Genomic DNA, 144,179 nt, shown 5'->3' with positions numbered 1-144,179 from the left:
AACGGGATGACTCCATTGCAAGCCTTTTCTGGTAAGAAACCTTCAGCTGCACATTTTAGAGTTTTTAGATGTGACTGTTTTGTGCATGTCCTTGATGCTACCAAGACCAAATGGGAACCGAAGAGCCGGAAGTGTATTTTCTTGGGCTATAGTGAAGAGGCGAAGGGTTGCCGTCTCTATAACCCTGTTACCAAGAAGGTAATTCTAAGTCGTGATGTGGTCTTCTCCGAACAGCCGCACCAATTGGAGGAGGATGCTTCCTTCCTAGACAACCAAGACCAGGATATGCATCCAGTACCGCCACCAACAGCAGACCGAACTCCCCCAACAGTGCTTGGGAGGATTCAAGACAAAGAAGATGAAGAAGAGCCTGTAGAACCACAACGGCAACAGCCATTCCCGAAGTGGGTAAAGCAGCTTTTGGACGGCAGAGAACCTCCAGCCATTGAGGAGGAACCATCCGAACACCGCCGGTCCAAGAGATTAGAGGAGCAAAGAAGGGCGCAGGAACACTTGGTCAACTATGCTTTGATGACAGAAGTGATCCGTGCTGATGAACCCAAGTGTCTTGAAGAGGCACAGGGCGATGATAGGTGGATGGAGGCTATGCAGTCGGAGTATGGCTCCATAATGAAGAACAACACTTGGGACCTTGTGGATCAACCACCAAAATGCAAGGTCATCGGAACCAAGTGGGTGTACAAGACCAAGTACAAGTCCGACGGCACATTGGATAAGTACAAGGCTCGGCTCGTGGCAAAAGGATTTGCACAGGTAATGGTTTTGATTATCAAGATACTTTTGCTCCCACAGCTCGACTAACCACAATTCGCAGTGTTTTGGCTTTAGCTACCCAAGGAAGTTGGCCCGTGTTTCAGATGGATGTGAAATCCGCCTTTCTGAATGGAGATGTCAAGGAGGAGGTATACGTGGAACAACCACCAAGTTTTGAGACCCCCGCTTCAAAAGGTAAAGTCTGTAAACTAAAGAAGGCACTTTACAGGATGAAACAGGCCCCACGAGCGTGGTACCAACGAATTGATGCCTAATTTCTGCAAAACGGGTTCAAGAGGAGCCCATCTGATGCAAATTTGTATATCTTCAAAGAAGGAGGCAGGTGTATGATCGTGGTCCTTTATGTGGACGACCTTGTCATACTAGGGAACCATGAAGAAAAGATCTCGCAGACGAAGCATTTGCTAGGAAGAGAGTTTGAAATGACAGACCTCGGACTGATGCATTTCTGTTTGGGGATTGAAGTTTGGCAGGAGCAGAAACATATCTTTATTTCACAGTTGAAGTATGCTGGTGGAGAGATACTAAAGGCATTTGGCATGGCTGAGTGCAAGACAGTTGGTACCCCTATGGAGGTTGACGCGAAGCTCTCAAACAAGGATTCATCACCACTGGTGGACGAAGCGAAGTACAGAAGGCTTGTGGGCAGCTTGATCTACTTGTGCAACACACAGCCGGACATCAGCTTTGCGGCTGGTGTACTTAGCAGGTTTTCCAATAAGCCCCGGGAGAGGGAGAACCATTGGAGGGCAGGGATGCGGATCTTGAAATACATCAAAGTCACACTTGATTATGGCATCACCTATACCAAGGGCAACATCTTGACCGGATTCTGTGACTCGGATTGGGCAGGAGACGTGGACAGCAGGAGATCAGTGACAGGGTACTGTTTCTCACTTGGATCTGGAGTTATGTCATGGGTCAGCAAGAAGCAACCCACAGTTGCTCTTTCTTCTACCGAGGCCGAGTACAAATCTGCATGCTTTGCTTCTTGCGAGGCAGTGTGGTTGAGGAGGATTTTGGGGGACATGGGTGCAGTGCAGAACAAGCCTATGCAGTTATCATGTGATAATCAGAGTTGCATGGCGATTGCAAAGAACCCAGTGTTCCACGCTCGCACAAAACACATTGAGATCCAATATCACTTTGTACGTGAGCTGATCATGGATGGAGAGGTCTACTTGGTGTACTGTCTGACTACAGAGAATGCTGCGGACATCTTCACGAAGGCTCTTGGAAGAGACTTGCTGGAGAGGCATCTTCATCGACTTGGCATTGGGCCGAAAAAGTAAGTTCACTTGCAGGTGGACATTGAGGGGGGTGTTAGATATCAATGCTCCACTCTCATGTAACTACGCGGGAACCAGCTAACTCTACTTATAAGCCCCCCCATATGAGGAGAAGGTATTTGAGTAGCTCGATTATCCGGTAGGTCCTGGTTTGGACACCAGATGGGGGCCATGTGTGGCCTGATGGCTGGACGACTTCAGATAGAGTTGGCACACCGCCAACTAGGCTACATGCAAGTGTGGGAAGGCATCCTTTGACTGACCGCACTGAGGGTAGATGGAGCATTTCTCGAGGCAGCCCACTCTCGGGTTGCAGGGCCCGTTTGGAGCCTCAGATGATCCCAGATGGCTGTGGGCCGAACGGAGACCGCAGGTTAGTTGTTCTATTTTGCGCACCGGTTCTATCGTATGGTCGGTGGCCTATTTTGGGACCGACCCCCAGTCGACCGTTTTGGGCGGACTAGGTCAGCCACCCAATTGAGCCTAACCGCCGATACGACTGGTGGCTATATAAGAGCAAGCCCGTGAAGCCCATTTCATCACTAGCTACAGCAACCTTGATTCCTTAGCATTCAGCCTCCGTCTTCTACTATTTCTAGCATGCCATCGAAGCTTCTTTCACAGGAGCGCATAGCTGGGAGCAGCGCCATCTATTGTATCAATTCTACAGTAATCAAATTTTTTGATTCTCCATACTATCTTGTTTTCTCTCTTGCGTACGAGATCCTGTTATTTGTTGAGCACAGACGTTGTATTATTTTCTTACAGTAACATGGAAAACCAACTTAATAGCCATACATTGAAATTAAGTTATTTTTGGCATGGCTCAATTTCTTTCAAAAAATCCTTTTATATGCATGGCATGATTGTTAATGTCACATTGAAATCCTTTAATGCACTACATGAATGACCTACATTATCTCTACTTGACATGGGGCATGCAGCTATAGAGAAAAAGGCTTTGGAGAAAGTTTGTACAAGTGCTCAAACAGTGACACAATGGAGATGCTACCTCTCTAGAACAACCCAACCAAAGTTTGAAATTCATGTCCAAGCCAAAGAATGTAAAGCAAATTCAATACATCAATTCCAAAAAACAAGCTGCACACCAATGCAACAAGGATGGGGGGAGGAGCACCAATAGGCAAGAATATCCAAATGGTTACTTATGGAAGGGCAAGAATATCCAAATGCATGTGTAGATTGTTGTTAACTAGGCTTGCAGGAGAGGTGATGTCTAGTATGTAGACATGCTTGCACTAGGTGAGTCCATGAAATCGCTCTTTCTTTCTCATTGTCTATGATTGTGTTTGTTTTGCTATTTTGATGCTATATTTTTATTTTGTGAGGGGTTCTGTAGTATGACACTTGATATTTGCTTTGTTAGAGGGTTGTGCACAGTTAATCAGGGCTATGTGTTCTACAATGAAAGCATGCATCAATAGTGGAAAGGATGAATATTGAATGCTTTGTGCTCTGCATCAAGGGGTTGGTACTGCAATTGGTGAAATATATGCAACAATTTAAAAATTCATAAGTTTCATTTTATTGCTTACAAAACGTTATGTTGGGGTCTATGGAGTCTCAAAATAAAGATGAGATGCATTTGAAAAGGGAGTCATGTTGATGACTATGGATGCTTGGTCTAGGTGGCTAGGAGAAATGGGTGTCTACTTAGCCTACTTTGGCCTTTGCCTCATGACCCTAGGAGCTTGTGCCTAGTTCTAATCTAGGAAGGAAACATGCAAGGTACAGGGGTTCCTAATCTTTCTTCCCATATGGTGGATTCTCTTACTCATCTTTTGCTTCTTTATTTTCTTGTCCTTGTCTATTTAGCTCATAATTCTTCTTTGGTGCCTCTAGATCTATGCTTGTCTCTAGTGTTTCTTGCTTCAGACTATTGGGATTTTGGAATGACTATATTGATCACTTGGACCATGTCCAAATAATTGGGCATGATGGTCTCTACCTAGCCACCATTGCCAAATTGTGAACCCACAATCACATCACTTGCATTGATTTTTGTATCCACATTCTTCACTATTAGAATAGGAGGCTTGAATGTAAATTTAAGTCCATTATGATCTAGACCCATATACATGTCACTCTAAAACAAAACTTGATGTTCTCTTGTATTAAAGACTTTTGCAAAGTTCTTAAGGAAACCTTTATAATGTTTGTTGCATCCATACAGATGTCCCTATAGGTAGGTAGCTTCTAGATCCCATTGGCATAGTATCTCTTATAGATATTTCAAATATATGGGGGAATGAGAGGTCGTAGGGCAAGCCTTTCATGTGGATTTATAATAGGAGATCTTCACAAAATGTTGGCACCTAAAAGGGGGTGGGTTGTTAGATTAACATGGTGTGCTCTTTAATGCATGAAAAGATGGATAGGGATTGGTGGTTCAATGGAATCATGTACCAAATCTTATGTAATTACATTGATTGGGTATAAGAAATAATCTAGGTTGTGGGTATTTCAGTTGCATGCACTAGGCAAGGGACACTGATGCCAATAGTTTGGGTACGTGTAGCCGAGAGTAGCCAAGTAGGCAACCGGTGGTAGCACAGAGGCAATGGGAGTGGCAAGGAGGCAACGCAAGGGATGGACACTAGAGGAATAGGAGAGGCAGAGACAGAGCTGCAGAGAAGTACCAGCGTGAGGAAGGTGAGTGAGCATGTAGGTCTCTTAATAGATAGGAGAGTCGATTAGGGAGGCGAGGGGGTTTAGTTCGGGGAGACCAGTCAGAGAGAAGTTAAAAGGCCACAGAAAGGACATTTGATGTAGTAAGGTGAACTAGAGAGATAGGGGTTGGTTAGAGTGTGAAGAGGGTAGGGAGGGGTTACAGGAAAAATTAGAAATTATGCTAAAAAGAAAAATTGGGGGAAGATAATTAAGTAATAAATTAGAAAAAAAATAATAAAATGGGGAAGATAATTATGAATAAATTAGGAAAGGGAAAAATGGGAAAAAACAAAATAGGAAAAATGAGGATGCTAATCGAGGGATAAAATATCTAAAAATTAAGGATAAAAAGGAAGTAGTAAGGAAAAAATAAAGAGAATAAGAGAACGTAAGAAAAAATAGAAAATAAGGAAATATTAAGAAAAATAGGGAAATTTTCAAGGAAATTAAGAAAAAATTAAGGAAATTTAGGCCCACTGCTGGTTTCCTTTATAAATAGGGATTCACTGACTTGTACAAACTTTTTCGTTAATGCATTTAGTCCTATTCCATTGTCTAGCTTTGCTCTTTTGTCTTTTCACTATGCAAAGGGGTGTTGTCAAGTCTTCCACAGACAAGTCATTTTCCCTGCAACGCTGGACGGTTGCACATAGTACACTCTAGTCTCATTAAGGCCTTTTTGGCTTCTTGAATCCCTTCTCAAACTTGTTCTTTATTTGTTTTAATAAACATCTTTCTACTCCTTCTCTTGTCCTTGTAGAATTATTCATTGGATGGCATACTCCACTCTCAACAGCTCACCCCTAATTACGCTCCCACCTCCCAAACAAGACATTTAAGTCATCATGGCTTTTTGACCTTTTGACTCCTTTCATTTCTCTTTTGAGCATTACTGTTTTATTACACTTACGTTGTTAGTTTTCCCCTTTTTATATAAAACTCTTCTAAACTAGATTACTATCATACTTGTCCACTTCCTTTACTTGCTTAATATTACTATAACCACAACTTACCCGTATATCTACTAACTGATTTGCTTCCATACTGTTTACCTACCTCACTTAAGTACTTCTCTTGAATTCCTTCTCAATACTTCTTATTCTTTTCGGGTAGACAATAGGTCATCACACTAGGTGATGACAAATTGTCTCACCTAGTGTGTTGTATCCTACTAGGGCAAAGGTGGGTACACACACACACACACACTTACTATTCCCTTTTTCTCTTGCATCCACTTAATTTCTTAAAATTTTCATTTTTTCCTTAGATTTCTTATTTCTCTTCTTAACTTCCCTTGATCTCTTCCTCTTTTACTGTATTTTATCTTAACTTCCCCAAATTTTCATCTTATTTTATCTTCCCTTAAATTTTCTCTAATCTTTTTCTATATTTTCCTTTAATTTTCCTAACTTTCCCCTCTCAAAATTTCCTTATTTCCCCCTTAATTTGTCCCAAAGTTTTCCATATTTTCTCTCAATTTTCCCTTTCTCTCTTCTCCCCTCCCTAATTCCTCCTATTTTTTCTAAAATTTTCATGTATTTTTTCTATGTTCTCAAATTCATCTTACGTTAATTGACTCTTTTATCTAACCCTAACTACTCCCTAATTTTTTTGGGGTTTTTTTCTCTCCTCACTTTAATTTTTAAATTCCTTTTTCTCAAATTCCTTTATTACATTTTCTTTTCTTGTTTATTACCTATAATTTTCCCCTTTAATTTTTATACTAAACCCCTACCCTCCCCGCCTTAAATTTTTCCTAACCTTTTTCCATATTTTTCCTTAATCTTTGGTTAATTTTTTCTTTTACTTAAATTATTCATGATTAAACTAAACCCAAACTCCCCCTACCACATGTTAAACTTCCTTGACCTCTAGCTCTTGTTGCCCCGCATGTTGCGTGCTGAATGATGCTTTGGCTCCCCTGACCCTCGATTTTTGCAACCCTTTAATCACCATCGACCTGACTTCTACCTCCCCTTGACTTGCAAACATCTCGGTCCTTGAACTCCACTCCCACCCCTTGAACTTCCCGAGACTGCTCTCTCCCCTACCTATTTAAACCCCTCTACTAAGCGTACCCCCTGACACACTTTGCAATCCTTGACTACTCAGTGCCTACTCTCTCGCCCTCTATAGTCTAACCTTGTGCTCCGTGTGTATACTACAATTGCAAACCACCTCCTTTTAGCTGTGCCATCTCCATCTTCTGCGTGTTGTCCCAACTTGCAAAGCTTCTCCACTACTCGGGTGTAGCTCCTAACGTATGCCATGGCCCGAACACTTAGCCTCTCACCCTCTGGACCATGCAATCTACCTTGATATCCCATGCGCTACTCCAAACCTTGACCGCCAATGTCTGTACTATGCTACTGCCTACTATTTGCATAAGGACTGCTCGCACGTCCGCAGCATTCAAAGCCCTCCGCCATGTCCCACAATTCATTCACCGCTCTCGGCGATCGCACAGTTGCCATGGACTCATAAGTTTGAGTCCACTGCTTACCTTTACTTCTTTGCCCCTCTTCTCTAATTATTTAAGTTAAACCCCCCCAACCCCCCCTCCCTCTTCCAGTTATATATAATTTCCCCCCTTCCCCCCTTGGGCCCCCTCTCTAAGACTCTAAGTTTATATACATACTGTTTATTAATTCTCCCCCTCCAAAGAGTAATCTGCCCCCCCCTTCTCTCTCCTAATCTCTCCCTCCTCTGTATTCATACATTCTCTCCCCTCACACCCCCCCCTCCTATCCCTTCCTAATTTTTGTTGTTCCCTTTCTCCCCTTCCTTTTTTCCTCCCCCTTCTCTACCTATATCTATATCATTTACCCTTTATAGTCCCTTTACCTTTTCCCATGTAAATTCCCCTTATAATTTCCCCTTATACCCCCCTTTTTTCCTCTTATATTTTCCCTTCCCCCTTTCCTTTATTACCCTTCTGTCTCTTTCTTATCTATAGATTTTCACCTTTCTTAAAACCTTTGCACTATCTCATTCCCTCCTATGGTCTTTTATGATCTTAAAACTATGTTCTCTTAATCATTCCACCAACTTAACACCCCCCCCCCCTTCTTTAGTTACACAACTGCACCCTCTAATCACAAAACTCATTCATAATTACTTCAATTTACTTAATTTTCCTAAATATTAATAACTCACTTAATAGGTTTGTGGTTATGAGTTAATTTTATTGTGACCCCGATAACAAGGGAGGGGTGTTTATGACACCTATCTTCCCAACTAAGGTTTATTAAGCGGGTCCTCATCACGTTTTTCTTGTTGGATGGTGGCAGGTAGGCAGACTCCCCTCTTCAATAAAAGTGATGCTTGCCACGACTTATCCAAGCTTAAATTCTATACACTTTCCACAAAGTCATTTCTATAAAATGGCCCACTGTTGGTTTCCTTTATAAACAAGGATTCACCCACTTGTACAAACTTTTTTGTTAATGCAATTAGTCCTATTCCGTTGTCTAGCTTCACTCTTTTGTCTTTTCATTATGCAAAGGGGTGTTGTCAAGTCTTCCACACACACACACACACACACTCGTGCTCCAAAGGGGCTTATACCATTGGAAGGATATGGACCCACCTTTATCAATGAGGGGGTTCACTACAAGAGGAAAGTACACACCTTTCAAGACTAAATGACACTTGCGACCCCGAAAGAGATGGAGAACACCCAGGTCTTATTGCCCATCTCCCGCTGAGGTCTTCACTCCACTACTCACAGTTGGCACTACACTTTTCTAATCTTTCTCCCAAGGAGTTTTTCTGAGTGCTCGTGAGAGCGCAAGGAAGGCAAAATAGAGTTGGGAAGCTAACGGGTCTCACACCTTACATCTCTTGCAATCACAGCCCCACAATAGTGGTATGATAAGAATGAATGGAAACTCCATCGCTAGGGTGTCAAGGCACAATATGGAATGTCCCTTACATGGAGAGCACTCAGTTGCTCTGCCCTGATGCTGGACCAAAATCGAACTGACGATTGAGCTCATGCACTTGTTTTTCCCTTGCATACTCTCATCGATTTTGAATTTATGTAGTAGATCCTATGGTGTAGCTGGTCCATCAACCGGTTTGCTCCATGCCTTAGTTGCTGCCCGATATAGACCCTTATGTCTCGCTACCCCTCCACGCCTACTTAATCTGGTTGTTATCCCCTCCTCCTCCTCATGGAACACTTTCTTACTATGTGAGCGCACATGAGATTTCTAAGCACCTTTCCTTATGCCTAGAGAGGATAGAATAGTCGCATAAATGCTGAAAGAGTCATGATCAAAAAAGCTAGGAAGGCTTGACACTTCAGCTATTTCCTAATGCCCAATGTTTTACTTCTATGAAGATGAATTTCACGTCCTACTCTGGAGTCCACAATTCCAGCTTAGCATTCTATTAACCTAAAAATTGTTCTCCATTCATGATTTTCCCTTACTACAACTAGTTGAATTTTGATACTCCTATGAGCATGCATCGCTCCACTCTCATCTGCTAAACCAAATGTGATGCATTGCTTTCAGCTCTCAAACATTACCAATTGTCTAATCTCTTCATCCCAAAGTTTATGACTAGGTAGATGCCCCAGTTGGGATATGTTATTGTCTACTTCAGCTTGAGCACACTCTTTTTTGAGGTGGCTAGAATGCCCAGCTTTTTAACTAAAGTGGATACGCTTGCGTTTATGGCTTGACGATAGGGATTGGCCATGTTCATTGACCTACATAATGGGATGATGATGTTCAAAAGCTGTAGCACCTCTATGACCCGTTCATGTGGTAGAGGATGACCTAGCTATGGACTTCACTCTGCCCCATGCTTAATTGCCTTGGCATACGAGTATATTGTGCTACCTTACCCTTCACGATACTAGTGTTGAAGACTTGGACAGGGTCGGTATTGGCCGACTATAAGAAATTTATACAAATCCAAGCATGCTTGCTCTCGTAAACATAGAGGTTTAGTTGGATCTGCTCATGTATAAGCAGTATGCTCAATTTTACACTCATTTTAAATACTACACATTATGGCACGTGTCCGCCTTGGTTTTTAATTTGTGCTACTTGAGCATTGTATATAGGAGATGGGGTAGCTTTGGACCCTTTTGAGCTATCTAGACAAATATTAATGAAGTAGGACTTCTAATCAAGATTGAAGTAGTTGTATCCGGCATATGTTTCGCTCTTGAGCTATCTGGGAAGAGTACTGATGAGCTGGGACTATTGATCATAAAAGGATGCTAGGATATTATGAGCAACTGATCGACTCTAGGACATTTTTGTGGTTTTTAGAGCTATTAAGGATTATTACTGAAGTTTCCTGCAACTCTTGAGACAGATTTATTTTATGGTAGTACTATATTTTTTTTTTTGCTGTAGTTATAAGGACTAACATTGCTATGAGCTTATGGCAATGTTTTTGGTTAGGAATCATTTAATGAAAGAATGAAGAAGTGGTGACAATAAATAGTCACATACCTTATGACCTTTAAGGCCTCTGAACGAGAAAAGGATATTAATGCCCCTTACAAACGCTAAGATCTCAAAAGAAAGATCCTTAGTGCTCTTTAAAAATCATCACCATCAGCGTCTCCTCCTTGATCAAAAAATTGTTGGGGTTGACAAGGATAACAATTGTGGCTGGGCCGTGAAGCCTGCAGTCCCACATTGTATTGTGTTCATGTTTTGACATGCTGTGCTTGTGGATGTATGTAGGTGAGTCCAACTACTTATCTCAGCTTTTTTATTAAAAAGGACGAGGACAATGATACTCCTACTGTCAACTTTGATCACTATGCGGTGCCCCTTAGTTCGAGCATGTTTATTAATACAAAGCCTTTTACCCCCAAGGGGATTTGGACACCTTTTGACATCTTTTGAACAACTCCATATGAGCAATGACTGATAAGACAACATACTATTTACTATGATGTGGATGTTTTAAAAGCGGGACTTAAGTATTAGATGCTCCTTATTGTACCTTATTTTGGAAGATTGGAAATTATGGTTAGAAAAAATAGATAAATAGTTTTTGAATCTTGCATTATATAAATAATATACAGCTTGATTGTGACACTCTTAATCTAATATGGTATGTCCATGGAAATATGGTTGAGTATCAACCTTAGATGGAGGATGCAACACTCTCAAAGTATACTGCACCATAGGATACACTAATGACATGGGAATGAGGATGCATTGGATGTTAAGGGCAATTTGATACATGAGAGCCAAGAGAATGTAATAAGGGAGAAATAGATTTTACTCTCTTAGTAGGTAACACACACACACACACACACACAGAGTCCACATCTTATTTTGATGAGTCTCTTGAGACACATTGAATTCCACCTTCCGAGCAAGCAATGTAGGAATGCGTCATGATCCTTGTGGCATGGTGAGATTGTCCTTAGCTTCCTGTTTTATTGAAGTAGTTAGTAAGTTGGAGAAAGTATCCAACTTCTCTTACTCCGATGAAGAAAGAGCAATGTCTTTGAACCAAGGAAGTTCAGTAGTGACCTAAGGTATACTGGTAGAAGATAGAGCCTTTTCAATTCTAGGCAGCATTTCTTCATGATGACGCACATTGACATCATCATTGGAAATGATTTCATCGATCATAGTTTCCATTTTAGAAAGTAATGCATGGGCTTTTGTTGTACTCTTTCGGCTTGTGTCAAGGACCAACAACCATCTTCAATGCCAAGGGTATGTAACAATGTGTTATTACCTACTTCCTTGGCCACCATGTCATGCTCAATGATCCACTAGACTAGGAATCGGAAGATTTTCAGAATATCCTGTGTCCACCGGATCAGAAGAATAACCATAAGATGTAGTGTTAGTGATATATTTAAGGAATCAGGGTAACCAATCCCGAGGCAGTATTTGTGTGTGTGTTTAAGATTTAGATTAGAACCCCTCAAGATCCAAGAATATATGAACAACATTTTTATATCAAATGATATATGAGAGAAGGTATTACTAGAGACAAAAATATGGTTGAATCCTAAAAAGAGAATATTTCTAGGATTATAAAAAAATTTCCATGATAGAATCTTTGTACTACACTTCAACCAGCAACGCTAATATCTGCCACCATCCAACACACTTAAGTTAGGATAGCTTAAACCATAAGGGAAGACAAGTGTCATAGCATTATTGTACTTGTTATCGATGTCCAAAATATAGAGTAAAAGATTAGACCATGAAAAATAAAAGGTTTAGGAAATTTCCTTAATCCTCACACACATAAAATATCCCCACATAAGCATAAAATTAATTATCCCATTATAAAGATATAGCCATATAAAAAAGCTAATGCTATTAGAAAAATATAGGCATATACTTTGTTATACTAAAAAACTTTTTCTTCAAACTTGGTAATGCCTTTTCTTTTTGAAATTCTGATTTTCTATAAGATCTCATGTTTTGCCTACAACACAATGAAAAACACCTTTTAATAAGGAAAAACAACCAAAAGACCATAAGGTACTTAAGGTATAAAGAGATCAAAAAAGGCCTAAATGGACAACTGTATGGTCCGGTTTAAAAAGTATCAAGGACCCAAGGTACAAGTAAAAGGTCCTAAGGTCACATTAAAGGGCCTAGACAATTTAGATGAATGGCCTTTAACATATGTAAGGCATAAGGCCTTTAACAATTTATAAAAATCCATCCCATGGCTCGAGGCAACAGGACCCAAGGGATCAAGGGATCCAGACTCCCTCTCTATATGTCTTGGACTGTGTAGTCTAATTCAGAGTAAATGAAGAGCTTCACCGCACTGCCCATCGCACAATCCATTAATGGCTCTCTAGGATACCCGCTCGGCTAGTTTAATGTATCCAAGGGCTCATGGAGTCGGGACTCCCGCACTGCACATGTTGTACTGTGTACAATGTATATCATTGTAAATGACACTGTGTTGCCCTGTGCAAGTGCTATTAATGGCATGCCTATGTGCATTGTGTATTGCACTCAGCATATTATGTGTGTGCGGTCAGTGATGGTCCCCCATGTGGCTTAGAAACCTGTGACTCAGCATTGTGCATGGAAGGTTAGTACATGCCTAAAGATTTGGATACAAACACCCATGTATTTCGGCCGTCGGAGGATTTAAAGTGCCAAACTTCGACTTGTGACTATGTAGGCCTGCAGGGTTTAATACATAAGCATTTCCCTATGCATCATTTTTCAAGATGAAACGAAGGTGGGAGGTAGCATCCACTTACCTTATGAAACCGTTCACACAGCCAATCATAAAATCCAATGCACACTTTTCAATGCTCCCCTCTTGAAGTAGAGGTGGCATTTATAGCAGTGCCTCTTCCATAAATGAAGGGTTCTCTTGGGAGATGAAGGGTCCTTTAGAACGATTCATTTTCCCTTATGTACACGAATCATCTTAGTCTTGGGATCTCCAAAGAATCCCACAAAGACTAAGTAGTCTATAATTAGTTGTCCAATAAATATTGGCCTTCGAGTCTTTAATATCATGACTATTCATGCATATCAAGCGACCCATTCTTTACCCAACACCCCTATAATCACAGTACACACATTTTTTTCCTTAAAAGCCTTTTCTTTATGATTTCCCCTTTATAACAAAGCAAGAATTGTGCCTAATTCCACATTTCTCTTATGATAAATTTATAAAAAAACATAGTAAAAAATAGAAAAACATAGAAAAAATAGAAAAAATTAAGAAGGAATATTTAGGGTATATAGGTCTTTTTTGAAGGAATAAAAAATAGGGGGAGCGAAGGAAAAATAGGGGAAATAGAAAGATAGGGGAAATAAGGGAAAGTAAGGTAAAGTAAGGGGTATTTTGGAGAATTTAAATTAGGAAGAGAAGAAAAAAAGAAAAATTAATAGGAAGATAGGGAAAAATTAATAGGGGTTTAGGAAATTAGGGGAAATTAAGGAGAAAAGGGGTTTGGGGAGTGTAAATGAGAGAGAAGGACAAAGAGTGTAAGCATAAGGGGGGAAAGGAATGTTGAGAGATATGGTGCCATGAGCACATAGATTAAAGGCTAAGGTATGGTATAGGAAAGAATTAAAGTAGCCACCCTAGGATGTGGACTACAAGATGTGGAGATGTGGATTGAGGATATCCACAAGGAGAGATGTGGATGAGAGGATCCCACATGGTTTGACTATTCTAAAGGCTCTCTCTATATAAGAAGCCTATCATGTATTGTTGAGTATAAGGAGAAATGCACATTCACTCAAGATTCTGTTTATGAGTCCAAGTTAATCTATCTTGGAACCTAATTGACTTGAGGTACATGTCATGAGCACTCTCTTCATCATGTTTACACACAGGTTCCATCCACCTTAGAGCGCTCCATAAATCGTGAGGCACGCATGTTTTCTCATGGTATCAGAGCTTAGGTCTAGTCTTCTAGATTAGTTGTAGGCATGACTTAGGAGATCACGTTTTCTCCAAGATTAGTTTTAGCTTTATATTGAGAGGTCTCTTCTACTTGGAGAAATTTTTCATTAGAGATTTTAAGTTAGTCTCATTTCCATCTACTCTTCTTTATTTCGTGTGAGAGAGAGAGAATTGAGTTGCGAAAGAGTAGTGCTTCTCTAAGCTAGGAGAGAGGAAGAACATTGTGAATAGCTCACAATTGATGTAGAAGATAGCTAAAGTAGCTGCGCAAATAGTAGGAGGACTCATTGAAAGTTGGAGTGGCTGACCACTTGTGAAAAAAAAAAAACCGAACTAAGGCTGCAGTAGAAGCCTCCAAGAAGCAGAAGCTTGAAGAGAAGATCATAAGAGGGAGCCGCCAGAAGTCAAGAAAGCTTCGACGCTCTTCAATATAGCTAATACCAGTGACTACCAAGCAGCAACATACATAATAGTAACGAGCTCCTCGACGAGCGGCTCAGTGGCCTCTACAACACAAGTGACACAAAGGCTCCAACAGCGCTAGACCAGAGTCACCCGGGTGAGATGCTACAACGACCTCATGCTCGCATCGCCTTAGCCATCGACAACTCTAACAAGTTCTACTCAGACTCGGCCGGAGCAAAGCATACGAGACAATCATCAGCCGTCCACGAGTAGCGCATCCTCGACCTTCCAGCAACGCTCGACCCTATGTCCTTCAACAACCTCAAAGCAGTCTCCCGCATCAATCAACTCCATGCCTTCCACAAGCGACTGAGCACCGGCTCCGCTCTTGCAACACCATCGACTCTGGTAGCAGAAACAAATTCTCTGCACATCTTCATCAGCAGACAGCCTCACACCCTCTCCAAAGGCCTTGACAAACCCAGCCGCTGCCTGCGACTCCTTGCAAAAGCACCGCCTCCTCCATGAGCTAACAGCCCATGACAGAGCAAAGCTCCCAGACTAAAAATCGATCCCTGTGTGTCTCCAGTCTCCAGCGGGATGACTCCAAACAACCACAACCGTCTCGACCGACCAGCTCTGTCGCATCCTCATCGTCGCCACGCTCGATGACCTCACAGGCTTCAAGGATCTCTACCAAAAAGACACGTGGCAGATAATAACTAACCAGGGTTAGTTAGAAGCACCCTTGGTTAAATGTGGAGTCATCAGGGTTAGTTCAACCTTGGTCAAGTAACTGTGGTAAAGATGAACCATGGTTAGGTTTAGGATAAGGATTGGTTAATATGCCACATCATCTACAGTGCCACCTAAGCACAGTTTGTAAGCAGCATGTGAATCCCTATGCCATATCATCAAGGCCTCCTCCTCTTCACAAAACCTTCAACAAGGCGTAACTTGCAATCAAGGAGGAATTTGGACACGCTCCAAAAAGGAAAAGTGATCATCTTTTCGAGCTCTACGCGCCTATCATGTCAGAATCATTGTATGCAATTAGACACTACCAATATTGAAAGAAATCAATTGGTAAGACCTTTGCAACAATTGGAAAAGCAAAGCATGAATGCAAACATCGATGTAAAAAGCAAGCCAAAAGCACAAGTGCATGAGATGACCATAGCATGAAGCATGGCATCCACACATAAAGCATCAAGGCACATGGAAGAACAAAGCATCATGCATGAAGCTACACCAAGCAAAGAAGCAAATGCCATCGTCATCAAGCCATGAGCCAAAAGGTGACATCAATGGAATGTATTGAGAAACAAAAAACCTTGCCAACCTTGCCTATATTTTGTAATCAAACCTGACCACCTGAGAGTAGCTATGAAAGCACCCAGGGGAGGTATTGACATGTAAAAACCACACTTTACCACCTTAAGTAGCAATGCATGCACTAAGGGGAGGTGATGGAATGTAACTCACATCTGACCACCTTGCAGTAGCCAAAGGATCATGGCACCAAGGGGAGGTGTTGAGAGATATGGTGCCATGAGCACATAGATTAAAGGCTAAGGTATGGTATAGGAAAGAATTAAAGTAGCCACCCTAGGATGTGGACTACAAGATGTGGAGATGTGGATTGAGGATATCCACAAGGAGAGATGTGGATGAGAGGATCCCACATGGTTTGACTATTCTAAAGGCTCTCTCTATATAAGAAGCCTATCATGTATTGTTGAGTATAAGGAGAAATGCACATTCACTCAAGATTCTGTTTATGAGTCCAAGTTAATCTATCTTGGAACCTAATTGACTTGAGGTACATGTCATGAGCACTCTCTTCATCATGTTTACACACAGGTTCCATCCACCTTAGAGCGCTCCATAAATCATGAGGCACGCATGTTTTCTCAAGGAATTCAAAGAGAGAAGAGAGGGGGGGTGGAAGGGAAAAAAGTAAAGTACCTGTAAGGTAAAAGTGAATAGGAAGTGTGTGTGTGTGTGTGTGTGTAAGACTCGACAAAACCTTGTTTCACATGTAGTGAAAACAATTTTGGTAATAGAAACAAACAACAAAACTAAGTATTTAATGAAAAAATTTTGACATATAGGTGAGACACTACTAAAAAATTAACAAGAGGTGGGCAATTTGCAAAACGTTTGTAGAATGCATAACTGTACAAAAAGTTTAGATTTGGTACATGGTAGCAAGCATCATTTTTTATTGAAGAGGGTAGTCTGCATACCTGCCACCATCCAACAAGAAAAATGTGCTAAGAATCAACTTAACCTTTATTGGGAAGACAAGTGTCATAAACATCCCTCCCTTTTTATCATGGCCACAATAAAAAATGAACACTTAACTACAAACTTATAAAGCTGCAATGTAAATTTATGTTGTGAAGGTGGCTAGAGTGTAAATTTGTGAAGATGACTGGAGTGATTTTTAAGGAAGGGGTGTTGTAAAAGGCAATAAAAATTTGGGGGAAATAGAGGGAAATTAATAAATTAACAATATTTAAAACAAAGGGAGGGAAGAGAGGGAAAGTTGATAGAAAATTATGATGAGAAGTTTAACTAAATTGTTGTAACAAAGAAGGCCTTAACAAGAGAAATTCTAATGAAGAGTTTAATAATTAGTTTATTATTAGTACTAATTAAAGTTTTAGAAAATTAAATGTTTAATGCTTAGAAGTGTTAGACAAGTCTTATGACCATGAAAATAAAGTTTACAATTAAACAATCCTTACGAACATGGAAGGTGGGGAGGTGGAGAGTATTAAATTAAGCATTAGAAGCTTTAGAATAATTAGAGTGATAGGTAGTAGAGGCAAATAGTAGTGGTAGGGGTAAATAGAACAAGGGAAGCAAGATAGAGTAATAGGTGTGAGACAAGAAGGAAATAGATGATAGGAAGGGGAGAGGTTGATAGTTGGAAGAAATAAAAACAAAGGGGAAAGGAAATTAGGAGAGGATAGAAGAATAGTAAGGGGTTATTTTAGAGAAAGGGAACGTTAGTTTAAAGGGATCAGTTAATAATAAGAAGAGCTTGTAAAGAAGATGTTGAAAGGTTCAGGGAGATAAGCTAGGAAAGTTAAAGCAAATGTAATATAAAGAGCATGGTAGTTAAGGAAATGTACAAGATGGAAAGAGAGGGTGGAAAACCCCATATGGAAGCCTATAGGATAGTGGTTGGTTGACGACGGCAAAACACATATGTCCCAGTACGAGGGCGGTGGGTTGTAACGAGGGGGATGGTCGAGAGAACCCTGTTTGATAAAAGAGAATGTGCAGAGAGCATCGACTTGAAATGATGAGCATGGACAGTGAGGTGGAATCCTTAACAAGATGGTAGGTGTTAGAGGTGGGATGCACAGAGCAGGGATAAAGGCAAGATGCACAGCAAAAGTATTAGATGCGAGATGTGCAAGGCAGGGATGGCGGGCTAATAAAAACGAGGCAGGGAGGATTTTATAGGCAGATAGGATAGTCAAGTGGGCACGAAAGGGAGAGGGATGGTAGTTGGGGGAGAGGGAGAGCTGGAAGGGATAGGGATGGTCGAGGGCAACAACTAGTCAGAGGTCAGGGGAGAGGGATAGTCGGGGAGGGTAGGACATGAAGTTAATGCTGTTAGGGTAGGGCATGTAGCTAGAGTAAGGGGTTAGTTAGGAGGTATAGGTAAGTAAAGAGATAACTTGGAGTAGTTAGGAAGGAGTGAGGTTTAGGGAGGGAGTTGCGAGTAAAGTGGAAGTTAGGAACTAGTTAGGAGTAAGGTAGTTTAGTTAGTTAGGAGTTAGTGAAGTTTAGAGAAGTTTAGAAGTGTAATGTAGTTTAGAGAGTGAGGGGGGAGAGAGAGAGAGAGAGAGAGAGAGAGAGAGAGAGGGGGGGGGGGGATTAAGAGAGTAAAAGAAGAATACAGAGAGGGGGGGGGATTGAAAAACTAGAGAGAGGGGTTAGATAGAGAAAGAGGGGGGAAATGCAGAAAGATAGAGAGAGAAATGTCACACTTAGGTGTGAAGGGAAAGGGGTTAAGGATAGAATGTGTGTGTGTGTGTGTGTGTGTGTGTGTGTGTGGAAGACAAGACAAAACCCCTTTGCACAATGAAATGATAAAAGAGCAAGGACAATGGAAAAGAGTGAGACAAGAAGGAAATAGATAATAGGAACGGGAGAGGTTGATAGTTGGAAGAAATAAAAACAAAGGGGAAAGGAAATTATGAGCAGATAGAAGAATAGTAAGGGGTTATTTTAGAGAAAGGGAACATTAGTTTAAAGGGGTCAGTTAATAAGAAGAAGAGTTTGTAAAGAAGCGGTTGAAAGGTTTAGGGAGATATGCTAGGAGAGTAAAAGCAAATGTAATATAAAGAGCGCAGTAGTTAAGGAAATAAACTAGAAGGAAAGAGAGGGTGGAAAAACCCATATGGAAGCATGTAGGATAGTGATTGGTCGATGGCAGCAAAACGCATATGCGCAAGTATGAGGGAAGTGGGTTGTAAACGAGGGGGATGACCGAGAGAACCCTATTTGATAAAAGAGAATGTGCAGAGAGCATCGACTTGAAATGATGAGCATGGATAGTGAGATGGAATCCCTAACGAGATGGTAGGTGTTAGAGGTGGGATGCACAAAGCAGGGATAAAGGCAAGATGCATAGCAAAAGTATTAGAGGTGAGATGTGTAAGGCAGGGATGGCGGGCTGATAAAGACGAGGCAGGGAGGATTTTATAGGCAGATAGGATAGTCAAGTGGGCACGAAAGGGAGAGGGAGAGTTGGAAGGGATAGGGATGGTTGAGGGCAACAACTAGTTAGAGGTCAGGGGAGAGGGATAGTCGGGGAGGGTATGACATGAAGTTAGTGCAGTTATGGTAGGGCATGTAGTTAGAGTAAGGGGTTAGTTAGGAGGTATAGGTAAGTAAAGAGATAACTTGGAGTAGTTAGGAAGGAGTGAGGTTTAGGGAGGGAGTTGCAAGTAAAGTGGAAGTTAGGAACTAGTTAGGAGGAGTAAGCTAGTTTAGTTAGTTAAGAGTTAGTGAAGTTTAGAAGTGCAATGTAGTTTAGAGAGAGAGAGAGAGAGAGAGGGAGGGGGGGGGATAAGAGAGCGAAAGAAGAATACAGAGAGAGAGGGGTCAGATAGAGAAAGAGGGGGAAAATGGAGAAAGATGGAGAGAGAAAGGTTACACTTAGGTGTGAAGGGAAAGGGGTTAAGGATAGAATGTGTGTGTGTGTGAGACTTGACATGACCCCTTTTCATAGTGAAATGACAACAATGTAGCTCAGAAGAGACAGCAATTGTCACTAATGAAAAAAATTGAACGCTAATGTTTTGTCAAAAGGTTAAAAAATTGTAGAATGCACAATTGTTCAACAAGTTGCACTTTGATAAGTTGTGGCAAGCATCACTTTTATTGAAGAGGGGAGTTTGCATACCTGCCACCATCCAACAAGGAAAACAGTAAGAACTAGCTTTGACTTTAGTTGGGAAGACAGGTGTCATAAACACCCCTCCCTTGTTATTGGGTTCACAATAAGACTTAACACTTTACCACAAACTAATCGAGCTTAGTGAGAGCAAATGACTGTAAAGCTATTTAAAGTAACTATTAGGAGAATAATGGGAGATAAAAAAGGAAACATATGTGAGCACTTAAATGCACCAAGATTAATAGGAGAGATAATAAGCATATAGGTGTAAAAAAAGGGTTATGAAGAGAAAAATATAAAATGGGGGAGTTTTAGAGGAAGGGGGTTAAATAGACAATAGAGCCTACAGTAGTAAGAAAGGAAGTAAGTGATTGTGAGAAGAAATAGGGACAATTAGGAGCAAAAAAGAAAGGATTGCATAAAGAGGAGAGTAAGTATATGTAAAGAGAGCAAAGAAGGTCGAATTAAAAATTAAAGAAGAAAGAGATTCAATGAAAAGAAGAGAGGAATGGGAATTTTCAAGAATAAAATTAAATTTTTTTAAAAAATTAAGAGAATAAAAAAGGGGAAGGGGGGAAGGGGGGGAGGAAGAAAGGGAGAGATGTGAGAGGTCTAAAGAGGCATTGAGATAAAATTAAAAAGGAGGGGCAAATAAGGGTCTAACGAAAAGAGAGGTGGGGAGGTTTGTAAAACTAGTTTTGAAAATACACATTTAGGAAAGAGAAAAAAGAGAGGGGGGGGGGGATAGTAAAAAATATTGAAAATTAAGGACCTGTGAGTCCAGTACAGGCAACATACTAGTCGAAGAACGGGCTCGTGAAACGAAAAAAAAGGCTCTTCAAAGCACGTGGGCGACAGGTCGCAGAGAAGTCATAGGCTGCTACAGAGTGAGAGTAAGGGGAGGCGGCCATTCGTAGGGGAGGCAGCCTCAGAAAGGAAAGTGGGGGAAAGCACTTTGACTAAGGGGAGCAGACTCAAAGGAGGTCTGCAATGGAGACTGGGATGCCGAGGGCTACGGGGCAAATTGTAGGTCTAAGGGTAAATGGTTCAGAGAGAACTAGGTAACAGGTAGGGGAATAATAGGGAGTGTGTGAGGGGGTTTAAATAGGAGGGGATAGGGAGTAGTCGGAAGGTTTGGGTCGAGGAAGGGACCGAAGTTCGAGATAGTTTGTAAAGGCAGATGACATGATGGTGATGGTGAGTGATGAGTCAGGGGATCAGAATGGCATGACGTGTTCAAGCAGCGGGATAGTAGCAACAAGAGGGTAGTGCAATAAGAACGATAGGGTAGGGTAGTAAGAGATAACGGGTTCATACAGGAAAAATTGTAAAAATAAGATATTTAAAGAAATTATGAATAAAGGGTAAATTAAAAAAAACCATATATAAAGAGAATTAGAAATTTAGAAACAATGAAGTTTTTGAAAGTAAGTGAAAACATTACGTGGAGAATTTTGAGATAAATGTAAGAGAGAAAACAATTAGTAAGAAAAAGGTGAAAATTGAAGAAAATTAATTAACAAGAGAAGGGAAAATTAAAATTTAAAAAGGGAAGGAAAAGTGTTTGGAGGGGAGCTTTCTAATGATGAAAAAAATTTAGAAAATTAAACGAAATTAAGTAGAGCCACAAAGGGGAAAAGGGAAATAAGGGGAAATAAGGGGAGATAAGGGGAAAAGGGAACATTTAAGAAGGGAAGTGTGAGGGAAATGAAAGGAGAGTGGGTGAAAAGAGGGAAATATTAGGGAAAGAAAATTGAAAGAGGGGTTTGGGGTGGGGAGGGGGGGGGTTAAACATGGAATAAATAGGGGGAAGGGAAGAAGTAAAATGAATGCAAAGTGGGAAAGGTATAGTAAGAGTGTGTGTGTGTGTGTGTGTGTACCCAGCTTAACCCCAATAGGATACAACACACTAGGTGAGACAGTAGGTCATCACCTACTGTGATGACCTACTGTCTACCCGAAAAGGAATGGAAAGGATGTATTAGAGTATGGTGAGTTTGAAATTCGACAAGCAAAGGTAAATGTTTAAGAAGAGGTCTAAGGTAGGTAGAAAGTTAAGCAATATCGGGGTGGGAGAGGGAGGTGGGCTAACCTATGAATTATTTGGGATAGAAGATTTTCTTGGGCCTACTATGGGAATTGTTTGGGCTAAAAGAGCAAGATCAAAAAGGTAATTGGGGAAGAGAGAATTGCTCAGCGAGCAAAGAAGTGAGTCAAGAGGCAAGAAGGCCTTAATGACTTAAATGTACTATGTGCAACCGACCAAAGTTGTAGGCGAAACATTATGTGTGTGTTTTAGACTTGACATGAACCTCCATAGTGAAATGAAAACAATGTGGCTCAAAAGAGAGAGCAATTGTCATTAATGAAAAAAATTGAACGCTAATGTTTTGTCAAAAGGTCAAAAAATTGTAGAATGCACAATTGTTCAAAAGGTTTTATTGAAGAGGGGAATCTGCATACCTACCACCATCCAACAAGGAAAACGATAAGAACCAGCTTTGACTTTAGTTGGGAAGACAGGTGGCATAAGCAAATGACTGTAAAGCTATTTAAAGTAACCATTAGGAGAATAATGGGATATAAAAAAGGAAACATATGTGAGCACTTAAATGCACCAAGATTAATAGGAGAGATAATAAGCATATAGGTGTAAAAAAAGGGTTATGAAGAGAAAAATATAAATTGGGGGAGTTTTAGAGGAAGGGGGTTAAATAGACAATAGAGCCTACAGTAGTAAGAAAGGAAGTAAGTGATTATAAGAAGAAATAGGGACAATTAGGAGCAAAAAACGAAAGGATTGCATAAAGGGGAGAGTAAGTATATGTAAAGAGAGCAAAGAAGGAATAATTAAAAATTAAAGAAGAAAGAGATTCAATGAAAAGAAGAGAGGAATGGGAATTTTCAAGAATAAAATTAATTTTTATTTTTTAATTAAGATAATAAAAAAGGGGAAGGGGGGAAGGGGGGGGGGAGAAAGGGAGAGATGTGAGAGATTGAAAGAGGCATTTAGATAAAATTAGAAAGGAGGGGGAAATAAGGGTCTAATGAAAAGAGAGGTGGGAGGGTTGTAAAACTAGTTTTGAAATAACAAGTTTAGGAAGGAGAAAAAAGAGGGGGGGGGGGGTGTTAGTAAAAAATATTGAAAATTAAGGACCTGTCAGTCCAGTGCAGGCAACATAGTAGTCGGAGAATAGGCTCATGAAACAAAATTCAAAGCACGCGAATGGTGGGTCACAGAGAAGTCATAGGCGATTGCAGAGTGAGTAGTAAAGGGAGGGGGCCATTCGTAGGGGGGCTTTGGAGCTTGGAGTATCGATCTTAGAGCTTGGAGAGGCAGCCTGAGAAAGGAAAGTGGGGGAAATCACTTTGACTAAGGGGAGCGGACCCAAAGAAGATCTCCGATGGAGATTGGGATGCCGGGGCTACGAGGTAGACTGTAGGTCTAAGGGTAAATGGTTCAGAGAGAGCTAGGTAACGGGTAGGGGAATAATAGGGAGTGTGTGAGGGGGTTTAAATTAGAGGGGATAGGGAGTAGTCAAAAGGTTTGGGTCGGGGAAGGGACCAAACTTCGAGATAGTTCGTAAAGGCGGTTGACATGATGGTGATGGTGGTGAGTGATGAGTCGGGGGATCAGAATGGCATGACGTGTTCAAGGAGCAGGATAGTAGTAACTAAAGGGTAGTGCAGTAAGAACTATAGGGTAGGGTAGTAAGAGATGACGGGTTCATAGAGGAAAATTTTGAAAAATAAGATATTCAAAGAAATTATGAATAAAGGGTAAATTTAAAAAAAAACATAAATAAAGAGAATTAGAAATTTAGAAACAATGAAGTTTTTGAAAGTAAGTGAAAACATTACGTGGAGAGTTTTGAGATAAATGTAAGAGAGAAAACAATTAGTGAGAAAAAGGTGAAATTCGAAGAAAATTATTTAACAAGAAAAGGGAAAATTAAAATTTAAAAAGGGAAGGAAAAGGGTTTGGAGGGGAGCTTTCTAGTGATAGAAAAAATTAGAAAATTAAAAGAAATTAAGTAGAACCACTAAGGGGAAAAGGGAAATAAGGGGAGATAAGGGGAAAAGGGAACATTTAAGAAGGGAAGTGTGAGGGAAATGAAAGGAGAGTGGGTGAAAAGAGGGAAATATTAGGGAGAGAAAAATGAAAAAGGGGTTTGGGGTGGGGGGGGGTAAACATGGAAATAAATAGGGGGAAGGGAAGAAGTAAAATGAATGTAAAGTGGGAAAGGTATAGTAAGTGTGTGTGTGTGTGTGTGTGTGTGTATGTGTCTGTGTCTGTGTCTGTGTGTGTGTGCGTGTGTACCCAACTTAACCCCAGTAGGATACAACACACTAGGTGAGACAGTAGGTCATCACCTAGTGTGATGACCTACTGTCTACCCGAAAAGGAATAGAAGTGTTGTTTAAGGAGTGGAAAGGATGTATTAGAGTATGGTGAGTTTGAAATTCGACAAGTGAAGGTAAATGTTTAAGAAGAGGTCTAAGGTAGGTAGAAAGTTAAGCAATACCGAGGTGGGAGAGGGAGGTGGGTTAACCTATGAATTATTTGGTATATAAAATTTTATTGGGGCTACTATGGGAATTGTTTGGGCTAGAAGAGCAAGATCAAAAAGGTAAGTGGGGAAGAGAGAATTGCTCAGTGAGCAAAGAAGTGAGTCAAGAGGCAAGAAGGCCTTAATGACTTAAATGTACTATGTGCAACCGACCAAAGTTGCAAGGGAAAACATTATGCGTGTGTTTTAGACTTGACATGACCCCTTTCCATAGTGAAATGAAAACAATGTAGCTCAAAAGAGAGAGCAATTGTCATTAAAGGAAAAAATTAAACGCTAATGTTTTGTCAAAAGGTCAAAAAATTGTAGAATGCACAATTGTTCAAAAGGTTGCACTTTGATAAGTTGTGGCAAGCATCACTTTTATTGAAGAGGGGAGTCTGCATACCTACCACCATCCAACAAGGAAAACGATAAGAACCAACTTTGACTTTAGTTGGGAAGACATGTGTCATAAACACCCCTCCCTTGTTATCAAGGTCACAATAAACTTAACACTTTACCATAGACTAATCAAGCTTAGTGGTAGCAAATGACTGTAAAGCTATTTAAAGTAACCATTAGGAGAATAATGGGAGATAAAAAAGGAAACATATGTGAGCACTTAAATGCACTAAGATTAATAGGAGAGATAATAAGCATATAGGTGTAAAAAAAGGGTTATGAAGAGAAAAATATAAAATGGGGGAGTTTTAGAGGAAGGGGGTTAAATAGACGGTAGAGCCTACAGTAGTAAGAAAGGAAGTAAGTGATTATAAGAAGAAATAGGGACAATAAGGAGCAAAAAATGAAAGGATTGCATAAAGGGGAGAGTACATATATGTAAAGAGAGCAAAGAAGGAAGAATTAAAAATTAAAGAAGAAAGAGATTCAATGAAAAGAAGAGAGGAATGGGATTTTTTAAATTTATTTTTTAATTAAGGTAGAATGTGTGTGTGATCTGGTGTGGGTGTGTGTTTGACCACGAGCCAAGCCCACTCATCCGGGACTGCGTGAGGTTAGAGTGATGGTGAGGGGTTGGGGGGGACATGGGATCCCCATCCCATCACCACTCTTTTCATCCCTGCCATCCATGCACCTTAGAAGTAATTTTGTCCCTTACAGCCAAATTTGCTACTTAACATTGTTCTAGTGCACTTCTGCTCTCTCTCTCTCTCTCTCCCCCCCTCCAAAAAAGACGTGACAAGGGGATTCAGGATTTTTCTTTCTTTTGTTAGAATACCCATCACATATAGAATACATCTCATGCCATGCTACTTGGTCTAGTATTTCATCTTGGAATGGCAAAGGAAAATGATCCCTCTTAGTGCATGCATTCAAAGGACGAAAGTCCACACAAACTCGCCACTTATTTCCTTTCTTTGGTGTGACAACTACAGGAAATATCTATTCTGAATCATCAACAAGAAAGATGAATCCCACCTCAAGTAGTTGTGTTACCTCTTTCTTTAGTGCCTCAGCTTGGATCACCCCCAATCACCTTAAGCGTTGCACAATTCGCTTGCTTTCTGGCTTCAACTCAATCTTGTGCTCCACAAGGAGATTATGTCCACCCCACCCTCTCTTGATTTTTCTACAACATCCAAATAGACATGGCTTGTATGGGGCTTTCATGGACATTGAGAAGGAGCCTTTCTATAGGAAACACAAGATTAGGAACCTCATCTTGAGAACCTAGGTGCAATGACCCAAACAATTTTATTAGTCATCTATGCCTTATTTTAAAAGTTCCCTCCTTGGTTTGGCATTTTGCATTGCCCTTTTCCCCTTGAAATACAATAACTAGGCAATGATTTGCCACCATTGACATTCATGCAGTAGAGAATGATAATCCATTCTCTATTGTTGAGGGTTAAGCATTACATGGTCCACCATGTACCCCCTTCCTAATTAGAACTCTCATTTCTCACTTGACACCCTTGCATACCAGTATCATTAGCATTTGATATATCAATGAATATGGGTGTTTTGTAGACATGAGGCTTAGGTTGTGATGGAATTTTTAAACCACTACATGACAAATATTGATTGCTCTTGAATGATCTAGTCCTTCAACCAACTAGAAATTGAGTTGAGATGTTAGGAGTCTAACTAGATTTTCCCTAGAATACCATTTGTAAATTGGGTTGCTCTAGTATTATAAAATTTGACCACTGTCTTAATTCTTGATGGCTCCTTGCCTCCTACATCAAGAAGCACCCTTTTAGCAAATCTCTCTCCTCAACATAATGTTAATGTAACAGTGTGGCCCTCTTTTTTGTTGTGGTGTGGCGTTCAAGCCAACTAGTAAAGACAAAGGTGATTGTTGTGTATCTCCATCTGCATTGTTGCAATGGTACTCCTTCACAACATTGCTTCTATAAAGATGGTTTACCAAACCACCAGGCTACACCTAAATCCATCTCCCACATGCATTGAGGTTCTTAATTGGTTAGTTTTAGGTGTCTTCACATAGGCTATAATTGAGACAGGGCAAGCAGAGGGCATCCCACGTGAGAGATGGATCTGCACTATATGTGATATGCAGGAGACCAATGTATTCTCCATTGGTTAGTTTTAGGTGTCTTTACATAGCCTAAATTTGAGACACAATGGAAAGAGGGCATCCCGTCTGAGAGAGGATCTATATTTTATGTGATATGCAAGAGACGGATCTGTACTTTATGTGACATGCAAGATCACTTTGCATTCACATACCTTGTGTACTATGAGATGCATGGACGACATCGTTGTCTTTTGAGTAGCAGTTTTGACACGCTCAGAGAGATCCTAGCACATCATAATCACTAATGTATGACCATTATCCTTATTGAGGCCTAGAGACATAGAGATCCTTGGTGTGTGATAGTCGAAACTTAAACAAACAAAACTAAGAAGCTTGGTGTGTGAAAAGAAAAACGTGTGGAAACTTGAAAACTGTGTGAAAAGACAAACTTGTGGAAACTTGAATTTTAAATTTCCTGCCTTCTTTAAAATTTAAAATGAGTTTCACTTACATTTTCAATTTACTAGTTTACACTCTTTTGTCATTTCACTATGTAAAGGGGTTTTGTCTTGTCTTCCACACACATGTCCTCTCCCGTGCAACTCTGAATGGTCGCACATAGTATACTTAAGTCATTAAGGCCTTTTTTGACTCCTTTCATTAAGCTTGTTTCACCTAAATACTATGTTAATTATTTAATAATCCTCTTCTTGTCTTTTTAAAAGTACTCTTGGGATGCTACACTCTAGTCCAAGTCTCTTAATAGCCCACTCTCGACTCTTTCTCCCGCCTCCCAAGCGGTACTTTCATGTTTCCATTAACCTGAGTTCTTTTCATTTATTAGAATTCACGACCTCGAATCCCTTTCAAAAAGCTCACCGCTACTCATAAAAACTCTCTCCCTTAGTGCTTGTATCAAACTTCTTAAATTCATGCATAGCAAAAGTGATAGCGCCCTCACTAGACTTGAAAGAGTTGCCTCAAACCTTGCCGCTATTAATCTCAATAATACTAGTACCTTGAACGAGTATCATTCTATCATCCCTGGCCTCACCAACGACATCCTTGTTCTAAAAAACAGTGCCTTTTCCCTCCTCATCTCTGTTGGTTTATCCCCTTCCAATACCATTGTTCACAACTTTATTAACGTTGATCTCTTATCTCCTGAAGATAAGGCTTCCTTCGAAACCCTCACCCAATCTCTCTCACAATCTCCTAAACCTCTTGACAATAGTGAACTCAAGAATTTTGCTTCTTGTGTGCCTCTTCTTCCTCCAAGACATATTGAAATGAAAGTTCCTTTTGTTGATCATAAGATTTGGTGTCTTGATTACCTTTGCTCTCTAGCACCCTTTTCCATTCAAACCCTTGCCTTCATTTGCAACGTCTCGTGTCAAAAGAGGTCGATCAATGCAAGGAAGATGCCTATCAAGGGCGTCAACATCTTAACTCAAATTACTTCTTCAACAACCTCTTTTTCTAAACTCTATTGACCATTCTAAATGTGGCCTCACCAAGAAAGTGTTCTTTTGCTCAAAAGGTGCTAATCGTAATGATGCTAGCTCTTCAAATAAAGATGATAATTACTATGTCAATAATTATTGGAACGTCTTCAGGCGATACATAAAGTGTACCTGCCTCATTAAAAAGATGAACATCTCATGCGAATCCTCTATCCTCTCGTTTGATCATGTTGTCTAGTACATACTCAACCATCTAGACATTTTTTTCCCCTATTGGGTCCTTACAAGCCAAATTCTTTGCCTTCTTAAACTAGATGTCACGGTTACCTAAAGAGGTCATCTTCTCCCATTTATCACTTCAGGATCCTACTCCTTGAAACAACAAAGTCCCTTTCCCCCTCAATTGTTGACTACTCCCTCCCTTCCTCCTTTCTCAATCTCCTTGGTCCCCCTTTAGCCCCTAACATTCTTTTCCTTTCCTCTATTTCTAAACTCAACCCCCCTCCACCCAAAAGAAGACATAGCCCCCCCCCCCCCCCCCAAAATACACCCCTAAATTCTAGAGGAGTATCCCTTCTTCCTCACTCAGTAATCCCTCTCTCACCTCTCATGTAAAAGATTCCCAACTAGACTCCTTCGGCACCTCTGCTCCCAAAAGAAAGCACCAAAGAATGATCATACCTCACACTACTCCATCAACTGGGATAAACACTAATCGTCTCTGACTTGTTGGTTTTTGCATATATCTCCCTTCGATGCTCCCGAGGTATGTATCACCAAAATATTCAATAATGAGTTATTTCATTTTCAATCAGTTCCAAAGGAGAAAAGTTTGAAGTACTTTCATGTTCTTTATTCTAACAAAATTTTAACTGAAATTCTCCCTAAATCTCTTTTCAGAGATACACTTTAACATTGATTATGACATTCTCCACACTTTCGACTCTTTCTCCTTTACTTGGAAGTACACTCCATCCCTTAGATCCTTACTTTACAAACCCAAACTTACCCTCTTAGCTAAATCCTTTAGCTCCACCTATCACACTGTAATTCACTTAAGAGATTTACAACTTTTCTCAAACTTTTCGATTAAAAATTTCTTTATTTTTTATGTTTTCCAAATTTCCTCTTTTGTTCTTGTATTCTTTCCTATCTTCCTTATTTTTTAAAACCACTACTTAGTATTTTATTTATCTTCCTTATCTCCTATTTTAATTTTAATTTTGTAATTTACTCCTAATTATCCCCTTTATTTTCCTTTCTTTTTTACTTTTTCCTAATTTATACCCTTTTTAATATATTCCCCCTTTTTTCTAATTTTCCTAATAATATTTTTTTATTTTCCTTCCTATGCCCCCCTTCCTCCCCTCTTTTTTCTATTTCTCCTCTACTTAATTTTTCTTATCTCCCTTAATATTTCCCTCAATTTTCTCGCTTTTCCCTTGATCCCTCATTAATCTCTCTACCTAATTTATCTTAGGTTTCTTAATATTTCCCTCAATTTTCCCACTTTACCCTTGATCCCTCATTAATCTCTCACTCGAATCAACTCACCCTTAATCCCTCATTAAACTCTCACTCAAACTAACCCTTAATCCCTCTTTTATCTCTCTCCCAAACAAATCCATCATTACCCCTCCCCCTTCCTAAAATCATTCATTTATTGATACACTTATCTTAACCCATCCCACCCACTGCGTCAGTAAGCCTGTCTCTCTGATCCCTGACCCTCAATTTCCATGCCTATGACTACTTGTTTCATCCCCTTGCAATTGAATCGACTCTCCCATGGGCTTTAAATACCCCCCCTCCTCATCTCTTTTCCCCATGCTTACTTTGCTTCTTGCCCCTACCCGTCTGCATCTCTTTAATCTCTGTTGCAGCTCTGCTAGTTGCTTGACGCTCATATCCTTCTTGTACATGCCGATTGCTATGGTCTATCTCTACTCTTAGACCTTCCCCTCTGTGGCCCATACGCCCTCTCCACTGTCCCCAAGTCCTTATGACTATGAAACTATGAGTAGTTGCCGCCGCTTGCCCCTACATCTCAACCCCCATGGACCTCTACCTCTCGCTTCAAACCTTGGGCTGCCATGACCAATCCAAGCATATGACATGGACTCACAGGTCCCTTTCATTTCCTGCTTGATTATGTTTACAACCCCCTCCTATCACTCCTTTAATTTACTCCTTTTTTACATGCTCTTCCCCCCCCCCCCCCCCTTGTTTAATTAATTTCTTTCCCTTCTTTCCTTACTAATTTATCCTCCCTCCGTTTTTTCATTTTCATTACTTTTTATAATAAACATCATTAAATTTATTTTCCCCTTCTTTTCATTAAGTTTACTCATATCCCTCCCCCCCTTCTCTATATACATTCTCCCACTACTTCCCCTTATTTTCCTTCATTTCCCCTATAATTTGCTATGGTATTAACCTACTTTCCCCCCGCCTCTAATTCTTCATCTTTTAACCTATCTCTTTCCAATTTTTAAATTAATTTCTTTTCCCGTCCTTCCCCTTAAACTCTTTCATTTCCCCCTCTTACTTGTAGTCATTCTTGCCTATCACCCTCACATTAACCTTTCACCCCTAAAGTTTTCCCCCTAGCTCCTTGTTATCCTAACCTATCTTTTTCCTTTATCTACTTTATTTTCTCTCTTCTTCCTTTTATTCTTATGTAAAATCCCCCCCCCTCTTACCTACACTTATGTCTCCAAATTAAATTTTCTACCTTACCTTTCTCTCATTTCTTCTACCTTGTTTGCCCCCTTATTCTTATTGTTTATCTCCATGATCCTCCTTCTTGCACTATCATAGCCATTATTTTCATTTTTCCCCCACATTGAAAACTCTCACTCACTCATATATCTATTCCTCCTTCTCATTCCACCTCACACTTTCTAAACACTTGTACTTAAGCTCTTACTTTTATACTGAGCTGCTTAAAGTTTTTGGTTAAGCTTCCATTTTATTGTGAGCCCAATAAAAAGGGAGGAGTGTTTATGACACCTATCTTCGCAACTAAGGTTAAGTTGGTTCTTATCATGTTTTCTTGTTGGATGGTGGCAAGTATGCAGACTCTTCTCTTAAATAAAAGTGACGCTTGCCAGGACTTCTACAAGCTCAAATTTTATTGGATTTTTTTTTCAAAAACATTTTGTCGTTCCTCAATTCTTATGTACTTTTTATAAAAATTAGTAGGTTTTTAACCTACTTGCTCAATCTCTTTCTTAACTCTATAGATTTTCTCTCTCTTTTCCATTGTCCTCGCTCTTTCATCATTTCACTATGCAAAGGAATTTTGTCTTGTCTTCCACACACACACACTTACTTTACATTCATTTTACTTCTTCCCTTCCCCCTATCTATTTCCATTTTTAACCCCTCCCCCCCTCCTCCCCACCCCAAACCCCTCTTTCATTTTTCTCTCCCTAATATTTCCCTCTTTTCACCCACTCTCCTTTCATTTCCCTCACACTTCCCTTCTTAAATGTTCCCTTTTCCCCTAAAAGCAATATCGATGAAAGTTTTGGGAGCTACAGGGTTAGACCTCTCAACCCAAATGTAATTGCATTCAAGGGTATGCCTTGTCAAACATGGATATTGTGGTTTCTACCATGTTATAAGGGGTCACATAAGGGGGAGGCCAATGATTACATAGAAGTACAATCCTTGGTCTCTTCTGAATCCCAAGGAAGGAGGTCATGGCCAAGAGAGTTATAATTCAACCTTTTATGGATACATCAACTCCTTTAAATTAACTCTAGAACAGTACATGTCCACTAGCATGAAGGCCAAAAACACAAAGAAGGAAGATATTCCCCATGCGAAAAGGAAAAGAGAAGGGGAAATGAGGCTCACAAGGTGGACTCCCAATAGCAGCAAATGAGATAAAGAGGGAAGGGTAGGAGGAGCTTGTCAAGAAGGCATGGGAACCACATTAGTGGCAGTTCAAGGCAAGAATGAGGGAAGCCTCTGGGAGGGTGCAAAAAATGCAGCCCATTTGTTGGTGCTTTTGAAGGAGGCAAGTGTGGGGCACATACTAGCCAAGCAAGCTAGAATTGCAAAATGAAGGAATGGCAAGGAACATAGAGGATGACTAGGCATCACACAAATCCTTGAATCCCATACCCAAATTAAGTCAAATTGGGAGGGTGTCCTTGATTGATGGAATTTCTGTGTGTATTTAGGGGGGTGAGTTTACCAGACGTGTAGCAATGTATGAGTTTATCATTTGATTACTATATCTGAAATGGATTTTTGATAGACAAGCCTAAATTAAAGTTCTTCTAAGTGCAAAATGTTACTCGTAGTGTGTACAATACCTCACCTCTCCTTTCCATTTTGTTTTTTGCTACCCGTTATGCATATTCTTGGAAAAAGAAGTCTCAACTTTGTGCTCCCTCTGTGCATGCATGCCAAGAAAGTTCCCTTGCCATAGATTGCATCAAAACCCCCCCAATCATTCAAATTGATAGCTATATGCAATCAACCAATCGGGTGCACCAATATCCACAACCAACATAGTTGAGCAAACATCACAATCAAAACTCAGAGAAGTCAAGCACCAAGTCCATTCATGGATGTAAAAAAATAGGATTGTGCACGAAAAAAGGGGAGAGGAGTTGTAGACCTATGTTAAGTGAGAGAGGAAGCTCTCGCCTAGTTGAAGTTGAGCCCTCCCAAGGATGGTGGCACATGCTCTAAGATTTGCAGCACATGTGTGCATCCCCACAATCCAATAGCCTCTATTAGGTGCTCAAGGAGGCCATGCATGCTATTACAAGTCAAAGGGCATCATTAGAGAGGAAGGGGGCATTGCAAATAGCTACCGACTAAGCGGTTTGATGCCACATAACGTGCAAGGGATGGCTTTTGATCCCCTCCATTAGCACAAGGGCTTTTAGGATCCCCACTTTACATATTTGCTTCACCTCCACCAGCAACCACTTATAGAGTTTGAAGTGGGCCAATTGGCCACCAATTTAGCTGCAATGTATTTGACCCTTCTACCCTATCTAATTCCCATTGTAGAGGTGAGGCATGGAAACTTTGTGACGAGTCACAATTCTCTCTCTCTCTCTCTCTCTCTCTCTCTCTCTCTCTCTCTCTCTCTCTCTCTCTCTCTCTCTCTCTCTCTCTCTCTCTCTCTCTCTCTCTCTCTTTCTCTCTCCCTCTCTCTCCCCCTCTCCCCCCCCCTCTCTCTCTCTCCCTCTCTCTCTCTCTCTAGCAACATTATGCAAGTGCAAACTAATCAGGGTCACGTAGTCATGTGAGTGAGAAAGGAGAAAGGTTTGGGGGTCTATGATCATCACCAAAGAGATCACATTTTTCCACATAGCTTTAGGAGGAGGGAGAGGCATCTCCATACTCTATCTTATACTAGGATATCACGGACTTTTTGAGTAGTTGGGAAGTCCTCCAATAACTTCAGCACCAGGGCTACTCACCACTAGGTACCAATCATGGATTGTTAGCATGACTCAATTATCGTGACTTGATCATTGATTTTTAGCATGACTTGAGTATGTTGCTTGGCATTGATTTACATGAGGTAAGTATCTCTCAAGTTTTCGCAGATTGGCGATCCCTAGTCACCTCATATGGGCATGCCTTCATTGATAGGATGCATGACTTGATCATATACAATGGTATAAAGCGATGCCATCTTCTGGTTTGATCACTTGTTTCCCACATAAGGAGGATTAGGTGTAGTTGACTATAGCATGGGATTCCCTGCCTTCACCTTTCACATCAAGGATTTCTCTACTTCCCACCAACCACCTTTTGGAGCTGATCATACATGCCTTCTCTTTAGCATAAGTAGGACGTGATTTGCTTAGTGGTGGTAGTGGGATGGATACATTAGCCCCTTCCTATGTCGCCCGTCTCTCCAAAACGCTTGAGGACCTTAATGGTCTCCCTCTTCAAGAGGATTTGTCATCATTCCTTACACAATGCCATCATCTAGTCATTCCCTCACACCATTAGATCTATGCATTCCCTCGCACCACTAGATCTACTTGTCCATGCTCATTGGATCAGTCCCCTGTAGTAGCTAGTATGATGACCACTAGATCCACTCAGTGGGTGAGTCCGTTGTAGTAGCTAGTATGATGACGTGTAAAATATTGCGTTGTTAGCCCATACTCAAGACCAAGCATCACCAAATGAGAGTACATAGGCTAGTCCATTGAAAGAACAAATACTTTATCCACATCAGAATGAGAAAGAGCTATTAAACATCCTGTTTAGTAATAATTCCAAGGAGATTCAAGACCAAGCATCACCTTGTAATTGCAACAGGAACCACATGAGAGTATCATAGGCTATTCCATTGAAAGAACAAAGACTTTATCATCCGAATGAGAAAGAACTATTAAGCATCCTGTTTAGTAATAATTCCAAGGACTTTTGGTGGAAGTTTCTTGAGTGGAGGTCCACATGCCCTCTCACTAACTTGATTGTTTAGCGCATCCCCCCCCCTTCCCCCAAAAAACACTTGATGACATCTCTCATCAGCCTACATCCAACCTCCCACATCTACAAGCACCCTACTTTCTGCTCCCGCTTCACCACCGATGATGTCAAACACACAAACCCTCAACTTGCACCAGCTGAGGGGAGACCCTTTCAGGAAGAAAAGTGCCCGATTAATGGTGAGTGACCAACGACTGAGAGCCATTGGCTGACTACTTTTTGACTTGAAAATGGTTGACCAAGAGCCATTCCCCCACATGGAGGGTCTCACGAAGGTAATTGAAATTTTAAAAAATTGCGTTCTGGGAGTTTGGGAGGTACTTGCCATGGGCTAGGTCATGGAATTTACTCACCTCAAAGGGCTACCCATATTCCTATTGTGAAAATGGCTTAATCAAAGATCTGATCTCAGCTGATCGGGGACCTTTATGTTGATGGAATGGATTGGAGTGGTAGAGCACAACAAGAAGGGCTTAACATGGATTCCACATAGACCTATTGTGAAAATGGCTTAATCAAAGATCTGATCTCAGCTGATCGGGGACCTTCATGTTGATGGAATGGTAGAGCACAATAAGAAGGGCTTAACATGGATTCCATTGCACTTGCAACTCTCATACTAGAAGCATACAACCGCACTGAATGTCAGCTACTTGAGGGTGATGGATGGAGAGGCAATGTTTGCATTCACAAATTGGGCATCTCGAACTAGCTTCCAAATAGAGTTGCATGACATGCAGATGGATATGGTGGGAGTTTATGGATAGGGAATTGGTAGTTTTATAGTCTGTTGGGGTTGTATATGCTTGATTTGATTGGTAGAGCGCCTTGATTTGAGCTTGTTTGAATTTGAATATGCTAAAATGAGTGTGTGTTTGAGAGAGTTGTATTGTTGTAGCAGTTGTAGGCGTGGCATATTTTGGTCTTGGTTTGGGGGGACCTCTGTTAGGACAAGTGGGGTGCGTAGAGAGAGCCGGTGTGAAGCAGTCTCGGAGGAGGGATATAAAGAAAGGCGTGTTGAGTAGAAATGCATGGAATTGTGAAAAGTGAAGGGCTCCTGAGTCCTTTAAGTCCTTGATTCACTATTTTTACTGCGATCCATTCTTCAATCTGAATCGCTTCAGCTTCAGCTTCATCACCCGTCCTCGTGAACCACCATCGATCTTGTATCGCAGAATCGTTTCGAAACACCCACCCTCGCCTTTAGCCTCAAGTTCCCTGCGGGAAAATGCCTTTGTCGAAAGCTTTGAGGCTATCTTTGTAGCTTTGATTGCATTTTGCTGCCTCGACTACTTGCTTATTCGCTTCCTAGATTCCAGGTTGATGTCCGATCACATGAATTGTGTAAATGCGAATCCATGATTGGACGTGATGCACATAACGTCCCTAAAGTCCAGGGAGTGCGCGAAGCTTGTGGGTGCCGATCATCACCGAGCGGACTTTAGGGAGGGTTCGAATATTGTGGGTGCCGATCATCACCGAGCGCGCAATCCTCTTCAAATGAAGGGCGATAGTTCTGGCAGCTGAAGGTCACAAGCATAGAGAAAATGTTTTTCTCGGGGGATCCTTCGGCTAGAAGGAAGGTAGACCTCGGGGGAAGAAGTTCGAAAGAAAGAGATAGAAACAAGTTGCTGGAGCAAGCCCGACTTGAGCGGGAAAAACGTCAGCGCTTCCGGCTGGAGACTCAATGTGCCACCAAAATTCAGGTAAGTTTCTGTGATAGGTTGCGTGTGTCCTTTCATCTTTTAGGAAATGCTCGGAAGTTAATTGGCCGAAAACTTTATGCATACCCTTCTTTTCTTTAGTTCTGCAGGCTTAGCAAAAGTTGCAATGCTTTGTCATGCGTTTTAGTCTGGCCAACACATTGCATTAATAACATACGTCTTGAAGCTTCCAAAGAAGAAGAAGCTACGCACACAGGAATATTGTTTAGAAGTAGTTGCCTGATCTTGTATAAGCTCTGCGGGAGGCTAGGACTCTGTTTCTTTGAAAAGGTTAGCTGTAGTGCAATAACATTGAACGTGTCTAGGCATGCTGTTTGCATGCTTAAATACAAGTGATGGACTCTTTGCACGCATCCTGTTAATGACAATGATACGAGACCTCTGGATTTGATTCTGGGAAGCTTTTTAATGATCTTGTAGTCCTACTGGTAACTTGAATGCTTAAACCTAACTTCGGGAAGATGTGCTCCCTGACGATGCATTGAAGGGGAGGCATAACGACAGAATTGGGTCATGCAAAATAATCTTAACTTTTTGGCACTCTCCCGGAATTTAGGGCTTACCAGCAGTCATCCATCAAGACCTGAATTGATCCTTTCAAAGAAATTTCTGAAAGCCACCAGGAAGCGGTCCTTAACCCACTTATCCGCTCCATCTGGTGATCACAACACAAGATCTGAACATCAAGATGCCCACTTGGATCTACGCCCGCAGACAAATATTAAATGAGCTACGTGGGTAAATGACCTCTGATGAACGGAGAATCTAACATCCTCCAATGCCTTGCCACATGGAGGTTTGACTCCAAAGATAAGTAAAATAGCAGAAACTTATGTAGACAAGAAGGGAACTAAAGTTAGAGTGCCCAAACAGTTCTGCAAAAGTCTTGAGTGAAGGAAGAGGTGGAAGTGAACGAGGCCAAGGATCCATCCTTGCAAAAAATATAAATCCCAGGGGCCCAGGTAGCACAGCCCTAGAAAGCCTGGAAGAGAATGCCCAAAGACCTGTCAGGGGAAGCAGGTCTCAAGATCGTGAGAAAATCAGGCTCTCCCCCTCTCCAATCACTATGGGCTGCTGTTGCTTGCTGAGAGATCTTTAGTTCATGACCGAAAACTTCGGCACGAGAGGATTGGCTTTTGAAAATATCATGGCCTTCAGTCTCTGCAACCAGATTCCATCTAAGGAGACCTGTACTATCTTGATGACGAAGCTCTTGCTTAAGCTCAGGTGTCACAGCCATGTTGCCATATAATCATTTTAAATGTCCGGGCCTTCAGTCTGCAACCAGGGTCCACCCAAGGAGACCCGTACTAAAGCTCTTTATGATGTTTTGAGCACCAAGCTCCTGCATAAGCTCAGGTGGCACAGCCATGTGCCATATAATCATTTCAAAAGTCTTGCCTACTAGGACCTGCCGCAGGCTGCCATGACCGCATCCCATCAAATTTGCTGATGCAAGAAACCATCTATCTGTCGTGGAAAGAGCTGTATCTTTTTATCTTTACTCATCCGTTCTCAAATGTAATTTAGAGGAAATTATTTTGCTTGATTGAAGACACAAATGTTGCAACCTACTTATGTAGGTTAAGCATTTGCTGCCATGTACATGGCATCTGGTTTTGTCGCTCTATGTTAACTATGTGTAAAGTATGTTGTAATTTGAACTGAAATGGCAGCAAGCAGAAAATACTTTGTTGTATTACTTTTTTCAGGTTTTAATTTCTAAGAGTGTATATATCTATTCTTTAAGGTTCTATGCTCCACTCAGTTTAGTGGACATGTAATTTCTTTGAAGATACTCATTATAGTACTCGCCAGCTTCCAATTCATTATCAACAACAATATAATCATCACTCATTCCAATTTGTTCATCGCTAGGACTATGGTCTTGAATATCGTCTTAGCTGCTGGAATTCCAAACATGAAATTTCTTGTATCTGCTATAGTGATAGATTTGATTTTGTGCCTAAACATTATGAATAATCTTCAAGCTAGTACACATTGCATAGGAACCATATATGGATTCTTTCTAAAGAAACAAAGAAATGTTGTAGCTGATGCTCTGTCCAGACTGTGGTCCTCCCAATGCAATGTGTTTTCTAGCATCTATAAAGATTGGATTCATGATATTCAAAATAATATATTGAGCATCCTGAGATTGTTGCTGTCTTTGAAGCTTTACAAGATCCTCATTATCCGAAGTATGCTTTGAAGAATGGACTCTTATGGTACTTGGATAGAGTTTATTTGGTTTCACATTCTTCCTTCAAGAAGCTGATCCTGGAAGAGTTGCACAGTTTTCCCTTGGCTGGTCATGGGGAAGACCTAAGAAAAGGTTAAGAAGAGTTTCTATTTGCCTGGGCTGTGGAAGGATGCACTGTATTTTGTTAAGAACAGTGAACTGAGTACAATGTCAGCAAAATAGGACCGACAACATGCATCCTGCAGGTCTGTTACATCCTTTACCCATTCTGGAAGGTAACTAGGCTCACATCAGCATGGATTTTATTACTGGTTTGCCCACTACAGCAAAAGGGGTGGAACAGTATTTGTGTGGTTGTGGATATGCTAACCAAGAGAGCCCACTTTGTCCCTTCTAAAACTTCTCTCAAGTGGCCAGTCAACTCCTGAATGTATATTTAGATTGCATGGTCTTCCACAAGAAATAGTTAGTGATAGAGATGCTAAGTTCATGCGTGGGTTTTGGAAGGAGCTGTTCTCTCATATGGGTACCAAGTTGGCCCCAAGTACAGCTTACTATCCCCAATCTGATGGTCAAATGGAGAGGATCAATAAGTGGTTGGAAGAGTACTTGAGGCATTCTTGTTTTGAGACACAAAACTCTTGGGATAGGTGGCTAAGCCTGGCAGAATTCTGTTGTAACTCAACAAGCCACACTTCCATAGAAATGTCCGCATTTGAAGCCTTATATGGATGTCGGGTTAAGTAGCCTACCACACTCAAAGATCAAATTTTCCTTAACCAACATGCCTGGGATGAGGTAGACAAAATGTAAGCGATTACAGCTGGCCGAAGACAAATTACACCGGGCAGAGTCCAGAATGAAGGAGTATTCAGACCAGAAAAAAAGAAATGTGGAATTTCAGGTGGGGAGATTGGGTGTATCTCAAGTTGCACACACACAGATATGCTTGATTGAAAGGAGATATCGACACCAAGCTGGCTCACAGGTCTTATGGCCCCTATAAAATTCTTAAGAGCGTAGGTGACTTAGCCTACAATTGAACCTGCCTTCCTCTACCAAGGTCCACAATATATTTCACGTGTCCTTGCTTAAAAACTATGGGGGGGCTGATGTGGTTGCTTCAGGATTACCTCCAATGGACGAAGCAGGGCAGATCAACTGTACACCAGAGAAGTTCTTGGGATACAGAGACAAGGTACTTAGGAATAAGGTCCTGGTGGAATATTACATTAAGTGGAAGGGGTTACCTGAAGAAGAATCAACATGGCAACGTGAGAGTATTATGCGGGAGTTTTCCAATCGGCTGAGCTAATTATGAATTCCCTTATATTCACATTTGGTTACTGAATTTACATTGTCTCTGTCCTATTGGGTTGTATGTTGTCCATTTGAGGACAATTTTTTTAGGCAGGAGGGGATTGTAACAGTAGTAGTTTCAGTTAAATAGTCATTTAGTTGAAGGATTCTAAAATTGTTCTTTCTTAGCCGTTAGTAGCCTTTTTTGGGTATTTTGGTTGGGGCATGCCATGTGGCACCCTTGTTTCATAATCCCATATACCATTGCCCACCTCCCTAGACCTATAACCGGAGGGTCAGCTGTACTTGCAAGGCATTCAAGTGTTAGAAATGACCCAACAGAGGGTATGCACAGCAGAAGACTGATAGTATTGCCCAGGAGCTCACACAGTGTGCATGTGGGGTGTGGAATCACAAACTTCTTAACTTAATGTGCATAAATGTGCAAGCCAATAAATAGACAATGCTCAGAGGCAAATATAGAAGCAACACTTTATATTTCCGTCCGTCCACAAAGTAGGACAGGATACAATACCAAAAGGTTCTCCTACTAGATGTCAAGCACTTCTAGATTTCTGAGCCCGTGTACTCCACCTCGAGCAAATGTAGACTCTCTGTCTAGAGTGATCCTCTCCACCTTGCTGTCTGGAAACCAGCCTAGGTGGGCAGCCCTCTGAGTGAGCTAAGTCTGCAGGTCTCCAGCCAAGTTCCACCTCCAGGATGAGGCCCAACTGCTGGTGCTGGTGCTGCTCCTTTCTGCTTCTCAAAAGCTGCTCCAGATGATGTGATCACAACACCTTGCTGCCCTGAGAGACAGCCAAGGTTCAGCCCTTGAGAGCTCAGTCTGCAGCACACCTTCTACTCTCCTTCACCTCCAAGATGAGGCCCAAGGAAGTGTCTTCTGGCTGCTCCTGTCTGCTGCCTTGACTGCTGAATGTTGGATGTGAAATGAGGCCTGAGGCCTCTCCTTTTATAGGCCCCCAAGGGGGCTAGCAAACAACCGACCAGCCTGCCCCATTCTGGCCGACCAGTCTGTGGCTGGTCCAACCCATTTAGGGCTCACAAACCGGGGTCTTTTGGCCCACTCTTCTAGGGCCTTGGCCCTCCAATCAAGGCAAGGGTCCAGCCCTATATAAAGGCAGGTCCCTGCCTCATAGCAGCCTAATCATGCCTTGGTCTATCTCCCCCATGCTTTCCTCATTTGGGGGCTTACAGATGGGGAGGTGACCATTCCAACATCAAGTTCATTACAATCATTAGTTGCACATCTTGTTTGGTCCTTCAAGCATTGGCCACGGATGGCTTCAAATGTGAGGACAAAATCTAGCTCTAGCTAGCCACGTTCATGGGAGCTGCTGATCCTGTGCTTACAAAACGTCTTAGGAGGAGACCCCTTCATTGTATTAGCCCTTTTAGTCTCATTTGTAAATTGTCCAAGAGATTTTACGAGGTTTTCAAAGCCCAAGCCAGCTAATGCTTGAGTACTAGACAAAAATTTAAGCGTTGCTTCACTTGCTAGGTAGTTTGTGTTGAAAAAGTGACGAACTATGGACTTAGTTCACTACATTACTCTTGGGGTAATTTTGGGGTAGGATTAATAAAAGGTCAAAAAGAGTGGTAGGTAGACCTTAGGTCCTAGGATAGGACATCCATGATGTTATGTCATGGACAGGAGTTACAGATTTTTAAGGGACCACATGATGTGGCAAGCCCCCACATACATCATGGATGATTGGGGATGGTTGCCACATGGCACCATTCTATTTGATCTATCTTGTGTGGCCTTGCCACGTGTCACACATTCACTCACCGTCTCGGGCAGCCAATCAGATGCGATTACTGCGTCTTGTGCATGTGTTTGGTGCATTTTGATTGGATGCATTGTGTCGGTGTACCACATAAGATGGGGCTGACCTTCTGTGAGAAGCCACCGGGAAGCTTCTTAGAAAGCTTTTCCCTCCTCACCACACCTCCCTATTTAGAGTTGCTATATTTTGGGTTCATTGTGTATTTGCAGCTGGTTGCTGCACACTTAGTTGTATTGTTGTATTCTAGTCAGTGTTGGCATTTCCACATTGCAGCAATTCACCTGTGCGCATCTATTCCTACTTGTGTGTGGAGGGCACTGCATTCTAGCAAGCCTCCTGTTCTTGCTTTCTTTCATGGTATCAGAGTCATCCTTGGAAGACCTGTGAACACCCTTGAGGACAATCTTCTTCCAAGAAGAGTGCACACACAACTGAGCGTGAGTATTTCAAGGCGAGAGGAGATCCTACAAAGCATTGGTTCAAAAAAACCTGCAAATCTATTTGCTGTTGAGAGTTGATCGTACACAAAGGAATTGTGTGGAACAAGGCATGCAGCCAGAGATCCTTGCAACCATTTGCAACAAAGGCCTGTAACATTAAACGGGTGCTACCGGTTCTGCGTGTAGATTCGTTTAGGAGGAGAAGAAAACAAACAAAACCATGGGTCAGCAAATCACCCCGGACTGGGTGAAGCATTGACCGAAGACCTTTAGTAGCAGCTTTTTGCACAAGAGCTGTCAATTGGTGGCAAGCAATGAAGCCAAGGGTGGCAACGTAGCACAACATTTTCAATGTGATGCAGATTTGTGTCAGAGGAAGAAATAGCTCACGAATTGAAGCGGCACAGGCATTGGAAGAAAGTCAAGCCAAAGCTCAGATTCGAAAACTGCTTCACACAGAAAGGATCTTTGCATAGGGCAAAAAGTAAAAAGAAAAACCTCCATCAAGAATGCTTGGGGAGATCTGCTACTGAGCAGAGCTCAGGCAAGCTATACGACTTGAATAGAGGTAAATGCTTGAATAGAGGTAAATGCTTATGTCAATAAAAGAATAAGAGACCTCTTAGGAAATGGAATTGATGACATAAGAGGTGTGACAAAACATTGACAAACAAGAACTCCCACAAACGATGATCTAGCAATGTCGACATGGAAACATTGACTAAAGTCAGAAAGGTATAGTGGCCCATTTTGAGAACGATTAGCGAAGTTGAATTCTTCCTAGGATTTGTGAATTTCTTCCAGACTCACATCTAGGACTATGCTAAGATAGCATTACCCTTGTCAGACTTGTCTAAAGGGGAGGAGAAGGCTAAATACAATAAGTATAGACCCTCTGCTGTTATTCATGCGTTGAAAAACTGGAGACATTATTCGTATGGCTCTACTTTTGTGGTCTATGTGGATAACTCTTCTCGAAAGTATCTCTACAATTCCTCAGATCTTAGGGCAGGTCCACTGGTCCGGATTGATGCAGGAATTTGACTTTGAAAAGGGTTCTACTAATAAGGTAGCAGATGCCTTGTGTAGAATCGGTACTGTGAATCTACTTTGCTTCACAGAGATCCTTTCGGAGCTATATGACTCTCTCACGGGCCTAATTCTTCCAAAGTGTCTAGGATAATGTACAAGCTGGGAATGCCCCTCTTGGCAGTAAGTTACGAGATTATGCTTTAATATGTATGTATGTATGTATGTATATGTATATATTTGTATAAAGGGCTTATAAGGTCTATGTACCCGAGGGTCGTATTTTGTTTGATGGTTGTGACAGTCAGTGTGCTGGTCATTCGGTGGTACATTGGATCTTGTCAAAAGAACTCTCTTTTGGCCTAAGCTTGTCGAACTGCATGTTTGAAATCGTCAACAATGCCAAGTCAATAAAGCTGAGTGCTTGAGATGAGGTGGATTGTTGCATCCTTTGAAATATTTGAGAACAAATGGAAAAGGATATCCATGGGTTTTGTGATAGGTTTACCATGAACCTCTCGTGGGCACGACGCAATTTGGGTAATTGTTGACCGACTCACTAAATTGGCTAGATTCATACGTACAAGAGAATACTATTGTAGCCACTCAGCTTGCTCATTTGTTTGTTGAGAAGCTGTTTATCCTATATGGATTACTGGCTCAAATAGTCAGTGACAAAGCTGAGAGATGCTTAAGTTCACCAGGCATTTCTGGCAGGCTGTTTTCAAGAAATTGGATACTCAAAGATATGTTGCAGTTGGCCGTGGAAAGCACAAAAAGTGCTCAAGACAGAGTGCAGTTTTTAAGCTAATTAGATTAGAAGCTGTCACTGATGGACAAATTGATGTAATGGATCATACCAAGGTCTATGGTTGTGAGTGATCATATGAGTGAGTTAGTGAGTGTGTGTGTAGGTGTGCCTGATTAGATGTGACTGATGATGTGTCAGTTAGTAGGTATGATTGAGTGAATATAGGAGTGTGGTGTGATTGAGAGATGCTGATTGAGAAATCAATGGGGAAATTAGTGGAGCTTGGCTGTCATGTATGTATAAGTGCCTATATATTGGCCTTGTCTCATGAATAAAGTACAAGAGTTATTTTGGTTGTTCCACTCCCATCTTGCTGCTTAGCCATGATCCAACATGTGGTATCAGAGCCACCATGCTCATATTGGCCTCCCTGAGGTCTCTAGAACTACACTCCTAGATTCTCCTAGATTCTTCATCTTCTTCCTCATGCTTCATTCTTTCCCCTTTCTGGTCTAGATCTTGAGGCACAAATTCCCAAGCTCTAGGCGACCATTGCCCGAGCCCTTTCTGCTGTAGCTTCCCCTCACTAGGGTGCACGTCCACCCCGGAGGATTTTTGAAGCTAGTCCTACAGCCTGTGCCGACGACTTCTCTGCCCAGCGACATTTCGACGAATTCCACCTTCAAACTCCAAATCTCCTAGAATGCCTCTAGCTACTGTTAGGCGACACTACAAGGAGCATGCTGTTGAAGTTTGAGCAACAATGGTCTAATATAGGAGGAGAACAGACAGAAAAACCAGTCGAGAAAGGTGCTACTCTTACAGACGTTCTGACGCAGCATTGCACAATTCTTCTCTAGGGGGTCCTCTATGATAAAAGAGCTTTCATTCCATTGCAAAAGCCCCTTCATTGCTTGCTTCTACAGCTTGAATTTCAGCCTCCAATCTCTGCTCTTTTTTGAGTTCACATTTTGGCAGTTTTGTGGATTTGAGGGTTGACCAAGCCAACTAAGATTTGGGGCTTTTACACTTGACTGAAAGTTTTGAATATGTTTACTGTTTCACCACAAGAACTTAGTCATGAAGCTTATATTCATCATTATGCTCTTGCTTTTCTATGCGGATGATATGATGCTTGTGCTCTCAAAGAATATGTTCTCAAGTTCCACTTGCTTGAGTCTATTTGTCAAACCTTGTAAGGCATTAGGCACTGCCCATGTGGTAAGACCTTGCCTAGAATTGGATACTTTGATTCACATTGACAAAAATATTATACTTTGGTATAACAAGAAGATACACAAAGAAGGAAAGCTTTGCTTCATCAATACCAAGTACAATGCAATGGACAAGCAAGTTTATGAGTATGATACAATGGTGGCTTGGAAACGACGCTAGAAAAAGATTGCCATCAAGGGGGGGAATTTCCCCACATCTTCAACTTAGAATTTTTGTGTGTGGTCAATAAGGGTTCTCTACCTTGGGATGTCCCCCTCAAATGATTGTTATGTGAGATTTTACCTTGTTAGACCCATGGGACTTCCCATGCATAGTCATTGTCCAGTCTTCCAAATTATAAACCAAGAGACCAAAGTTAGAGTGAGATCATGTTGGGGTGAGGATGCTCAAATGAGTCTACTACTGATGCAACTAGAGTGAGTACGAGGTTGTGGATCATGTGTGTTGCCACTAGAGGTGGGCAAGTCTCCTGACATGAAACATTGGGTGTACCCAAACTCCATCGGGTAATTGCAACTTATAAGCCGCATCATTGATCTTTTTAAGGATGAAAAACAGACCGCAATAGCGATAAGATATCTTGTACACGGGGCCAATACGCATTACTTGAGAATCTTTTGGGAGCGTTACGTTAACTCGCTCTCCTTTTGAGAAAACTCGAGGTGACTGTTGGATCAGGGCTAAGTAGCAAGATGGGAGTGGAACAACCAAAATAACTCTTGTACTTTATTCATTAGAGAAGGCCAATATATAGGCACTTGATACATACATGAGAGCCAAGCTCCACTAATTTCTCCATTGATTTCTCAATCACACCACACTCCTATATTCACTCAATCACACCTACTAACTGACACATCATCAGTCACATCTAATCAGGCACACCTACAGACACACGTGTTCACACACTCACTCACTCATATGATCACTCATAACCATAGACCTTGGTATGATCCATTACATCAATTTGTCCATCATACCCCCCCACAAATTGATGACCTCAACCCTAGCAGTAGTCCATGGGAAACTGAAAGAGGGTCTAGGTGTTGGATATAACTTGGTTTCTGAGGATGAACTTGTGACTTGAAGATTTGTCTACTTATCTACCCCATGAACCAGAATGCCTTCTGGATTATAGGGAACGACAAGTTAGGAACAAGACTGTTCCAGAGCTGAAGGTTAGGTGGAAACACTGTTCATATGAGGATAGCACTTAGGAAAGTGTTGGTTCTCTTCGACGCCAAACAGCATGTGATACTTCCCCAGGAGTTGGAGAGGGTTGTAGTAGGACGGATGCTGGATTTCCTTCTGATTCAGGAGCATATGTTTTCAACAGTAGGTAGACATCAGACGCAGATGCCATCCACTCCAGAAATTTATGTCTCAATCCTTCTCTGTTTAAGGGAGGGAGAATGTTATTTCCACGCATGGACATAACTAGGCTAGTATTATGAGGTCAGGTTGTATGATTATGGGACGGTTAGGATACGTGGTACCTTTGGTACACTAAGGGGATTCTTAGGCTTGAGACACCTTAGGCACCCTACATCTATATAAGTGATAGCCATTGCTGGCTTGGGTCATTCTCAGGGATGGGGCCTCCTGAGAATACCCAGCTAGGTTGAGAGCTTGTCTAGGCCTGTGTCTCCCTAACGAGATCTGTGCGTAGATGGGGCTTCAGGGTATGGGACGTGTAGTCTTGCTTGGGATGGACAATGGTCGGAGGTTGCTTGACCTCTAGCTCAAGGGTGAGCTTGGGGGATCTATGGTTGGCTGGTGACGCACTAGCTGAATGTTAGAAATCACCCAACAGAGGATACACACAGCGGAAGACTGATAGAATTGCCCAGGAGCTCACACAGTGTGGTGTGGGGTGTGGAATCACAAACTTCTTAACTTAATGTGCATAGAATAGATGTGCAGACTCATCAATAGACAATGAACCAGCCAGATAGAGAAACCACCAAAATAATATATTTCCGTCCAAAGCTATGGACACAATACAAAAGAGATAGATCCAGAGTCCCACCAATGGTGTGGTCCTCTGATCTTACCACAAGGTCCTTCTCCTATTTGTCGGGTATCTCTAGACTCGAGCCCGCGTGCTCCACCTTGAGCGTCTGTAGACTTTCTGTACAGAATGGTTCTCTCTACCTTACTGCCTGTAGATCAGCCTAGGTAGGCAGCACTTACTAGCTCAGTCTGCAGCCCTCTTTAGGTCTCCTTCACCTCCTGGGAAAAGGCCCAAGGAAGCCCTGTCTGCTGCTCCTGTCTGCTGTAAATCTGCTGCTCCAGAGAATGATCTTGTCAACCTCGCTGCCCTGCGTGTCAGCCTAGGTAGGCAGCCTCTGTCAAGCTTTGTCTGCAGCACACAGGTCCTCTAGGTCCTCCTGAATGTAGGCCCCAAGACAGCTGCTCCACTGCTCCAAACTGCTTATGAAAGGCTGCTCCAGAAGATGTGTTATGGAGCCCCAAAGGGCCCCTTTATATAGGGCACAAGGCCACATGAGTGAACATTCAAAATATTTAAACCTCCATGCATCTTGGGCAAACAGACATAGTTATACTTTAGTAGGCGAACCGCCTTACGATCCGTTTTAATGCGCCAAAGGCATTCCATTGCCCTAGATATGAATTTCTCAATGTCTGTAAAAGACCAAGGAATCAAAGGCAAATGAAATTGCACCTAGGACAAACTCTCAAAACTCACAAATGGAATAGACAGAACAAGCATGTTGGGTACAATCTCCCCCATAGGAGTGGTGCTCTCCTTCCACCTCCTATGTATTTCTGTATATTTCTCAAAAAGCTTCCGAGCAAAAATCATACAAAAAGCCTCCGTTCTTTCCTTCATGCACCTTTTTACAAAAAGCCCATCCACCTTCTAGAATACCTGGCTTTTTCTAAAAATATAGCTTTTTTCTAAGTTTATTTTATACACTTAGCCAAGCCACTAATATTCCAAAATTCAAATACGTACATAAGCTTTTGTAATATCAAAAATTAGGCATAAGCCTTATGCATCCCGGATCGCTGGAGTTGCATCTACATGCCAACCCACATTCAAAACATACACTGGCAAAGTTACCCCATTTCAACTTAAAAAAGACCTGTTGAGAAGGCATACTGTGCATCTCCACGTGTAAAGCAACATGAGGTGGAGTGGGTCTATCAGTATCCCCAAAAACACTGAATTGATTGGCATGTCCAGGAGAGCGTGGAGGACATACAGGAGAGCGTGGAGGACATACAACTTTCCCAAATGCTTCAGCCACAAAGGCAAGGCTGGCCTGCAGTATAAAACCAAATCTACCACCTCCACCCACACAGGGCATTTATGGCGAATAAGACTCTTGGATACTCGTGCACTAGCTGGTTTCCAAAAAACAAAGGAGTTTTTTCCAATAACTGCTGCTTGTACTGAGCATCTGTAAAAATAACCTCATAAAATTCTCTGGCAGCCTTATATCAGCCTGCAACATAGCATCCTTTCAAGAGAGATTTCAACCATTGAGCAATGTCTGCCGCATCAGGCATTCTTCCATGGAAAAACAGAACCACTGCCTTTTGAGCCAAACTCATGACAGGAGCATAGAGAACATGGCCCGGAACCGAGACATGAAATTCTGGAGCCAACTCCTCAGCCTAAGCATTGTTAATTTGAGAAAAGCCCTCATGTAAAGTATCTACGAAAGACTGCAGATCAGGATTGAGACGGTGTCCTGGATCTTGTGGAGAAAGGACTTGACGATGCTTAAGATCTCCTTGATGGCACTGCAGAGTCTCCATTCCATCCTAGGGTTTGAATCCAAAGTTGCTTGCTTTCTAGCCTGATTTCCAGGCTTCTTTGAAAGGATTTTAGAAGCAGAAAACTCGTGATTTCAATAATCCCATTGTTCTAACCCAAAAATTTCTCCAATCTTAATGCATATTTAGGATTCAATTGAGCATAAGCAGAGAATAGAACATTAGATTCCCACAGTTGGTGGCAATTAGCTTAGATTATAAGAGTCTGAAATTGCGCCTCAAGGGATTTTGGTCCAAAATTGGGGCAAATCAATTCTGATTGAAATCATACTTTGCACATGCCTTCTAATAGCAATTCCAATTCAGGATATGTTGTCAAATCTTAATTTGAAGCTTAATGTCAGCAGATTGGGCAGTTCCTTGAGAATTTGCAGTTCAGCTTCCAGGCCCAGATTCATCTTCAAATTCAAAATTTCTACAATCTTAGTACATGCACTGGATCCAATTGAGCATCAGCAGAGGAGGAAGTAGAGAAATCCCAGGATTGCAAAAGATCAGCTGGAATTAGGCACATCTTTCCATTGTGCCTGGCAGAAAGGCATCTTGCCCCAAAATAAGGCAAATCACTTTTGATTGCAGGAATGCTTTGCACACCCCTTCCAGCAGAAAATGCAACTTAGCTGATGGTGACAAATCTTGATTTAAAGCAGGATTTCCAAAGAATCGAAGCAAATTTAGAAACTGCCAGTTTGGCTTTAATTGCAAAATTTCAGCTCCAGAATGCAACGGTCCATGAGGGCTTTGATTCAGCAGGTGACCATGATCATAATGATGTAGAAATTGTTCAAATCTGATAGCTTTGAAAGTTTGGCCTGTTTACAAGCTGGATGTGGCATACCGAGATATGGGGCATTTTTCCACAACAGAATTTTGCACAGAGGTGGGTCTTAAGAACACATGCTCCAATTTTGAAAAGAGATGATCATGCTTTACCACATTTACCATGATTTTCATGACTAGTCCATCTTAAGCCCTAGAGCAGAAATGAGTAGTTTAGGACAGAAAGTACTTGCCTAGGCTAGATCATGTTCAATTAAAGCAAGGAGTACCATGCTGAAGTTAGCAGAAAGCACAATGCTGAAATGACGAGGCAGGTACCTTTTTAGAGTTGGAGAGAGAGAGAGAGAGAGAGAGAGAGAGAGAGAGAGGACTTTCTATAGAGCTTGTTAATTCCTTACTGAATTTCAGGTGGAGCCAAGAGCTCTACTGTAAGAATTCAATTTGGCATTATGACAGTATATTGATCAAAAGTGAGTGCAAATGAGGCAGCCAGTCCTTCTATAGGATTTTGGCAGGCTGTTTGACAACTTCGTGATAATTGGTAGCTCTTTCGAAACCCAGTTGGCAGCTTATGCTTTGCTTACGAAGTTCTTTTTCTTCTTTCTCATTTACTTATTTCCTTAAATTTTTCTTAATTCTTTTTTTCCTTTGTTCTTTCGCTTGTTCTATATAAAAGACTATAATTTGTAAGATTGGATATATTCTAGTCTTATGAAGGTATATAAGCCTAAGGCACATGTTAGGTGGCTACGGCATGTTTGTACTGATTCTCTTTTTGCAGTCTATGTATTTGTGACCTTTGGGACACAAACGAGAGTCTAAAAGAAAATAAACATAGATGAAGGGTAGGAGCCTGTTATTTATCTAGATTTCTATTTTCAACATTGAAGGTCAATAAAGTTCTTTTGGGGAGGGTACCAATGGTTTTTAAAAAAGACCTCTCATGACAAAATCATTAATTTAGGTATTCTTATGATTAATTGTTGAATTGTCTCACATTCTTCCTAACTTGGGTATCTTTATGAGAAATTCTCTCTCTCTCTCTCTCATCCGCATAATTTTTTGTAGGAAAGTGTACTCTGGTGCTTGGTGGTAACTCACCAAAAGCAATTAAAAAAAAATCTGGTGATAGTAGCTCACAAATATATGTACATGTATTTTTTGCCCAAGATGTTTTGAGGAAGGATTTCGCCCTAAAAAGATGTCTTGGCGAAGGATATTTTGCCAAAGATGTCTTGGGAAGGATTATGGCCTAAAAAGAGGTAATGAGAGCCTAAATCAGACCAATCCAAATGCAAATCAAATGTGTGTGTGTGTGTGTGTGAGAGAGAGAGAGAGAGAGAGAGAGAGAGAGAGAGAGAGAAAGAAAGTTTATTAAAGTCTTCGGGGGACCGTGAAGGTCTATGAGACTAAAGATAACTGAACAATGAGCATAACGGTGGCGGTCTCAAAACGGGCCAGCCAACCGTTTGTACAAAAAAGAGGTTATGAAGGACGGTGTGTCTAGTCCTGATACAAAAAATATGTGTCTACCTCCAGATGATACAAAAAAGAAGGGGGGGGCACCAAAAATGGGGCAGAGGGGGGAGATACAGTATATATGTGCAGGTGGTGATCGTCAGAGACCAATCATAGAGGGGCCGTCAAATGGGAGGTCGGGAAAAACCCTGCGATAGATGATTGGCCTCTGACGTCACGCGGCCTAGTCGAGCTCGGTCGTCGGGGGCGGCGGGTGGCCCTGTGGATGAGGGCAACGGTAACCCCGGTGGGGCGGGCAGAGAGCAGAGACGAGATGTCATGGACCCGGATGTGAGTCTGTTCGCTGGCGCAGCTGTCGTGGCTCTGGCTCTCGCTCACGTCCGCGTCGTCGGCTAGACTGAGGAGAGGTATCTTGTGATTGGAAGAAATCAGTGATAGGCTGCTGGGTGTCCTCACGCTGTGTGTGCTGCTCGTGTCGCCGTGCTCGAAGAGAGGTATCTCGGTGGCGAGTCATCTCATGTAAGAAAGCGGCTAGGCATCGCTGATCCGGGAACTGCAGCATGTGTGGGAAAGCAAAGAAAAAGAAATTTTATTAGAGTCTTCGGAAGACGATGGGTCTGTGAGACTGAAAGAAAACCTGATACAAATCACAGTAAGGGTGGAGCTACTGAAACGAGCATCATCACCCGTGCTGAACCCTAAGTCTGATCATACATAATCAAATACATTTGGATGTAACAATGAAAAGAAAAGAAAAGGACTGGAGCGGAGCGGAATCCTCCGTATGTCATGTCGCCCTGGCTGGTGCATAGCCGGTGATGGGACGCTGGCGTCCATCAAGGGGTGCCGTGCGTCTCGGTCTCCTGGACGAGGCTCGACACAAGACCAAAGCCACCGTGACTCCCATGGGACGTATCCCGGGTCTAAACAATGACGGGAGGTCCCCCCTCGATGTCTCGTGTGTCGTGCTGTGGTCGTCGGGTCGGGGTCTCTGTCACGTCTGCGGCTAGAGACTGGATGATCAATGTCACTCAATGGGAAGAACTCTGTGATCCTGCTCTGAGAGGTGTCTGATGATGTGGCCAAGCCTCGTTGCCTGAGTAAGTACTCTCTGTGTCGGACCCCATCGTGAATGAAGGCCACGAGGCATCTTTGATCTGGTAGGCGAGGAATCTGGAAAGGAGTCCGGAGCCGTCTCTGAAGAGGCAGTGGTAGCGACCTCGGATCTCGTAGTACACTGGGCACCTGAAAATAAAATGTTCCTCTGACTCAACCTCCTGACAGTCGCACAATATGCATAAGCGATGCTTCCTAGGAATCCCCTCTGCCTTACCGCTCTCTATGCGGAGGCAGTGTGATGATACCCGAAACTGTCCGATGGAGATCCGTAGTGAGTGAGGCATATGAAGCTCAGTGTACCCCGGTGGTGTGATGAATCCCTCCTCCGAAATACGAAGACAGTAATCTCTGTAGAAACTCAGCTTCACTGGGAGCTCCCTCGGCTCCAACCAGGTCCTAAAGGTGTGTAGCTGGAGGAGATCCTCTCGAATGACCTGGTTGGTGTGTGGCCCAATCGGGATGATGGGTGGCAGTACCGGAGGGGCATCTAAACTTTACTGAAAAGGAGGGTATCCTATCGATGTAGAACCCTGGTCTCACAAACCATCTGTGAGTCTCTGCATACTAGCATCGCTCGTCTCCCTCTGCTGCCAACCTCATGGAGGAATCAAGAGCCAACCATGGCAACCTGTGTCTCCTTGATGTGCAGTCCCCATATGATCTAACCCGGTGTAGATATGTGATGGTCTGAAAGGCTGCATCTAGCTGGAGTGGAGAAGCATCAAACTCGGCTTGAATGATGTGATGTGGTACATATGGTTTCCCCCGGATCATCCGTGAGAGCATGAGGTCTGCAGGCGCTCCTGTCCACTCTATCTCTGACATGTCAGGCCCCCAACAAGGGCTGCCATACATACCGGCTGGTCGGACCAAGGAGTCGAAGAGAAGAGCCTTGGTTCGAGGGTCCTGGAAGTGGGAGTGAAAGCATTGTCTCTCTAGCCGAGCCAGTGAGGCGTATCCCCTGCTCAGTTTGGCCTGCATCGCTGGTCTCATCGTGAAGATCAAGCCGGAGAAGATGACCCCCAAGTAAGTGTATGAGGATACGATCTCAATTGGTGACCCACCGAAAGTAAAAGTAACTTGCTTCCGTTGCATGTTTGCTCGAGAGGTGTTAAAGATCATGACCTTGGTCTTGCCAAGGTTGACGTCCAAATCATGGGATAAACAAAAAGCTTGCAGTGCATCCAGGTGTCGCTGGAGCCCCTCGGGTGTGGACGACAAGAGTGCCACGTCATTTGCATAAAGAAGAATCCTGATGATGATCCCGGCAAGTGAGCAACCGGTCCCTCCGAACGCCCCCATGAAAGTCTCAAGCTCATCGATGTAGAGGCCAAACAGAGTCGGTGATAAGGGACAACCCTGTTTGACCCCTATGGTACTCAGGATCTCATCTGTCCAACCTGCGCATGTCCGAACTTGGCCTGAGACTCTCTCATATAGTGCCATGACTGCCCAGATGATCTCTTGATCAAATCCTAGTGTCTGTAGGCATGTGATGAGACGAGCTCGAGGTATTGTGTCAAAGGCTTTGCGAAAATCCACAAAGCAACAATATACCCTCTCCTTTCGTGATCTGGCCTCCTCAATGACAATCCTGAGTGTGAGTATGTAATCCATAGTCCCATGGTCTTGCCTGAAACCGGCCTGACCCTCTGCTCTGAGCCCTCTCATATCTGCGAACAGGCTGACTGATGCATCCAATACAGCTGCATAGATCTTGGACATCACATGTCCAATCATGATAGTCCTATAGTTACTCGGGTCCATGGGATCCCCTGCCTTGTGGATGGGGGTGATGGTGTTGAGTATCCAGGTGCAGGGGAAGCCAAGGCAAACAGCGTCATTGAATAGCTTTGCTAGGAACGGGGCTAACGTGTCGATCCCATATGCAATAAACTCAGTGCATAGCCCCTCGTGATCCTTCGCTCGGCCATTGTGCAGTTTCAATGTCGCGTCCTTGACTCCCCCTCTGGTGAACAACGCGCAAGTGGTGGGGCGAGGTGTGTGTATGAGATTTGGAGTGGGCTGTTGTGGGACATCATAAAGATGGTGTGCATACGTGTGCTAGACTCTCGTGTCAGTGAGGGGTGATGGGGACCTACGCTCAAGGAATCTCCACCAAAAATCCTTAGAGTTGTTGCTGTACAAGATGTGCAGCAGCTCCTCCTCATTTCGACGAAGAAATGTCTGCTTCTTCCGACGTACGAGACGTCGGTACTTGCGTACCGTGTCTGGTGTGTTCGGGAGGTGACATCTGGTTTCAAATCGGAGCTGTCGGCGATAAGCCTTGCACTCCGCATCGTATCAATTGTTGCAGGGTACAGAACCAAGAGGTGGTGGTCTAGTGGACTGTGTGGTGTGGGGAAAGATTTGGAGGGCAGCCTCGTGGAGTGTGTGACTAATCAGGGCAGCATGGTCCTCTATGAGTGGTATGTGATCGATGTAGGTTAGGAGTCTGTTTAGGCGTCCAGAGCAGGCCGGTGAGAGGCTGTGATCAAAGTGTATGTCGTGGTAGGTGTCGTTCTTCCTATGTGGTGTGTGTGGTGTGGCTAAGCGTGGGGTGGTGATAGTGAAGAATAGGTATGTGTGATCAGCTCCTGGAGGGAGTGGTGCTACGGTGAAGTCGGTGATACATGAAGTGAAGGTAGGGGATCCCATGATGTAATCTACTACACTAGTCCCCCCCCCGTGTGGGAAGCAAGTAAAACCACCTGAGGAGGGCCATAGGTCGAGCCCGTTGTAGATGATGAGATCATGCAACTTGCCCAGATCAAGGAGTGCGTGTCCATATGGTGTAACAGGCCCGTATCGGTCCGATGAGGTTCTGGTCATACTTGCTCCGTCTAGGTCCATGTCTGGTAGCATGATAGAGTCGTCTCGAAAGTCTAGGAGTGGTGCCTGGCGCGTGCTCGTCTTGGCGTTGAAGTCCCCAACGAGGAGAACTTCCCCACGGGCTGAAAGGTCTGGGATATCCTGATGTAAGGGTGCATATGCCGATGTCTCACCCTCCTCTCGTGTCACTTTGGCGAAGTTGGGATGTGTCTGGCTGGAAGTAGCATATTGCTATGAAAAGGTCACGGGTGTTTGTACGTCGGATCCGGATCCACATGAATCGGGAGTGTGCGTCCTTCCTCTCAATGGAGATGGCTCCAACGAGGGAAGACCTGTACAATACTGCAACCCTGCCTGATCCTCGGACTCCTCCTGTATCCCTCGTCTCATCCGTGAAGGCTGACTCCCATGTGTAGCCACTGACTATCGGTAGTGGACGCTTTGGGCTCTGGTGTGTCTCCGTGTAAAAGACTATGTCTCATCCTTTATAAGACTCCGAGAAGTTCCTTGGTTCTGACCATAAGGTACCATTACAGTTCCAAATGGTGCAGTCTAGGGTCTCGAAAACCTGAGTCTCATAGGCCTCGTCCCCCTAGGAGGTACGGGTGGGAGCCCGACGGGTGCTGGTCAACAACCTACCATCTCAGACCACGGCCCATTTCCCCTCCTTGCGGGCAACATCCTACTAGTGCAGAAGAACTTGTCGCTCCTCAATCTGTAGTGGTGTCAAATCCTCGTCCATGGACAGGGTGGGATGCTCTCGTAGAGAGGCTCGGCGTTGGAGTGTCGCTAGTCGAGCATGTGATTCTCTGAAGCGAATGACTAGGGGCTGCTCTCGGTTGGGATCTCTCCCAACATGCCATGCTCCCTCTATGCCATGGTCGGGGACTCCCATGGTGGTGGTCACAAAGGTGATCGCCTCCTCCATGGGCGTCGTAGTGGTGCTGGTGCTATCTCGCGTGATTCCTCGTACGCGGATGTTGAGGGCCTTCGAAGCCCTCTGCTGCTGCTCCTGTGTGGCGGTTGAAATGGTTGCCTTGGCGGGCTCCCGTTTCGCCACGTCCACCCATCTAGTTGTCTCTGCTATAGTCGACTGTATCGTGGCTATTTGTGCCTCCATCTCTGTGACTGGGGTCCCTCCAGGTGCTGCTTTGAGGGTCCCGAGCTCCTCTCGAAGCTGTGTGATGTCGTGTCTGAGTCCCTGGCTAAGGGTGCCCTGCGCCTGTATAATGCGGGCCTGCTCCTGGGTGTATCGGGCCTTCTCCTGGGTGTAATGTGTCAGCTTTGCCTGACGGGCCCGGATGTCGTGTATCTCAGCCAATAGGGAGTCCCAAGCATTTGGCGGGGGCCTAAGATGTCTTGGTCCAGGTGGGAACTGGATCTCGAGAGGGGTTGGAATGAAGGTGGGCTGCTGAGGTTGTACTGAGGGTGGGGACAACATGATTTGGGCGGGGGAGTGATATGTAGGAGTAGCGAGGCCGGACGAGGTGATGAAGGGTGGCTGACTGAGAGGCAGAGGTGATACGAGGGGAAAGTACTGTGGAGCCGTGGCTAGTGGGGCCAGTGGTGAGGCTACGAGAGAGAGAGAAAGTGTATTATTGTCCACTAGAGGCCAAAATGGGCCCATGGGACATCAAGAACTTTGCATACAAGATAGCACAAAGTCAACGTGCCCCAAAGAAGAGGCATCGTCGAATATCATCTAAGTGCTACGCAATATAATGCAAGTGAAAGTACATAATGTCAAATCTGAGCCTAAATACAGAGTAAACTAGATGCAAGGAAACCGCCCCCGGGTGCAAAATGGGGGGATGAGCACAATATGCCAATGCAAAGATACAAGTCCAGGTGTCATGGAGTCTGAGAACCAAAATAATATTGGAAATCCTGTCCATCGACTGTGCCTCCTACTATGAGAGTACAAATCTGGGCAAAGGTGAGGTGAGCGGCTGGTGGGGCGAGATCTCCATGAGTAAGTCTCCTCCGAAATGCTGCCATCATCCTGGATCGTCTGGAGATGAAGCGGCGAGTACGTCCCCTATGTAACAAGATCCTGCGGCGTCTACAAACCATCTCATATGTACATCCACATGGTGGAGGCATGTGTCCTGTGTGGGCTCTGCCGTCCTCGTGCTCCTCCTGGTCTCTGTCCTCTGGTATGGCGTGTGCCTGAGCTCTATGAGGCTGGGCTCTATCACGCTCCGGTCTGTGCTCTCTGAGGTAGTCTCGCCGAAGCATAGTGGCCTCCCTGACATAAAGGGCTAGGCAATGCTGATCCTCGTAGTCCATCACTCGTGAGAGAGGTCCAAAGCCATCCGTGAAGAGACAGTGGAATCTACCTCTGATCTCATAATATAGCGGGCATCTGCAAATGAAGTGCTCCTCTGACTCCACCTCTCCCATGGTGCAACAAGGGCAGATCCTGGTCTCTCGGCCTGGTCGCCGTCCATCCTCCATGCGTCGCATCCTACCAGCCTCTATCTCGAGCTGATGCGAAGAGACTCTAAGCTGGCCGAGGGCAATCCTCAGTGAGTGGGACATGTGGGTACCTGTATAGCCTGGTGGGATGACAAATCCATCCTCTGAGATCCGAAGGAAGTGGTCACGATATGTGGCCATCTTCACCGGAAGCTGCGTGGGATAAATCCAAGTGCGATACGTATGAAGCTGCAGCAAGTCTGCTCTTGTGACCTGGCTAAGCTCGTGGCGAGTCAACTCGAGATGAGGGGCATCTATGCTGTATCGGAACGGAGGCAGTCTATCCATGTCTAGTCCAAGAGATGTGAGCCACCTAGTGAGTCTGAAGTACCAGCAGTATCGGGTCCCTGATCGTGCCAACTCCATAGAAGATGCAAGTGCTAACCATGGCAACCGAGCTCTGCCTGCTGCTGAGTCTCCAAACTCCCTGACCCTGTGCAGATACATGACCGACTGAAACGCTGCATCCAATGCAAGGGGAGTAGCTCCAAACTCTGCTAGCATGATCTCGTGCGGAACTGTAGCCTTGGCCCTAATGAGCCGAGAGAACATGATGATCTGTAACCTCTCTACTCGTCTCCAATCTGCAGCGCCGAGGTCTCCTGCCCAGAAAGGAGCTGCATACATCGCAGTTGGTCTCACCACTGTATCAAAAAGCAAGGATTTCGTATCGGGATGCTGAAAGTGGGACTGAAAACACTGACGCTCAAGATGAGCCAACGAAGCATACCCTTTACTAATCCTATCTCGTGCTGCATATGTCATGGTGAAGACCGGTCCCCTGAAAACTGCCCCCAAATAAGTGTACTCTCCAACAAGCTCAATGGGCTGTCCGTCATAAGTGAAGCAAAACTCATCCGTGCTGTAAATACGATCAGAGGTGTTGAAAACCATAACCTTGGTCTTGCCAAGGTTTACGGTCAACCCCCTGTCCTGGCAAAACCTGTGGAGTGCCTCAATATGTGCCTGGAGGCCCTGAGCAGTAGAGGAAATGAGAACCACATCGTCCGCATACAGGAGGATAGGAATGGAGGATCCTGAGAGAGTAGAGCCCACACCGCCTGTCATCTGTACAAACATCTCTAGCTCATCAATATATAATCCAAAGAGAGTAGGAGAGAGCGGGCAGCCCTGCTTCACCCCAATCGTGCTGCATACCTCCTCTGAGAGCCCCTCACGTGTCCGAGCTCGACCAGTGACCCTCTCATACAAAGCCATGATAGCCCACTGTATCTCTCCACTAAAGCCCTGGCGAATCCTCTGAAACAATCTGAATCGCGGAACTGTGTCAAATGCCTTCCTGAAGTCCACGAAGCAACAATAAAGCCGTTGCCTTCGTGACTTCGCCTCCTCCACCAGTGCCCTAAGTGTGAGGATGTGGTCAAGTGTCGAATGATCCCTACGAAATCCAGCCTGCCCTCTGGCTCTGAGTCCTGTCGTCTCGGCATGGTCATTTATACGGCTTTCCAAAACTGATGCAAAGATCTTGGCCATAACGTGGCCGATCATGATGGTCCTGTAATTCGACGGCTCCATAGGGTCCCCCGACTTGTGGATAGGTACTATGGTATTGCCTAACCAGGACTGTGGTAGGCCTGTACAAACAGACTCATTGAAGAGACGGGAAAGAACAAAATCTAAGGCATCAATCCCATGGATTACATACTCCGCTTGCAATCCATCATGATCCTTAGCTCTCCCGTTCTTCAATCGGTGGACTGCTGCACGGACACTCTCTGGTGTGAAAAGACTAGATGAAGCTGGCCTAGGGGAATGGGATAAATCGATGGCTGGCTGATCTGGAACATCGTATAGAGCTGAAGTATATGCAGACCAGACACGTGGATCTGTAAGGGGGCTCTGAGACTTCGAGCGGAGGAATTTTCTCCAGAATTCCTTGGAGTCACAGCTGAAAAGCAAGCTTCTCAGCTCCTCCTCATTCTGGGCTAGAAATTGGCGTTTCTTGCGCCTAACCAACCACTTGTAGTCTCTCTTGGTTTCGGTAAGGAGGGGAGACTTCTCCTTGGTCTCAAGGTGAAGTTTCCTGCGGAGTTCCTTACACTCCTCGTCATACCAACCGTTGCAAGGAACAAGACCAACCGGTGGGGGACTAGACGAATGACACGTGGCAGGGAAGGACATGTGGGCGGCAGAAACGAGTGAAGAATGTACAAGTTCCCACCGGTCCTGCGTGGATGGTAGAGCATCTAATAGATGAGGACGGAGTAGGCGGCTGAGGTTCTGGCTATATACATCATCGAACTGGTGGTCGAAATGAACCTCATAATAGGATTGGCGGTCGTGATGACGAGGGGGGGGTGGGTCATGGGAGACATGAGTCAAAGTAAAGTGGATGAGTGCATGGTCGGCAGAGGGCATGAAGGGGCTAACAGTAAGGCTATGGATGGAAGGGACTAGAGTCGGGGGACCTATGATGTAGTCGATCACGCTAGTGCCACGCCCAGAAGCAGAAGAGAATGTAGGCATGGAAGACTGTGGCCACCTGGACAAGCCGTTATAAATGACCATACTGTGCGAGGTGAGGAGCTCCAGTAACTGACGTCCCTGATCTGTGGGCTGTACTGTGCAGTCTGATGAAGTCCGACAGAGGCTATCATTGTGAGATGCCGGAAGTATGACCGGATCCTCCATGAAGTCATAAGTGAGGGCCTGTCTGTTTGAGGTCCTCGCGTTGAAGTCTCCTAAGAGGATGACTTCTCCGCGATGTGAAAAATCTGCAATGTCCGCTGAGAGATCCTCAAATATGGACTGGCCTGGTCCAGTGGAAGAATAAAACGACTGCGCCGGGGGGAAGTAGCAAACTGCAATAAAGAGATCTCGCTGAGGGGCTCTGCGGTGGATGCGTACCCACAAGAATCGGGCATGTGAATCCGCTCTCTCCACTGTGATGATCCCATCGAGATGCTCTCTGTACAAAATGGCCACTCCTCCAGATCCTCTCACTCCAAATGTTCGAGTGTGCTGTCTGAAGGCAGATCTCCATGTATATCCTGTCACTCGTGGCAAAGGTCTCTCTGGACTCTCGTGTGTCTCTGTGAAAAAGATGATATCTCTCCCAAAGAATGCCCCCGTAGATTGCCTGGCTGTGCTGTAAAAGAACCATTGCAGTTCCATACAGCGATGCGTAGACTATCTGACAGGTGGTGTGTCCCATGAGCCCTGTCCCGTCAGGCGGTCGGAGCAGGAGGTGGAGGTGGGGCCATATCTGCTGGTCTGTCATCCCTAGGCACTGTGGGAGCACGCCTCAAGGTGCCTGTGATGAGTCTGCCATCCCTGATCACTGCCCACTTGCCCTGAGCTCGGGCTGCGTCTCTCTGAGGCATGAGCGCCTTGCGCTCCTCAACCTGTATCTGAGTCAGATCCTCGTCCATGGAAATCTGTGGGTGGTCTCTGAGTGTCCCTCTCCTCCTGAGGGCAGCTAGACGTGCCTGGGCATCTCTGAATCTGATAATGAGGGGCTGCTCTCTAGTACGATCTCTCCCGACTCTAAATGCTCCTACTATGCCATGATCCTGTACTCCCAATGTCTGAGAGACAAAGGTCACAGCCTGTGTCATCGTGGACTCTGTCTCCGAGGGCAAGATACCACGAATGCGAATGTTGAGGGCCTTTGTGGCCCTCTGCTGTGACTCGGCCAATGTAGCTGATACAGTCGATCTCTGAGGCTGTGATGGCTGACGGCGGACGACATCCACCCACTCTGTGGCTCTCTGGACCTCTGTCTGAAGGGAGGTCAAACGCTCCTCAACCGCTGCTACTGCTGTAGTGGGAGATGTGTCTATGTGCTGAACGCGAGTCTCGATCTGTTGCACTCGCTCTGTGTGTCCATGAATCTCTCCAGCAAGAGTCCTATGAGTCGCCTGTAAGACCTGAAGATCTGTTCTAATAGACAAGATCTCCCGATCCTGCTGTGTCACTCGATCAGTAAGAGATGCAACCTGAGCTGTAAGTAGAGCAATGGTCTCGTCCTTCCTGTGAAGCATCTGAAGGGCAGCTCGGAGGTGGGTCTGAAAGTGCTGAAGCTCTGGTAGGATGTGCTGGCAAGGACAAACAGTGCAAGGCATGGAAGGAGAAAGAGAGGGAGAAAGGGGGGAAACCGGTAAGGTGGGTAGCGGGGATGAGGGAGAAGGCTGGAGAGGGGGAGAGAAAGCGGGTACCGAGGATGGAGAGGAGGGGAAGGCTAAAGTTGGAGAAGGGGTAGAAGAAGAAGGGACCTGAGAGGGGAGGGGTGAAAAAAACTGCGGGTACAAGGTGGCTATGGGTGGAAGATGAGATAATGGGGCTGAAACCGGTGTACCTGTGACTGGGAGTGCGGCAAGTGCGGGCACTGCGCTGGGCGGAAGATGAGATAGTGGAGCTGAAACCGGTGTACCTGCGACTGGGAGTGCGGCAAGTGCGGGTACTGCTCTGTCCTTTGAAGAGGATGCAAGTCCTCTTCTACTATAGTGCAGCATGTCGGTCGTGGAGGCCATTGATGTTGCTGCTGTTGCTCCTTCTGTAACATGCTCGACGATGTCGGCCATGTTTAATTACGGGAAACGGGAAACCGGCGGCATTGAAAAGCGGGAGATGGCGAGCGCTGCCAATGCGCGATGAGCGGGTGAGCGGGGTGGGGGGCCTGAGCGGCTGAGCTGCGAGGGGGAGGGTCTGAGCGGGGTGAGCCGCTGCGAGGGGGAGGAGCTGCGAGGGGCGAGGGGCTGGGAGGGGGGTAGGGGGGAGCTGCGGGGGGGGAAAGGGGGGGGGGAGCTGCGAGGGGGGGGGGAGGGGCTGCGAGGGGGGGGGGGGGGGGGCTGCGATGGTGCGAGGGGCTGCGAGGGGGGGGGGGAGGAGCTGTGAGGGGGGGGCGAGGAGCTGCGAGGGGGGGGAGCTGCGAGGGGGGGGAGGGGCTACGAGGGGGGGCTGCGAGGGTGCGAGGGGCTGCGAGGGGGGAGGGGTGAGCTGCGAGGGGGGGGTGAGGGGCTGCGAGGGGGGGAGGGGTGAGCTGCTAGGGGGGCTGCGGGGGGGGAGGGGTGAGCTGCGAGGGGCTGCGAGGGGGAGAGGGGGGCTGCGAGGGGGAGAGGGGGCTGCGAGGGGAGAGGTGGGAGCTGCGAGGGGGGGGGGGGAGGAGCTGTGAGGGGGGGGCGAGGAGCTGCGAGAGAGAGAGAGAGAGAGAGAGAGAGAGATGCACCCTCAAGGCTTTTTTTTTTCATCTTTTTTTGGGGGGGTCTTAGCACTGCTTATTTTGCGTGTTATCTCTCTCTTCCTCCCCTGCCCTTCTATTTCTATGGGGATTCCTATGGAATCCATTAGGAATTGATGTTGTGTATATTTTTAATGCCAAGGTGAAATGATGTTGTTGATTTACCTGTATATACTCCTAATCATTTCAAAATCGAGCAAGAACAAGAATTCATGAAAAAAAAGAGAGAGAGCAAGAACTATTTATGTGTGTGTGTATGTACATTTGACAAATCCTTGAACTCTTGACTAACTGTTTGCAACGAGTACGCTATGGCACCGGTTTGGTTGTATATTGATGCAGTAGTGAAAGAGTTTGAATAGATGGTTTTGCAGCTGTCAAAAAGTTTGTCGTTATGGTGATTTGATCAGTAGCTTTTGTTCTAAGAAAAGTTGTGTGTTATGGGGAAATAGCAAGACTACCTCAAATATGTTGACTAGAAAAAGAATGTTATCCCTATTATGCAGGGCTTTTCTGTGGCTTAATAATTCTAATTTAGGCTGTAATCCAAGTGTTGGCCTTTTTTATCTTTTGTTTTGGTTCTTTGGGGTGACTAAGTCTGACTACATGTGTTATGAAAATTCAGAAATTTTTCCGGGGGAGAAGAGTGGTTGCTGCAAGACGTCAAGCTGTTCGTAACGAATTTTGTGCAGTGTACGGGGAATACGGTGAACTTGCAGATCGGTAATTTGGAATGAATTGAGATTTTCAGTTTGCTAGTGTGAATTTCTTGATATATACAAGCGTGTTGTTGTTGCTTAAGAGATTTGTCCATGTTTATGAGAGTAGATATTTATTCAGTTATGCCTGTATATAGGGATTTTGAGTATGTATAGTATGTATATGGCCCATTAACATATCAGCACCCTGAATAGGGATGCCAATGATCCCACTAACATCTCCTCATCCATGAATAGGGATGCCTTCAAGGTTGAATGCAAGTACCTGCCTCAACTACTTTTTTTTTATCGCACAAATGAAGCTGCTGATTTCCGGCGACTGGTGGGAGTCTGCAGTTTGCTGCATCAATCATTGCTTGCCTCAGGTAATGCATTGAGCTCAAGATTTTGATGTTACTGGCACAACGTACTAGCACATGCATCATGGGAAAATGTTTCAAGAGTACAAATTTCTCTGACCTAAATGGTTAGAAGGAGAAGCAGCTCCAAAGGTCTTGTGGACTTGATAGTACGGTTCAAAAACTGTCCTTTCACTGTCCTAAACAGTTGGATCACAGTGTACGTCAAGAATGCCATGTAATCAGGTAAAATGCGAGAGAAGGATGCATAGCCATATAAGGAAGTGGGGAAATAGGCTCGTGGTAAGGAGTGTAAACATTGCAAATTCAAACTCCTTAGGTTCAGGTTACCACTCTGGGATTTGAGGGCTGCAGGTTGTCTTGGCTGAGGGGCCAGAAGTCACGATGTAGCAATAAGGGTCAAAAGTTAGGCCTTACATAGTTGCATGGTAAGGGTTCCGTGGTATGCCCTGAATACATCAGAGCACTTAAACAAAAAAGTCCATATTTTTATAACTGAGAAGAGACTTCTGTAAAGTGGTCGTTTTATCAAGCTGAAAACTTGTGATTCGCATACCATAAAACTGCTGAAGTGTGTTGAAACTTTCATTCAAGCTTGCTTCTTCATGTCTAAGCAAAAGCTTGGTATAGCTGCTGAGATATTCCAGCTGCCTATATTTAATTTTATTTCTATGCTTTGTGTTTTTGTGTGTGTGTGTGTGTGTTTGTGTGAATTGTAAGTCTTTGGTGATCCTATTTTCTCTCTGTTTGGCTTTTTTAGGCGTTCTCTGCAGCAATCTTTCTTTGATTGCTTGCAGACCCATTGCATAGATTATGAGGTCTTTTTGACATATACTGAAATTTTCAGTTGATGTAATTGTAGCATCTTGTTTTGAGATTGCTACTCGTGTAATATAATAAATCAAGGATTTCACCAAAAAAAAAGTGTGTGTGTCTTTGTGTGTGTGTGTGTGTGTGTGTGTGTGTTCCTTTTGGGAAGTCTTTCTGGCTCTTTGGTTTTCATCCACCCAAACCGGAGTTTCATCTTTTTTTTGTTTGGGTTCGCTATTGGGCACTCTGGACTTCATGGACAGACAAGAACTGTAAAGTCTTTAGTGGTCCTATATTTTCCTTGTTTGGCTTTTTTAAGCGTTCTCTGCAACAATTCTTCTTTGATTGCTTGCGCACACGCTACATAGATCATGATGTATATCTAGCATACACTAAGATTTTCAGCTGATGTAATTTTGGCTGCCTCGTTTTGAGGTCACTACTCTTGTAATATAATGAATCAAAAGTTTTAAAAGTGTGTGTGAGAGAGAGAGAGAGAGAGAGAGAGAGAATTTATTAACGTTTGTGGCAGGCCAAAACAGCCTATGAGACCAAAAAACTGAAAATCATACACAGAGGTGTCTATCACAATTCAAGAAACTATTGATAAACTGCAAACTAAGGCCATAAACTGAGCTGAAGGAAACTCTAGATGTTGGGAGTATCTCTCGTCATGTCATATCCTTGTCGTTCTTGAGTAGGTTGAGCTCTGCGTGCACTGTGAAGGATCAGGAGGAGTATTGGCTGCATCCTTATCACCTGTGGGCGGAGAAGTTGGATGTGCTATAAGTGCTCGTGGTGTAGACATAATTGGAGGTCCTGAAGTGAGAGCGCGTAACTACTGTGCTCTAGTTTGTACCATCATGCGAAGCAGATTTGGGTTGCTCCTAGCAATTTCTCATCTTGGAAGGAGGAATGGGTGGGACAGGGGATGCACGATGGAACCAACCATAAAAACCGGCAGTGAGGTACTGGGTGATGCAAACTGCTGATACAGAAATTGGTGTCGCAGCTCATGAAGGAGCAGGAGTGTGCTGCAGAGTTGTGAGAAGTTGCTGATGTCAGCAATGGGGTATATCTTGGGGAGGGAAGAACAGCTGGGACAGATAAATGTCTCGAGTGAAGGTGGAAACTTGTGGGAACTTTCTTGGTGGGATAATTGGGTGCCTAAGGTCGGGAGTATAACTTGGTGAGGCGGGCCGAACTGGGTATATGTCCTGCCAAGGGTGGACAACAAACCCCAATATGAAACCTAGCATCTCTTCTCACATAGAAGACGCAGGATCAAAAAGGCAAAGCACCTCAAGTAGCCAACACCATCCAGCTCCGAAGATTCCTTGGACACAGAGATCCTTTGTTTGCAAGGCTTAATCCATGATACCCCAATAGCCATCTTGATTGATAGTGGCTGCCAATTCTTGGTTCGGCGACACAAATAGAATACCAGCCCTAGTCATCTTGATTACCAAATTGAACTTGCCAATAGAAGCACTAAACCTGGGTCAAACAACTTGTATTCAACAATACTTAGGCAAGTTGAATTAGACATCATGCCACTTCACAAGATGATGTCATCCCTAGACAATAATGGCTCTACGACTATGATCCTTTAATCAAATTCCATAGTCATGCGGTCCAGTTCGTTCACAATAGTAAATTTATTTGAGTTAACTGGCTCCAAGGATGCTCCTATTACACTTGTTGCCTCGTCTCGTCTCGTTACAAGTAAAGTAGTGGGTTCACAAGTGGACGACATTTTTGTGGGTTACCTTAGTCAAGGATTACCTAAACGAGATCCTCCTGAGTATTTGACCCAATCATTTTTCTAGCCCTATATGGATATATTTCCGAAGGAGTTACTAGACATGAAACTCAAAGACAATTTATAGATTTATTCCACAAAGGTCACATGCGGCCTAGTCGTAGTCCTTCTGGTTCTCCGACGCTGTGGAAAAAAGGAATAAGTCCATGCGACTTTGCATTGACTATAGAGCTTCAACAAGCTCACAATAAAAAACAAGTATCAATTGCCTCGCATTGATGCTCTTTTTTATCAACTATTACATGCAACACACTCGATCTTAATAGAAAACAAGTACCAATTGCCTTGCTTTGATGACCTTTTTGATTAACTATTACATGCGACACACTAAGATTGATGTCCATTCAGGTTATCACCCAGTCCACATACGAGAAAGTGATGAGTACAAGACCGCTTTTTGCACAAAGTATGTCCTCAATGAATGTTTGGTCATGCCATTTGTCTTAAACAATGCCCTCAAAACTTTCACGACTCTCCTAACGTAACTTTTATCCCTCCCATAGAGCTTGAGCTGTGTTAATGTAGTATTGACTATCACATATATCTATGTGGCCTTACTTTTGATATCGAAAAGGATACAATTGTGAAATAACTTTATCTGAATTTGCTGTTCGTTTATGGTCTACGTAGACTATCTAATCGCAGATGGTTAGGAACATTGAGCTGCATGAAACCTTAACTAACTGTAGCAAGATGTATTCATGTGACATCATTTCTTTTCAGAATTAATTATGATGAGCCAGGCGATTTCTGATCCTTCTGTCAGCTGTTTGTATGAAGTATTTTAAGTAATCCGCTCAAAGGAATGTGCATATGATTGCAATCATTAATTAAAAAAATAAAGCTGCCCCCATTTTTTGGAAAAATTGGCCCTAGTTACATTCGGTGGTTGTGTGGCAAGCGGTTTTTTAGAAGTCAGTACCACAGTCTTCGTTCTAAATTCTGGGAATAAACAGCTCCATTTTCTTTGGTTGGTTTAAGGTATTTGAATGCAACATTTTCGTAATTTTTTGAGAGTTTGACTTTTGTGACATACAGGACAGAAATTAGAAACCTTTATGCTTTAATGAACAGCATGGTTATCAAACAGAGTTTATGTCTTGCTGAATTGTCATAGCTTGGTTGCTATGTCAAGGATGTCATTTTGGAGAGGCCCTTAGTAAATCCCAGTTCTGACTAAAGTTGTGATTGAAAGGATAGATGGAAAATAGTGGAAGAAATGGAATTGGTCTGAATCATATTTCTGTTTCTGCAGGTTATTGTTGCCACTGTTTTTTACAATAATTTCACAATGTTTGATATTTCTAGACACTTATGGGAATATTTTGCAGGGGACATTGGGGCACTTTTCAGCAGCCACTACTGCTCTGTAGATACCTCCATTTTGGAATATCGTGTAAAAAAGCTTTCCTTTCTTTGCCTGCAAGCAGTTCATCATTTCCGGTGAGTTCATGATATGTGCTTCTCTTGGTCTATCTGAAATATTGCAAAATCTATATGAAGTACCTTGCTGGTCAAGCATGTGTGACAATTTGAGTTAGGAGTTTAGTTGCTCAATGAGCATGGAAAGCTCGCATACTCCCATTACATTGCTGGGTTTCTTGTGGCATAGGGGGGTGTGCTTTGCACCCTCAAATTTGATTGAAATTTCTATGTCGTTGTAATTTTAATATAAGTACACAGAATGAAAGATGTATCAGTTAGCTAGTGGATAACAAACGTTGAAATGCCAAAAATTAATTCGTGGCAGCATGTTACCCTTAGTGACTGACAGGCTCTTTTTTTGGGAATGGTGGGTTTCAGTTTTGGTATTGACCTATTCCATATCTGGAGATCATAGCCTTTCTCATGGCTAAACCTAGATCTCATGGGAAGATACTAAATTGAACCCATCCTATATACATCTTGTTGCAACAGCTTGCTTTGACAACCTTGGCAGGAGTGCAACAGCATTGCATTGAATACAATAATTAATAACATGTCCATATAATAAATGTAGCATCTCAAAAATGCAAATATAAAAAAATGTTGGATATATGGTCTTGGAGACCGGAAGAAGAAATGAATGAGTATGCATATTTGAACAAATTCTCTCTCCTTTTGCTCACTGAGTGGCATAGTTACCAGGTAACGGGAACGCTCCGGAAATTCAGGTGTGGGAACGGGAACGTTCTGGGAAGGGGGAACGGGAACTGGAATGCCACGTCATGCACGACACATCATCATACGACATAAAACTATGTTAGAAAATGAAAGAAACTAACATTTTACAGCTTTAAACTTTCTATATAAGCTCTAAAATACCCATTTGAAACTTTCAAAGAGCCAAAAAAAAAATTGCTTCTTGGAATGGCGTTCCAGATGTTCTGGATGTTGGAACGCCTTTCCCTGGTAATGATGCTGGGTGGTAGCTTTGAGCCCCTCTAGAGAGCACATCTTTGCTTGAGACTTTGTAAGGCACTTGATTTCAATTTTGTAGGATTTTGTATTATTATTACAGAAAATCTAAATTGGATATATTCTAGTCTTACAAAGGTATATATATCAAATTTGTGTATGATTTGCTCTCCTTTTACACATGCTCCTGTTTGCAACTACAAGAGCATACATATTTTGAAAATTGGCATATTGGCACAAATTTCAAAGGACCCTGGAGTTGTACAATTGTGGATGCACAGACCACATTTCAAGATTAGTTTCAGCATGAGTCAATGGACATTGTCTTATATAATTTGAGATCTTGGAAAAGAACTCATCGATGTGCTGGTACCGACTTAAGAACAACAAAAATCTGAATTTGTACGGTTGGATATATTCTAGTCTTACAAAGGTATATATATATATATATATATATATATATATATATTATTTTATATAAACAGACTACCGTTGCCTCTACTGGGGGAAGTACTGATGGATGGAGGATCCGCCTGAGTGGACTTGGCCTTGCCCTTCATGTCGAGGTCAAACCATTCTTTGGGACTCATGGTTGTCTTGTCGGGAAGATAGTCACCATGCACTAGCTGTGCTATCTAGATCCTTGGTGTCTCCCACTGAGACTGAAATATTGAAGGGACAACATGGAGAGGCTACCTCTTGTAGACGACACCAGGGTGTCCTATTTCTAGTTCCTACCCCTGCTACTCCTCACATTCTCAGGGAAATTTTTTGAAGCTCTGATCCAAATGTAGTGGGCACGTACTGTGTCACTAACTATGCCTGCCCTAATCTGTTGACTGTGGAAGCGTTGAATGTTGACTCTAATGTGAGAGAGAGAGAGAGAGAGAGAGAGAGAGAGAGAGAGAGAGAGAAAGAAAGAAAAGAAAGAAAAGAAAGTTTATTAAAGTCTTCAGGAGACCGTGAAGGTCTATGAGACTAAAGATAACTGATACAATGAGCATAACGGTGGCGGTCTCAAAACGGGCCAGCCAACCGTTTCTACAAAAAAGAGGTTATGGAGGACGGTGTGTCTAGTCCCGATACAAAAAATATGTGTCTACCTCCAGATGATACAAAAAGAAGGGGGGGGCACCAAAAATGGGGCAGAGGGGGGAGATACAATTACTTGAGATCTCTCTAAGGTCACCAGATCTTACTAAGTGCTTACATATCCACCACCTAGTCCAACACCGAGGTAGGACTATGGACCCTTTCGGTGATGATTCCAAATGAATCATTCTTTTAAATGTCATGACTTCTTAAGATTTCAACTCAACTAATCTAGTCTAATTTAAAGTTACCAAACCTATGGCCATGAAGAGCCCAAGTACTACCTTGGCTCATCAACCCAACCTAAGAGAATGACTTAACCATCTGTAGGACTCCAACTTCAAGACTCTTGGCACCATGGATGCCTTCCAAAGCCTAGCTTGCCCAACGTCTTTGTACGATACCATTGTGTACATTTCCAAGGTAATAATTGTGCACATGCTCAATTCTTGAGTTTTTCCTATTTCTACTATATGATCCTACATGCAAATGCATTATTAATTCTTTCTTTGTCCTAAATGCTCATCTTAAGTTTAAGTAGGTCAATCCTTTGACCCTTGTCACCACCATGCAATTGTGTATTTTATTCTTTTCTAGATGACGAGTCAATTTTGTAGCCTTCATTCGAGTTTCCTCCACTTTTGTACACTTCACTTTTTTTTTAATAAATAGTGTTTTGTAGCAGTCCCCTCCTTGCTAATTGTGAAGCAACCAGGCTTCATCTATGGTACCCCTTGATTTTATGTTCTCATAATCTTTCCTAAGTTCTATATCCTACAAATTACTTCTTTTTCAAATCCCAATTCTTTTTATTTTCTTTGATATTTCCTTTATTTTGTATCTCGAATAATGTAACTATTCTTTTTCCTATCACGTTTACTAGCCTATTTCCGTCCTTAATTGTCTAACCTCTTTTTTTTAAATAAACCTTTTTCCTTTTGTTTTCTCAATAATCTCCCTTTAAAAAAAAAAATGCTGTCTTTTATTTTAAGCTCTAGAGGGGTAAAAGGAAAGGGTACTTAGAGAAAAGGAAGGGGAGGGTAGTAGGTAGAGGGAGGGGTGATTATGGCATGTCGGCAGCGGTGGCCAGGCTGCAGATGGCAGAGGTGACAGCGTGGGACGGCTTGGCGGCTATAGGAGGTGGGGCCCACGTGGCTGTAGGCGGCTACAGAGGCAGCTGGGCTGTCGTGGCTGCCGGTGCATTTCTCGGCGCGGATCGTGGCGCGCAACTCGGGGCAGAGGCAGCGCACTGCCAGCGGCTGCAGGTCGGCACAGAGGCCGCAACAATACCAGGGGAAGGCCTTTACAACCCCCTCCTTAATAACACAGGGTCGATGCCCTCCCCTAATTAATCATTACTGAAATTCTGTGAGCTAGGGTGTGAGCACATGTACTTCATCGTGATCTTGGAGTATTCATCCTACGGGATAGATTTTTGGATCCAAAACACCCAAAACACCAGACCTGTGATGGCATGGTCATCCACCATGAGGGCACAAGGGGAAATTGGATTTCACCAACGGAAGGAAGGAAATGAAGTGAGTTGCCTAGATCCAAGCAACATAGTGGCTCTGATACCAACTGAAACATGCACTAAGATAAGGGGTAGCCAAGCCCAAATCTGCATGTAATCCTGTGTTGACAAAACCACCAAGCATTAGCAAGGACATTCATGGTAGAGCTGACAAGCTCACTACCCAGCATAGATCCAGTATAAAGGATTGCCATCCGAGCCTGAGGTTAGCCAGGCACCGACCCGCTTCCATAGCCACAATGTCAATGTTTCATACCATAGGCATCCAACCATCCAAGTGTTCAGCTAGACTTGCATATGCTGCTCTAGGTCCCGGCATTCCAGGGAGTCCAGCCCCTGGGATCCCCACAAATGAGCCCATAGCTCATACATATAGACCTGCCTAGGGTGTCCCTTACTTACGGGCACCTGTATACTGGGTATAGGCTAAAGTCACCCTGGACCCATTTAAATTTGTCCATTGCTTGGATCTAACCCCATCCTTATCTAGCGTCATAACAAACCTTGTTCGATTCGGTAAGCATGACTGAGCACATGGGATAAACCTTGTTCAATCCAATAGCCTCTCAAAATCGGCAACAGCTCCCATGGTATATTGGAGAATCGGACTGTCTTGGTTGTGTAGGTCAACTTCACTTCATGCAGTGGAGCTTAGAAAGTTGAAGCCCCTCTCGAATGGTTTCATGCTGTACGGAGTCCTATAGGTTCACGCCATGATTCATGTAGTAGTGTTATCAAAACACCATGTAAGTATGTTGCGGGCTGATCTATTTCTCATGTTCAAGTCTTTTATATGCCTTCATATATTTCTGTTAGATGTAACTCAATTTATAGTGTCATTCAGAATTTGGCGCTCTCGCTTTTATGAGGGTTGAAGATAAAGTTTTGGGAGGAGTTACTGATAAAACTTGAAAAAACAAATGTATTTCCACACGGATATCCATGAGGGATTATTTGCTATTATATTGGTCACTCTCCCACCTGAATGTTGAACTAGTCCACCTGGATTTGGAAGTCTGCATGAAGATCTGGATGGGATTAAACCATCTAAACAGGTATTAGTTCTGGTAAGATGTTTGAATGCTTTTGTTGGTAATAACAGACAGGAAAAGCTCCTATCAATGTTACGATCTCTGATATCTTCTGACAAAAATTAAATCATAATACTATTATTGTATGCTTGATACTCCTATATCTACTAAAAAAACTACTGCATTAGTTATCATAGGTAGCAACTATATCTTACGGCACTGGATTATTTTGATCTAAAATTATATCTGTGTTTCTGGGCCACAATTTGGTTTAAAAATCAGTCAGATAAGGGGAGAACTTCTTGTTGTACTGGATGCCAAGGTTTATCCAAGAAGTGGCATGTTGAAAAGGCTTTATTGGCACTTTAAAAAAAAGGTGACACACCCTTTTTTTTGGGGGCAGGCTGCTAGCAGTGCATGGTATTTAAAAATAGCTGGCACCCTATTGCAGTCTGGTTGCTAGATGAATTTTATGACTCACGCTATGTGTAGCTCTCCAGCTTTTCCATAGAGGGATTTGAGCTCACTTCTATTTCACTGTGTCTTTTAAAGCAATATTGTGTGCTTAAATAAAATCTAATTTTAGCCATGATTGTATAAGGTGGTCAATAGTTCGAAGAGGTGCAAATGGTGGTATTTTTAATTTATAAGGGTGTTCCCATATTAGTTGAAAGAGTTAATTGCTTGAAAATGTAGGCTTATTAACTTAAAACCAAGGATGGACGTGGTTGGCATTATTCGTGACCTTAATTTTGGAGGCCTTTTAATATTAAACAATTTACTGTATTTGACTTCTAAGTAATGTGAATGCTCCCAGGGACCAGCATTCGGCAACATTAGCATGATTCTTTTCTTGTATTATTCTTGGATTGTGGATTAAGGGCTAGTTTTTCTGTGTTTTTCATTTGATAGCGAGTCTTTGAAAGTGGAGCTGTTGTCACCTGCTCAAGAATGGAGCTCAGTGGGGAATGTAGCAGCACTTCTTCTACGAACTGTACTTACAATGACAGAGACAAGTCTTCCCTGGGCAGGAGCAGTCATTGAATTCCTTTATCAAAGAAGGCTATTTTTACTTCTTCGTAACCTTCTTCTAGCTGTAGTAAGTGTTGCTACTGCCCTAGAAAGTCCTTTTGCTTGTAGATACCTGACATTACTTGAATGTGACCTACATGTTTGGGATGCAAATGGACAATTTATAATTTTGAGATATAATTTTGAAATAGCATAGGAATATATTCTATATCAGACTCAAGAATTTTATTTCCCTGATGGAAGGTATCAACATATCCATATTTTTGTTTTTTACAGCTGTTGGAACAACAAGATGGTATCTCTAGTTTTGTTTCCTGCATAGAGCATGCTGTTGTTTTACTTGCACTACGGCACCTTGAAAAAAGACAGACTCTCTATACACCAGAACATGGGAGCTTTGGGACACACATTCTATCAGTTCCACTACTATTTCAGCGCTTTCCTTCACTGAAGGAGGTGGGATGCTCGGCTATACCGTTTCTGTGTGAATTATAGTTTTGTAATGCACAGCTCTTGTTCAGTTTCTCTTCATGGGGGCTTCCCTTCATTGTGCTGTTAATAGTCTCAGACTTCAAGCATGCAATTCTTGAAAATCAAGCTTTTCTCTTATACTTGGTTAAAGTCATGCAAGGGAACTTTAGCAAGATTGTCTTGACTGTCTGCAGGTTGAAGTTATGGATTTAACTTTTGTGTGATTGTATAAGCCCAAGAACATAACAGATAAGCTTGTATGTTGTAGCAGGTCTTTGTAAGCAAGGGTCTTTGGGCTTTCTCCATTAACCAACTGGCCTCTTCGCTACCGGATTTTCTCGATCAGTTGCCTCCAAGTACTTCATCACGCTTTCCCTCAAGTGTCTGTTTATTGGGAAATCTTTTAGAAGTTTCAGGATCAGCTCTGCGTCTACATGATTGCCCCTGGAAACTGGTGAGAGCTTGTATCTGCTAGCGGTCTTTATGTTGCTTTTCCTTCTGTTGCTAGTCTGTAAGTCATGCTCAGTTCATTTGACTGATAGTTTTCTTATCTATTGAGTTTAACGACAGGTTTGTGCTTCTGTCACAGGCTGTCAGCTTTGCATCAATAGCTAGATGTCTTATAGAAGAGCTTCCTTCCCAGTATATAAGATCTTCAGATACAGCTGATGAGAATAGTAAGCCCTTTTTGCTCAGCATTTGGTTGCAAACTGTAGTTATTTTCTTGAGGTAGATAGTCTCTAGAAAAGAGGGGTATCATGCCGACTTTTACATAAAAGGGACCCCATTGATAAAGTGGTTTTTGATGGGTCACTGATGAACATAATTTGAATAAAGAATCTTGCTAGATTGCTGTTGTGTGAGATCTTCTTCCAGGAAAAATGCATGCAATTTATGGCTCAAGGGACCATACTCTTCGTATATGTTCTAAGGAATTTAAGAAACGAAAGACTGCTGATGAAGTCTGAATAAATTTCACCTTTGATGAGTGTGTCCCATTCAAAAATCAAAACAAGTGAGGGCTAACAGATATTTTAGGGTTTGGGTTTCGCATGTTCTTTTGGAGGATGTGTAGCAGGTGTCTTGATGTAGTTTTCCTAACTTGGGCTTGTGTGAATACATTGTGGGAGATGCTCACGTGTTATTCTTCAGTAATGGAAAATGTTGGACCTTGAGTAATTCTCATCAACTATGTGCATGGATTTGTCTTGAGCTTAATCCTCTCACTAGATTGCTGCACAGTTCGGTGATTTGTCACAATCGTTAAAAAATTTGCTTCTGAATCTCTTCTTCTGATTGTTTGCTTAAGCTTCTGAGGAGAATATGGATGAAGATGGATCTGAAGGTGTGATATTGCCGGAACAAGCTCTAGAACGGCAGCTTCTTTATGCTGTGGATTTTGATTTTTTAAAGCATCTGGTGAGTGGAACAAGGTAGCCTAATTTTAAAGATTTGTTATAGGTTTGAGTAAGGATCTAGGCTCCCACTTTTGTAAGTGTTATATACTAAAGTTGCGACTTGAAGGTGAATGGATATCTCTACAGTTGTATGAACTTTTTCATGTCTTTGCTAATTGGCAAGCCTGTGCTAAATGTTGTATGTGACTCAGTCTCTTATGTTAAAAAGATGAAATAGATTGTCATCTGTAGCAAACTTGAGCAGAGGGTTCAATGACATCAGTAATGGTAAGGTGTATGCTATTCTGATGACAGTACACAGTATGTTTGCTGACTGTCTATAGAAGTAAAGGGAAAAGGTTTCCAGTTTGTGTTTTTAAAAATCCCCAGGTAGAGGGTGGGTGGAGGAGTGGAATTATTCTAAGAGGGATCAATCTTTTTCCCTTCATTTATTGAAATTTTGGGGATTTATAAATAGATCCTATCAATGTAAAAAATTTAGTAAGGAGCCCTATAGGTCCATAACATCTGGTAACCTTACATTCCATCTATTATCTGAGAGGTGAACACTCCCTAGTTTGCAAAAAGTCAGAAGCTGCTTTCACCTTGATACTTTGAAGGCCTGTCGCCCAAGGCGCACGATGCTGATTTCATCGAGGACACATCCTAGTAGCGAAATGCTTGAAAGTATTATAAAGTAGAATCTACTATTGGAATAAACTCACAAATCAAACAGTGTCCTTTAGCATACACTCTTAGCATATTTTCCATCATCTGAGTGACCATGCGATTTGGACGATCAGGTGAATTGAACCTCGAAACTTAGTACTCCAATTTTTTGAATTCTTCCTACCAAAAAAATAGGATCCCATAAAATTGATAAAAATCTCTATAAAGAATTGAGCAATCTCTGAGGTCCTTCTGTATTTTCTTGATAATATAAATTTGCCATGGTGAGTCTAATGGCCACCACCCAAAAAATTATGACCCAGACCAACAAAAAAATCCATATTGCACATGTGTTCAGTGGGGACCCCCACCGTGACTAGAATTAGTCCACAGTGTGTTATTTGCATGCAAAGCGCTAACAATTAATGGGTGCCATGGTGGTGCGCTTTAATTAATTGATTGTTGCAGGTACTAGGAAGAGTTATTTTTCCTAAGCGCTACGGGAGCCTGACAAGCATCTAGGAGGCGGTTCGTGTGACCAAGTGCTTTGAAGACTCCAGAATGGCCCTTAGTGGCATGTAATAGGACTTAGTCTAGATTTTAGACAAGTGGCATGTTGCCAATTTGAAATGATCTTGAAGCTCTTGTAATAAAGGGAATTTTTCACGTTTTGAAAAAGAGGTTACCAGACAGCTCTACGCTGTACTTTTGTAACAGATTCTCTCTCATGAATAAAAACCTTCGGGGGGGTCCAGCCCGACGTTTTGTCCTGGGCCCTAGTGCATCTACAGAGAGAGGGAGAGCTTATGAAAGTATAATTACTGTCTTTTATGAGCTGTAATTGCTGTCTTTTATGAGCGAGTCGGTTTTATTGGTATCAGAGCCTTGGCTCGCTGTCTTTCATGGCAGTGACAATCCGAGGAAAACGTGAGAACAGGCTGAAGCAACAGCAATGAATTGCCATTCCAAAAGCTTGCACGAAGGCCGTGCTAACGACGAAGAAAATGCCTACGTGACGCCTCTGATAGAGATTTCCAGATGACGCGTCACTTGACACTGTGAGTATAGGAGTTGAACCAGTTGCATAGGCGCCGAGGCTTCATTGACGCCAAGGTGTAGAAACGAGGGGGCATTGGAAAGTTGCATTGAAGCACAGTTCCCTTATTTTCTACGATCCCACCTAGTGTTTAACCTCAGCAACCAGTTTTCGTGATCTCAGCGACTGGAGACCACCCACCGACCTCAATACTCTGTGCAGCAACCTATGTGCTGAGTCCCTGAGAGAATCGTGCGTCTGACGGAGGATAGAGTTGGTGATTTTAACGCAGAGGAAGACACCTTCACGGGTAGCGACTTTTTTCACGGAGGCGCAGGCTCATTGTCTGACAGAGACGTCAACAGAGATCATCGAGGCTTTCACGCAAGCGCGGCCTAAGAGGAAATGCTAGGGATTTGACAGAGTTGCGGACGGAGATAATAGACGCGAGCAAAATTCTTCCATGGCTGTTTTTGCGACGCTTCACGGAAGGAGATGCGTCGGTGAACAAGGGGCGTAACGCACGATGCGTGATGATCTACAGAATTCCGTCGCATGCACACCCGTCTCTGACCTTAGGCTGATGTGGCAGCCCACCTGACGTGGCAGATCTAACACGTGGTGCTGATGTGGCAGGCAAGGCAGCCAGAGCTGACGTGGCACATATGACACGTGGCAGTGCACAGAACAGTGCTGATGTGTCATTCTGAACGTGTCAGCTGATGTGGCAGACCCACATGCAGGGATGACGTGGCATGCACGTGTGAGATGACCTGGCATTCCAACAGGTGACTTGGATGCTGACATGGCTGACCAGGGGTTAATCTAACTCAACCTTGGTTCTGGACTGGTTAGAGGTCCAGTTAGTTGACCCAACCAGCCTAGTCTGGTCACTGTAACCAGACTGTGACCAGTCTAGTTAGTCCAGTTGCAGACTAACCAGACCAGAACCAGTCAGTCTGGTTAGAGTAACTAGCCAGTTACTCCATCTGGTTACTGTTCTTTCAGAAAAAAAAAAAAAGACAGTTGCAGAGGCTGTTTCTGCTAGCAGATTTCACCTGCTTGTCAGACTTTTACTGTCAGAAAAGCAGCAGAAAAACAGAGAAATCAGAGATTTGCAGAAAAAGAGTATGCATGCCTTTGAGCAGTGAAAAGAGGGAAAAACAGATGCCTTTTGAAGCCATCTGCAGAGCCAGGAAAGGGGAATATAGTTGTTGATGCTTTGGCAATTGTGTGGGTTTATGCCTTGAATTGATAACCAGTACTGGCATAGATTGTGAATGCAAAACACCTCTTGTTGAGGTATTTTTCTGTTGGAAAAGCAAAGGTAGTTGTGCATCAGTTACCTACACGGTGTGAGAAATTTGCAGATCTCAGAATATGGATCAATCACCTATCCAGTGGGATTCACAAGATAGGGATGTACATCCAAGACAGAGAAGTGTGCCGCAAATTCAACAAGAATTTGAACAGATGGTACGCACTCGTATACAAGAGATGGAAAATCTCAGAAAGGATCCAAGGGCTCGGCATTTGTTTCAAGCAGAAGCTATGCCTAATACAGTATATGACGTGCCAATGCCAGAGGCACACTCCCGTGTACAGCCTGAGAAAGAAAGATCTCATAGGGGACAGTCTCATAGCAGGAAGAGATCGAGGCATCATCACCGATCTCCTAGTCCATCACCGTCTACCTCGAGTTCGACTTCTGTGTCTTCTTCTTCCTTATCAGATAAACCATCCAGGAAAAGAAGGAAACACAAGAAGTCTAGGAAGAGAAAGTCTTCCAAAGAGACCAAGGAATTTAAAGAGGGAGGAAAATCTGTCAAGTTTATGACCTACAATGGACAGTATGGTCATACAGACAAAGCATTGCAGTTCATCAGGCAGTTTGATGCTGCATTCGGTACAGAAAAATTTTCAGAATCCTCCAAGTTAAGAATGGTCAGTTTGCACTTGACAGCAACAGCTAGTGCATGGTGGAGTGCACAGACCACAGATGGGTCAGCCCCAAGGAAGTGGAAGGACTTCAAGAAAGCCTTCTGCCAGCAGTTTATGCCTAAACAGTTTAGAGACCATGTTCTTCAAGATTGGGACAGCTTGCATATGGATGCAGGAGATACAGTGGATGTGTACAACCAAAAGTTTTGGGATGCTTATTTGCAGGTTGCACCTTTCAAAAAGATTTCCAAAGGCACCCAAATGAGAAAGTACAGAGCAGGTCTCACTCCAAGAATTCAGGCAGTAGTGAATGCTTTGGGGGCAAAGAACATTCAAGACCTTATGCATTCAGCTTCAGTAGCGAGTCTTGTGCCGCTACAAGATCCATCTACAGTGCCATCCTTGCATGCAGGACGTGCTGATAAAAAGAAAACTGATTTTTCAAAATCAGAAAAGAAAGAGTACCCCAAGGCTGAAAAGAAAGGGTTTCAGCCTCAGAAGCCGAGGGGTACTCAGTTTTCAAAGACTTATAAGGGCAAATCTCTATTCACCCCTGAACAGATAGCGGAATTCCGTAGAAATGGGAAATGCTTCAGGTGCGGCAAAGAGGGGCATGTGGCTGCCCAGTGCCCAGAAAAGCCTTCAACTTCGAAGGGAAAAGAGGCAGAGAAGCCACGAGGACCGCAAAAGCCAATGGCGGGGGGGAATTCCTGACATACTGGGTCATGCTTCGAACCCAGAAGAACGAGAATTGCTGCTATCATGGGGCAAAGTTAGAGACCAGCAAGCGCTAATTTTATTTGATCCAGGGGCTACTGATAATTTCATATCAGAGGATCTAGCCCTGAGGCTGGGAATAAAGACGGAGGAGTTAGGCAGGGCTTTGGATGCCGATCAGATGTTCTGTGGGAATCCAGTGCCAGTTACTCCCTTGATAGGGAAGCTCCGTCTTCATGTTCAGAGTTATGTGGATCAGGAAGACTTCTTCATTTCTCCATTGAAACATCATGATGTAGTCTTGGGAATGCCTTGGTTTCATCGCAAGGCAGTGAAGTTGACTCTTCCTGAAAGAGTGCTGGAGTTTGTGCATAGGGGGAAAAATCAGCGTTTAATTGCCAGGAATAAAGGGGAGACTATCCCCATTGTATCTTATGTTACATGTGGTAAAGCAATAAAGTCTGCAATTTCTGCGTACATGGTTTTTGTAAAAGAAAAAGAGAATGAAATGCATGCTGAAATGAATGATGCAGACAAAGATAAGTTTCAGTTTCTTATAAACTTTAAAGATTCCTTTTCTGATACTTTGCCAGGGGAGTTACCCCCAGAGAGACCAGAAGATCATCAGATAGAGTTAATGCCTGGTAGTGAGCCACCAAACAGACCACCTTATAGAGTCAGTGCGACTCAGAGAGAGGAGATTATGGCTCAGGTACAGGATTTGCTGTCCAAAGGGTTGATTCAGCCCAGCTCGTCTCCTTTTTGTTCCCTTGTACTGTTAGTACAGAAGAAAGATGGTTCATTCCGTATGTGCGTCGATTATCGCGCACTGAACAAAACGACCATCAAGAATAGATTCCCTATTCCGTGCATTGATGATGTCCTGGATCAGTTAAATGGAGCTTCAATTTTCAGCACGATAGACTTAAAGAGTGGCTATCACCAAGTGAGGATACAGCCTCAGGATGTACACAAGACAGCATTCCGCACTACATTCGGGTTGTATGAATACTTAGTGATGCCTTTTGGATTGACAAATGCTCCAGCCACATTCAATAGAATGATGGATTGCATCCTCCGAAAGTACAAGCATTTCACGGGTACTTTCTTTGATGATATCTTAGTCTTTTCTAAAACAGAAGAAGAACACAGGGAACATCTTGCTATAGTGTTTCAAGAGCTGAGAAATCATCAGCTCTACGCAACAGCAAGAAAAGTGAATTCTTCTTGGAAGAAATCCACTATCTGGAGCATATAATATCCAAGAATGGGATACAAATGGATCCAGCGAAGATCCGTGCCATTCAGGAATGGCCAGAGCTGAAAACTGTGCATGAAGTTCGAAGTTTCCTAGGCCTGTGTTCTTACTACAGAAGGTTTATCAGACATTTTGCTGATATCGCAGCTCCATTACATGACCTTACTAAGAAAAATGCAGCCTTCACATGGGGAATATCACAGAAGAAAGCATTCAATACACTCAAGGAGAAGTTGACTACAGAGCCTATTCTTGTAGTCCCGGATCTTTATCAATCTTTTGATGTTGATTGCGATGCTTGTGGAGAATGTGTTGGGGCTGCATTGCATCAGAATGGCCATGTAGTAGCCTATGAAAGCAGGAGACTTCGGGATGCAGAAAGATATCTAGGAATCCATGAGAAAGAGTTATTGGCTGTAATTCATGCCATCCATACATGGAAGCACTATCTTTTGGGTGCAGATTTTACTGTTAAGACAGATCACCAAAGTCTGAGGTACTTTTTGACTCAGACCAAGCTTTCCGAGAAGCATATGAAATGGGCAAACATGCTGTCAATGTATCATTTTCAGATTGTCCATACCCCAGGAATTCGGAACAGAGTGGCAGATGCCTTATCCCGGAGACCCCAGGTCAATAACGTGACTATTGCTTATCACCAGGACTTGGAAGGCATGAGGGCGCAATATGCTCGTGATTCAGATTTTGGTGAAATTTTACAGCAAATGCAAGAGGGGCAATCCACCAGTCACTATTCCCTGAAAGATGGGTATTTAATGAAAGATGATTGCCTATGCATCACCCAGGAGATGAGGAAAAAGATTTTGGGGGAATGCTATGCACCTCCCTATGCTGGACATAGAGGAATTACAGCAACAACTCTAGCACTAGAGAGGTATTTCTTTTGGCCAGGGATGCGGAAAGATATACATCAGTTTGTTACTGAATGCCTTACGTGTCAGAAAGTGAAGTATGATAGACGGAAGGCACCTGGCCTACTTATGCCTCTTCCCGTGGCTCAGGCACCATGGGAAAGTATTACAATGGACTTTATTTTTGATTTGCCGAGATCAAAGTCAGGGAATGATGGGATTTGGACTATCATTGATAGATTCAGCAAGCAAGCTCATTTCATTCCGGTTCGCAAAACCATAAAGGCAGATCATATGGCTAAACTTTTCATGGCACAAATTTTTAAACATCATGGTATGCCTAAGTCCATTGTTAGTGATCGAGATCCCAGAATGACCAGTCTATTCTGGAGAGCTTTATTTGATAACATGGGGACGAATCTGAATTTTTCTTCTTCTTTCCATCCCCAGACAGATGGTCAAAGTGAAGTAGCAAATTCTACAGTTTTGGATATGCTGAAATGCTACGTGGGTGACCAAAGTTCAGACTGGGAAAAGTACCTACCGTTAGTAGAGTTTGCTTACAATAATACAGTACATAGCTCCACAGGGGAAAGCCCCTTTTGAGGCCATATATGGGAAGGTGATTTTGCCACCTATATTAAGGACCAAAGATGAAATATTTGCAGCTGATCAGTTTGTGAGAGACCTCCAGACAGCTTATAGCCAAGTCTGGACAGCAATTGAAAGGTCTCAAGAGAAACATAAAAGAGCTGCAGATAAGCATAGGAGACAGTTAGATCTCAAGGACGGGGACTGGGTACTTTTGAGGTTTGAAAAAGCTAGGCTCCGCAAGTTTAAAGGCAAACAGAAAGTGTATGCAAAGTTATCTCCCAGATACTATGGCCCTTTCAGGGTTACAGAAAGAATAAATGAGGTTGCATACAGATTAGCATTGCCAGAGCATTGGAGGATTCACAATGCATTCCATGTGAGTCTTCTAAAGAAATTCCAGGGACCAGAGCCTATAGAACCAGTATCAGAAGATCCACCAGAAGTGGATGAGCTGGAGGAAGTCCTTCACCCAGAGCAAATTGTGTACCATACTGTACGTAAAGGCCCTCAGGGTAAGGAGTTTTACAGGTATCTTGTAAAATTCAAGAATTATACGGCATTAGATGCCAAGTGGATGGACGAAGATATGTTATCCGACCATCCACAGCTTTTGGATGTTTACAAGGAAGCTTTTCAGTTGAGGTCAACTGAATAGAAGCCGAGGGGATGTCACCACAATGTAAATATCCTAAGTCAAAGTACAGTTGACCATTTATTTGATCATAATTAAAGAGTTTTATATGTGTTAATTATGGTCAAAGAGTTATTTTAATGGTCAAAGGATTGACTACGGTCAAAGATACTTGACTCTAGTGAAGTAAACCTGACTTCGGTCAAGGAGACTTGGTTTATTACCAAGAGGGTTAACTGCGGTTAACCAGAGAACCACAGCGCTGACTACGGTCAGAGAGTGTTGACTTCGGTCAACAAGACTTGGCATGCGCCAAGAGGGTTAACCCCGGTTAACCAAGATGTGCCAACTTCGGTTGGAGAGACTTGGCTATAATTAAGGCGCCTCGACCCTTGGTCAAAGCTCCTTAATTATAATCAAGAGTGTTGACTCCGGTCAACCAGAGAATAAATATTTTATATATATATTTGTTTAGTTGTGCACATGTGTTCAGTGGGGATGCCCACCGTGACTAGAATTAGTCCACAGTGTGTTATTTGCATGCAAAGCACTAACAATTAATGGGTGCCATGGTGGTGCGCTTTAATTAATTGTTGCAGGTACTAGGAAGAGTTATTTTTCCTAAGCGCTACGGGAGCCTGACAAGCATCTAGGAGGCGGTTCGTGTGACCAAGTGCTTTGAAGACTCCAGAATGGCCCTTAGTGGCATGTAATAGGACTTAGTCTAGATTTTAGACAAGTGGCATGTTGCCAATTTGAAATGAGCTTGAAGCTCTTGTAATAAAGGGGATTTTTCACGTTTTGAAAAAGAGGTTACCAGACAGCTCTACGCTGTACTTTTGTAACAGATTCTCTCTCATGAATAAAAACCTTCGGGGGGGTCCAGCCCGACGTTTTGTCCTGGGCCCTAGTGCATCTACAGAGAGAGGGAGTGAGGGAGAGCTTATGAAAGTATAATTACTGTCTTTTATGAGCTGTAATTGCTGTCTTTTATGAGCGAGTCGGTTTTAAGCAGCAGGAGTCTCAGACCCCATGGGTTACTCCCTCAGAAGGGAATTGGTCACAGGGTAAAGAGAAAAAGAAAACAAGTAAGTAGGCTCGCAAACGCCGCAGACAGAGGGCCAACCGCAGGGAGAGAGACAGGGTTGATCGAGAGGCCCCAAAAGAGGAATAGCAAGAGCGCCCCCCAGCAGCGGGGGCCTCTATCCATCCAATCGATCCTCCAGCTTCGGAAGTCTAACCTTTGCACCCACCCTTGTAGCAACAGAGAGCCCCGAGAGCTTTAGATGTGGCGATGACGGAAGCCACAGTCGCAAGCCCCACGAGGGCCGTGGAGGAGCCGATCCAGAGCCCCAACGAGCCTTATTAGCAGGGGACCTAAGGTCGCTCTTTTCCCTCCTCCCCCCCCTCCCCCTCTCCCTCCTCTTCACTTCCCCCTCCCCCTCTAGGGTTCCCCTCGCCCCCTCCCCTACCCCAGCCCCTCTTCCGATAGTCACTCTCACCGCCCTTTGTCCCCCGCGTCCCGACCTCTCCCTCTCCTGTCGCTCCCCTCTCCGCTTCAGTAGCAGCTTCTTCCGCTTCGACACCCCTGCGATTAGGCAAGGGAATGACGACGCCCTCTTCTGCTTCCTCATTGCAGCAGCAGGTCCGCTCAGAGAGGGATCCTGAGAGACGAGGCTCGTCCCCCCGGCCAGCAGCTCCCAACCTCCAGCCTGGGCGTCCCTTACCGCGGGTCCAACAAAGCGTGATGGCGACAGCTCCTTTGACTGTTTTGATAAAAAATGGGGCAGAAAATTCACATTAGGGCCTTTTGCCCCAAAAATCACTGCCAAAAAAACGTGTTTTTTATTTCCAAACGTTTTGGAACGTTTCAAAAAATAAAAAACGCGTTTCATTGCAACTATGAGCACCACTATCAAAGAACCAGGCATCACGAATATCAGGATTATACTGACATGTAACCAAGAAAGCCCAATGGTAGTCTTGTGCGAAATTAGTGGACTCATGTCCATCTTCTGCACTAGAAGAACGGGATAGTGCAAGACTAGACTCTTTCTTTTTCTTTTCAGATGCTATGCGCTTCCTGCATTCAGATTTATCATGCCCCTGTTTCTTGCAATAGTTACATCTCTTCTTTTTGTGATCCCCTGAAGAAGAGCTGCAAAAGACTCTGCTGTCCCAAGGTGTACCTGTTGCAAGAAAAATCCCCAAAGGCAACACGAGGCCTTTCCAAAATGCAAATGAAGCAGAAATTGGAAAAAGCCAATGCAACAACCGCTTACCCAATGATGAACAGCAGTGACAGGCTTTGAAAGCCAGCAAATGAGGGCTGGAAATGAGAATCACAGCAAAAGAAGTGAGAATCACAGCAAAAGAAGTGCTCCCACGAGGAGGAGAGCACGTAGAAATGGAGAGAAGCTCGCAGCCCGAGGCAAAGGGATGCCAAATGAGGAGGGAAGGGCTTAAAGAGAAGTCTCTGGAGCTCCAAATGGCTCCAAACGCCAGCACGCAGCTTGAGGCAGCTCTAAAATGCTGGCACGCAGCTTGAGGCAGCTTTGAAATGCTGGCATGCAGCTCGAGACAGCTCTGAAATGCTGGAAATCTGAGAAATGATTGGCGCGCATCCCGAGGCAGCCTGTACGGCAATGAATGTACTGAAATTCTGACAAACCGGACAGAAGTACGGATTTCCGTACAATTTTTGACGCATGTACGGATTCGGTACAATTTTTGACACATGTATGGATTTCTGTACATTTTTTTTGGGGGGTTTGGGGTGTGGGACAGGTTTGAAATTCCGTATAGATGGTGTAAATGCTCGCGTGTGGTCGTTTTTTGCTACAACAGGCTGGAAAATGCACCCGAAAACAGTTCCCTTGGCGAGAGTTGCTCCAAAGTGCGGTCTTCTCGCGACAAAATGAGGTTTTTCGCAAGAGAAGTGCTTGGAAAGGTCTCAAACACTCGTGGGAGTGTGAAAACCAGCAAGACCAGCAAGAATGAGAGCTCCAGAGGTTGCCAAACAGCTTGGGAAAGCTGTCAATGGCTGAGGGAATGGATTCCTGACTTGCTCTGATACCACTGTTGGCTGTCTGAAGCAATGGAAGCTCAAAAATAGAAACACAATGGAGAAAAACGAGATGCTGTAATAGATTGCTGCAAAACTGAAGTGTGGAGTCTCAAGGGAGAGCCAACATAACAAAACCCTAGGTCTAACAGCCCTAACTGGACTAAGTGTCCTAATTGACCTAGATGGTACATAAACTAATTGTACCAATAGTCCTAACTGACTATAACTAGGCCTACAAGGCTCATACTAAGGTATAAGTGGCATCTATGGATAGCCCATGAGATAGCCTACATTTGCTTTGCTTTGGATAGTACCGAAGGAAGCTAGGATAGTGGAGTATTGCCAGACTTTCCTTGGCTGGTAGAGCATTGGTGTTCAATCAGGTATTTTTGGCCACCATGTGGTATGCGTCCTCTTGTTGGCGTTTCCATGTTGATAGTATCGGATAGGTGAGAAGGTTGCTTCGAAACTTCTTGTGGAGTGAAAGGGATGATTGAGTGGTCACTAGAGACAGCGTATCATGGGACACACTCACTCTCCTACATCAGAGGGAGGACTTGGGATTCGTGATCCAAGGCTTCAGAGCAAGGCACTCCCTATCAAGCTTCTTGTTAGAGGCTCGACTCCAAGAGACCATCCAACTCCTGCTTCATGGTGTTTTATAGTGTACACAGCGAGCAATAGGGCAGTGGTTGGGTCGTGTCAGCTGGATTTTCATAGTGGATCATCACAGACAATCCACTTCTCCATTGGTGAGGAGACTTGTGTAGATTTGAGATCATTTCCGCGAGGATCTCATCAGAGTAGTTCCGTCCACTAGGGAGGAGTTAGCAAGGCAGCCACTTTTTGATAATCCCTAGTGTAATACTAGGGTGCTACCCTTGGAAATGATCAAAGATCTGGATTGGCATGGTGGCATTGACTAGGGTTGTCTAGGATTGGTGACTAGTTGAGTGGAGGGCATGAGCTTATGGAGGAGACCATCATTCATACATATTGGACTTTTGCCCTAAGTTGCTGGTACTAGATGTCAGATCATAAGAGCGATTACATAGGCTTGGAGAGGGACTCTCATGGACTCTCACTATCCTCAGATAGAGTTTAGATGGTCTAGGAGATTCAGTGAAACAAGGCAATCGTTTAGGTGTGAGAGGAGGACCAACACCTTTCCCATACTTGAGACGCCTCTCATAAGTCATAGACGATGGATCAAGAGGGTTTACATCGGTAGAGGGTTAGAGTTGTTGGATGCTTGGGGAAGGTTTAGTCGCTAGACAGTCCCACACTAATGTTGCGGCTGAGCCTAGATGGATCTTTTATAGGAAACCTCTCATTGTGGATTGATATCCAGGGGAATCTGCAAACATTGTCTGTGGAGTCGCCATATCGCCAAGGTGATTTGGACCAGAGTCTTCGAATTATTTTCATGCATCATTGCTGAGTCCTTCGCTCTAACTTTGGGAGCATCTCTTTGGGGTACAGGATTTGGTATTTTTGCTCTGTACGAGGTAGAGGTGGGCGATCATGCCTCTTTGTTCAAGAGCGTCACAGATGTGGCCCTATATCACAGCACCATGAAGTCTCAGGACTTGTTCTTGCTTCCTATTCCAGCCCAAGACCCATTGCCTTTTTCACAAGAGGGCTCTACTTGGGAGGTGGTATCCGATATTACTTTATGGCAGATACGGTGCTTGAGATGTGTCCATGTCATCGGACAAACATCCATAGCAGCTTCTATATTGGCTTCAATTTGTGCAGATATCATTTTATTATTCATTGTGTTACTCCATATGGGATGACATGGCATTAAAGACCAGCCCCATGGCTTGTTGTTCATTTTTTGAGGCCAGGGATAAAGTTCTCACTCTGCCACTTCTTGTATACCTTGTTTTGAATGGAATAAATAAAATTTTACTTATTCAAAACAACCTTGCTCCTATGTTTCTGTGGGTGTAGTTGCATGTTTACGTGCCTATTCTTGAACCCTGGGCCATGCATGTTTACTTGCCTATTCTTGTATACCTTGTTTTGAATGGAATAAATAAAAATTTACTTATTTAAAACAACCTTGCTCCTATGTTTCTGTGGGTGTAGTTGCATGTTTACTTGCCTATTCTTGAAACCTGGGCCTTGCATGGCATGGGCCGTGAATGAGAGGCTAGAATCAAGCTAGACCCCTACAGCCATTTTACATTATTTCTTGGGGGGATTTTTGGGCTATGACACACCTGCATTCTATAATGCCCTCGTGGGTTGTAATATTCGAGACTATAGCAAGCTACGATGTGTCTAGCTTGTGTATACGTTCCTAGATGATTTTTGGATAAATCTAGAATTTGACTTCATGATGAAGTCGTCTATTTTCCCCATATAGGTTGGTGCAATAATAAACTTTTTGCAATATAGGGGTGGCACTATTACACATGTTGCTCTAGGACCTCATATGAGTCTAGGGTTTTTTACAAAACCCTCACTACCTTTGTATTTCCAAGTGTGTGCGTGATTCATTTCAGCTTTCTCAAGCTTTGTTCAACATTGTGTGTTCTCCCTGCTCTCACAACTTCACATTTCCTATATAATGAAACCTTTGTGAGCTTAGAACGCCGTGCATTATTTCATTGAATGAGAGTGATCTTCCTTAGGGTTCAAAGGCTTTTCCCATAATGATATGAGAACCTATCATATTTAACGGCAAGACCTAATCTACATGACTAGGTTGTTAGTTCTCCTGCTAGTATTGTACAACCTGAATTATTGTCATATATATGTTTGATTCTTACAAATTAGTTCTCCTACAATTATTGTAGAACTTGAATTATTGTCCAATTTAAACATGGTTATGGAAAACATTTTGGATTTAAGCTTACAACTTACATAAAACAAGAGGATACAAACATATTACTTATTGACACATAAAAATGCAAATATGATAGCTTATATCAATGAAACACTGCATTCACTTCCATGTACGTATATACGTACACGAATGAATTCTAGAAGTTTGGAAGGAGGGGGTCCTTGAATTTCTTTGAAAATACTATTGGCCATTGACTTACAGCACGTCTATCTGTACGCATGGACATATATAACTTGGCCTAACTGGAAGTGACTGAGAAGGGCTTGTGACAGGGCTCAGCAAGTGGGGCTTATACAGAAGAGGCTAACTGTGAGGGAAGCAAAATGCGTAGTGCTGTTGTTGGGGGAGGGGGGCCAGGGTGGGGCGGACAGGGGAAAGGTAGAGGAGGGGCAAGGGAAGCTTGGCAGTTGTTTTTTAGGACGGCAATCCTTTGTGTGTGGGTGTGGGTGTGGGTGTTGGTGTTGGTGTTGGTGTTGGTGTTGGCGTGCGTGCACGTGCGTGCGTGCGTGTGTGTGTGTGTGTGTGAGAGAGAGAGAGAGAGAGAGAGAGAGAGAGAGAGAGAATGATTGGTGAAAGCTAACACCCTTCTTGCAGTCATATAGCACATCGAGATTTGTAATCTTTATGGCTTGATGGACTTTATGTACACCAGTTAGAATGATTGAGTTGAAATTTGAAGACAAGAACATGATTCTATTCAATGTGGAAAGAGACTCTACACTAACAAGCATATATTAGGATTTGCAAATTTGTTTGATTTAGGTGGTTCATGTGTTTAGTGTCCTTTTGCTTTTTGTTTCTACCAAAAGCTGTGTGGAATAAGAATGGCTCCCACTAATCAACAGGTGAGGCTCGCTTTTCAAGAGGTCTCTCCTACAGTCAAGGGAAGTGAGTCGATGAAAACACCTCCATCTGATAATGAGGCTGCAGCAATGAGTGAACTCTGTGCATTTTTGTACGCGACTTTCTCGATCTTGCCAAGCTCAGGGGTTATAATGGGCTTAGCTTACAACACTCAACTTGTTCCACAGCTTTGGCACTACATGGAAAGATGCCATTCAGCACAGCTTTGGCCTTCAGTCAAGCTTCGGTGGAAGAACAACAGTGAAAACCTTCTTACAGCTGATATGGATGGTTGGATGCTTCCATTATCAATTTTCTGTCCGGTATACAGGTGGGGTGGTGTATAGGCATTACTAACTTTTGAGTCACATCTATGTGTGACGTCCACTTGACACTTTGCTTTTCATTCGAATCATAATTTCTTTCAAAATTCCTCAATCTTGATTCCATCACATGATCTTCTTCTGTTTGTTGTACTTAACAGCTATATGCTTGTGAGTATTGACAATGAGGAGTTCTATGAGCAGCAGAAGCCTCTTCGATTAGAGAACTTGAGGCAGCTAGTCGTCATTCTGAAGGAGGTGCACATGTTTTTCCGCTAATTATGTCTTTCATTTCTTCTAAGCCTTGTAAACAATCAAAATACATCCTTTCTGTGCCTCTGGCAGGCTTTGTGGCAGCTTTTGTGGGTGATTCCTTCAAAGTTCTCTCCAGGATCTTCTTTGGCTACGCAAAGAAATGGCCCTAAATCTTCTGCTTCACGTAGATTATTTTCTTTGAATTCGTTTAGACAAAAGGTCAGCAATGTCTCAGCGAGGCTTCTTGCAGAGGTATGCTGATACTAGTCTTCCAGAAAAAATAATATTGACTGCTGTCTACAAAGCAGTGCACTTTGGATGTACATAGTATATACCCATTTTACGATGATTCTGAGAATCGACACGTATTTGTGATGCAGCTACAGGATTGGAACAATAGGCGACAATTTATGCCTGCACATGACTTTCATGCGAGAGAGGCCATGGAGGAGCTTTTTTTCACTCAGGTTAGTTGGATGCATATTGTGCATGGCCATGTTCTCAAGGAAATAGCTTTGCATGTCTGACCCCTCTCTTTTATGTGAGGAAAGAGAAGCATAAAGGAATTCAATCTACACTCCATCTGTAACACTTCATATTAGATAGGGTCCCTGACCTACATGCTTTATCAACCTGCTGTGTCAGTTCGTGAACATGGCTTGTAGCTTTGATACTTTTTACCTTTTCGTTTCAAACCTTTTCTAAAGCTGATAAATTTGTGTATGCATATAACGAATGGTGTCTTTTTTCTCATACTATCTTACAATATCTCCTCCATTTATGACCTCAAATTGTATTGTATTTCTGCACGCGACAGCCTGATGTATAGTTAGTGCTACTGCCTGTCAACTGGGTCACCTCTTCCTTTATTCGGTTTTATGCTCCTTATTTTCTGCCACTGCCTGTTCACAAGGGGGAGATGCTCACAAGGGGTGGCCCTTTTTTGTATATACTATTGAATGCAAAATATTGGGTGTTATGTGATTGGCTCAGATTACATTCGTAAAATACCAAGCACAGCCCTCAAGTATGAAGGGTTATCCCTTCTAACTGAAGGTAAGTTTGACTCAACTACCTTCTTTATAGGAGGACAACATTAAGTTCTCCATTGAAAGGATTTAAATTTTGTCCTTTGTAAAGATAGATATTTCCCCCTCAATGCCTACCATTAAGAAGAGTTTGATTCCTTTTTCTATGTCTAAGTGTGCTCAATGAACAAATTCTGAACTACATAAGCAATTCTCATGACTGAATTATGCCTTAAACAATATTTGGGGTCTCCTCTCCATGATGGCCTTTTATAGTTCAATATAGGGTCCCAATGTATATCTACGGCCTTTTTATTCTATTATTTTTTGTAGACTCTATCTCACACGTCACAGAGCTTGCTTGCAGTACATGAAGAATCTGACAAAGTTGCAATTCTCAAAGCGCTTAACTGCATGTGACTTCATTTAGAAGTTATACCTATATCTTAAACACTTTCTTCAGGGGTGGGAGTCCCCAGGATGTAGCCATGAGCCACCTTGATGTGTATTGTGTTGCTCTCACGAGGATGCTCAGACAAATCACTGAAATGATGACCCATCAGCTTGCTGGGACGGAAGAAAAGGGCTTGGTTGCAGTGAGCAAGGTAGTCTTGGAATCTCTTCTCATATCAGAATATGCTGAAATGGCCTTTTCCAAGGGTCTTGCATGCACCTCAGCCTCATGTTGGGTTATTGCTTGGGTGCCTTAAATATTTTAGGAGAAGTAGATGTATGCCGCTTGCTTTATTTCAGGGTCCACCTATTTTGATCACACTCACTTTACAAAATTCACCGTAGATATCTTCTTAATTATATGAGCATGTACAGCTCCAAATTACTTTTCTTTCTACAATAATAGTCCAAGGTCTGGCAGAGTTCGTACCCTCCACCTTTGTCAATGCTTCTCCTCCAATTCATATTATTGATAGAGCATCGACTTCCACTGGTTTGGGAATTCTTTCTGCAATGTATTTTCATCCCATTTGATCCCTTGCACTATTTTAAGAGATCCTCCTCACAAGGGGGAGATGCTTCCGCCACTAAGTTGGGGAAGCTGTTTCAGCCTTATTCTTCGATCGATGAGGCATGTTAGCTGAAACATTCAGGGCCTTGGCAGTATTCCTCATTGCAACGGAAGGCAGCTGATTCATAATCAGCTTCATCTAGCTGTTACTAGGAGTCGTATTTGCATTCTCTTCATCCAAGAACACAAGTTGGATGGTGGAGACTCCAAAAGATCAGGTAAATGCTTTTAGCACTAGGAGAGGAACCTGTATTTCAGTTTCAGATTCTTTTCCCCCCTAGTTGTTATACATAGTATCATTACTCCCTCCAAAGCAAAGTGGATAATACTTTTATTGGAGGACATAAGATTGGTTTTCTGAACCTTCACACCCGCAACAAGAGGAATTGTTATCCTAGGCTCCATTACAAATTCTTGGATTATTGGGGGTGACTTCAACATGGTGGTATATGGGGAAGGGAAGGAGGCCTTAACTCTCTTGAGAGAACTACCTAGGCGCCTTCTTATTTCAGTTCAACAGCGGACTCTTGGCCAAATGGTTTTCATGCTATGCTCTGCTCACTTGAATTTTCTTGGTTGATTAGGAGCTGTCACATGGCTTGGATAGAGGTGCCACTATTTGTGTTGCCCAGGAGTCTCCACTTCGGATCACTTTCCAGTGATCTTGACGGTTTCTAAGTCACTTATATTTATCCACTTTGCAAGTATCAGGATTCTAGATGCTTGTATGTAGAAAGAGGTCCTTTTAGAGACAATGTTATAGATTTGGGTGTCTTGTATGCAGGATGGGTGCCTCCACCTTTAGATATAGCATCAACCCTCTCTGATTTTAGTGAATTTTATCATTCCACTGCTAGTACCGGGAGTGGGGTTGTACAGAGGTCCGAATTCCCCAAAAATAAGTACAGACATATATCTTGAGGTTGTATAGGTTGTGCGTGCATGGACATGTACATACGTCCGTACGGACAAGTGCAGAATGGTGTCGTTTTTGTAGAAACATGTCAAAAATTCCTTAAAAAATCAAAGTCGGACGTAAAACGTCAAAAATAGTTCTCGGACTGTTTAAGACAGGTTCAAAAATGAGCTGCACCGTGCGTTGGAAGTTGAGCTGAACACGGGAGAAGGCAAGTAGGAGCAAGAGAACCTGGTTTGATACCATTGTTGGGTGCAGGAAGCTATGGATTGTAGGAGCAAACAACAAGGGAGGCGTACTTGCAAATGGATAATGAAGCAATGTACAAGAATGGCCTATGTAGGCCTCCAGGTCAACCAAAGTGTTGACCCGAGAAGTCAACCAAGGTGTTGACTAGCCTACAAGGGCATACCGCCACAACAGGAGGACATTTCCTTGAGGGATTGGAGAGATTGCGGAGGTCACTATAGGTTTGAGGTGGGGCTTGCAGCCTCAAGTCTCCAAACTTTTTTGTTGAGTAGGGCTTGATCCTCTTGAATTTTCACATGCTATGCATGCCGCTGGTGTATTCTTGCCTTAAGCACCCTACTCTTGGGAGTCTTTTCCTTGAAAAAGTACACGTGTTGTAATGATGGGATTTGTCTAGGTAGTCTTGTTTAAAGTTACATATATAAGACACCTATGTTGGTTCAGAGACGAGACACACGAGGAGAGAGCAAGCACAAAAAGCTCGAATGAATGATCCAGAAGATGTGACTAAAGTCACATCATATACATGGATAAGGTTGTGCTTGCTAAGCACACCTTGCAGGTCACATGGAAGTGTGCCTGCCAGGCTCGGGGGAAAAAACCTCCACTAGTTGGAGTAAAAAGTGCCCCGGGCCTACACCTAAGGTGTCACCCTACACTCCCAACACAGAATGAATGATCTAGAAGATGTGACTAAAGTCACATCATATACATGGATAAGGTTGTGCTTGCTAAGCACACCCTGCAGGTCACATGGAAGTGTGCCTGCCAAGCTCGGGGGAAAAAACCTCCACTAGTTGGAGTAAAAAGTGCCCCGGGCCTACACCTAAGGTGTCACCCTACACTCCCAACACATAGGTGCTAACAACCCCCCCTGGAGTGAAGTGGTGAGAGTGTACAAGGCAAATGTGATATCAATCACCAAAAGGAAGTAAGTTCAGAAGCTTGCGAAAGCCTTCGAACTTCTCACGAGACAATGCTTTGGTGAATATATTTGCCACATTGTCATGTGTAGGCACATAGATCATGCTGATTTCTGAGGCAGACAATCTCTCTCTGACATAATGATAATGAACCTCAATATGCTTTGTGCGAGCATGGAAGACGGGATTCTTCGCAACTGCCAAAGCACTCTGACTGTCTGTAAAAATAGAGGTAGCAGACTCCTGTCTCATACCCAAATCAGCAAATAATCGCCTGAGCCAAACACACTCAGCGGCGGTTGTGAAAGCTGCCCTATACTCAGCTTCACAACTGGAAGTGGCCACGGAGGGTTGCTTCTTACTCAACCAAGAGATGCATGACTGCCCAAAGTAGAAGCAAAAACCTGAAGTGGACACTCTTGTGTCAAAGCATCCTGCCCAATCGGAGTCACAGAAAGCATGCGGCTGTGGATCAGCCCCCTTGGGAAAGAATAAACCAAGGTGCATAGTACCATGCAAATAACGGAACACCCGCTTAACAGCGTGCCAATGCTTGGTTCCTGGGCAATGCATGAATCTGCTCATTAAGGAGACCCCAAACTGAATATCTGGCCGTGTATTGCATAAATAAATCAAACAGCCCACAGCCTGCTGGTACAATGTCTGATCAAAAGCATCCCCAGAATCTTCAATGCTGAATTTCATCCCAGTCTCCACAAGAGTTGCAACTGGCTTGCAATCTTGGAAAGAGAACCGCTGAAGCAACTTCTGGATGTACTTAGTTTGTATCAGAACAATACCATCATCCCGCTGTATAAACTGAATGCCCAAATAAAAATGCAAAGGGCCCAGATCACTCATCTCAAATGAGGAATGTAATTCAGCCTTGAAGGCTGCAATATTTTGCTCATTGGGTCCTGTGAGCAGCATGTCATCAACATATAAAACAATGACCAAAAAAACATCCTGAGTCCTTTTAACATAGAGGGTACTCTCAGTTGGACTGTTGCTGAATCCCTGGGCAACCAAATATGTGTGTATCTTTTCATACCAAGCTCTAGGTGCTTGCTTAAGGCCATACAGAGCTCTGCGAAGCCTGCACACCAAGTGTTCCTGTCCATCCTGCACAAATCCACGAGGCTGTGTAACATAAACCTCCTCATGCAAGTCTCCATGTAGGAACGCTGTTTTGATGTCCAACTGATGTACTTGCCATCCATGATGGGCTGCCATGGCGATCATGCATCTGATAGTGGTCATGCGAGAGGTAGGGGCAAAGGTTTCATCAAAATCAATACCCTTTTGCTGAGCATACCCTTTCGCAACGAGTCTTGCTTTGAAGCGGTCTACTGAACCATCAGCCTTCCGCTTAATCTTGTAGACCCACTTAGTACCAATGGCCTTTTTGCCTGGAGGCAATTCAGTTAAGTGCCATGTTTCATTTTGCATGATGGAATCATATTCTGAATGCATGGCTGTCATCCAATTACTGTCCTTTGCAGCATCCTCAAATGTCAGAGGTTCTTCATCACTGCATGTGCTCTGAAAGGCATAATCAGTAAATAACCCAGATGCATGATGAGATTTTGCACGAGTCCTCGCAGGTAAAGGAGTATGTAACCTGCTGTCCAGTAATGTTTCAATCAGCCACCTGGGCACCCGTTTGGATGACTGAATGGCTGTCCTTTCCTCATCAACTGCCTGGTCAATATTTGCCTCATCTATAGGCATATGTGGTTCAGCCACAATAGGCTGATTAGTTGCTGTACCGGCCTGCGTAACAGCATGGGGAATCAAAGTGGAATGTTCTGAAAATGAGGGACCTTCAGTTGTCATGGGCAGCATTTGTTCAAACACATCCCTGGAGTAGACATCAGGCTGTTTTTGACAGGACAGCAATGGCTGAGTGGAATCCTCAGCAAAAATTTCATCCCTGCTTGTAATAATCCTCCTGCTGGATGGATGATACAGCCGATACCCTTTGCTTTCAACACTGTACCCCACGAAAATGCATTTGAGAGCCTTATCATCAAGTTTAGTACGATGTTGCTGTGGCACATGTGCATAGGCCAAGCAACCAAATACTCTGAGATGAGCAACAGAAGGCTTCTTACCATGCCATGCCTCATACGGGGTGAGATTATGCAAGGCCTTTGTGGGACATCTGTTAAGTACATAATTTGCACACATGAGAGCTTCCATCCAGAACCTGTTGGGCAAACCTTTGCCTTTGAGCATACATCTACCCATCTCCATTTCCGACCTGTTTTTCCTTTCAGCGAGCCCATTTTGCTCTGGGGTGTATGGAGTGGTACACTGATGGATGATGCCTCTCTCTGCAAGATATGCATGAAATTCCTTGGACATGTATTCTCCCCCTCTATCAGTGCAAAGTGTCCCCACTTTTTCTGAGGCATAATTCTCAACCTGAGTAATAAAATGTCTGAATTTTGTAAACACCTCTGACTTCTCCTTCAATGGGTAGAGCCACGTGAAATGAGAGAAATCATCAATGAAAGTGACAAAATACAGATATCCCCCAATAGATGGAGTCCTCATAGGACCACAAACATCACTGTGTATAAGCTGTAATCTACGGACAGCTCTGACAGTCCCATCTTTGGGAATCGGTGTGCGATGCATCTTCCCCAAGATACATCCCTCACATACATGGCGAGTCGGAGTATGTATGTGTGGCATCTCGGACACCATTTCATGGCTGTGTAAATGCAGCAAACTTCTGAAATTGAGATGGCCAAATCGAGCATGCCATAATTCAGCATTTGCCAAGTGTGATGGGGTGGTGGTGAATAAAGCATCATGCAAAGCACTCTCATAGTGATCAAGTCTGTAAAGACCATGGCATAAAGTTCCAGAAGCCACAATTGTATCACCATCACTAATGTCTGTACGGTGCATCTGTCATCCAAAAACTTCACCATTAAGCCACCACAGGCAATGGCTGAAACTGAAAGCAAATTGTTTTTGATGCCAGGCACCCATAGCACATCAGAGAGTGTAAATGCACCACCATTTGCTGCGGTAAGTACAATCTTTCCCACTCCTTGCACAGGATGGGAGGATTTGTTGGCACATGTCACCGTGCCTCCATGAGAACCAGCTGCATAAGGTGTAAACAAATCCTTCTGTGAGGTAATGTGCTTGCTAGCACCACTGTCAAAATACCATACATTGGCATCACTCACAGATAGGCATGCATCATGAATAGACGGATTGTAACTGCATAACACTGCAAAAGCCCATTCCTCATCATGGGAGGATGTATAAGTGTAATTTGCAGCCTCTTTGTTATCCGACTTGGGGACATTATCCGTCACTGCCATGCTGGCCCCTTTGCTCTTTTCCTTCTCAAGCCTCTTGCGACATTCATTAATGTAGTGTCCTGGCTTCCTGCAATAGTTGCACTTCCCCTTTTTCTTGGGTTTATCACCCTCTTTTTCATACTTGCCAGATGGCTGGCCTGCATCTTTCTTGGGCTTGCTGCCCCCCTGAAACGCAGCCTTACCTTTGCCTTTCTGGCTGGCAATAAAAGCCTGATCAGCCACATGCATCACGGTCCTATTATATCTGGACTGCTCCTCTTGCAAGAGTACAGAAACAAGCTCATCGAAGGTAATTGAATTGGGATTACCCTTCATCATAAGCCGCATAGTAGTGGACACATTCTGATACGTGTCGGGGATGGCCTGCAACACTGTAGAAACCAACGAGGCATCCGGAATAATCTCATCCACAGATGCTAATTGCTCCCGTAAATCCTTTACCTTTGTGAGATAATCCTGCAACACTGTAGAAACCAACGAGGCATCCGGAATAATCTCATCCACAGATGCTAATTGCTCCCGTAAATCCTTTACCTTTGTGAGATAATCATCCATGGAATCACCATCAAGCATAGGAAGAGTCTCCAATTTCCTCTTCAAGTATGCCACACGGGCTTCATTCCTGACTTGGTACAACTTTGCCAAATTTTCCCAAGCTGCCCTTGCTGTTTTGCATGACCGGATGTGAGGAATAATGCTTCTTTTAACAGATAATGCAATCAAGGCATGTGCATTGGCATCTCGGCCATCCCATCGACTCTGCTCTGGAGTAGGTGATTGTGATATCTCTGTAATCCGAGATGACTCACCCTCTGAACTAGGTGAAGGAGCATTTGTTGGTGCATGTGGACGCAACTGAGTGCCATCCACAATGCCCCAAAAACCTTTGGCCACAAGCACATGTCGCATCATGTACGACCAGAGAGGATAGTTGGTCCCATCCAATTTATCTTCTGCAGAGAGCAATCCAAAGACATCCCTTTCTGCCATTGCAATTGCACAGAATTTTTCCAAATTTCTTCAAGAAATTGTACTGCAAAACTGAAAGCCCCAAATTTCGAGCTTGAAATTGCAACCAGAAAGGGGCAATAACACAGAAAGCCCCAAATGTTTGGACTAAATCTGCAGATCTGTTTGCAAGATTGCAAGCAGAACCAAAAAGCCCCAAATTTCTGAAGTAGATTCTGCAATTTGATTGCAATGTCTGCAACAAACAAAATGCCCCAAATGTACTCCCAAAAACTAAGCCAAACAATGGCTGTCTGCAAAATGTGCCTGCCAAAGATCACCTGCAAATTTCTCCTGCAAGAAAGAACTTGTGCGTAGGTACAACCTGTACGGCCAGGTGATGTACAGACACTCAACGATGTACGGATGCTGGTACGGGCAGCGCAGGTAAGCTGGTACGGTGCTGCTGTAGGTACAGTACGGGTAGGTACGGTAGGTACAAGCAGTACGGCAGGTACGACAGCAGGTACGACTAGTACGTACGACGATGACGCATGTAAGTACGACTAGTAGGTACGGCGACGACGCAGGTTTGAGCAGATTCGTCAGGTACGGCAGAGTGCGAGCAGGTACGGGCGAGTGGCACAAGTCCAGTACGGAAATGACGCAAAAGGTACGGCGAACGTACGGACGACGACCTGTTTGCAGATACCCCGTACGGCGAACTGATTGCAGATACACTGGTACGGCGTCAGCTCAGCTAGCGAAATGTGCAGGGTACAAATTCCGTACAGTCGTACGGACAGTCTTTGGATGTACGGACTGAATGTAGCAGCAGGAGCTTGGGCCGGAGGCAAGAGCTCAACGAGGTTCTGATACCATTTGTTGGTGCAGAGACGAGACACACGAGGAGAGAGCAAGCACAAAAAGCTCGAATGAATGATCCAGAAGATGTGACTAAAGTCACATCATATACATGGATAAGGTTGTGCTTGCTAAGCACACCCTGTAGGTCACATGGAAGTGTGCCTGCCAAGCTCGGGGGAAAAAACCTCCACTAGTTGGAGTAAAAAGTGCCCCGGGCCTACACCTAAGGTGTCACCCTACACTCCCAACACATAGGTGCTAACAACCTACTATGTCCAAATGATAGGGTTTGGGAAGGGGGTGCATCAATTGTTTGCATGGAAGGCCCATTTGTTGTCAATGTGGATTATCGAGCCTACATGTAAAGGTGCGTTGTCTACCTACAGAGAACTTCAACACTCATGAGAACTCAGGTTTATAACCACAATTGGTATCCTCTTTGCGTGCCAGTTTCTACACAAAATGGATTGAGAGGGCGATTTGTTAGAAATGCAATTACAAGAGAGCACCGACCAATCAATGGTCAAGCAACTAGAGTCTTGGAGGGCATGGAACATATGATCCTTGAATATGTGATTTGTATAGTGCATTGACGAATCAATTGTCACCAATGTAGATACTACTCAAGCCTTCACTATGCGCCTACAATGATACCTGTGTTACACATGTCACCATCATAGAGCAGATCTTAATTGATGCAAGAGCCTTCCATTGTTTCTTGCCAATACCCACCCTAGGTGCACTTGTAGATCAGGCGTTTCAATAACGCTTTGGCATTTTGGAAACCCCCTAATGTTGGAAACCTTAGAAAACGGGTTTTCGTAAGTTTTTTGGATGTTTCCTGCAGCTAATCATTCAAGAGGCTGGCGATTTCCACATCATCCAAGTTGACAGAAATATTGCTCGTACTCTCAACGTGTATGCTCCCACTATACAGGCAGAGACGTGTCTTTTGGAGGCAGCTTAGGGAGACTCTTCCTCAAGATGGCACTCAGATTGTTGGAGGAGATTTCAACACAGCTAAACACGACCAAATTGGGAATTTCTTTGTCAAATTTTGACCAATCTAGACCTCTGCATTTAGACTTCAGTCTCATTCTCATACATGTCTACTAAAGGTGTCAGGAGAGAGAGATTTCTTTGTACATCATATAGAAACAAAGTCTTTGAGCATGTCAAGGAGGATTTAGCCTTGTGCAGATTAGGCTTTATCATGATGAGTTTTGGTAGATGTAGAGCTAGAGAATCTGCATAGGCTGTACTCCATAATGAAACAAGATTTGGTTAGGGAGCTATAAAAGCTCCATGCCATTATGCCAAGCGGCATGGGCAAGGTCCTGTAACTAGCCACACATCTCTGACCTTGAAAAACGTACTCATCTGTAGACATTAGGGAGGGGGCGTATAGCACATTAACCCCATTGGCACACGCGGGGTAAGGCCACCAACTCCAATACCTCCTTTTGGATGTATCTAGAATGAGGGTTCCCGGATGTTCTTCCTATGCACATGGTTTGCACTCTTAGTACTATCTAAGAAGAGGAATCAGTACATGTGATGCCATTTTATACACTTGTCTATGGGCTGTTTAAGTGTGCGTGTGCATTTTGAATTTTTTACTTGGTTTTGGGTGGGTGGGTGGGGCTGCGAGGGGGGAGGGGCAGACATCAGTGCGCATCTATCTTTATTTCTTCTCTACTTTCCCTTGTTTTCTCTTGTTTTGTTGTTGTACTTTACCCCATTTCTCCCCCTCTCAAAAACTCACTGAGAGTGGACTAGTAGTGCCCTTGTTGAGACTTCATTTTGTTCCCCTTTGTCCTGAATGTTTCACCAAGCAATTCACGCATTGTCTCAGTCCTAGACGAAGGTGGTAGCTGATTACTACATATATTCCTCACATGGCTACAACTATGGTAACTTGAGAAGCTGTTGCATGTTAGAATACAAGCTGTTGCACTACTATTGGTAGCTGCAGCTTTAAGGGCAGTTACAGGTAATGAACTCAAGGCAGTAATTGCAGCTGTCCTTTGCATTGTAACATTCTTTTTATCATTAGATCTGCAGGTGGCATTCTGCAAGCCAGCCACCTTCATGCATTGGAAAACGGTATCTTGCCTCAATTCCAGAGAATGATCCTCCAATAAGTTGGAACAATGGCATACTCTAACAATAATAAGCACACTTCCAGTCTGTGAAATGAATAAAATTAATTTGACTTATGAATGAGCTGGCCTAAGTCGAAAATTGGGACAATGCAGGTCGAACATGATAATCCGAGAGCACGCGAGTTGCTTGCCTTGGCTCCATTCTTAGTACCATTTACACACAGAGTCCGCATCTACACGGTAATCTTTGTTGCAATACAGTCTCTTACCTTAGACACCATCACATGCAATTCTTACCAAGCAAAGTTCCTTCATATTGAGGGTATGCACAGCTGATGTCTATTTCTAGTGTTTGTGTGGGAAAACCATGACTTTGTGTGCTAGATGAACTTTGGTTCACATACTCTGGAAATATTGTTCTTGTGGGTTTGAGATCATCATTTTGATTGCCAGGCCTGAAGCATGCTCTTTATTATTCATTGTGATTAAGCTCTTAACGGTTTACGAGAACCTGCAACCTTGCAGGCACAATTAAGCGCAGCAAGGCAGCAGAACATCCTACAGACGCCTTTCTCAAGGTTACGTGTAAAAATTCGAAGAGATCGAGTTGTAGAAGATGCTTTCACTCATCTGAATTCACTGCCAGGAGAGGCCCTTCAGGGCATGGTGATTGTTTTGTTATCTTTCCTTTCCTCTCTCTATATTTCCCTAAAAAAAAAGCATGGCAAAAGATCTCGGTTTACTACCTTTTCTGTCTGTATTCTGTTGTGTGATTGATTCTACTAATGGTGCTTTCATCGAAATACAAGTGTAAGAGACTGATTTGCACAGGATGTACAGGACAGTATCAATTACTTTAGTTTGTCTATTTTATGCCAGTTAAATTGTTATGTTAATGAAGGCTTGCTAGAAACTGAGATGCTGGATATGTATAACTCTCTGTGGAAGATGTTAACGCAGGGCTACATTGACTGATGCTTTACCTTTCTGGTAGATCCGGGTGACTTTTGTCAATGAGCTTGGGGTTGAAGAAGCTGGTGTAGATGGAGGTGGCATATTTAAAGATTTTATGGAAGGTATCACGAAAGCTGCCTTTGATATACAATATGGCTTATTCAAGGTAAATTCTAGAATTTTATCGATCTGAACAAATGCATGCAGATCTCAAGTCTGAAAGGAGATAGGTGTGAAATGCAATGTTATTATAATATGAAATTTAAATGTCTTATCTTCTTTAAAGCTTGTGTATAATGTTTAATATCTAAACACCTATCTAATTATTTTTATTGTATATAGGTTTGACGCTTACTGATCAATTGTATATAGGTTTGACGCTTACTGATCAAAATTGAAGCATAAATACATAGATGATAAGAAAAAACAAAATCATGCTCACAGCTTGATAATTCAAAATTTGCACTCAAGCCTTTGGGCCTTGTTGTGCCTGAGTACAAGCATGAGGCTTGAGCACATGCACACACACCCACACATGCATGCATCCGGGACACACATTTATGCTCCGCACATGCTCACACGCACATATGCGTGTGCAGGCGTTCAAACACGTGTATAAAGACTCCACAAGAAATCTGGTTATGGCTTCTTGCTCTTGACAGAGCTCTCCATGTCTCTGTAGTTTGGGTTCTCTACAATTTTGGGGATCACTGGCTCATAAGGCATTCGCATGAGCAATTTCCACCTGAAGTAATCTCCTCAGTTAACATTTTTATATACCTACCAACCTAACATGTAGCTGACTAGGTAGGTATATGGACACTTATTGCGCATGTGGCTAACTACCTGATTGCGTATGTAGCTGACTAATACAGCCTATTATGATAAGTAACCCTTATAGTACTCTCTCTCTTTCCACCCCCCCAACAAAAAAAAAAAGAAGAAAAAAACAAAAAACAAAACAAACCAAAGCAAAGCAACAAACAAAAAGTAAGTTTAGATAAATAATTATTTACAGTATTCATATCGAGATCTCAACATCATGTAGACCTGAGGTAATTTAAGGAAGCAATACCGTAGCAAGATTAATCAACTAAGCTAATATGCGACTTGACAAAATAGCTACTTGTGCTCCTAGTTTTGTTACAGCATGCTTTGCAAAGAACTCCTAAAAGAGAGATTCCCATTAATAACGGGCATCAAAATTCTTATCTTTGTAACTTTCAGTTGGAAACTGTAAATTCCTTATCACCCAGTTGTTGGATCTTGAATGACTTCTGCAATGCTAACAGTCTTCTTCTCACATTCCATCCTCTGCCATGTTGATGTGCAATCAATTCTTCTTCTACAGTCTATTGGCCTTGTCATGATACCTCTAGTATATTCTTGTGACATTTACTTATTGGCACTTCTTTACCTTCTTCGGTCGCATCTTACTTAATTGCTTGCTGAGGATTGTTATCTCAAGGACATATTATCTTTGTTCTTTGATTTGCGTTGAAAGCATATTATCAAATCAAGATCAGTGTGCAGTCAAAGATTCTTATCTTCATAATTTCACATGTCTAGCTTGGACGAAGAATGGCCTTTAGATCATCTTCATCTAATTTAACTCCCCCATCACCAAGCTGCTTTGCTAAGCTTTCCTGGAAAACCGACTGTTTCTTTGTATTTCAAAGTTTTGTGCAGTTCATTTCAGCTTCTTAAGCTTTCTCCAGCATTCTCTGCTCTCTCCCCGCTCTCACAAACTTCATAGAGTTGATCAAAGTCATCTCTCCTTCGGGCTTAGTTAGACGACCAAATGCCATGTAAGGAAAACCAATAAAACAGCATGGTGTCCATCATGCTTCCGCTACGCTTGAAAACTTGAGATTTGAAGTTTGTGAAAATTGAGAGAACACACAACATTCGAGAAAGCTGAAATAGATTGCACACACTATGAAAATGATAAGAAATTGGGGTTTTTTGTAGAAAACCGCATCTCCATAATTTCACATGTCAAGCTTGGATGAAGAATGGCCTTTGGATCCTTCATCTACTTAAGCTCCCAAATTACTAAGCTTCTTTTTTCTTTTTTTTTCAGAAAAATGTAAATTCTCTTAATGCTTGAAAACACCATACAAATGTTCCAAAAGGGACTATCGATGAAAGTACAAAAGAAAAACAGGTTGCCAGCTATAGGAAAGCTACGTGTTTTAGGATCTCACGGCTCACCGCCTAGAGAGATTCGGAGACAAGAGCTAGCAACCAAGATGGTGGTCTATACATCCAACGAATACCCCTCGCGGAAAGGGTGTAGAGATTCTCGCCTGCCATGCCTGGCAGAAGCGCTCGCGTCTTTTAGTGGTCTCTCTCGAATCTGGAGTACTGCGCTCCCAAATGGTGCACAAAGTGAAGATGATATCCTGCCAGATGGCTACTAGGGTAGCCGTCGGAGACATTACTAAGCTTCTTTGCTAAACTTTCCTACAAAAATACAACCCTACTCTGTATTTCAAAGTTGTGTGCAATTCATTTCAGCTTCTCAAGCTTTCTCCAACGTTGTATCTTCTTTGCCCAATCTCACAAACTTCACAGAATCGCCCAAAGTCATCTATCCAATAGGCTTAGCCAAGCCTTGCCTTGTACCTATCAATGGACCCATCGGACTTTCTTTTTACTTTGAAAACCCACTTGGTACCAATGGCATGCTTACCTAGTGGCAAATCCACAACATCCCAAGTTTGATTTTTCTCAATGGACTGCAATTCATTGTGCATGGCATGCATCCAATGCACATTATCCTTTGCTTCTTCAAAAGAGTCAGGTTCTTCTTCATCAAGAAGAGTACCTGCATAAGTTGTCTCAACTGAAAGAGGCCCCCCCTGCATGCCTTACTGCACTACGAGTCCTGCCAGGCAATGGGGCCTCAAGCCGAATCTCCCTGAGAGTCTATAGCAACCAATTCGGGACTGTTTTGGTTGCGTATATCTCTTGAATCTCTTGCTTGACAACTTCATCCACACTCTGTGGAGGTACAAAGTCAGTCTGTGGCTGAGTCGGGGCATGTGGATCAGGAGGAGGTGGCTGTAAATTCTGATTTTCAGCATGAACCTCAGCTGGGGAACCAAATGCTATAGGAAGCATCTCCTCAAAAACATCATCTGTAGAAGATGGAATAGTAAATTCATCATGTGTATGTGCTGAATTCTCTGAAAATATAACATCTCTACTCACAAAAATCTTGCGAGAAGCAAGATTATACAAACGATAGCCTTTTCTTTGTGCACTATACCCAACAAAAATGCATTTAAGTACCTTATCTGACAACTTATGTCGAAACTCCACAGGCACGTGGGCATATGCAATACAACCAAAATTTCTGAAATGATCCACTAAAGGCTTGCCCCCATGCTATGCCTCATAGGGAGTGATTGTCTTCAAAGCCTTTGTGGGAGCCCGATTCAAACCATAGTTTGCACACATGAGGCCTTCGAGCCGAAACCTGTGAGGCATTTTTTTATTGGTAAGCATGCATCTATCCATCTTCATAAGAGTGCGTTTTTTGCGCTCAGCTTTACCATTTTGCTGAGGTGTAAGCCGCATTGTAAGCTGATGCGTGATGCCTTAAAATGCTCAAACTCATGAGACATATACTCCACTCCTCTATCTGTGCGAAGTGTCTGCACCTTGAGTCTTGTCTCATTCTCAACCATAGCCACAAAGTGTTTGAAATGCATAAACACTTCTGATTTTGCCTTAAGACCATAGACCCAAGTGTAATTCGTGAAGGTATCTATGAATGTAACATAATAGAGAGAATCACCAAAAGTAGGTGTCCTCATGGGACCGCAGACATCACTGTGTATGAGCTGTAATTTATTTGTAGCTCTCACTACACCATCATTCTTAAAAGGAAATCTATGCATCTTGCCAAGGATGCAACCCTCACATGCATGAGGAGGAGGTGACTCCAAAGGAGGCAATGCATCAACCATAGCATGCTTCTGAAGTGTCATTAAGCTGCCATAGCTCATGTGCCCATACCTGGCATGCCATATCTCCCCATTCTGCATCGCAGCAGTGGGAGTGCTCACTGAAAGTGCAAGATCGGATCTTTTCTCATATACGTCAAGCTGAAAAGAAAGCTAGAAGGGGTGAGCAGTAGTAGAGGAAGTGGGTGACAGAGGGGGCATGGGTCGATGCAGCAGAATGAGCATTAGCAAACTCAATCTTTGCATGAGAACCATGTGAATCCTGCGGCATCGCCACTTGAAACTGGATGGTGTAGAGTTAATGCAACACCACTAATCGAAAAGGCTCTTGAAACACAGGGTATGAAATCGCAAGGGATAATAATGGAAACTAAAAGAGCAGCAGAAGGAGTTCATTTGTTATACATCTATGCATGACTAGATTGGACTTCTAGTTCTTCCCATGCACATTTTGTAGAGTGCACTGCCCATTAAAGGGGGCCTTTCATTTCCAAGAGGATGGTGGTCTAGGATTCTCCTATTGGAGGTAGGTGGACCATGCATGTGGGAAAAAATTTGGACAACAGGATTTGCATTTTGGGTGCTGAGCGATGAAGTGGCATTACCCACCTGTGCCACTTCATCGCTCAGCCAACTAGGCTCCTTTTTTTTCTACTTTTTCAATATACGGATGTTCTTGTATAACAAGGCCTTCATAGTTCTTGCAATATCTCGTTTATAGAAGTGAGCAATAAGGAATTTAATGCATTTTGTTTGTCATGGTAGACATTTTAATGGATCTTTATGAGCTTCTTCTCATTCCTTCTAATTGTCAAAATATTAAAAAGGAGAGAGAATCTTGTATATGAGCAGTCCAAGCTGCAATTCAACAAGTAGTACTCTTAGAGTTCCTGCTTTCTTTACAGATATGCCTTTTGGTACATGCAGGAAACAGCTGATCATCTTCTTTACCCCAACCCTGCATCAGACATGGTACATGATGACCATCTTCTATATTTTGAATTTTTGGGGAAAATTCTGGGAAAGGTATGTGTCCGTACATCCCTCTTTTTTCTTTTCTTTTTTGGTGCTTAAGGTGTTTGGATTGATGGGCAAATTGAATCAACAGAAACTGATGTATGTCTATAAGGTCCTCGTTTTTTGTGTGTGTGTGTGAGAGAGAGAGAGAGAGAGAGAGAGAGAGAGAGAGAGAGAGAGAGATGTATGCATATATATATGTATGAACATACATACATATACACAAATAAATAAATATAAATATAGCTATAAATGTGTGCATACTTGCATACATACATAGAGGGGGGTGTGTGTGTGTGTGTGTGTGTGTGTGTGTGTATTTATATGTAAGATTATTTATTTATTCAAATGCAGGTGTAATAGCAATTTATAGGCTTTGAATTTTGTAAAAGTAATTATTTATTGGAAATGGAAGTAAATTTTAGGTGTGTATGTGAAGACTTGATAGTAACATTCCCAGCTTCCTACGTTGAATCGACAACATCAATGTGTGACATGCCATAGTCTGCATGCAGGCTATGTTTGAAGGGATTCTGGTTGACATACCTTTTGCCAATTTTTTTTTGAGCAAGTTGAAGAAAAAGTAAGCGTTTATTTTTTCTTTTTTTTTTTTGCACATTGTAATTAGCTATCTTGGAATGATGTGCTCTTGTTCATTGAATAAAGCTATTTTTTAAATAAAAAATTGGACAAAGCTGATTGATGGTTTCATTTTGATTCAATTTGTCCCGAATAGACTCAGTTGTAGTCGAATCTAAAGACGCTGTAATATAGTATTTTTGGGATACCCATGGCTACGTGCATTAATTAATATTTTGTTTGTGTTTTCTTATCTATTGAGTCAGGCACAATTACCTGCATGATTTGTCATCACTAGATCCAGAACTGTACCGAAGTCTTCTCTTTCTCAAGGTTGTCTACAACTTCTACATGAGAATTTTAAATGTTATCTGATAAATGTGATGGTCATGTTTACCTTTTAGATTTTGATGCTCACTGCAATTCAAGCAGCTTTGGTACTAGTTGTTGAATCCATGGTAATGCTCCTCAAATGCAGCGTTATGATGGAGATTTGTCGCAACTGGGCCTTTACTTTGTAATTGACAACAATGAATATGGAGAGCAAACTCAGGTTGAGCTGCTCCCTAATGGAAAGGATATTCAAGTCACCAACGAAAATGTCATCAGATATATTCATCTGGTGGCAAATCATCGTCTCAATAGTCAGGTGAAACAAATGCTTTTTAATCTGTTAGTTGTAATGGCCTTTCAGATCTTTTTCTTAAATTCTAGTCATGTCTTGAAATTGGGATTGTGTATAATGCAATGGTTTCAATTTACTAAATCTAAAATCAACTTTGTTGTTAGATTCGTCAACAAAGCTATCACTTTTTGCGTGGCTTTCAACAGCTTATACAAACAAAATGGATTGATATGTTTAATGAACATGAATTGCAGGTATGGTTTTGATTTGCTGTAGATTTAAATAGTGTATTTTATTGTAGTTCTAAGAAATGGAATGGCCAGAGTAGGATATTGTTTCAATTTCCTAATATCCCTTACATGATTTTCACTCCTGATCTCCTTTCTTAGGTTCTCATTTCTGGATCATTAGAGGGCATGAATGTGGATGATCTTCGCTCTAATGCTCATTATGCTGGTGGTTATAATGAGGTGAATATTTCAATACTTGATCATGCTGTTTTGGTGCTTGTATCTCTTTCATGTATTTATAACATAGTATATATGCAATCTCTGCATCATCCCGTTCTAAAATCTGACATCATAGAAAAAGTCTAAAAAACTGTTCATTTGGCTTCGTACAACACTTTCTCTTTTTAATGTCCTCTTTCTGACTGCATGATATATTCTTCTCATTGATCTTCAGCATCACCCAGTGATTGAGATGTTTTGGGAGGTTATGAGAACATTGGATTCAAATCTTCAACAAAAATTCCTGAAGTGAGTTTTCTAGACCACAGTATGTATAAATTTGTGTGATCTTTGTGTGTGCATGAGTATGGACTTCTGGTAAAGTCTCTTCAAATCGTTTTGCCAAGTTGAGTCAAAACAAGCAATAGCTTGAGATGCCTTGTCACTGGCAGGGTATGGATGGGTTTGGATCAATCCAGCAGTCCTGAGGGCCAGAAGATTGGAGTCCTTATCTTTAAGTGAGCTATAGTGTGATGGGAGGCATTAGGACCACCATCCTAAATCCAGTATTTTGTATGCTTAGAGTATTTGACAATGAGTGTGCTTTTGCATTGGAGTTTATGAAGCATCTTGCACAGTCGATCTCTTGACAGCTCAAAACAGAAAATATACATGAGGTGGCAGAGCCAAACAGAGGCAAGTTTCTATTCGTTGCTAACCCCAGAAATTATCAATAATAGGGAGTTTCATAATTTTATCTGATACCATAGTGTGTTGGAAGGACGAAAATGCTAGTCCCATTCCTGGTAGAAGAAATGCCAAGAATATATGGGAGAAACCCCCCAGTCTTATACCCTAAGAATTTGTCCATAATGACATCATAACTTCATGAGCTTGTTCCACTTACATTGTACAGGATTTCCTTCCAATTCTGTGACATTTTCTATGTGTAAGTTCTTACAATTGAAGTTATTACAACATGTACACCACCTGCAGGGTGCAATACTTGAACAATCTTGCACAATGACTCTTGATAGATGCTTTTTTTGGATCTTTTGGATTTGCCACTAAGGTTTGGCATAGAGAAAGTCCACTAAGGTTTGGCATGGTAAAATATGATTAGCAGGGATCCTGATTCCCTATAAAGCACCTCAGGTAACAATAATCAGATATGGAGAAGTGCAGCAATTAACTCACATATGCCACCTTGAGCTCCGCTACAAGTTTATATTGCCTTCAGCAGTGGAAGATGTGGTTATTAAAAAGCAGCAAGAGTTAAGTCACAGGTGGAAATCAATAATCCTCTCCATGATTATTTGCCAATATGTATGTCAATGTACATACAATAGTAGTTTTTTTTTCCTTTTTTAAATTTATTTTCTCTCTCTTCTTCTTTTTCTTTTTTCTTTTTTGAGGGGGGGGGGGGGGGGGCAATTTCAGCTTGACCACTCAGTCAGTCGTAAGAGTCTCTTGAGAGAATCTTGTATCTGAATTTGATGGGGATTGTATATGTCTTCTTAATATCAAGGACTCAAGGAGTAATGGAATCTCCGATGAGTCTCTTGTGCTTAATTCAGGGCCTTGTAGAGAAAGAAAGAAAAGAAAGAAAGTCTATTTCAGTATCTAAGAGCACTTCCAAAGGATATTCGTGTGGATTGGCTACTTGATGAAATGGACAAAGCAGAGAAAGACACGTCCACTGGAGACCAAAAGGTCTATGGGACAGCAAGAAACCCTCTAGTACATCTGCTTTAGGGAGGGCACATGGCAGCTCCCAAGGAGTGCAAAAAGCAACCCCAATTATTTAGAGTACCTACATGATATTCTGGAAGAGTAAACAGCCATACATTAGTTTAAGACTGAGAGTCTTTTGGTTTTGATTTAAACTCTCTGATTAGTGCTACCCCTTCACGGTAAACTGCCCATTTTCCATCCTTTCTGGCAGCCCTGACTTTAGCTAATTCAGTTGCCTTGTGTAAGCTCCTCTGCTATCCATACTTTGGTGCCCTTCAGCTTGTAAGATTGTCGAAGAAGCTTGATCCGCATATATTTTGACTTCAATGTAAGGATTGCATGACCTCTATAGTGCAAAACAGAAGCTGGCCTGGAGTCGTCATCATCCTGCTCATCATCATTCACTCATTCAATGTTGGGCAAGCTTGATTTGATCTTTGTCAATATTTCACTATATGTGTCCTCCTCTTTGTACCAATCTTCTGGGAGCCCCCCTATTCTAATCTTCAGCGCATTATCACGTCTAGCTTCGTGTTCTTTAATCTCTGCTTGGATATCAGACTTACTTGCTTTGTTGTCCACTTCCACAATCACTTCCTTCTTAGCAGTTTGTACTTCAGTGTGAACAAGATCTTTGACTGTAGAGACTAGCCGTGGGGTAGGGGGGGAATCCTCACAAGATTTTACAGCCTCATCCATTACTGCCTGCTTACCAAGCCCTTCCAGGATGTGAAGTCAGGCCTTTACTTCTGCCAGCTCCAATCATCTCTCTCTCACTGCCTGCTGCAGATATAAAATCTGATCCTGTTGCCCGAAGATGGGTCGTTTTGAGCCTTCTTGTCAGTCAGTCCAGGCCTTGACAAGGCCTGCGTGCATCAAGTAATATCAGGCATAATAAGTATTGCAAATCAATCGGTATGGATGGTGCTGGGAACCAATTGATTCTGTAAGGATTTTGTGTGTGCAACAAATTGGCATTCCCTAATCACTTGAGGAGGTTCTGCTGCCACCTTTCAGGATGACTGAAGGAGTGCAAAAGATGAGGGCCATGCCAGAATCAACTCTTAACATGCAATGGAAAAGTGTATCGTTCCTAAAGGTGATTTTAACTTTGGGGAGCTAGGGTGGAGTTGAGCAATACACTTTTCCATTGGAGCTAGGGTGGAGTTGAGCAACAACCTTGACTGTGTCACACCAACCTTCGATGCTTGCTTTCTAGCCAGTACTTTGTTCGTAGTTGCAAGATTTACTATTTCTAGATAGTAGATTATCAATTACCAAGCAAGCCGTCCTTGAAACTCTTGAATTGACCCCACAACCAGATCTCTTTGGTGGTCTCTTGAAAGGAGTTGTTCTAAGCATGAGCAATGTCAACAAAAAGTTGGTAGGGAAGGACTTAAAGAGTGTCACCATGATTGGTTGTTAGTTCTGAAGTATGCCTACCACCACTGCCACCTCAAAGAGCTGCCAAGGCTCATGTTGCGTCCATCTTAATATGATGCTTCTCGAAAGCCTAGAAAATAATAACTAGTTAGACATTCCCAACTGCAAGAAAAAACCCCTTCTTGGTAGAAGTTTGTTTTTGAAATAGGACCAACGACATTTATATTCAGAAATTTAATCAGCCTTCTATGGGCCATGGCTCCATCTATTTGGGATTAAGTAGCAGTTTTGATTTTCTATGCTACAGGTTTGTCACTGGATGTTCTCGTGGGCCACTACTGGGATTTAAATACCTTGAGCCTCAATTTTGTATTCAACGGTACGTCTCTGTTAGATTGTTCTGGCAGTGGTACTTCATGTACGTTTTTAAAATGAATATGGTATATGGTATAACTGGAGGGTATTTGCTTTGCCTTTCCAAATTAGAGCTGCTCCAGAAGATGCGTCTGAGGACATGCTTGATCGCCTGCCTACTTCAGCCACTTGTATGAATCTACTGAAACTTCCTCCTTACAAAAGGTAAGAAAAAAGGGGCCTGCGCTTCTTCATGGTCAGAGGTTAATTCATAGTTATCAGGGTTGAGGAAAGAGACGAATGAAACTGATTTGGAAAAAGCTCTTAATCATGTGCGAAACTGGTGTGCTTGTGCTGCAGGAAAGAGGTCCTACAAGAGAAGCTTCTTTATGCTATAAATGCAGATGCTGGCTTTGATCTCAGCTGAGAGTAGACTCCCTAGGAATGCTGTACATTGGTTTACTTGTGTATGGGCAACGAGAAGATTGTGCTTAAAAGAGGTTCACCATCAATTTAGGCTGCATGCTGGAGAAGGAACCTTTTATTGTAGGGGTTCTTTTCATTCTCCACGTCAAGTAGCTCATCCTAGGTTCAGTGCCCATGTAAGATGAGCCAATATTTGGCAGATTGGATTCTTTCTACCCTTGTGAGTATCGAATGTATAAACTCCTAACTCCCAGGCTGTGTAGAAATGACCTTTGGAAGCAAAGTCAGGTCGTTTCCAAGCGGACATTTGTAAATATGAGAACACAACTACGTAAAATTGCTGGCAATAATTACAGAAGTTGATACCTTTGTTAGAAGGCCTTGAGCCAAAAAAAGGCTTAGGTTGTAAAGCTTCCCATGCAGTGAATGGATCTCAGTTTTTTGGAACCCAATTGTATGAGTTACTGGTTGTATACCCATTCATTACATGGCACAAATTTTCTAGAATTCCTAAAGTATTGGGAAATGCTACTCATAAAGGGAACCTTCTAGAAGGATCACTGAAGCTTTTATGGATCAATGCAGCAGGGTTTGTCATAGCTTACGGACATTGCACTCCTCAACAATTGTAGTTCTATAACACATTGACCAAAAGCATTGTCCTCAGTTGATGTAAAACCAGAATATAATGCCGTGTTTTGTGGGTACATTTTATTTGAAGTATTGTTACTGCAATCTTTGGCTTTCATTGGCATACTCTTCTTGCTAGTGTCAGTGTTTTGACATATCGAGTCATATTTGCTTATCCAAGGGCTCTTATCACATTGGATATCGGCAATTTTGAGTCTAGTTGCTTCAAAACTAAGAGAAGTTCCTTGGTTCGCACCTCTGATATTGGTACCCCTCTCTCTTCAAAGATGAAGGGTAAATTCCAGCAAAACTTCGTGATTTCTTATGTAGACAAATGATAAAATAGTTTTGTCCACACGTATAAAAGGTTTTATTTGCAATCTCAAAACATCAAAACTTTTGTAAGTCTTTTGGGATCATGTAAGAGAAACCCATATTCAGTGAAGTGGCTTGTAATACTTCTCTAACCGATGTCTCAAAGTGGTTGAGTTATTCTTCAAGAGTTTTCAATTACAGATTTGAACAAGATAGATGTGAAGTTTGAAAAGTCAGCCTTCTATTGTGATTCGAAAAAGAGACGGTGCACAAAAGTTATAGATGTTGAAGATCCATTGTTGGTTAAATTTCTTTTAGATAACTTGTTCATGATTCTAGGAGACTCTTTATGCCAATAAAGCATCGGTATTCTAATGGGTACTAATTGTGTTTTTTTCTTATCAAACTTCTATATCTTTTTACTTGTGAATTTGAGAATGTGCAACGATTGATGTTTGTAAGACTTGACCAATTGTTCTTCATAAACTTTGTTGAGTTAGGAGATTCATAGATGATTTATTTGTTGTAGACGTTCCAAACATTAAAGAAAAATACAAAGATCCAAATCCTATCGGTGGATTCCTTGAGTTTTGTGATTTTAATTATTTAGCCAATGGAAGCTATGGTAGTTTCTTGGATCTTTAGTAGGTTTAGAAGTTGATGTCTATGATAGATGATAACCACTTGAGTATGACATGTTGAACGTCATATGAATGTCTTGCATTGACTCAAACATCTCTAGAGTCTCTCTCTCTCTCTCTCTCTCAATTTGGTAATTTATTCCCATTACTTCTTCAAAAGGGCTACAATACAAGAAAAATAATGAAGGAACGTTGCTCTATCCTACATTGTTGTTAGAATATCTTTGGAATTTTGGCTTGAGGTATGTTTAGGATCCTTGAATGTAGATTGTTAAACCCTCTCTCTCTCTCTCTCTCTCTCTCTCTTTATTTTTTACTTTGTTTATTCCTTTTTACTATTGAAGTCTTTGTTGTTTGGGTCAAGAATTCAAAGCTTAGTAAGCATTGGGTTTACCCATGAGATTTTTGAATCTTTAAAAACCCATGTGGCACCTTATGCTTCTTTACTAAGAAGAACATGGAAGAATGTAAGCGTAGCTTTATTTACTAAGTTATTTTAAATTTTTATTAAAGTCTCTTGCAAACTCCCTCTTTTCTTTTCTTCGCTTGTTTTTATTAAAAGTAATAATTTGTAAGATTGGACATATTTTAGACTTGTGAAGGTATATATATACCTATGTATGTGCATACAAATGCATGCACGAGAGAAAAGAAAGAAAGAAGGATGTATTAACGTCTATGGGGGACTTGGGAGAGGAGAATGACTTCTACAAAGAAAGCTAGAGAATTGATGAAGGTGCCTTAAAGGGAGGGCTTGTCGTCGACAAAACAAGGGCTTATCACCTTGACTTCAAAGCAAGGGCTTGTGCTCTCTCTCACGAGAACTCTCACAATGGAGGATGCCTCACACAAGGAGGGCTTGTAAGCACTAGGCTATGATATCATGATAATGAGAGAGAGAGAGAGAGAGAGAGAGAACCCCTTACGGTTAGGATGAGAGAGAGAGAGAGAGAGAGAGAGAGAGAGAGAGAACCCCTTACGGTTAGGATTAGGGTTTTTTCCTAATGCCCTTAAGGTATGGTGCAATTTACACCAGCCTCAATAAACTTTAGGGCTCTAATAGGCCTGACAAACTTAAGATTTCTAGCTAACATCTGAGCCCAGTCTCGATCGTTGTATAAGATATCCAAGTAGCAGCTAATTTTACTCAATATCGATGACTCCTAAACCTCCCTCTTGTTTGGGTTTGTTGTAAAATTCACATCTTACTTTGGAAATTCTTTTATTGCCATCCCATAGAAGAATCAACACTTCCTGATAAACTTTCCGAAACCAAGCTTAGATGGGTGCCAACAAGATAAGTAGAAAATGACAATGGGGTAAATACAGTGGTCAAGACCAATTTCTTCGCAGTAAAATTGCCTTGAAAGCCTCTCCACTTGTCAAGATTCTTATTAAACCTGAAACTGAAACTAGACCTCAAAAGTCCACTTTGGGAACAATATTTCGATGCTTTGGACTAGTTGGACAGCAAAGGGTAGCAAACGATCACCTTTCCAATCAAATCGCAATAGTCCTTGGTGTACTTTGGAAATATTTCTTGGGCACCTCTGGAAATATTTCTTGGGCACCTCTGGGCATAGCACACAACCAAAAGCACAAATCGTAGCAAACAAGGTCACCTAGCATGAAATTGCAGAACTAGTGCAGCTCCTGGAAGCCAGCAATTGAATCGCAATCGCAATAGGAATACTCTGGGACAAATCGCAATCATCTGGGTAAGAAGCCTGGTGCTGGGATTGCTTGGATTACAGGAAGAAGCTATGAGGAGACAATCACCTTCAAGAAAGAGTGCTGGGAGAATAGGGATAGAACCATCACACTGCACTAGGGCCTAGAAAAAGGGATGGACCCCCCCAAAGGTCTTTATTGCAATAGAAATAGACTTTTGTACAATTGGCTCTCGTAAGAGCTTGGGCTAAGTACAATGCTTAATGTTTCTAGAGCTTAGGGGCTCTTCTTTTATAGGGTTGGCCCCAACCCGAAAGCAGAGCTTTCTAAAAAGTTGGTGCTATCTTTATTTTGCCTAATTTTAGACTTTCTTTCCCAAAAAGTTGGGCTTTTACACTTTTAACTTTCTAGAGCTTCTAAAAGCTGATTCGCATGCTTTTTGGGCCAGAATCTTGGCTTTTAGGCTATTTCGTTGGCTTTTAGCCCTGTGGGGTCCTCCATATGTGGGTGCCACCTCCTCTTGGTGCTTTTTGTCTCCTAGATCTTGCTTTTTGGCATTTTCCCTTGGCTTTTGAGCCCTTTTTGCACCTTTCTTAGACCTACACATCCAAAATCCAACACTTTAACCCGTTAAAGGTTAGTTTAATGCATGCATTCTAGTTCTTGGACTATTTCTAGTCCTTTGTGGGCATCCCCATAGTTCTCTTTTACTAATGCAGCACAAAAGTATAACAATAATACTTATTCTTGGTTAACCACTTTAACTTTCTTTGGCCAAAATCAATTCTTGTTTAAGAATTATTCCTTTATTTTCTTAGGAGAAGTCCCAAATGGTGACAAAACCTCTTCATAACCCACTCCCATCTATCTTTTAGGGAGATGTCAAATCCAAATGGAATTCCAAGAAGTTTGAAAATAGTCCCTTTAGGTATTCTTGACATCCCAACTGGTTAAGTAATTCTTGACTTTTACCAGAAATTGTTAGATATCGCATCTTTAAATGATTTATTTGATTTGAAAGCTTTACAAAAAATGTCAAGACAATGAAGCAATCCCTTAACATCTTGAGGGGTATTCCTTGGAGTCAAATTCGTATCATCAGCAAATTGTTGATTCACTAGATGGCTACCTAAAAGAAGTTCAATACCATGTGGTGCTCGCCTTTGTACCTCAGTAAAAGCCACCCTAGCGAGTCTATCATAATGGCAAAAAGAAGGGGTGCAATTGGGAAGCATGATCTCCTTAGGACAAAATTCTCTATCATAATCCCATTTACACATACTTTAGCTAAAGCATCGGTCAAGGGAAGCTGTATGTATGACACAAAAATGGGTCCTAATCCCATATATTGTAGTGACTGGACTAGGAAATTCTAGTCAAGCCTATAATGAGCCTTGTCAAATCAACCTTTAAAAAGCATGTCTTGCTTTGTTTCCTTGGCATATTCACTTCCTTCCCACAAATTTACAATGGCTTCCAAAATGTGTCTACCCTTAATTATCATTTTTCTCCTGCAATATCCACGAGTCCTTTCTTCTTTGAATCATTAGGGCAAGTGCTTTAGCAAAACTTTTGTAGCTGCAGTTTAGCATGGTGAGAGGTCTCCAATTTAAGAATATCCTTTTTGCCCTCTTTAGGAATAAGCTTAATTATTTCACCGTGAGCAGTTAACTGCTTGTTATGAATACTTTCCCACGAAATTGCCAGTAGCTTAACAGCCTCCTAGAATGTCTTGTAAAATTCAATAAGCAAGTTGTCGTCACTAAGAGTTTTACCATCTTTCATGGCAAATGCATCCTCTTTGAGCTCTTGAAGAATTAAAGGGGCGTCAAGCAAAAAATTACCAAATTTCATATAGATTTTATCCTAGCCTCATGACAAAGCCTCTTGGCTACAATCACCTCATTTGTGAGCTGCATGCTTTCTAAGAGAAGATTTTGGAAATTTGGAAGTGTTGTATAGTAAAAAGTATTTTTTCTTATTCATTGTTAAAAATAAGTATCATGTTTGGCAATCAAAGGAACCTCTTCATTGTCTCAACTCTCTTTTTCTTATAATTAGCTTAAAGTTTTCCTTTGAAGGTCTATCTATTTTACCTACCCACCACTCTTTAAACTAAATCGTGGCATCCTATACCCTAATCTATTCCAACCTCCTAAGCTCCATGTTGGTCTACGAAAGGCTTACCTATGCATTCACAGCTCCTTGTTTAGCCTGCAATTCCTATGCTTTAATAGAATCTGCAAGGCTATTAATCCTCTATGCTCTTAGTTTGTGTCTATTCATTGAGATTCCTCTATGGCCTTCTACACACACTCTACAGGTGATGTTCTTGATTCCCAACGAGTATTCCATACTATGAGAATTTGAGTGTGAACAGTCTTTAAAGAGAAAAGAGAGGGGTTTGCTTTAAACCAAGATGCAGCCTTCCTTCCTATACCAAAATCACAAACCAGTAGCATTAGTTTATGATTTGAGATAGCAAGAGAATAGAAAGTCTAGTCTTTATCATAGTAGCCCTGCTTAAAAGATCTTGAGACATGTATGTCCTGTCTAATCTTTGCTTCTCTCCTTAATTCCCCAATTTGTCTATTTGACCAAGTAAAAATCCCTTGAGTGCTAGGATCAAAAAGATGAAGGGTGTCCTTTAAGGCATCCCAGCTCAAGTATTATCTTCCTCTTATAAGTGTACCTTTGCCCAATCATCTATCTGCTTTGGCCTCTACTATTATAAAATCCTCAAACAAAAAAGGCATTCCCATCCAAAATGTTTAAGGCGTCCCATGTCCTCTTTCTGCCTTGAGTACTAGTAGGTGCATAAACAGAAGCCACTATATATTGTATTCCTTTAACTGTACATTTAAGTGCAACCCATCTATTCTCAGTGTCCACAATCTCTCTGTTAACACCTGTTGTTATAGTGAGACAAAATCCCAAAATTAGCTACTCCTTTACCCTTCAATTTGGTTTATAAAGTACCCTTCTCTTCTCCTATCAATGGATTTAAGTCTAACAACAAGAGTTAGGTCTGTGACCTTGGCCCCTTGCAAAGCCAGGAATGTTGGGAGAGAGTTTTTTCTATCTTAACCAAGTTGCAATGATATCTTTTTGGTCAGCACACAAACATTTAGTGTGAGGAAGGTGGGATTACGTAACATTATTTTTAGACCCCTCTTTAGCCCTCTTGACATGAGAAGTCAAATCCTTAGCATGAGACAATTTCCTATTATCGTGCATCACCCCACAAGAGCTTTAGTATTGATAGTAACATTGCTTTCTGCCTATTGAATGGGAGGTAGCTCTTCCTCTAATTCATCCTCATTGCCTTGAGTTTGCATATTATTTGTTCTATTAATTTTTTCTTCAAACTCTCTAGACCATCCTTCCTCTAACTATTCATCTAATTTTTCTGTTGTAAGCTCATATATTTCAAGTTAGCACGAGCATCAAGGAGATTCTTTGAAATAATGGGAGTTTCTCCTTTAGGTTATTACTTTTTTAGATTCACAATTTGCTAAGAAGTATGAGTAGTCTCTTAACTCTTAGGAGGGTCAATTGACTTTGTTTTTTCAACAATTTTGGGGACCTAGTGTTCTTTAGTGGAACTAGAGGAGTTACTAGGAAGAGATTTACTTTTAACCTTCTTATGAGGACAATTCTTGACAATGTGGCTTGAGAGCCCACAAAAGAAGCAAGAATGAGGAGGGTTATTGTAGATAAGTTTTTGCTCTAATTCTCTCCCCTTTTATTCACAATGACTATAGTGTTTGGGAGCTCTTCTACTAGGTCAAGTTGCACACAAACTTGAGGCTTCCCTCTAAGATTTAAAAAATTCTAAAATCACCTCTCACCAAGACCTACGCACAATGATGTGTCTTTATTGCATAGTAAAAGCGAAAGACCAGGTAACTCTACACACATTAGAAATAAAGTGGAGCATTCTTTTTTAGAGTGAAATCCGGCGTCTACCTTTCTAAATAAAGTAGTTGATTATGAATTGTCCCTAGACCTTATAGTAAAGCTTGTCTACCTTCTCAAAGAAAAGGCAAAATATCCTCTAGTATAGCCTTTCCTTACCATTCCTAATCCACGCCTGCATTAAAGCAACAAGTGGATGTGCACAAGGAAGAAATCCTACAAGTGCATGTGTGTATAGCCACTCTTATGATCCATGTAAGAGATCTTCATCAATGATAGGAGCTATTATCTTACCTTTTCTAGGTTTCAAGATGTCTCTTGTAGCACCTTTGTCTCTCTCCAAAAAGTTGACGTGGATCTTCTAGTGCTTGTTTCTTTTGTGGGTTTCATGCGGTACAATCCCGACATCTCCTCTATCTGTTGCATATAAGGTGTTTTGTGGACAACTCTTCTCGGTCATTAGCAAAACAGAATATTCTCCTCCCTCTTATAGTTTTTTGCATTGTTTAGGGTTCTCTAGAATCACAAACAAATTTTCCTTTACGAGCCAAGAGACTGAAGAATCCTCCCTTATGAGTTTGGAGTGTACCCATGTAAGAGGGCCTACGCTCAACGACTTTAGGCATTTTGTGTGCTGCACCTAGGCCACCAATTGTAGTTGGCCTCATCCCACCAATTGAGATCCTGCATGCAAAGGCACCACCTTGACTTTGGGGAGGGGGTCCTCTTTTGGGGATAAGAAAAACCTCCTTTCTTGGTGCAGGTTGTGCTTGGGGGTTCATGAGAAATAGAATAAGCAAAAGTTTCTACCATGTGTTGCAATGTGGATTCGTTCTACCCAAGCAAAGGTGAAAATTCAAAAAGTTCTTTGAGGCTGTTCTCCTAGTTGAAAGTGGCATACAGACGTCCAAGATTGCTTTACAATCCAAGGAAGGAAAAAGTGTCACATCAAGATCTACTCCTGACTTCTCATGAGTATTGTATCCTCATAGGATTGCACGAGTGACATTTGGAGGCAAAGGAGGGAGAAGACAAGCTGTGAGTCTTTGAGTTACTTCGATTCTAGAGCATATTTTCATCATCTCTCTTCAGTCATCTTTAGGTTTTGCCTTGATAGAATTAATGATGATCACCACACTTTCTCTCTATACCAATCGAGTAATTTCTATAAAAACTATATATTATATTTGGTGATAAAAATTATTTGGAGGATATTTTCATGTGATATAGATTCATATGCACTATTACACTAGGGGAGGAGAATGATCTTCCCAACAAACTCAAGCCACATAGGATGGACTACCACAGTAAAGGAGGAGAATGATCCTCATAACAAACTCAAGACACATTGGACTCTATCACCATTGAATTTTTCATGGATAGAGGATGGAATGTGACCTACTGCTACTTGTACATGCCATATGGGTTTTGCATGTTAAAAATGGAAAGACTGTACTTTAAAAATGGGGAAGGGATGTACTTGATATTCTAGCACTAATATGATGGATGTAAAAAGGTGGGTATAATCTGTGACTTTGCATGATATTGAATTTTCATCCCTAATGAGTGAAGAGTATGGTTTAAGGAAGATGATGTGAGATGTTACTAAAGCACCTTGCAGTAGGGAGATGCATTGCACATAGATTTGTGGAATTTTTCCTTTGATGGAGGGGAGTATAGTGGAGGTTAGCTTACACACACACAACAAATAAAAGGATACCAACCAAAAACTAATTAAGAGTCTACCTTCTACATGATGTGAATAATAGTTCAAACTTTATTCTACAAGGGATGGGTGATAGGTGAGCAATCATAATGATACTTGATAGATCACAAGGAATCACTTAGTTTGGAAATATTTGCTCCAAAATGCAAGAGAAAGAATGATTAAACCTACAATGGTAGAAGGATTTAATGACTAAAGATAAGTTAAGGTATTGAAGATTCTGGCTGATAGAATGGATGGAGTAGTTACTCTATTTTTTAATTTTAACCACAAGTTTTAGAATGCTCACTAGATTTTGTTATTTGAAAGCTTAATGATGAAGCTATAAATCTTATCTACGCCCAAGCTATATGGAATTTGGAATCTTATTTTTTCTAATTTAAAGATTAATGTTGAAATCAGCAATTAAAAGATGCAACGACTACAATACCCTAATAAGTAAAGTGAACATGTAGATGTATTGGCATTAGATCTTTGAATAAAATTTTGCTATGCTAAGCATGGGAGTGAGTCGTGTCTAGTACAGAATTGGGAACAAATACACTATTTTTTGTGTGGAATTCTGATGATTTATATTACACAGAAGCTTCCCCTAAATGGGGAGCTGAACATTACATCACACACACACACACACTTTTGGTTGATAAAATAAATTTATTATTCGGCCAAAATGTACACACACACACACACACTTGTTTCCTACGAATCGGGACAAATGGGTTAGTGAATGCACCCACATTAAAGGGATATACCCTTTAGGAAATATCAAACCCTATAATAGGTCAGTTTCTTTCCATGCAAACCTATTAATGTAGTGAAGGAGAGCACCTCTTATAAACTACACATTTTGCAGGGCTATATGGATATATTTACCCAAACGAACTTACATGCTTCTACATGAATAGGAAACATATGATTACAAATCAATGGAGAAGTCGAGGATCTACCCCTAGATGGATGAGATAAGTAATATGAGGGCTAAAGGGATTGTATGAAGCTCCCCTCACTCCATATGTTAGGGCACTGAGTGATGATTGGCATTGTCACTCCTCCACTAACCACTCAAGGTATCTCCTTTCCCCTTTCTCTATTTCATTTCCATCTCTCCTCCCATTTTTTGTCTTCCCCCCATTTGCCATTGCCTACCCCTTCTCCTTTTCCCCTTCCTCCCCCCCATTTTTTATCTTGTTCCCCCATTTTTTGCAAAGCACAGGTTCAGTACTCGTGTATCCTTATTACATAAAACAAATATGCAAATGTCCTTACTTCTCTAGGTTGATTTTTCCCCTTGTAATAAAGATAAATCACACACAAGTTTATTTCCTTAGGGGCATTATATGACTACCCATATATATGTGTGTGTGTGTGTGTGTCTCTCTCTATATATATATATATATGTGTGTGTGTGTGTGTGTGTGTGTGTGTGTGTGTGTACACATACACATACACATACACATACACATGCACATATACATATACATACACACACACACACACACACACACATATATATATATAGATAGATAGATATCAATATATGCATGATTTTATTTTTTTAATGGCTTTTATGCAATCCGTCTAACGAGTCTCTAGTACATAGGGTAAGGATACAAATATCCTTACTCCAACTTTTGAAATGGATTTACGACCATTTTGACAAAATATGAAGAGGGGAGAGGAGAAGAGTGGAAATGAGGAGAGAGGGCACAGCTAGAGAGCACACCATAAATGACTAACTATACACTAGATTTAATTGAAAATGTAGAATATATACAAACCCATTTAGGGTTAGGGTTAGAGGATCTAACCCTTTCCTTTATAGCACTCTATTGGGTTAGTGCTATGCACATATGATCACATGATGGTGCTATGCACATGTGATCACATGATGTTGAGCATGAAATCTCAACACCTTCCCTCAAGATCAACATCATGAAGTAGGCCTTCCCTTAAGATGATGATTCTGGGGAATCGAAGAAGGACTGAACATTACATTCCATCACACCCCTTTAATGGGAATGTCCTTCCTCTACGTCAAACCAAGAGCTAGTCGGTGTTTCTCGAATAGCTCTTTGCCGAGTGGTTTGGTAAAGATGTCTACAACATTCTCTTTGCTATCACAATGTTGTAGTGTGTTGTCACCAAGTAACACACTTTCTCTGATGAAGTGCTCTCTGACATCAATGTACTTTGTCTTGGAGTGATATAGTGGATTCTTGGCCAATGCTTGAGCCGATTGATTATCACAGTATATTGTTGTTGGCTTTGACTCATCAAAGTAATCTATTTCTAACAATAGTCTTCTAAGCCATATAGCCTCACAAGCACCTGTAGTGAGTGCTCTATATTCAGCTTCAGTGGAAGACAAAGAAACAGTTGGTTATTTTTTTATTGACAACCATGATATAGCACCTTGACCAAGGAAAAATGCATGTCCCTGTGTTAATCCTTGGTCTCATGATCTCCAGCATAGTCACTGTCACAGTATCCATGCAACCATGGATGACTTCCTTTGTATTCTATCCCAAACTATCTTGTACCTTTGATGTATCTTAAGACTCTTTTGGTTGCATTCCAGTGAGACTATTTTGTATTTGCCATAAATTGTGCTAGTGAGATTACTGCATAACAAATATCTAGCCGAGTGATAGTTAGATATTTAAGAGATCCGATGAGCTGCCTGTATTACCTGTCATTGACTGTAGGCTTTTTTAAATCTTTAATAAGTTTCAAACTCTATTCCATGGGAGTGGCTCCAATCTTGCAATCTGCCATATGAAACTTCTTCAGGAGACTGTCAACATACTTGAGCTGACTCAAGAATGTCCTATCTAAATCTCTCCAGAACTCAATTCCAAGACAATAGTGCATAAGTCCAAGATCTTTCATGTCAAATTCTGTAGATAAGTCTTGTTTTAGTTTTTTGATGAAGCTATCCTTGCTTCCTCTCACAATCAGATCATCTACGTACAAAAGTGCAATAGTGATGTATTCCCCTTAAACTATGTAGTAGAGTATATGATCTGCATTGGACTTCATGTATCCCAGATCAGCAAAATACTTGTCAATTCTGTTGTACCAACTTTTGGGTGCTTGCTTTAAGCCGTAGAGACTTTTCTTGAGATGGCAAACCTTATTCTCTTTTCCTAGTTCAACATAACTTCCTAGTTGTTGCATGTAGACTTCCTCATATAGGTAACCATTGAGAAATGCATTCTTGACATCGAGCTGGTACACATTCCATCTACTGAGTTTCACTAGTGATATCAAGAATCGTATGGAATCCATCTTTGCTATGCAACCAAATATGCAGAGATGCCCAATGTGTGGCTTATGTCCAGTGAATACTTCGTAAGGTGTCATACCCTATATCGGTTCGGTAGGAAGCCGATTAAGCAAATAGTTTGCAGTGGCTATTGCTTCTGCCCAATACTAATTCAGAAGACGCTTCTCACTAAGCATTGCTCTAGCACTGTCTGCTAAAGTCCCATTCTTCTTTCAGCTCTTGCATTCTACTGAGGAGTATCTGCACATGTGAATTGTCTTCGTATGCCATGATTTTTGCAAAAGTTCATGAATGCTGAAGACATGTATTCACCTCCTCGATCTTATCTCATGACTTTGATCTTTCTGCCTGTTTGGTTTTCTACCATGGTTTTGAATTCTTGAAATCTGGAAAACACTTCATATTTCTCTTTCCGAAAGCAGACCCAACAATATCTGTTGTAGTCATCGATGAAAGTCTAGTAAAGTGAACCATTGATGCTTCGGGTCTAGGCATAACCCCATACATCTGTATGTATCAAATCAAGAATACCTCATGCACGAGAGGTACTTCTGCCAAAGTTGGTTTGCTTTTGTTTGTCGAAGCCTCATGCTTCACAAACTTTTCCAAGAAACTATAGTTTTGGAATCCCAATTGCCATATTCTGATTCCTGAGATCTAACAAGTACTTGAATTGACATGATCATATCTCTTGTGCCATTTTTAGATAGTGGCATCTATTGTGGTTGAGCTAACATGGCATGCTTATCTGGTACTGTAGCTAGCATTCTGTACAATCGTCCTTCCTTGACACCTTTGGCTACTAGCTGACATCTTCTAGATTTATCTTTGATAGTGCATTCATCTTTGTCGAAGATGACTCAATAATTGTGTTCTGTCATTTGACTTACTGATAAGAGATTCTTGCTGAGCTTTGGAGCATAGAGTACATCTTTCACCAATCCTTTCGTACCAATGAAATTGTTTATAGGGATAACACCTGTCCCTTGAACTAGATTCCGTGTATTGTCTGCTGTGTAGATGACATTTTTCTGACCTTCTAATGGTTCATCTCTGTGAACCATTCCTGATGATTTGTCATGTGAGATGATGCATCGCTATCGATATACCAAGGATCTTGTTTATCTTGGTCGACTTGATAGCTAAAATCCTCTTTGGGATTGTAATCAGTGTCTAGGTACACTTGTCTAGGTACACTATATCATTTTGATACATTTCCTTGTTTGCAAGAAACATATTCCCATGTTCATTTGCAAAATGACTGTGACTAGAATGTCCACCACAATGATTTCCTCTGCCTCAAAAATTCCCTCGATTGTTGTTGGATTGATCGCCTTGGTTACACTGCTTCTTACGGCAATCTCTTTCATAGTGTCCAAACTTGTGACAATAATTGCACTGGATGTTTGACACATTGGTGGATGCATTCCCTCGTCCTTGGAATCTTCCTCGATTGGAATGATTTCCTCTTTGCTGATTCTAATGTTGTTGAGGATGATGCTGATGCTGATGCTGACTTTGCTGATTTTGTTGTTGATGATGACCACTTTTCTGGTATGATCTACCTCTGCTTTTGTCTAAAGCTGTGAATGCCTAATCATTAGAATGACCTTTTTGAGCTTGAATGGCTTGCAACCTGAGTTCTTCACCAAGTAGGACTGACTGAAGTTCTTCCAGTGTTGGAATTTGCCATTGGATGGCAATACTCTAGACTAGATTCTTGTATCCTTCTCCTAATCCATTCAGGATGACTTGAACCATTTCTATTGGATTCATAGTCTCTCATGCTACTGCAAGTTGATTGTTGTATTCTTTGATTTGGAGTACATAAGCATGACCTATTTCACTGCTGTTGCGGAAACTCTGGTTGATTTGGTTTCTTAGTGTGAGAATCCTGGATGTGTTCTTGGACTTGTAGAGAACTACGAACATATCCCATGCTTCTTTCGATGTCTTGACTGTGTTGAGCTTTCCTAGCATGACATCTTGCACATTCTTCTTGATCATTCTTGATCAGATGATAGGTGTACTTGTCTTTCTTATCCCATTCTGACTGAGCTCGAGAAATGGCAGGATCTGCTACCGGTGCAAAAACTGTTTGTGTAGCTGAAGATCCCGTTGTAGATCCCACTACTGGTGCTATGACAACAAGTGGAGTAGAGCTATTGGTAGCTGGATCGTCCAATGGTCTAGGTGTAGATCCATCGACATACTCCCATTTGTCCTGAAGTATAGGAATGGTCTCCATTCGATATTTCAATGTATCATAATTGGAGTTGTCTAGCTTAGCAGCTGTCTCCAGATTGAGGTTGTTAGTCGTAGACATGGTGTAAGAAATGTACTCAAAGTGTCATGAAAATCACTGTATAAATCAACTGCAAAAAACACTTACTATGGCAAGTGAAATCTTTGAACTATCGAGGAAGAACTGCAGTATATAAAATCTGATCTGTGTTACAAGGCTTGTGGCAAATGATGCCGAGAATAGCCAAGAGGCTTTACAATGCTAAAATGATGTGCACAATGTTGTGAAAATAGCCGAATAGGCTTTATAATGGTGCATGTGTGCGTAAAATCAAAACATGTGCTATCTGCCCACTGAACAATCAACAATGCCTCTGAACTCTGAAGTCTGCTCACTGAATTGATGGAACATTAGGTTTCAGGTAATGTAATGATGTGAAACCATATGTGAGCGTATGGACTGACTCCGAGTAGATACTAGTCGAAAATTTTGGGCATGGCTTAGATTGATTAGATTGGCAGCTTGGGGAGATTCAAAGCGTCCCCTCTATGGTGATCTAGTCTACTCTGATCTAGATCTATACCAACCGTCAATCGAAGAAAGAATAGCAAATAATTCCTTTTCTTTTGTTCTTTTTAAGTGCTGGGTCAAATGCGTCGATGTACAGGCGAATGTGCATGAAGTAGTTTTGTAGGTGAGGCTCAAAAGTGAGTGTAACTTGCATTGAAATGTGTGCATGATGTGACGAGCATGTAGAGCATGAAAAATCGAGTGACTTTCCTTTTTGGAGCACCCTCAAATTCTTCCTGGATCAAGAGATACGACTTGATCTAGGTGGAGGGGCAAAAGGAGTGCAAATGGTGCTCAATGATGATGTGTCACTGTGGGTCACATGCAATGATGATGTGGTACTGTGACTAGCAAGAGGTGTGCCTGTGAAGCAGTGATGAGGTGGCAAGAGTGGTCACATGAAGTGCCTGTGGAGCACTGTGTGTGCCTGCAGAGGGTCAGTGTGCCACGTGGCACTGATGACGTGGTAGGTGATGTGTCACTAATGATGTGGCAGATGATGTGGCAGAGGCGACGTGTCTGATGACATGGTAGATGACGTGATAGATGATGCGGCACAAATGATGTGGCAGGTGACGTTCCACTGATGATGTGGCATATGACATGGCAATCGGTGATGACATGGTTGCCACTGTGGCAGCTGACGTGTCTGCTAAGTTGGAGTGCTGATGTGGCAGATAAGGTTGATGATGTGGCAATTGGAGGTGCTTGCTGATGTGGCATGATAAGGTACCACGTGTCACCTAGAGGATAAGCCTTCTGAAAAAAGCCACATGTCAATACATAGGCAATCAAAATCTTTTCTAGATTCTAACAGAATCAACAAGATTTCGTTGTCGGATGGCTTGAGCAGAGAAGCATCGACGAGGAGTTGGCTCTGGCTGTAGCAGAGCACTCAGAGCTCTTGAGCGTTTAGATGCTGTCGGACGTTGATGGAGCAACACTATAGATGGAGTTTTGGAGCGTTAGTGTGGAGGCGGTCATTGCGTGTGCTATATAGAGCCGATGCTTGCTTGGAGATGCCTGTGATGTTGGAGATGCCCGCAGTATTTGGTCGTTGCTGCCATTCTGTTGGAGCGAGTTGGAGGAGGGCGTAGTTGGAGTTGTAGCCTTTGGTTGAAGGGCTATCGTGAGCCGATCGTTGGAGTTCAAGCCGTCGGTGCTGTGAGTGCTGTAGTCGCGGCTGTTGTCTAGAGCGTGGCCAAGGTGTTGAAGGCAGAGGCTGAGTCGGGGAGGGTCACTGAAGGAGGTCTGAGGCTCTGAGGCTTCCGTCAATGCTGGCGCTAGGGCGAGCAGTCATTGGTTGTATGGCATTGCTTGCGCTTGGAAGGAAGGCTATGGAGCCCTGGCTATGAAGTGATTGTAAGTTGTGGAGGCCTGGCTTAGCCTTAGGAGTTGTCTGTGGGCACGGTTGCATAGGAGGCGTCTGTAGCAGAGGGTCAATGAAGGAGATCTGCAGTCATTTTGGAGAGGCTTGGAGGCCTGTGTTTGGCAAATTGTATTGCACGCCGATTGGTAGTCTCTAGGAGAAGCCGCTTGAGCAAGCTGCAGATTAGCTAGGTCCCTAAGAGCTAGGAGCTGATGTTGGTGCTAGAGCTCGCTAGTGCTTTAGTAGCCGGTCGCTTGGAGCTTGTTAGGTGCATAGCTAGAGATGGAGCCGTTCAAGCCTTGGCTTTGTTTGAAGAAGCGGCTCGTTTCTCTGCAGTCTTGTTTGCTGAAGGTCTCGTTTGTTGAAGGTGCCGTTTGGTGTTGTCTTACCTACTAGTAGTTTAGGCTTGCATGGAGCTTAGTTTACTCCCTCTCTCTCTCCTTTAAAGCAGTATAGGAGAGTAGAGATCTCTCCTTAGATCTCTCTCACAGAGATTTGTAGATAGAGCTTGTTGAAGTTTCTGTTGTGTAGGTTCTCTGAAAGACACGAAGTCTTTCTCTCTTTCTCACTCCCTATAACTCAATCAAAGAACTCTCTCTCACATAGATGGAATTCCCTCAATGCAATGGAAGGAATCAATGGACGGAAATTTTCTCTCACGGAAGAGAAAATTCGATCTCAATCTCTCAATCACTATCTCACTCTCACAAGGAGGATGGCACCTCAGTGGAAGGCAGAACCATGCTCTGATACCATGACAAAATATGAAGAGGGGAGAGGAGAAGAGTGGAAATGAGGAGAGAGGGCATAGCTAGAGAGCACACCACAAATGACTAACTGTACACTAGATTTAGTTGAAAATGTAGAATATATACAAACCCATTTAGGGTTAGGGTTAGAGGATCTAACCCTTTCCTTTATAGCACTCTATTGGGTTAGTGCTATGCACATATAATCACATGATGGTGCTATGCACATATGATCACATGATGTTGAGCATGAACTCTCAACACATTTGTGTGACTCTACATATGCATACATATATGGACATGTTTATATATGGGTATAGATGTGTACACACACATATATATGTATGTATGTATGTGTGCGTGTGTGTGTGTGTGTGTGTGTGCATATACACATAGATATATATACATATATATGATATAGGTATGCATAGTCTTTGGAAACCCTTTTGCAAAAGAAACAAGGTGAATTACATTCATAAGCTTGCCCTAGAGGTATTTTTAATGTTGTGTAAATTAGTGAATGATCTGACCAGTAAATGAAGTTAGTTCCTACTAGTTGTTTCTTGTTGAAGTTGTTTGTCCAAATGTTGTCTATAGTTGAATCATTTATGGTGGTTGGTTGGTCAATTAATTGTCTCATGTTGTGATTGTCCATGAATTCACATAGTAGTTTTTTGGTTGGGTTGTTGTTGCTGTAGTTGATGTTGCATCCCCTACTATTGTTGTGTTGCGATGGGTGGAATTGCTTGCACAAGAGTTTCTAACGAACGAAGTAGTTTTCTAGTAGAGGTACTTGATTTGTAAACATTGATAATTGCTATTTGGGTTGATGTTTGACATGAGATAACTGTTAGCAAGCATTCACATCCATTGTCATGGATGTACTTCTCTTGTTGCAATTGTAGATCAGTTTTGAATCATGTTGCAATTCCTACTCATTTTTTTTCCTCCAAGCATGTGAAATTTGGTAATGAAAGTGTGTTTAATGTGCTCTCATGGAGTTCTTGCAGACATAGGATACTTGCACTTAGTAGACTCTTGTCTTGGAGTATGTCTTGTTGGTGTGAGGTTATTGCACGTGTATTGAGGGATTGCAATGTTTGGAGGTTAATATGTTCGACCAAGAATTTTATTTGCTGTGGGACCCATTTTTCATTCAGTTCTCACGCATTCAATTTGTTTGAGGATGTTGCTATTGACTTTGATGTGCTTTTGCTCAAGGGGTGTGATGAGGTACACGTTTTTCAGGTTGCATATTCGAGAGAGCACTGTGCATGCTAGGCCATGTGATTTGATAGATGTTGCAAGGCAATCCATGGATAGGCCTTGCGAATGGTGTATTGTTCTATTGTCATGAGATGGTGTTGAGGTTGTTTTTTCCTATTTGGAATTCCCTTGTGATTTGTTGTACTGGAGTCCAAGTGGATGGAATGCCATCGGTGTAAAGGAATGTGTTCCTCAATCTTGTTTGTTGTCCTATTATTGTGTTAGGGAAGAGCACCCACACAACATTTCTTCCTGTGTTTATTGTAGATTCTTTGAAGATGCCTTCGGCACCATTTACTAGTTTGTCGGAGATGTCGAGATTTCCAGAATATATCTTGACTATCATGCTTGGTTTGAGGTGCAGAGTCTTGTGAAGTCCTAATGTGTTCTTAGGGTCCCTTGGAATTTCAATTGTTTCGTTGCATGTTTTGTGTCTCTTGTCAATTGTTGTAGAATATGTGGGTTTTCTTGGATTATTTCGAAAACCTCTTTGTTGTGGAAATCTTTCGTAGTGTTAGTGTAGAACAAATGTGGAATACTTTGTTTTTGCACTGGTTCTTGAGGTATTGTTCATTAATGTAGGCAATGTCTTCCAATGTTTGTTCTCCAACTCTTATTTTGTTGAGAACATTGATGTATTGAGCATTGGTTTGCCTTATTAGCATTTCAAGCTCCTAGAAAGAGACTTTGTCCTTCCAAAAGGATGATATCATTAATGTGTTTGTGGTTTGGTCCATGTAAATCCATGAATCTTTTGTTGAGTTAGCTGTAGAGATGTCTTCTTCATATCCTTAAAAGCTTTTCTAGTCTTTGAAGAAACTAGTGCCATCCCCCAATCAATTATGCTAACTCTACATGCACCATTTGTTGTGAAATCTAACAGAATGTTACCAGGATGTAAGTCTGTATGAATCCATTGACCCTTATGTAACCTTGCTAATCCAGTAATGAGTGCATGTATAATGTGGTGCACATTTGAACTAAAGTAGTTAATTTGCTCTATTTGCTCCCTTGTGCATACATCTTCCAATGTTCCTTGTGCCCTTGCCTTTGTTTCTTTGCCTCTTTTTAGGACTATGTCAACATAGCGCCTAAACCTGCCTTGCTCATATGGTAAAGTTCTCATGAAGTGCATCAAGCTACCACCGTTAAAATATGGTGTGATAGTCCACAAGGGCTCTTTTTGAGTTGCTGCAATAACAGAACAAGCACATGATGCCGAATTTGCATTTGTCCCTCCTTCCTTGCCTCTCGTGTACGATCCCCTATGTCACCCTTATATTGCTTTCCAACATAGCATATATGCTGTAATAATCCTGGAGCACTTGTGAGTTGTACTTTGTAGACAAATCCATATGTGCCAGAACCTATCTTTTCACCACCAACTTGGATCTCATTTTCAATTATGTACATCATGAAGGACACATTGCTTATATGACTTGCCCTTATCTGTAGCTTTTGAGAATCACTACCTTGCACTTCTCGCATTTTTCCATTCAAAATCCTTGCACTTTCTTCTCCTTTTGCTACTTCCTCCGCCCTTCCGAAAGCAATTGCTGACTTTTTCTCCCAACTTATAGCTAGTATGGTTTCCACATCCGACCTTATAACCTTTGTCTTATTTTTAGCCCAGAAGGAATTCCATAAATGCATCTTTTCCTCATTAATATCATTTGCAAATGTTGGGTTCCTTGCGCATGCTTCATTAAACCAAGCCAAGACATTCCCAATGTTGCTCTCTACCCATAGCATAACATTAGTGTCCCATTTTGTGATCCCTATAAGGTGTTTCCTGTTAGGATCCAGTTCTACTTGATGCCTTGTATTCAAAACAACTTTGCTCTTTAGAGTATGCAATCTGGAAGTGCTTTCTATGGTCGTCTCCATCTCCTTTGTACTCATGTTATTTATCTCTGCAAGAAGCTCATTGCGAAGGACCTGATTGACATACTTCCATTGTCCTTTAGATAACCCAAAATCAATAGCCTTACGCTTAGATCCTTCCATCCCTAAACCATATGTAGGATCAAAACAAAAGAGCATTCAAAAATAGTTCTAAATCTAAGAAATGGAATAACTTTATCATAGCCTAACATACATGAAATTGGTATCAACTTACTAAAAAAAGAAGGATCACATCACATCATGCATACCAAACAATAATGCATATGCATATTCACAACATAAACTTTAAAAAAATAAAAAAGCATATATTTCTTCAGGTTGTCAGCTAGAACTAAGGAACTTGGTCCTAGGTCATGGTGCCTCTTAGCCCCCTGCCTTGTGAGCGCAGGAACTAGACACCACTTCCTGAACCAAGCCCTTCTTTCATGTTTGAAATCATAATACTACACTACGTAAAGCATGCCAAACCAATTTCAACTTACTCTATACAATGCACCAATAAATACATTAACAAAGAAAGAGCACATCACAGACAATGATGCATATGCATATTCACAACAGAAACTTTTACAAAATAAATAAGCATACATTTCTTCAGCTTGTCAACTAGATCTAAGAAACTTGGTCCTAGGTCGTGGTGCCTCTTAGCCCCCTGCCTTGTGAGCACAGGAACCAGACACAACTTCCTGAACCAAGCCCTTCTTTCATATTTGAAATCATAATACTACACTACATAAAGCATGCCAAACCAATTTTAACTTACTCTATACAATGCACCAATAAATACATTAACAAAGAAAGAGCACATCACAGAAAATGATGCATATGCATATTCACAACAGAAACTTTTACAAAACAAATAAGCATACATTTCTTTAGCTTGTCAACTAGATCTAAGAAACTTGGTCCTAGGTCGTGGTGCCTCTTAGCCCCCTGCCTTGTGAGCATAGGAACCAGACACCACTTCTCGAACCAAGCCCTTCTTTTATGTTTGAAATCATAATACTACACTACATAAAGCATGCCAAACCAATTTCAACTTACTCTATACAATGCACCAATAAATACATTAACAAAGAAAGAGCACATCCCAGACAATGATGCATATGCATATTCACAACAGAAACTTTTACAAAACAAATAAGCATACATTTCTTCAGCTTGTCAACTAGATCTAAGAAACTTGGTCCTAGGTCATGGTGCCTCTTAGCCCCCTGCCTTGTGAGTGCAGGAACCAGACACCACTTCTCGAACCAAGCCCTTCTTTTATGTTTGAAATCATAATACTACACTACATAAAGCATGCCAAACCAATTTCAACTTACTCTATACAATGCACCAATAAATACATTAACAAAGAAAGAGCACATCACAGACAATGATGCATATGCATATTTACAACAGAAACTTTTACAAAATAAATAGCCCCCTGCCTTGTGAGCACAGGTTCCAGACACCACTTCCCGAACCAAGCCCTTCTTTTACAAAATACATTAAAAAAGAAAGAGCACATCACAGACAATGATGCATATGCATATTCATAACAGAAACTAGACACCAAGCCAGGAACCAGACACCACTTCTTGAACCCTTTTCCTTTTTAGCACTCTCCCTCACTTTACAACCATGGGCTCTTGGGCTCATAGGGTGCCAAGGCATATTGCTTTTCTTACCGACTCTCCCTACTAGCGGAAATGGCACTTGTGTTAACCATATTAAAGCGCTTGGGACAAACCTAGTATTAGGAGGTGGTCCTAACCAGTTTTCAAATAGCGCTTATGTTAGCCTCGCACTCCTAGGATTGAGTGATTTGGGGCTCAAACTCCCTAAGCACCCTCACACATTCACCCGTTTGTGGTCATGCATGATGCATGAGACTCAAACCTAGACTAGCGAGGCTCATCTTCGTTTGAGACACTCAATGGTAACCTTGTCTCGGGATGATATTTGGGGAACAAACTCCCTAAGTTTGAGCTATACTCCTTTCATGGCTATTTTTGTTGGTGTCACTATTTCCTGTGGATGTGGATAGTAAGTACAATCAATCAGGGACACACACACACACACACACACACACACACACACATAGACACACACACACACACACACACACACATATATGCAAGCCGCAAGCTAAGCCAGAGACAAAGGAGAAAGCTCAAACATGAGTTGGCCCCTAAACTCAAGTGCCTGCACATGGCCACTTGGCATACATTAGATAGAGGAATGTTTAAAGACAATTTTGTGACTCAAATCTGCTACAAACCTAGGAACAAAAACAACATGCATTGTTGGCCAATATTGTAAGAGATTACGCAATATCCTTTGCCCATTGTGCATCAATGTTGTCAATGTAACCTACTACAAATGCTATTGAACAAAAAAGATGTGCATTAGCACATTAGCAAAGGCTTCCTCGCCCATCATGTTGGGGACATTGTCGTCTGATTAAGCAATGACTGATGATCCAAAGGGTTCAAAAGGGTGGCATTTCCATGAAGATATACAGATATAGAGATCAATATAGAAAGGCTAATAAAAAGCAAGAGCACATGTCTTGATACGACAAAATGATGCCCACGCGAGGCTGGATGGCTAGTGTGGGTATGGGATTGGGTTGGGAACGTGGGTGGGCTAATATAGACATGGCAAAAGATGGGGTTTCTTAATTCTTCCTTTCTTCCACTGTCACCCTTTGCTCATTCATCAATGTGCATCCCTAAAGCGAGTTGGGAGAGAGAGGGGATTACAACATGTTATGTATCCCCACAAACATTGAATTATATTAGGACAATCTCTAGGGACATATCTTACCTTCCTTAGCACTCCACGAGGACATCTAGAGGTGCATGTAGCTAGGAGAGGTCTTGCCCATATGGGACTTCAATGCCAAGACCAACGACATATGTGTGTGTGTGTGTGTGTGTTTGTGTGAAAATAGAAAGAGAGTATGTCCCCCTATGCATTGATACATATATTTAAGTATTTGCATGTGACATTTTAGTTTAGTTCATTTCTTCTTATTTCTTGTCACAAATCTGTAGAATCTTCCATTATACAAGATTGTGAGACTGGATAGATGGCTTAAGTGTACTAAATATATGAGAATGCTTGAAGGGTACATTTATATTTAAAGCCTCTATTGACTGGCAAGTTCTTTGCATTGTGATAAATTTCTAAATATATAAATGTATAGAAGTAGATGATGAAATTAAAGTTAGATTTTCACACACACACAACTAAATACATGACTTACTACATATTCACTACCCTAGCTCTATACATTAATTTAGTTGAATTTTTACCTACTTTTCGCAATCATAAACTGCGACTAAAGAAATACTTAAAATATCTAACAAGATGAGAGTCTCTCAACGGAAGCAAGAACAGAAGGAGAGAGAGAGACAGAGAGCCACACAAGTTTTGGTGGGTGCAGAACCACCCTAATCTTCTTTTTCATTCATTTATATATGTGTTTGAGTATTGTACATAACCGGGGTAAAGGCACAGTGACCTTTAACCCCCACAACCTCCCACTTAAAGGACAATGTGCCTTTAAGGGAGAACAACCAGTGAGCATACTATCCAATGCCCATCAATACATGACAATACTCAAACCGCTGACTAGGTAGACTCTTCGTCAGCATATCTACAGGGTTATCATCTGTATGAACCTTGACAAGCTCTATGCGCTTGTCCTCAAGTACCTCCCTGATGAAATGGTACCTGACCTCAATGTGTTTGGTCTTTGCATGAAAGACTGGATTCCGTGCTAGCTGAATAGCACTCATGGAATCACTATGCAATGTCGGTACACCTATATGAATCCCCAAATCTCCCACTAGCCGATCAAGCCATATAGCCTCCTTGCAACCCTCTATGGCTGCAACATACTCAGCCTCTGTGGTAGACAAAGCAACGCACTTTTGTGCACGAGACATCCACGACACTGCACCACCTGCAAAGGTGAACACATAACCAGAAGTGGATCTCCTACTATCCACATGCCCTGCATAGTCTGAATCTGTGTACCCAAGTACACGCATGTCTCCTTTACCAAAGTAGATGCACATCTCCTTGGCACCCTTCATGTACCTCATGATGCACTTAACTGCCTCCCAATGCCTCTTTCCTGGATTAGCCATATACCGGCTAACAACTCCCACTGCAAATGCAATGTCTGGTCTAGTAGCTATCATAGCATACATAAGACTCCCAACTGCTGATGCATAAGGAACCTTGGCCATCATGGCCCTCTCCTCATCTGATTTGGGACTATCTGTATGACTCAGTTTCACATATGGAGGCAATGGAGTACTCACTGCCTTCCCCCCCTCCATATTGAAATGCTGCAATACTTTTGTAACATACTGTTTTTGTGAAAGCCAAAGGAGTTTCCTACTCCGATCACGTGTGATGCCCATACCAAGAATATGACCTACAAGTCCCAAATCCTTCATATCAAAGGCCTCATGCAACTTGGCCTTTAATGCATCTAGCTCATAAGTATTCTTGCTAGCCAATAGCATATCATCCACATATAGTGCCAAGATTATCAGGCTATTATCCTTAGCCCTTTTAGTGTAGAGGCAGTGATCAATTTCAATCCTTCTAAAACCGTCGAACCGAATGAAAGCATCAAACTTCTGATACCATTCTCTAGGTGCTTGCTTAAGACCATAGAGACTCTTCTTCAGCTTGCAAACTAAATGCTCTTTGCCCTTTTCTTCAAAGCCTTCCGGCTGAACCATGTAAATTTCCTCATGCAAATCCCCATGCAAGAAAGCTGTCTTGACATCCATCTGCATAAGCTCCATATCCTCTATTGCCACTAGTCCAAGCATGCATCTAAGTGTGGTCATCTTCACAACCGGAGAGAATATCTCATCATAGTGCTCTGATACCAGTTGAGAGTGCTCTCAACGGAAGCAAGAACAGAAGAAGGAGAGAGAGAGACAGAGAGCCACACAAGTTTTGGTGGGTGCAGAACCACCCTAATCTTCTTTTTCATTCATTTATATATGTGTTTGAGTATTGTACATAACCGGGGTAAAGGCACAGTGACCTTTAACCCCCACACAAGACACCTTCTACCAGGCCATTATAGAAAATTTCATTCTTTAATTTAAATTTGTGTCATTTTAATCATTTGATTCTTCTTGCTAAGAATCTACTTATTGCTTATGTTTACCTATGTATGTAGTGTCCTTCCATGTCCTTGTTGAAGATAGAAGCATGGAGAGATCCCTACTATATGACTTGATGAGGGGTAGACATAGTGCTGGTGATTGGCCTACCATAGGCTTAAGTTAGCCGAATGTATGTTGGATATAAGGCCACGCATTGGTCTAGTTAAGGTATTGATTGAGTATTGAATTCAATTTGTACTGTCTCAGATATATTGGCGACAATAGTACATTGCATTTACATTTTATGCAATATCAAACGGCTTCATGTTCAAATAGATAAAACCTCCACATTATTATCATTCTAGCAAGCATTAAATGTTAACACTAGATTGTACTTGATTGCACAACTCTTCTTTTGGTGCTTAATTCTATAAATCTAGCCAAGTTTTTAAATTGTATATATAATATGTAGGCGAAAGTTTCCAAATATATTTATTTATTATATAAAAATTTGTCAAATTTTCATGGACTTTATTTATAATTTTATAATCTTAAAGGCTAAACCTAGCTCTTTTTTTAATTTTAGTTTCAAATTGTGGCGAATATACTAAGCTTTTATTTTTATAAAAGCATACAAACTTTCACAAGCCATATAAAACTTTTGCTTATTAACGAAACTGACGCGAAAAAATCATCCATGTTGCCAAGCAAATTGAGTGGAGATTTGTTTCACACTTCAAGTATTTGGCAATGATGTCATTTAAAAAAATATTAGTGCTTTCTAGATGGAGACGTTGCAATTATTCTCATCACTTGAGCAACAAGGTTCTATCTTCGGGCAAGTTTGTGTTAATGATGTGTTTCATGTTTTCCTTTAGGACACCATTGTCTGAAACCATCTTTAAAGGGGAGAAGTATTTGTGTTCTTGCCAAGGGAGGGCATGGAAAACCAAAGCGATAGTCTTTCTTTTTTCTAAACATGTTTTGTGATGTTTATGTGTTTGTATTTCATGTTGTTGCAAGGGGAACATAGATAGTTCAGTGGTGATGTATCTGTCAACAAATGACTCAATCTTCGAAGTTGGTGAAATTCCAAAAACAGGTGCCTTTTCAATCCATATAAGTCCATGATAATGCTGGCTTCCTCTATTTTGAAACTTTGTGACGAAGAAAAAATCATTCACCTATCCCAATATGCTGGCATGTTTCTTGAGTAAGTTACTTAAGTGCTTAGAACTGATGTATGTAGTATTGTGCAGTTGTGACAGGATCTGAACGTATTAGTTGATGTGTTTCGATATTTGGATTTGCATGGTTGTCTGATTCTAGTTTGGGATTCAGCTTGTGAAGACGATTCCATCAGTGGTGTCCATAACTTTTCGACATCATAAAGGGTTACAAAAAAAGACGATTCCATCAGTGGTGTCCATAACTTTTCGACATCATAAAGGGTTACAAAAAAAGTTCAATCAGGAAGATTGTAGGCTCATGGGTTGCTGAAGAACAACTTTGAAAAAGCAAGTTCTTCACATTGTTTGTCTTTGAATATGCTCAATGGTGAAAAACCCTCGGAAGGAGCAATAGCAATGGTTTGATATTCAAAATCAACAACTTGGTGTGTCACTGTTTGGTGAATCGTCATCTGCAGCAGGACAACATTCCATGTTTTCAAGAAGTTCTCTTTCTTGTGCTTGCACTACTTGAATATGGTTCTCCCAAGCTGGATTCACATGGACCTTGTGTTCTTTGTATAGTGGAGTTCTCAAAAGTTTGTTTAGAGAAAGCATTGTGTAAGTCGACCTTACCAGGCCACTGATGTAGCTATGTTTGTAGGATAGTTTACATTTGATTGTGACTACAACAGTGTCGTTATTGCTTAAGAATCATGGCAAGATAGACTGAGCTCTATCTACATCCGCAAAAACATTCACAACACTCTCGTGGAGATCATATTGCCCCTCGTATATCAATTTGTGAATTTGTGCGAATGGTATTTTGATGGAGACTAGCTATCCTTCAATTTCATTGAGGTTGGATGTGAATAGTGTTTTGTCAGCCATTCGCATGTTCTTGGTCAAGAACAATGGCACTTGTTGTCTTTTTGCTTGCTTGTGGCATAGGGAACATAGCATCTTATTTTGGCTTCCTATTGTGAAAGTGTTTATTCCCTTTTCTTTAAGGAATATTGTCATTTTTGTGGTTAACTTTTTTATCTTTGAAATGAATTTCAAGGAATTGCAGCAAGAGCATGCAAATGCAGAAGTGTCATAGACTTTCTTGCTATATTGTTGCTAGAGTGTAAGTGGAGCTCTCTTTCTCTTTGTAGCACAAAAGGGAAAAGTGTTCACCATTGCGGGGGGAGTCCAGAAAGGTCAAAACCCGCTATGGCGCGTATGGAGCATGTTTGACCAAGTCAAACATGCTCATATGCACCATAGCGGGTTTTGACCTTTTTGGACTCCGTGCACGATGTTGAACACTTTTCGCTTCTGTGCCAGGGTGAGATTCTTGCTAGATTGCTTAGAGATGACCATTATAGCGCAAAAAGTTATCTGATAGCATGCTTTTGAATAGAATAGTGAATTAAAATATTAATGCCAACAACAATTAAAATTACAAAATACAATGACAGTATAAAATAAATTTTGTAAAAGAACACAGAATGGGACACTGTAGAAAAAGCATATCTGTATTCATATAAAGTAAAAGTTATGTACAATAAGGCTTCACAGCCTTTCTCTCTTCTCTAAAATGAGACACTGTAGAAAAAGTATATCCGTATTCATATAAAGTAAAAGTTTTGTACAATAAGGCTTCACAGTCTTTCTCTCTTCTCTAAAACATTGAGAATATCGGGCTTTGAATTCCCAAATAGACTCCTAGCTCTAAACCTAGTCGATCGAGCATCAATGCTATTGTCGTTTGCTGGCCAGGGACATGGCTGCTGCTGTCAATGCCATACCTTAAAAATTGGTTTCAAAAGCATTGACAGAAGCCATGCAGTTCACCAAAATGACCTTGTCAGCATTCCAATTAATGTCAGCATGACCAATCACTCGTGACAAGGCCTTGCACTTCAGGAGGTCCTCAGTGCCTTGTGGCAAAAACTTGTTGTGGATAACCACAAAGCGCCCTTTTGCTTGGCCAAGGTAATGTGCAAGTGAGTGATCTCAATCGAAGCTACTATGAACAAGGCATTGCCGAGATGAGAAGAGGTCGACCTCAAATGCCTCCTACAACAATCCAACATTACATTAGAATGTCGATAAAGCAAAATTATACCAAGAGAGAAGAAATTCAAAGCTCATATTTTCTTACCACTATGGAGTTGTCATGCTCGATCCCTTTCTCTTTGTCAATGAGGATGAATCCAAAGGCCTCCTGCTATCTAGAGTGAGATGTGGAGGCTTCTTCTGGCACATCAGGTAGGTCGGAGTAGATCGATTTGTCTGCATCTTTGATTTTGGCCAGTGTGAAAGCAAGAACCTCTTATGTTGAATCATCTACTTCCAAAAACCCAAGTTCTTGCATAGTCGTGTCCACCTCATATCCATACACGAGACCAAGACCTTCATCCTCCTGGAGACCAAACATAACCTCGATGTCATGGAGAAAGAGGTATTGTTATCCATCGACAAGAAGGGAAGCAAGAAACCATATCATTGTTGCGAGATCAACAGAGGTGGTGCCTGAGGTAGATGGAATTTGAGAAGTAGAATAGAGTTCAGGAGGTCTCTGGAGCAATTCCGGGGCCAATGCAGTTTCCCGCTCCTCATCTTCTCTATCAATGGGCTCTTTTGTAGATGTTGGACTCATCTACAAAAACAAGAGGATCGGCAAGGGCAAGGGCAAGGTTAGGGCTTGAGTCGAGGCCCCCTCTTCCATTTGTCCCTCCTAGAGAAGGAAAATAAAGGACATTTCCTAGGATAGGAACCTATTTTAAGTGTTTCCAATGACTCCACATGCTAGGAGACCATCAGTGTCCACCTCCCTAAGCCCTAGGAGTGTGGGCTGGGCTCGAAAGCGATCTAAATGCTTCACAAACCCCCACTCTTGATTGAACAAGTACTTCAAATAATCAATTGGGACCCATCTTTTTGTAGACTCATCAAGTTAATATGCAAAACTCGCGATGTGGTCTCGCATATACTTGATGAGGTCTTTAAAATCATCTCAGTCTACCAAGTAGGTGCCTAGGACATCTATGCTCTTATCAAAGACTGAAAATAACTCCTCCTCTCTATTAACTAATGGAGTATGGGAGATGAAATTGTGAAAGGCAGACCTAGCAAAATCCATGGTAGTTTGGTAGCTAGGAGAACTATGGCTATGATAGTAAAACTTTGAAACTAAAGTAACTTTATAACCTATATATACCCAAATCTTCTAAATATAAATTAAAAAATGAATTATATTTTTTTGGGACAAAACTTGACATTGACATGAAACAAAACCATTCAAAACATCAAAATTAATTGCATCCCTATGAATTGAAAAATGTCAAAATCCACAATTGTTCCACCCCACATTGTTTACCTTCTTCAATATTGCAGGAGGGATAAAAGTGGCACTATACATGCACTTCTCTGCACGCTTTTCTACCTTTTCATCATTTAAGGTAAAGTGAAAGGACTCAGACATGCTATCCTCCATGACCAATAGGTGTTCCTGCACATCCCTGAGAGTCCATTGTGACGTGACAGTCACATTCTTGACATCTCCTAAATGAGAATCAATACATAAACTTACCCCTGTATTATCACCATTGTTAGAGTCAAGGGGGATCCAATTGCCACTTGTTTTCTTCAAGCGCCTATATTGGAAAGCGAAATATAACATTTGGCGAGAGATGTGATCCTTGACAATCACATTGTCCTTACATACATGGCATTGAAATAGATTACCCTTTTGTTCACCTGACTTGCTTCCCCAATTCACCCCAAGCAAT

The 144,179-nt window shown here is 42.2% G+C and overlaps 1 protein-coding gene and 1 pseudogene across 1 annotated transcript; one reads left to right on the top strand and one right to left on the bottom strand.

The window, feature by feature from the left end:
* The first annotated feature begins 36,027 nt into the window (after positions 1–36,027).
* On the top strand, positions 36,028–114,765 carry UPL6 (ubiquitin protein ligase 6). Its single transcript, XM_087388829.1, has 26 exons — positions 36,028–36,706; positions 63,811–63,908; positions 64,142–64,269; positions 68,227–68,338; positions 73,862–74,048; positions 74,258–74,437; positions 74,724–74,906; positions 75,042–75,129; positions 75,762–75,871; positions 90,337–90,665; positions 90,819–90,915; positions 91,003–91,164; positions 91,293–91,379; positions 102,470–102,556; positions 102,842–102,982; positions 103,311–103,436; positions 108,172–108,270; positions 108,777–108,844; positions 109,107–109,173; positions 109,319–109,489; positions 109,630–109,719; positions 109,855–109,935; positions 110,150–110,223; positions 113,339–113,410; positions 113,518–113,610; positions 113,746–114,765. Exons 1-26 carry the CDS (start codon positions 36,548–36,550, stop codon positions 113,810–113,812), a joined length of 3,156 nt encoding a protein of 1,051 aa, XP_087244955.1. The 5' UTR covers positions 36,028–36,547; the 3' UTR covers positions 113,813–114,765.
* On the bottom strand, positions 95,044–95,763 carry LOC147892302 (secreted RxLR effector protein 161 pseudogene; annotated as a pseudogene).
* Positions 114,766–144,179: the final 29,414 nt, after the last annotated feature.

Source organism: Dipteris shenzhenensis, chromosome 17 (genome assembly GCF_047967505.1).
Source record: "Dipteris shenzhenensis isolate YYH24624 ecotype China chromosome 17, Dip_SZ_1.0, whole genome shotgun sequence".
In the NCBI taxonomy this organism is placed as follows: domain Eukaryota; kingdom Viridiplantae; phylum Streptophyta; class Polypodiopsida; order Gleicheniales; family Dipteridaceae; genus Dipteris; species Dipteris shenzhenensis.
This window is presented reverse-complemented; position numbering and strand designations above follow the sequence as displayed.

Coding starts and splice junctions, on each gene's coding strand:
- UPL6 (XM_087388829.1), top strand. CDS start 36,548: ATGTTTTTCTCGGGGGATCCTTCGGCTAGAAGGAAGGTAGACCTCGGG. Junction 103,437..108,171: donor TACAATATGGCTTATTCAAG/GTAAATTCTAGA, acceptor TGGTACATGCAG/GAAACAGCTGATCATCTTCT. Junction 108,845..109,106: donor TTGAGCAAGTTGAAGAAAAA/GTAAGCGTTTAT, acceptor CTATTGAGTCAG/GCACAATTACCTGCATGATT.